General features: G+C 39.1%; 9 protein-coding genes, 1 non-coding gene and 1 pseudogene across 25 annotated transcripts; 6 read left to right on the forward strand and 5 right to left on the reverse strand.

Moving 5' to 3' along the window:
* Nucleotides 1-13,224: 13,224 nt before the first annotated feature.
* Nucleotides 13,225-14,209, reverse strand: LOC121747097 (protein TIFY 11c-like). The gene is made up of 3 exons (XM_042141079.1): nucleotides 13,945-14,209; nucleotides 13,682-13,855; nucleotides 13,225-13,588 (listed from the first exon to the last, which is right to left on the reverse strand). Exons 1-3 carry the CDS (start codon nucleotides 14,087-14,089, stop codon nucleotides 13,446-13,448), a joined length of 462 nt encoding a protein of 153 aa, XP_041997013.1. The 5' UTR covers nucleotides 14,090-14,209; the 3' UTR covers nucleotides 13,225-13,445.
* A 6,052-nt stretch (nucleotides 14,210-20,261) lies between these two features.
* LOC121747110 (photosystem I chlorophyll a/b-binding protein 6, chloroplastic-like) lies at nucleotides 20,262-21,724 on the forward strand. The gene is made up of 4 exons (XM_042141099.1): nucleotides 20,262-20,356; nucleotides 20,428-20,583; nucleotides 20,709-21,261; nucleotides 21,488-21,724. Exons 1-4 carry the CDS (start codon nucleotides 20,310-20,312, stop codon nucleotides 21,506-21,508), a joined length of 777 nt encoding a protein of 258 aa, XP_041997033.1. The 5' UTR covers nucleotides 20,262-20,309; the 3' UTR covers nucleotides 21,509-21,724.
* Nucleotides 21,725-23,552: 1,828 nt separating this feature from the next.
* On the forward strand, nucleotides 23,553-26,339 carry LOC121749806 (protein STRICTOSIDINE SYNTHASE-LIKE 4-like). Its single transcript, XM_042144449.1, has 6 exons — nucleotides 23,553-23,702; nucleotides 23,770-23,982; nucleotides 24,640-24,707; nucleotides 25,125-25,361; nucleotides 25,482-25,614; nucleotides 25,954-26,339. Exons 1-6 carry the CDS (start codon nucleotides 23,553-23,555, stop codon nucleotides 26,224-26,226), a joined length of 1,074 nt encoding a protein of 357 aa, XP_042000383.1. The 3' UTR covers nucleotides 26,227-26,339.
* Nucleotides 26,340-47,813: 21,474 nt separating this feature from the next.
* On the forward strand, nucleotides 47,814-48,800 carry LOC121747614 (annotated as a pseudogene).
* A 3,261-nt stretch (nucleotides 48,801-52,061) lies between these two features.
* Nucleotides 52,062-58,775, reverse strand: LOC121747094 (inter alpha-trypsin inhibitor, heavy chain 4-like). Its single transcript, XM_042141076.1, has 13 exons — nucleotides 58,101-58,775; nucleotides 57,700-57,852; nucleotides 57,397-57,609; nucleotides 57,202-57,291; nucleotides 56,888-57,004; nucleotides 56,268-56,537; nucleotides 55,777-55,933; nucleotides 54,789-54,866; nucleotides 54,359-54,459; nucleotides 53,819-53,989; nucleotides 52,880-52,954; nucleotides 52,699-52,797; nucleotides 52,062-52,539 (listed from the first exon to the last, which is right to left on the reverse strand). Exons 1-13 carry the CDS (start codon nucleotides 58,491-58,493, stop codon nucleotides 52,198-52,200), a joined length of 2,259 nt encoding a protein of 752 aa, XP_041997010.1. The 5' UTR covers nucleotides 58,494-58,775; the 3' UTR covers nucleotides 52,062-52,197.
* A 7,823-nt stretch (nucleotides 58,776-66,598) lies between these two features.
* LOC121747612 lies at nucleotides 66,599-67,501 on the forward strand. Of its 3 annotated transcripts, none has more exons than XR_006039237.1 (3): nucleotides 66,599-66,707; nucleotides 66,783-66,912; nucleotides 66,993-67,156. XR_006039237.1 is itself a non-coding variant. In XM_042141680.1 (3 exons), the coding sequence occupies exons 1-3, from the start codon at nucleotides 66,681-66,683 to the stop codon at nucleotides 67,263-67,265; spliced, it is 435 nt and encodes a 144-aa protein (XP_041997614.1). In that variant the 5' UTR covers nucleotides 66,605-66,680; the 3' UTR covers nucleotides 67,266-67,501. The 3 variants fall into 3 exon arrangements, 1 of the variants encoding a protein (XP_041997614.1); XR_006039238.1 differs by having other exon boundaries at nucleotides 66,783-66,866; nucleotides 66,940-67,156; XM_042141680.1 differs by having other exon boundaries at nucleotides 66,605-66,707; nucleotides 66,783-66,917; nucleotides 66,993-67,501.
* Nucleotides 67,502-71,041: 3,540 nt separating this feature from the next.
* On the reverse strand, nucleotides 71,042-97,760 carry LOC121748488 (ubiquinone biosynthesis protein COQ9, mitochondrial-like). Of its 13 annotated transcripts, none has more exons than XR_006039481.1 (7): nucleotides 80,882-85,941; nucleotides 79,946-80,019; nucleotides 78,248-78,321; nucleotides 78,069-78,153; nucleotides 77,155-77,706; nucleotides 76,276-77,053; nucleotides 75,609-76,144 (listed from the first exon to the last, which is right to left on the reverse strand). XR_006039481.1 is itself a non-coding variant. In XM_042142878.1 (6 exons), exons 1-6 carry the CDS (start codon nucleotides 97,758-97,760, stop codon nucleotides 71,042-71,044), a joined length of 858 nt encoding a protein of 285 aa, XP_041998812.1. The 13 variants fall into 13 exon arrangements, 1 of the variants encoding a protein (XP_041998812.1); XR_006039480.1 differs by having other exon boundaries at nucleotides 80,422-85,941; XR_006039479.1 differs by having other exon boundaries at nucleotides 80,118-85,941.
* On the forward strand, nucleotides 72,224-74,973 carry LOC121748487. 2 transcript variants are annotated; one of them, XM_042142876.1, is made up of 4 exons: nucleotides 72,224-72,607; nucleotides 73,000-73,047; nucleotides 73,791-74,029; nucleotides 74,126-74,973. In XM_042142876.1, the coding sequence occupies exons 1-4, from the start codon at nucleotides 72,556-72,558 to the stop codon at nucleotides 74,735-74,737; spliced, it is 951 nt and encodes a 316-aa protein (XP_041998810.1). In that variant the 5' UTR covers nucleotides 72,224-72,555; the 3' UTR covers nucleotides 74,738-74,973. The 2 variants fall into 2 exon arrangements, with proteins under 2 accessions (XP_041998810.1, XP_041998811.1); XM_042142877.1 differs by lacking the exon at nucleotides 73,000-73,047 and having other exon boundaries at nucleotides 72,230-72,607.
* Nucleotides 97,761-99,328: 1,568 nt separating the features above from the next.
* Nucleotides 99,329-99,410, forward strand: TRNAS-GCU. The gene has a single exon. It is a non-coding gene; the product is annotated as a tRNA-Ser (tRNA).
* A 376-nt stretch (nucleotides 99,411-99,786) lies between these two features.
* Nucleotides 99,787-102,733, reverse strand: LOC121746682 (RING-box protein 1a). Its single transcript, XM_042140597.1, has 5 exons — nucleotides 102,530-102,733; nucleotides 102,405-102,455; nucleotides 102,266-102,325; nucleotides 100,201-100,272; nucleotides 99,787-100,117 (listed from the first exon to the last, which is right to left on the reverse strand). The coding sequence occupies exons 1-5, from the start codon at nucleotides 102,675-102,677 to the stop codon at nucleotides 100,080-100,082; spliced, it is 369 nt and encodes a 122-aa protein (XP_041996531.1). The 5' UTR covers nucleotides 102,678-102,733; the 3' UTR covers nucleotides 99,787-100,079.
* Nucleotides 102,734-125,901: 23,168 nt separating this feature from the next.
* Nucleotides 125,902-126,594, reverse strand: LOC121749380. Its single transcript, XM_042143951.1, has one exon. The coding sequence runs from the start codon at nucleotides 126,592-126,594 to the stop codon at nucleotides 125,902-125,904; it is 693 nt and encodes a 230-aa protein (XP_041999885.1).
* Nucleotides 126,595-144,179: the final 17,585 nt, after the last annotated feature.

Here is a 144,179-nt window from a genome sequence, read left to right on the forward strand (position 1 = left end):
AAAATGTTTTGAAATGAGAAAGTTTTCGAGAAAGCAAGGTGATAAAGTTTCTGAGAAAGAAAGAGAGAAAAGTTTTTGAGAAAGAAAGATGATGAAGTTTTGTAGAGGAACAATCTACATAAAAGATGAAAGTTGATGTTAAAGTATGTTTTGAGTTTTAAAGTGAGATGTAGAAATTTTGTTGAAAGTGTTTTTGCTTTGGGATGTTAAAATGTTGTGTGTTTGGTTATCTTTGAGTATGAATGATGATGAAGTATGTTGCGAACATAGAGTGCTTATGTTGTAGGCTAGATTGAATACGCGCGAACCGTAGTTTTAAGTTGAGATAATCTATCACTTTCCCGAGTGACGGAAACGAACGAGAATCTGAAAGTTTGGGGTGAACCCTAATTTGTCAAGTCACGACGAGGCAAGGAGATCGAGAGTGTGAATGGAAGCCGATGGACCATGAACCTTTTCTTGGAATTGCGTAAAACTTTGAAGCAAGCTAAGTGCGAACCATTCGAAGGACGTAAGCAAATTTCGGGACGAAATTTTTGTTAAGATGGGTAGATTGTAACACCCCGACTTTTTCTACCTTTTTATTGTGTTCTTGAAAATACCGTCGTTTGTGCACTTGAAAATTTTTCGACCTTGTTTCTTTTGTCGAGAGAAGTATTTCACTTTTGGGGTCAAACAATTATTCTTTCCTAGCCCAATTTGAAACCCAATTGTTACGAGCCCAAAATGATACCTACACGAAAGAATAGACCACGTATCAAATACACTTTCGACAACAAATCGAGACGAAAAGTTGGATAAGAACCGCGTCACATCAAGACGAGAAGTGGATAAGAACCACGTCGCATCAGGCACATTTTCCAATGACCGCCGCATTAATTACTCGTCGCATCAAAACGAAAAGACGTGAATTTTTGTCTTTTATAAAAATTTTTCTATAAATACAACGTCCCTCCATTTCATTTCTTTTACTTCGCAATCGAGAATCCGAGAGAGAGAACAGAGAGGGGGAGCCGAGAGAGGAATGGAGAGGAGAAGATGATGAAGGGAGGAGCCGATGGCGGCGGATCCGCGACGGCGGATTCGTGGCAGCGGCGGCGGCGGTGCGGCGAACCGAGAGAGAGAGAGACGGAGGGATGGCTGGACGGCGACAGCAGCGTCCTCCCGGCTTCGCGTCTTCCCGGCGAGACAGCAGCGGCGTCGCGTCTCTCGGCAGCGACGGCAGCGGCCCCGGCAGCAGCAGCTCTTCCGGTGAATCGGCGGCTGCACCGACAGCGTCGTGACAGCAGCGGCGCTGCGTTTTGATCGAAGGAAGTGCAGCCTTACCTTCCACCGAGAGGAGAAAGAGAGGAGCACGGCTTGAAGGCTTTAAACGATCGAGGTGGGCTTTCTAGTTACCGTACAGTTTTTACGAGAAGTTTTTATGTGGGCTTTCTAGCTACCGTACAGTTTTTACGAGAAGTTTTTATGTGGGCTTTCGAACTAAAGTGTTTCCAAGAACTTTCATATATCGGTTTGAGCATCATGTTATATGTGATCAAAGTGAAAGTGTTGTTGCGCATGTTATGTGATATCTGTGTTGATTTATCGAGTGATTTGTGATTTGCTCGACTTGTTGATGTGATATGAGATGATGCTCGATCTTGACGGAATAAAAAAATGATTTATGTTTCAAAAACGTTTTGAGGAAAATAAAGTTGAAAAAATTATGTCAAGCCATATTTTGTTTTGGAACTATGCCTATCTGACTGCAACAATGAATGGAATGGATTGATGGGAGACCGTGGGAGGTAACCACTTCCCCGGCACTTGAATGTTAAGATATGATGAATGATGAAAGGAACGATGAATGATGAATGGACTGATGAATGAACAAGAGATAGTAAAATCGGGTTTGTCAGATACAACATATGTTCCAAGAAAATAGATCGAAAGATCGCTTTTGAAAAAGGAAAAGAAAAATGTTTAGTGTTCTCGGACTTTTCCTAAAATCCCGAGTTCACTCAAAGAGTGGCTTGACAAAATCTGTTTTTATAAATTATATTTTGGCACGTGTCCACTGAGTACACCAAGTACTCAGCCCTGCATATGTTTTCTCTATGTGCAGGTTGAGCGGTGACGAGCGCGGTGGGTATTGAGCATGAAAGTGAAGAAGATTATAAATAAAATTTTCTGAATATATTATGTCTTCATACATAATAATATTCTACTCTCGAAATGCTTCCGCTGAATATGGTTTCTTTCGCCAAGTATTGTGCTCGAAAATTTTATATCGAGTTGCTGATTGTTGAAAAGACACTCTGATTTTATTCGAGCTTTTCCCATTTGTTTGGAGCTAAAGTCGAGTTTGCACTCTGTGTATCATACACTCTGATATATATTATTCTTTTAAGCTAATTGAGCCTTTCTTATGAACTGTTATCCTTAAATGCTATTCTTAAATGTTTGTCCCTTGGTCACGATCGCCTCGTTTGTAACACCCCTGGGGTGGGCGGCCATGACAAGATGACTAACTTAAAATTAAATTAACTAATATAAAAAAAAAGTCAAATTGACCCACATTAATAACTTTGACACATATTTTACTTTTTGAAAAGAGACTTCAAACTTATAAAGTGCTATCAATTTTGTCTTCTTAATAAAATTTAAGTACTCTACTTGTATATTGCAATTTAAAAAAAGCAAAGGGTTTAGAGGAGCGGCATACAAAATGGTGAAAAGGGGGGTTTTAGCCTTTTGAGACATTAGAGAATTAAATTTCAAATTCTACGCAAATTGTGGGGTAAAGAATTTGTTAAACTTTTTAATTTTGTATTCCATCTCTTATTTTTAAAATTTTGAGAGAATAGTTGCAAGCTTGTAAAATAATTACAACAATGGTTATTTTGAAGTTGAGTTTTATTTTTTTAGTTAATGATATAGTCTTTTTGTTATTTTTATTAGATATATTTTGGACTAGTTTGTAAATACATATGCATTTTTTTATACAGTAGTTGTTAGGATTGCGATTGACGATTTTTTTCTCCTTCTTTTTTACTTTATTATTTATAGGTTCCACTATCTATGACACAGTTTCAACTATTTTTTATCTCTGTGTCTTACTTTATTAATTACGCGTTAAAACCCTTATCAATCATAAATGACTTATTTATATGGGACGTTGGGAATATATATACAGTGGAGCCCAGCCCCTATAGCCAATTTTTTCTGCGTCCGCCCCTACGCACATATATGAGTATACGTGTATATTAATTAAAGTCATGCACTCGAGAAATCCTGTAGACTTAGAATTAATAACATATTGTATTATTTATTTGTCGGTCATTAATATATACTGGTATCACACCGTGCGTTGCACGATCTAGTGTAAAAGTTCGTCGTAATTACAAATGATTATCAGCATAACTATCATGATTATCAGATTATGTCTTTATATATTTATTTAAATTCAATATTTTTATTTCTCTGTATAGAATAGTTAAATATCATGAATAGTATCAACAGTTTTTTATTTATTAAATTGTAGGATTAGATTCTTGAAGAATACTAATTTAAGGATAGAAAGGGGGAAAGAAATCTTGTAGACTTAGAATTAATAACATATTGTATTATTTATTTGTCGGTCATTAATATATACTGGTATCACACCGTGCGTTGCACGATCTAGTGTAAAAGTTCATCGTAATTATAAATGATTATCACCATAACTATCATGATTATCAGATTATGTCTTTATATATTTATTTAAATTCAATTTTTTTATTTCTGTATAGAATAGTTAAATATCATGAATAATATCAACAGTTTTTTATTTATTAAATTGTAGTATTAGATTCTTGAAGAATACTAATTTAAGGATAGAAAGGGGGAAAATGGGGGGAGGCTGAGGCCTGAGACCATACCATGAGACTTGGATTCAAATTAATATTATGTTTTAATTGACATTTCTTGACAGTTATAATAAATAATATTGATACCAAAATGTAAAATGAACAAAATAATATATACAAAATCAACAAACATAATAAATTTAAAACGAATCACAAAATATAATAATCAAATATTAAATCATAAAATAGAAGATAAAAGCTTATCACAACAAAGAATTAAAACAAAGGAATAACAACTCATAATTCATAATTCAAAAATATATGTACCAAGAAGGGAACATAATTAATTTGCAATACATAAAATAAAAAATTAATAAAATTAATAAATATGTATATATAAGTAAAATATTCAGAATATCTAGGCCTTAAAAACCGTTTCCAATATTGTTTATACAAATTTTTCTTTCCAAAAAGAAAAGAATTTTCTATATTTAAACCCTTAAAACCGCATCTAATATTTCGTAGTTAAATTTTTATTTTTAGAAAAGAAAATATCCATATAATCTATCCTTAAACGATGCCTCTAACATTACATAAATTTCCAAGAAGGAATCAATTTCTATAATCAGCCAATAATTACATAATTATACACGTTTATAATTAAAATTCACATATATGTTCATATTTGATCATTTGACAAGTTTATTAGCCTATATACACCCAATCAAATACTACTACTCGTTAACCTAGCAAAAATAGTTGTCATTTTCATCTTCTTCACCAAATATTTATGTATCTTCTTCTTTCCAGACAACAAACATCTTCCTACCCAAGCTTTGTTCGTTGGGCAGTTCAACCAACGACATCTCTCCCTTTTTCTATTCAACAAAACAAAGAAGCAATAGTATAAATGAAATTTTCAAAATTTGAAAAAACCATATTTGAGATTGCTATAGCTCAACACAATAAATCGTAGATATTACAGCACAAAAAAAGAAAAGAAAATAGGACACCTTTTGCGGAATGGTTGGAGCTAATTCAATCCTAACAATGAGCTGCAGTTTTGTTAAAGTTGCCCCTATCAACAATGAATTTTCATCAATTCTTCAAGCTTCTTCGCTTGGTGGAACTCAATTTATAGAAAACAGGTAGCTTTTCATATTCTTTGTGACTTTAAGACAATATTATGTAGTAAATGAAATTAATAACAAATGAATTATAAATTTTTTGACCTTTCAAATTACATTCCTTTAATAAAATCATTTGAATCGATAAATTTTTTATCAAAGTGGTCGTTTATAACTGCCACATTATAAATTAATTGCATAACTTTAATTCTTACACATGATTCAAACAAATTAATTGGGTGGTAGTGGTGGTAAATTGCACTAATTATTTAATCTCAACAATGAATTGGTAATGGTAATAAATATGGTAATGGTAATTAATATTGAAATGGTAATAAATATACATGATAATGAATTTGAACGTACTGGCTGTTACAATTTCATGGCTGAATATAAGAAAAACGTCCACCACATTATTTAATCCAAGTTTATTTTGAAAAATGTAAGCTCAAAATGTAATATTATCAAATTGAGCCCATAATTTAAAAATATTTTAGAATAAGGACAGAACTTATAAATATTTCAAAAGAATGTCAAAACTCAGCTTTTATATATGTATTGATTAATTGTAATGTTAGCTAAGTGCTTCTAAGGTGAAAATCCTCTCTCGATTACTTTGGAAACTAAGAATTCATCATAGAATGTGCCATTAAACATGAAATATTTTCCACTACTTAGAATAAAGCTAGCAGTGAACAAAACGAATATTAAATAAATAGGAACTATATAAACCAAAGTCGTTACCAACACATCCCTATAATTCAAAAAATTTAGCTACTCATAGATAACTAAACTAAACCCATAGTTTGTAGGGAAAACATAGAAAACATAAAAACTATGCAGATAAAACACAAAGGATGAATCTTGTAGTATTGGTCTTCTCTCGAATCCAATCTTCAAACTCAAAATGTATGAGGCAAAGTATATGAACACTCAAATCATACATCATGCAAAGTTTACTACAGACTTGCTCAAAGTTTCATCCCTCCTCTAAAAAGTAGTGAATATTTGGCTAAAAAGTAACAAAAAATAAAATTCCAAGTAGAGTAAAATAGACCTCACTTTTTCCTTCGAACCCAAGACACTTTTGACATTTATTCTAGACATTTTGTCTAACTTCAACTCACTTTCTCTATCATTTCATTTTCTTTCTTTTTTACACAACATTCCTTTCCTTTACTCTTTTTTTTGTTTTTTGTATAAGCATCCTTTCTAGATCAAATACACTTCGAATTTCTTCTATTTCACAACATGTACTTCGACCTATTTTACAACAAAATGGAGTATTTTGTTAGTATTTTTTTACTCCAACTGTGGTGATATGTAAATACCACCGTAAGTTTTTTGTAGTGAATGCTAATTGCGAGTGATGTAAATCAAATTGTTAAGTAGTATTTATTTCTCAAAGTTTAATGATAAAAAAGCATGTACTTTGACCTAAATTCCAACACAAAAGGCAAATGACATAACTTTCCAAAAACTAATTGGTATAGAGATACACTTATTGGAGATCGTATGCAGTGCGATATGTCCACAAATATCATCCAAATGTAGTGCCCAATCCTTCCGATTTGTGCTCACAGTTTTATGTAAGAATTTAATTTCTCTGAGCTGAGCTTTGATGCTTTGTGGGTACAAATTGGAAGGATTGGGCACTACCTTTGGATGATGCATTGTGGGCATACTGCACTGCATACAAAAAAATCTCCAATAGGTATTTCTCCATATAAATTAGTTTTTGGAAAATCATGTCATTTGCCTTTTCAGTTGGAATTTAGTTTGAAGTGCATGTTGTGAAATAGAAGAAATTTTGAAGTGTGTTTGATCCACAAAGAAGGCCTATAGAAAAGAAAGGAGGCCTAGAGAAAAAAAAATGAGAGAGAAGAAAAAAGACAAGAAATCTGTGTAGAAAAGAAAGAAAATCAAATGATTGAGAAAATGAGTTGAAGTGAGAACCTTCATTGCTAAAGTGCACGAGGCATGCCAACCTTACTAAAAATGTTTTTCCTCACAAATATAGTTACAACTTTTGAATCATTAGTTAAGGTAGGAATTAGTATATCTTTAAAGCCACTTATATTATTTAATCAATCTTAAATACATTTAATGACATTATAAAAATGAACTCCCATTATTATTATTGTGTATCAACGTTCCATCCACCGTTTCATATTTAAATATAACTCATGGCTTAACCAATTTTCAAGAATTCCATCGTTCATTTTTCTCATCCATATTAATTATGATTATACATTTCTGCATATATTAAACCACCAGGCCTTTTAACAATTTGTGTAAATTGTTACCATTCAAACGTATTTATTCAATAATACCGATTTTCAACTATAAAAACCATTAGAAATAAGAAGAGTCTAAGCATTTCAAATGGAAAAGACTTAATTAAATACTCCCTCCGTCCGAGATAATTTGCCGCATTTTTTCATTTTATTATATCCCACAAAATTTGTCACCCAAAACAACTACGCTGCACACTGTAAAAAATTCACACACTATACACGAAATACTTACACTACACAAAACACACGCTTTTCAAATTATACACAAAATACACAAGTACAAAAAATATACACACTATAAACAAACTGGACACACTATGAAAAAAATACATCTAGTGCGAACACACTATGCACACTATATACACACACTGCACAACAAATACACATTAGACATGACACACATTACACACATTGATTGATATACTATAAACACAAAATACAAGCATTGCCACGCACTACACACAATACAAACATGCGCTACACACACTATAAACATAATATGGAGAGACTAAACTACATAAAGAATATACGCTACATACATATACAAAATAGACAAACTATACACATATTGAAAATACACACACTAAACACCTTATAAACATACAAACTACATACATATACAAAATTGCTTTGCGCTCGTATATAAATAATATACAAACAGTGTGCTAGTCTCAAACAATACCCACACTGCACATACTATACACCTAACAAACGTACCACACACACACTGTACCCATACTTTACACATGCACAAAATACATAATCTGCAAACTACACGAAATGCACACACTTTAAACCCACACTATACACAAAATACTTACACTTCACACACTATTCACAAAATACATAAATACAAAAAAGTATACACACAAACTATAAACATACAAGACGAATTACGCCCAAAATACACGCATTGCACACACACTATACATAATATTCATGCATTGCACACATGAAATACACACTATACAAAATACACGTACTGCACTCACAAACACAACAGAGTGCACACATTATACATTATACAACACTATGCGCACAAAATACTCACAACTCACTCTATATACAAAACACACACGATAAACAATATACATGCACTTCAAAGACATTTACACACTACACAATATATTATACACAATACACAAGAGACAATACAAAAAATACACATGACACAAACACTGCTAGTACATACATATTACACAGAATGCACACAATACCCACATAGAATGCACACAATACCCACACTACACAAAACACACGTTTTTCAAATTATACACAAAATACACAAAATATACACACTATAAACAAACTAGACACACTATGAACAAAATACACCTAGTGCGAACACACTATGCACACTATATACACACACTGCACAATAAATACACATTAGACATGACACACATTACACACATTGATTGATATACTATAAACACAAAATACAAGCATTGCCACACACTACACACAATACAAACATGCGCTACACACACTATAAACATAATATGGAGAGACTACGCTACATAAAGAATATACCTACATACATATACAAAATAGACAAACTATACACATATTGAAATTACACACACTGAACACCTTATAAACATACAAACTACATACATACAAACTATATAAATAATATACAAACAGTGTGCTAGTCTCAAACAATACCCACACTGCACATACTATACACCTAACAAACGTGTACCCATACTTTACACATACACAAAATACATAATCTGCAAACTCCACGAAATGCACACACTTTAAACCCACACTATACACAAAATGCTTACACATCACACACTATTCACAAAATACATAAATACAAAAAGTATACACACAAACTATAAACATACAAGACGAATTACGCACAAAATACATGCATTGCACACGCACTATACATAATATTCATGCATTGCACACATGAAATACACACTATACAAAATACACGTACTGCGCTCACAAACACACAGAGTGCACACACTATACATTATACAACACTATGCGCACAAAACACTCACTACACACTCTATATACAAAACACACACGATAAACAATATACATGCACTTCAAAGACATTTACACACTACACAATATATTATACACAATACACAAGATACATTGCAGACAATACAAAAAATACACATGACCCAAACACTGCTAGTACATACATATTACACAGAATGCACACAATACCCACACTACACACACTAAACAAAACACACACATAATACACAAAACACACGTTTCACACACTATACACAAGCACAAAACACACTATACATAATTTACACGCTATGCACGCATTATACACACTACGCAGACACACACTATACACAAAATACATATACTATACACAATATACACTACACAATAAACACACAATATACAAAATAAACATACTAGACACACTATGTGTTGTGTGCATACAGAATACACACAATGCACACACACGACATACATTATACACAAAACAAACAGACTACACATACTATACCCATACTTTACTCACAATATACACAAAATACCCACTCTCCATACTACACTATATGCACACACTTTGAACACACACTATACACAAAATACACACACTTCACACATTATGCACACAATACACAAGTACAAAAAATATACACATTATAAACACAACGGACACACTATGCACAAAATACACGCACTGCAAACACACTAAACTTATAATAACACGTTATGGACACATTATACACACAGATCTTGACTATATTCACTAACACAAATAGACACAATGCACACTCACACAAACAAAAACATAAATTGCACATAATACCTACACACATAAACACACACTATACACAAAAAATACAATACACACTATACACAAAATACACAACACACAGTACATAAATTGCTCATAATAGACAAACTATACACAAAATATGAAAACACTATACACAAAATACACAAGTTAGACACACTAAATAAAACACACACTGTACATAAAATACATGCATTGTACACACACATAAATACACACTTTAAACACACACTGTACAAATACAACTACTGCAAACACACTAAACATAATTTGCACGCTATGCATACTATATTCACACACTGCACAACTAATACACATTAGACATGGCACACATTACACACATTGATTGACACAATATAAACATGAAATACACGCATTGACAAACACTACACATAATATAAAAATGCGCTAATACACACTATACACAAAATACATGCACTATAAACACATACATAAAATACACACAATGAATACACATACAAAAAATACAACCGCATACACTACGCTACATATACATTATACACACAATACCCACACTACACACACTAAACAAAACACACCCTATACACAGAATAAACACACACATACAAAAAATGCATACTCGACACCTTACAAACATACTCACACTACACACATAGATCAAAAAAACAAACACTCTACTCACTATACAAAAAATAAATGTATTTCAAACACATACACACACTTCACACGCTAAAAGCTTCCCATACAGAAAAACACAAGGCACACTATAAACACACTAGAAACAAAATACACGTACGGCGAACAAACTAAACATAAAATACATGTTATGCATGCTATACAATACACGCATTGCGCGTACACTTAACACATAATATATATTGCACATAATACTCGGACTATACACACAGTATTAACACACTTTACACAAAATACACACATTGGACACACTACAGAAAACACACACTATACATAAAATACACACATTGTGCATATATATAAATACTATACAAAATACACACACTATACATTAATTGCACCTAATACACAAAGTATACATAAAACATAGATACACACCGTAACGCACACATGCTACACAAAATACAAATGCTAAACACACTACACACTATACATAGAATAAACGCACCGTACACACATAAATATTATACAAAATACATATAATGCACACACATACTGTGACACTATATAAATTACGCATAATACACAAAATACACAATACACACTACACACTATACATAAAATCAACATCAGTACAAATCAACATACCCCGAAATAGTAAACACACTTTAAACACTCACTATACATGCACAACACACCCTACACACTCTATACATAAAGTCTACACATACCCCACATACTATACACAAAGTATACACACTATACATATTTCACACGCTAAACACTGTATAGAAACAAAATACATACACTTCAAACACAATTACACACCACACTATATACAATACATTTGCACACAATACACAAAATATGGACAATGCACTACACATACTATACAAAACAGACATACACATGAAGAAAACATACTGCATACCTTATAAACACAGACAAAATACATACTACATGCTTTATAAATTGCGCACACATGTACATAAAATACAATTCGTGTGTTAGTCACACACAATACACACAATATACACTATCTACAAAACAAAAACAAACACGCAATCCACAAAATAACCATAGTAACACAAACTACCCACTCTGCACACTACATAAAATGCACGCAATTTAAACATACATTATACGCAATATACATACACACTATAACACACTATGCACAAGATACATGCAAACACATTAAACATAATATACACGCTCTACACACACACAGCAATACACACTATATGCACCACGCTAAATACAAACTATTCACAAAAATACACACAATACCCACACTGCACACACAAACAAAACATACACTATATACAAAATAAATATATTTCAAACACATACACACACTTCACATCTGCACACTGCATAAAATATACACTTCACACACTATGTATGTAACATTGCACATGATACCCACTATATACACAAAGTTCAAACAGTGTGCTAGCACACTTTACACATACTATGCACAAAAATACCCATCTTGCATACACCCTACATAAAAAACACACGCCGGACACATTGCACATAAAACTCACAAATACACCCACTATACCCAATATACTTGCACTGTACACACACATAAACACTACTATACAAAATAAACAATGCACAAGCACTGTAGAACTCTACATAAAATCCACATAATACACACGGATACACTTACACTACACAAAATACAAAATGCACAATGCACAATGCACAATACATGATGTATAACACACCCCATACATAAATAAACACCAATACAAAAAATAAAACCATTTTACACACACACACTTTATACACACACTACAAATTCACATATTACACATTATACACATACTACACTTAGTCTAATATAAAATTTAATAATGTAGCTCGACTAAGAATGTAGTTTTTTAATCTAATAATGTAGTAGCTTTTTGGTCTAATAATAATCTACTAGTTTTTTTGTCTAATAAAAGTAGGTCACAGATACTATTAACTTTTTTAATTTACTTTCCTTTATAATTTTAAGAATTCGTGTCAGATCAAAATGTTTTTTTTTGGTCTAATAATGTGCTACTAGTTTTTTAGTCTAATAAAAATAAGACTTAACTTTTTTAATTTACTTTCCTTTATATTTTTTTCCTTCATATTTTTTAAAATTCGTGTCAGATCAAAATATTTTTTGATCTAATAATGTACTACTAGTTTTTTAGTATCAAAATATTTTTTTATACTATTAACTTTTTTAACTCACCTTCCTTTATATTTTTTAAAATTCGTGTCTAGTAACTATGTCCTATGTCCTATGTCAGGAAACAGAACTAGTATCAGAGATATTTGAATTTACCCTTTCATTATTTTTATCCTATGTCAGGAAACAGAACTAGTATCAGAGATATTTGAATTTACCCATTCATTATTTTTATCTCTATACGTAGTAGGCTTGTAACTGCGGGCACCTTTTTATGCACGCAAAATAAATCGTGCTAACCATTCCATTCAATTAATTAGATAGGTCATAGAGGGTTTAAATAATGAAAAAATAACATTAGTCGGTTCGTAAATTGCAAGCAGTCTAAGAAATGTAGTGGGTTGGATAATTCTATTATAATGATATTAAGAAAGTTAACTAGTAATACAGTTCTAAATAACTCCAAAGTGCAATAAATAAAATAAAGATATAGTATAAAAATGATGAGCATGTAAATAAAACACAAAACAAATTGAAAAAAATATGAACCAAAATTCCTGAATATGTATGCTAGCTACATCAAAAACATTAAAATTGTAGTGTGCTCTAGTTGCGCGGCGCCAATCCAAGCCAGGCCGCCTCCGGCTTCGGAGTTGCCTTTCTTGGCGGGTAAGGCGCCTTTGCGGTGATCCTGTCTCGCCTCTTCTCCAAGAAGCTGGCCAAAGAGTTTTTTCTAGCAATCGGTAAATCTGCAAACCAAAATACATAGTAGATTTTTTATTAGATTACATTACATGAGTATTATATTCGGGTTTGGATATTTAAGTAAGTAAATGGCTTACCAGAATCAAGAGACTGCTGAGCTGAGGCGGTGCTAGCTAGGGCTAAGATCTCCTGAGCTTTCTCCGCCGGAAAGTCATTATAGACCATGACCTTGCCGCCGTAGAATATCGTCATCGCCGCAGTCTCCACCTCCGTCGGTTTATTCTCAATCACCGATAGAAAATTCATTGTCTCTGTAGATCAAATTTATCATCTCTGATCAATAAACGAGAAATCTAATTAATCTAGCAACTAAGCACAAAATCAAAGGAATCAAATGTACCTTTTATTTCGGGGGTATGGGTAGGGGCAGGGGTTAAGCCAAGCGTGAGCTCGCCAAGGCTGCCATTCTTCTCCTTCAAATACTGCCTCAAAAGGCTGCAGGTCTGCGAGAATTTCGACCTGCCGCCGGAATCGACGGAAGCCATTTCTCTCTGTAGAAGGATGAGATTGAAATGAGGGAAAGAATCTTCAGATTCGATGAGATTGGAATGGGGAAAAGAATCTTGAGATGTGGTGAGATTGAAATGGGTGAAAGTGAGGTGATTTATAGTACTGCTCCATATAATTAAATTATGCAAAGGGGAAAAGAGCACGAGGAATATGTGGCGTTTGTGCATAAAATATGGTTATTGGTGGCGTGAATTGAAAGGATTGACACACGTGTTATTTGCATTCTCTCAAAAAAGCGGTGCATGTGCCGTGTTGCTTTGCAACTTGTACGTTAACACCGCGTTTGCCTTTTGCTTTTGGCCTACTTGGGCCTTTTGCTTGCAAGTTGCAACAAAAGACTAAAGTAGCCTTGGTTTGCTATTAGAAATCTCGGATGGAGTGAAGGTCCCACTAATTAGAGCATTCCCTTCAGTTGACTTGCGCCGTGTCATCAGCACGGTATGGTGCACGCTCGTCATTGTGACTTGACAATTATACCCTTATGAAAGGCTGTCTTCTAAGGGTTTCCACTACAGGGAGCCCGCGGCTATAGCCGCGGGTTGGGGCGGGGGGCGGGCGGGCTATAGTGGAGGGAGCGGGCGGACGGCGAAATGGGGGCGGTAGGGGGCGGACGGGCTTCAGCCGACTCCGGGGCGAGGACGCGGCTATAGCCGCGGCGCCTATAGTGGCGGCACCGACCGCCGCGGCTATAGCCGAATTTTTTTTTTTTTTTTACATTTCAATTCACCTATAAATATACCCCACTCCATTCATTATTTTCACACCATTCCAACTCTACATCTATAAAAATTTCTCTCACTACAATTTGGGGTCGGAAATGAACAATTTGTGGAGAGACAGCTGGAATGCTCTGGTTCAACAAGTGCAACACCAGGCCGCCCAGGAGGAAGCGGCCCGTTTGGCGGAGGAGGCGGAGAATGCGGAGGATGCGATCCCTCGTGCCATTACTCATCGGCGGACAATCCCACGAGACCACGTCGGTGCGCACCATCGTCTAATGGATGATTACTTTGTGGATAACCCCCGTTATCCACCCGAGATATTCCGCTGGAGATTCAGGATGTCGCGACGGCTGTTCAACTATATAGCGACGAATTTGGCGGAGCGTTACCGGTGCTTCAGCCTCCGGCGTGATGCGGCTGGCCGGATCGGGCTGTCTACGCAACAGAAGTGCACCGCTGCAATCCGGCAGCTTGCCTACGCCGGACCAGCGGATCTGGCATGCGTATTTCGGTGTGGCAGGTTCGAACAACGACATCAATGTTCTTCAGTCATCGCCGCTCTTCAACGAGGAGTGCCGAGGGGAGGGTGCAGAAATCAGCTTTGTAGCCAATGGTACGCAGTACAGTAGGGCCTACTATTCGTGAAGACTGTCCGCCAACCGGTTGTACCGAAGAAACAATATTTTGCGCGCAAACAAGAGAGTGCTAGGAAGGATGTTGAGCGGGCTTTTGGTGTCCTCCAATCGCGGTGGGCTATTATAAGGTGTCCGGCACGAGTTTGACACGAAGATGATGTCGCAGATATTATGTTAGCCTGTATCATATTCCCTAATATGATAATAGAAGATGAAGGCTTTGCGGCAGAGCGATGGGCACCGGAAGAAGGCGCAAGTACAAGTCACGGTGTTGCCTCCGCGCTGATCCAGATGGGCGTACCACAGAGTAATGAATATTTGATCCAACGCTTCGCTGATATGCGCAGGACCACATCACATAACACACTGCAGGCCGATTTGATTGAAGAAGTGTGGGCACGTAGGGGAGGTGGTGGCGCAGTGTAAACATGTTAGTGATTTGTACTAGATTAAATGTAGTGTGTAATTTTAATTTTAATTTTAATTTAGTGTGTAATTTTAATTTTAATTTTAATTTTAATTTTAATTTTAATTTTAATTTTAATTTTAATTTTAATTTTAATTTTAATTTTAATTTTAATTTTAATTTTAATTTTAATTTTAATTTTAATTTTAATTTTAATTTTAATTTTAATTTTAATTCTACTTCGTATAGTCGTGTTCTTCAAATTACGTATAGCCCGATAAATTTGTTCATAATTACTTGAAACATTAATAAAATGAAAGTTGATTATAAAATTTGGGGGCTATTGGAGGTGTCCACTATAGTGGCGGAAATAGAATTTTGGGGCTATGGACAACAAAAATGGGGCTATGGACAAAAACTGGGGCGAGGCTATTGGGCGTGTCCGCCTTATAGTGGACACTCTAAATCCTTGTTTTTTTCTGTTGGTTCTAGATATAAGAAAACTAATCGGCCGTAATACAACACAAATGGAAAAATACAAAATTGAAACGGAAATCCAATAACAAAACTCGAAACAATAAAACCGTTAATGCAGTAAGCCGAGTCGAGTAAGCCTCTTCCGCAAGACGATATACGCCTCAGTAGTGCTCTCAGATTAGCGTGTTTCGTCTCTGATGTAGCAGTACTGCTATCAGCAGAGCTCCAGCTAACTGAATGGAGGCGAGGGCAGAGCTTCGAGAAAAAGATAGTGGACATAGAGATAGAGAGCTTATGAATACAGAGAATGCTTGGACTGTTGTGTAGGAACATGGAATGACTATCCTATTTATTGGCCCAGTCCATTGCTGGGGGAAACACAGACTTAATGTCTGTCATGATGGGCTGGGCTATAACCGTCGGGGGTTAAAACCCATTACGGGCGTCTAGGTTCGTTCACGATGTGGACTTCGTCACGTGGCTTGCTACTTAGCTCACTGACTTGGAGTGCATAGGTGGTCTAAAAGAATTAGACTATACTCTGGATAAGCCCAAGCACTGAGCCCAATGACCAGACCCAAAGAACAACCCAAAGACTACCCAAAGACCAATTATCAAGATCCAAGTCCAACGCAAATGCCAAGACACTCAGCACTGGGTGCGGCGCGCGGTGTGTGCTTTATGGCCCATCTTAGTCCACTATAATTATAACATGTAATAACTCTTTTTATTAAGGGATAGCTGCCTTAAAAGTCATAAACTTTTGTCAAATTATGGTTTTTCCCATGAACTATAAAATTGGCGTATAATGTCACGAAATTTACGATCGGTTGTCGTTTTACCATGGTGGGTTTTCCGGCTATGAATTCAGCTGATATGTCTTTTTAAGTTGATGTGGTTGCCAAGTGAGTGTTGAGTGGATGACGTGGATGCCAAATTTTAATATGATGTGTCTTATCATCCTCAACCACTCCTCATCCCTACGTGTACTATCTTCCTCCTCATCCTTACCGCCGCTGGCAATTGACCCCGACTCCACCACCACCGGAATTAGTTGACCTACTCTCTCTCTGTCTTACTGAAGGGAGGGAGTCGTTGGAGGAGGTGGTGACGGCGGCGGAATTCAGAAACTCAGCGGCGGAGGAGCTTCGTGGAGGAGAGAATCCATATTCTCTACGCTTTTTTGTCTCTTCTTCTTCTTCTTCTTCTTCTTCTTCTTCTTCTTACTGTAGAGAGAATTCAAGAAGACTTTGTTGAATACGCCGCTGCGTCTTCTCTCACTCTTACTGCATTTCTGTGCCGGCGGTGGAGGTGGTGACGGTGGCGGCGGCGTCGCGATGAGATTTATGTGTTTCACACGTTTATAAATCTGTCTTCTACTCATCTTCCTTTTTCCGCGCTCTTTCTCGACTCCGTTTCTCACTTTCTTCGAATTCTGGCAGTGGAGCTTCCTCCGCTGGTGGCAGAGGCGGCTCGGGCGGCGAGACGGGATTCATCAAACTCAAATCTTTGTAAAACCTCCTGCTCGATCTCCCCTCCCTCAAAGCTTCACCCTCTCTCACCACCCTCTTTGCAACCTCCTCCGGCGGCGGCGCCACCTATTCAGCTGGAAAATTTTTACCACCCGCAGTGGGTTTATTCATAGAACTACGCCGTTTTAGCTATAGAAAACGACGTCGTTTTATGAATTTTTCGGTGATCTCCATGTCAGCTTTCAGGCTTGCCACGTAAGCTAATTTTCATCCGGAAACCATAGAATCAGGTCAAAATAGGAGATACCAGCAACCCGATAAAGTTCATGACATTATACGCCAATTTTATAGTTTGTGGGAAAAATTGGAATTTGATGAAAGTTTATGACTTTTAAGGCAGTTATCCATTTTATTAAACACTCTCTCCGTCTCCCTAAAGATATTTTACTATCATTTTTAGTTTGTTCCAATTAAAATGAATCATTACTAAAAATAGAAATACCTTTATCTCTATTTTATTACCTTTCTCTTATTTTATTCTCTCTACTCAACACACAAAATTAAATTGTTAGGGTTTGTATACTAGAAATCACCTTTCGAGTGATTGAATACTGTAAAACTCTAATTATTATTTTCCAATAAATGCAACAGATTTTTTTTGTCGTAATGTTGTTATGTTTTACATTTAATGGATGTTTATTGCATATTTAAATGTATAAGTGAACATAACAAAGTCTAAGTCTTTGTTTTAGTAGACCGGTTGTGGGCTGCGCTCAATTTAAGGTACGCAGTCAGTCCTGAACAAAGAAAAATAAGAATTTCACAACCTAGATAGGCCTAGACTACCTATCGTGAAAGGTTGCAATGTCAGTCTGATAATTGTAAGCCTTATTGAAATATGATGACGTTGGTGTGGTATAGTACTGAATGGATCTAACAGCAAGACAAGTCTTTATGCTATCTACTGAAAGACGAGGTCTTGATAATTAATTTCTTAATCAATGTACGTTAGCATTGAGTATACGATATTGAGTATCTACTACTTTGACTTACCAAAGGTGGGGGTTTTTCGTCACCCAACGATCCAGGTATATTGGGTAGTGGTGATCATTATCTGGCGGTGCTAGGATTGCTATTATATTGAATCGTGTGCGAGGAGAGTCTCGTTTGATAACATCCACAAGATGAGCTCGAAACAAGGTTTTATTATTCGGAACCTAGCTAGTTGGAGTTTGATTACTCTATGAATAATAAATAAGAGTTTCTTGCTAAGTCCACTCTTGGAAATTAAAACATGTTAATTAATTAAGTCCATAGCAGACATTAATTAATTAATGGATGTTTCTATCTTAAGCGCGGGAAATGAATTAAACAAATAAAAGGAAATTCGGAATACTTGTAATTTCGGATTTGGAAAGGCAATGCAATATTACTTCTGTAGTAGCTGATTGTAATATTCCAATATGAGCTTGTATTAAATTACGGGTTCAATTTAATTAGTAAAAAGCTAATTGGGTGAGGCCATGTCCAAATTCTTCCTTAGATCTCTGACTGGGCCCAATATGTGACTTAATATAAATAGGAGAATAAAGGAGACAGAAAATACACTTTTTCCATAACAAAATTTCGTCCACCTCAGATTTGAGAGAGGATTGAAATTCTTCTCCTTCCGTGAGTAGATTTCTGTCTTCGTTATTTAAGTCCTAGTACACTGGTGAGATTTGCCCAGACAAATATCAGTCTACAGTCCGGGACACCAGTCAGAAGATCCGAGGTCGAGTTCTGAAGACCTTCACGTGGAGAAGACGCAAGCCATCTTCGATTCTTAAGTGAATCAACGAGGTTAATTGGTTAACTCCGTAGTATGCATGTTTTAGGAATTGTTTGATCTAAAGCATGATTATAATTCAAGTTATGAGCATGATACGTGAGAAAATTATGCGAATAGAATTTGTCTAAATAATCAGCTAAATAGATCAAATTCATGTGATCAGTTTTTAATGTACGCTTCCGCTGCCAACCCCTTCATAAATTGCATAACATCTCGTGCCACCCAAGGAAGGAGTCATCTTCCTTGAGATGAAGGGAATACTAGTTTAATAAGGTTAAAAAAATAAAGATCAAAATGGTCATTTAAATTTTTTTTATACAGATAAATAAACATAAATTTAAAAGTTAGCATCACGTTGGACTCGAATATAAGACTTTTAGTTCCATGCATTACTATAATATCATTAAACAAACTCTAGTGGGTAATTTATTTTAGTTATGGCATCCCTACTCGGATCTCTAATTGGACTATTTTATAGAAATACCAAACTAAGACATCCATCATCCAATAGACTATGAAGCCCGCCCAATTAGGCCCAATTAATCAAAATTCCAAACTTAGAAATATATTATGAATATGATGGTATCCTATCTCCCATCGGCCACACCTTTGTGTGGATAACAAGCCTAACCCATCTTCATCATCACCAACCATGGCTTTAGCCACCTCCGCCGCTGTATTTTCCGGCTTCTCCACCAGGTCACCGTTTCATTATATTCTTCTTATTATTGAACTTCACCTTAACATGAAATAATCTTATGATATGACAGACCAAAAACCTCCCCATCTCTCCCCGGAAAGACACCTACATTGCCGCCAAAACGGCTCAATGCGACTAAAGGCCCGTCGAGCGTCTGCCAGCCGCTTCCCCCCGACCGGCCGCTCTGGTTCCCCGGCAGTTCTCCCCCCGAATGGCTCGACGGAAGGTATATATATTAATCTACCTGTTAGATCACAAGATCCAATGGACCGACAAACGTTTTGTGTTCTGCATATATATGTGTGAAGGTAGTTGTCATGGTTAAATCTGATCCAATTTTGCACTTTTCAGTCTTCCTGGGGATTTCGGGTTCGACCCGCTCGGGTTAGGATCCGACCCGGAGCTGCTGAAGTGGTTCGCGCAGGCGGAGCTGATGCACGCGCGGTGGGCTATGCTGGCCGTGGCCGGGATCCTGATCCCGGAGTGGCTGGAAGGGCTGGGATTCATCGAAAACTTCTCGTGGTACGACGCCGGCGAGAGGGAGTACTTCGCCGACCCGACCACGTTGCTGGTGATGCAGCTGGCGCTCATGGGCTGGGCCGAGGGCCGCCGCTGGGCCGACATGCTCAACCCGGGCTGCGTTGATATCGAGCCCACCTTCCTCCACAAGACTAAGCCCAAGCCCGACGTCGGGTACCCGGGCGGGCTGTGGTTTGACCCCTTGATGTGGGGCCGGGGCTCGCCCGAGCCGGTGATGGTGCTCAGGACTAAGGAGATCAAGAATGGGAGGCTTGCTATGCTTGCTTTTGTTGGCTTCTGCTTCCAAGCGGTTTACACCGGTCAAGGCCCAATTGACAATTTGATGGCCCACCTCGCCGATCCCGGCCACTGCAACATTTTCTCAGTAACATCTGTTCCCCTTGTCTCATTAAAAATGAAACGTTTCCTAAAATAAGAACATCTTTACTTTTTATAATTCTTTTGTTTAACTTTACTCTCTATTCATTAACTTACAAAATAACACTGCATAAAATCTCATGTTGAAAATGAAATGTTTCATATGTATGGGATAGAGGGAGTATTTCTTACTACATGAACTTTTCAGTGATTTTTTTATGTGTTTTTGGCAGGCTTTCACCACACACTCATGAAAAGGGAAGGTGATTTTGGATTCGGATGATTAAATGTACAAGTGGAATCATCTAGGCAATATTGAAAAGAATCTCATCTCAAAATGTTAGGATCAATTGGCATGTTTCAAAGTTAATTGTAAGTTTGTTACACAAAAGAGAAATAGTACTACTATATTTGGTTCGTATCCTTATAAATCAGCAGATGAATTGGTATAAAAAAAGTTACCATTGGAATTCTAGCGTAGGCCAGCTCGTTCAAGATCAGTTAGAAATCGGTTCTGTGATGATTCATATTACTCCATCTGTTACCCATTAATGGTCCACTTTTGTCATTTTCGTTCGTCCCCTATTAATTGTCCATTTTCACTTTTACCATAAATGGTAAGTAGACCCCACATTCCACTAACTTATTCTATTCACATTTTATGATAAAACTAATAAATAAAAGTGAGACTCATATTTCACTAACTTTTTAACTCACTTTCCTTTACATTTCTTAAAACTCTTGCCGAAATCAAAATGGACAATTAATGGGGGAGGGGGGAGTAATATAGATCTTCTTGGTCTATATAAATAGATGTAGCTTCTTTACTCACAAATTCCCAGCATCCTTTCAATTCAGTTTCTTGCTACATTTATCTCGATTGTTGAAGGCAAATTAAACTCACAAATTAACATGTCATCGAGATATGAAGCGGATAAGTTCAACGGTAAGAATGATTATGGGCATTAAAATCCGTGTCATCTCCAAAGTCCTTTTTTATGGGATGAGAGGAAATATAAAAGTAAGACCTACATTCTATTAACTTTTTCTTTCTACTTTTCTTAACAAAGTCTAACAATTTTTATAAAATTTACACCGAATAAAATGGAACATTTAATGGGACCATACAATATCATATTTCCCTCTTTCAAAGCAAGCCTTTTTTTATAGGTAAATGAATTTAAATTTAAAGGTGACGCCACGACCTTTAACCTCAGATATTAACCTCTCTACCGCTTGGCCAACTCTCACACACTCAGTACGCCTTCCCATCTTTTTGTTTAGCATTCACTTCCTCTCTCTGCGTGGGGTGGGGGCGGAAGCGCGGGCATCGTGGGGTCAGATGCCATGAAAGGGAATTTCCGGCGGCATTTCAGAGCGGTGGTAGGGTCGGGCCGATCCCTCTTGACCTGACTCCACCCTTGTTCTGCACAGTGGCAGTGTAATATGTGGCTATAGTTAATGTGCAACAAAAGTTTAATTATGCTTTTTATTTAGAGTGTCATTAGTAGGTTGGTTAATTATGACACTAGTCATTAATTTTCTAGCATGGGTTTTCATTTTCTAGAAGAGTTGTATGATATTCCATCTTTATACAATAGAGATGAAGAGTCTTTTGTAAATTGAATCATTTTCAAATCTATCGAATAAATTTTTTCTCCTTGCAAAACTTATCTCCATAACAACTCCTTAGACCATTTTCAAGGATACACTAAAACCTAAATGAGATAGGTAATTAGCTTCAATAGTACTCAAAAACCATTCCCATTTTTTGTTTTTGAGAAAAAAATACCTATCTTTAGGTTTACATCAAACCTAAAAGTTTTTCAAATCTTGTGAGTAAAAAAGATATAATGTAGAGAATATTCTTTTAAGTTTGAGTTTAGTGTAAATGGTTAGAGTAAAATCATATTTGATTTGACTTGTACATTAAAATGGGTTTGAGTCTAGTGTAAATAGTCAGTGATACTCTAAAACAGAAACTAAAACCATTATCTCAATCAAAAACAAAGAGAAATTCTAGTGTCAACGATCCAGGAGTGACGACGAATGGGATAGATATAATAAGATAATCCGCAATCTACCTAAGTAAGAGAGAGTAACATAAATTTTATTTAACATTTATTACTCTTTCCTTTTAGGCCTAGATACCAACAAACTTTATCTAATTTCACCTAGAAGGGACTGAATCAATAAAGTGTAGTAAACTGAGGTAGCTAGTTGGAAATAAATGAGTTACACGAAAGCAACATTGAAGAAAGTCATATAAATACAAGTAAAATGAATAGATTGTTAGATATGGCATTATCAAGAATTGTAGTAGTTTGTGCGGTGGCAATTGCTATCCAATTAGTACTAATATTTTCTTCGTCCTCATCTTATCCTGGTTTTCTTGAAAACCAGCCTTCTTCATCTCGTTTACCAGCTCCATCAAACGGCAAATTACAGGTTCCTAAATACTAATAATTATATAGCAAAATTGTTTGGCTTAATTAAAAACTAAACTGCTAAACAGGAGGTTGAGAAGCTAGGAGAAGGGGTGGTGAAGCAGCCGGAAGACGTTGCCGTAGACAAAAACGGAGTTGTGTATACGGTGACGAGGGATGGTAGCGTGATGAAGATGCACAGAAACGGAACGTGGGAGAATTGGTGGCATATCGATAGCACTGGTTTGTTAGGGATTACTACTACACAAACTGCCCATCTTATAATTTGCGATGCTTTTCAGGTAATCTAATCGTTTCTGTGGATCTATAAAAAATAGTCGAAATTATTAAAGTAAGAGAAAAAGAATTAGATAAAATAAAAGAATTATGACGGAGATGAGTGAAAGTGAGTCAAATTGAGAAAGAAATTTCTATTTTTTTTAACATCCCAAAATGTCAAAATCGAACTATTTTTCGTAGATCCAGCAAATACAAAATAAGAAAAAAATTAATAGTATTTTATGTACCCAAAGTTAAGCACCTATAAAAAATAATATTACCAAGTTTCAGTATATTTTTTAAATGTTTTAATATTTATATTCTAAAAAATACTACTCCCTAATTTTGAAAAAGAATGAAAGTTGGGGATAAAAAAATACTACTCCTATATTATTCTTTTTATTTTTACTTAAATGATATTGTGACCTTTCATATGTTGAGGTGAGTTTTATCAAAACAATTTATATAATAAGCTACAAATTAGGGACAAATGATAGTTTAATTTCTTTGGGATGTTGCTCATATCCGAAATAAGAGGTTGGGCCCACGATCCAGGTGAACCATGAAGATACTTTGAGTCTTTGATGCATATTTTTTGGGGTAGGGTGACAAATTTGTGGCAGGTACGTCGCTATATAATATTTATCTTATAAATGTTTTGGTTAATTGATGATAAATAGGGATTGCTTAAGGTTGGTGAAGAAGGTGTTAAGCTTCTTACATCCCACATTGATGGTGCCAAAATAAGGTGAGACTATATAATATATATCATGGTAAGCAATATTAGATTATATATGATATGATTAGCATAAAGCATTATTCATTGGAAAAATGTATCAACAACAACAATAATAATAATAATAATAATAATAATAATAATAATAAACTAATTTATAATAGGGTACGAGGAAATATTTAGAGTCGTTTGGAATGGACAATAATTTTATTTTTCAAAAAAATTAAACTCAATTTAATTAATTTTTTTTAAATATCAAAAGGTGTGGAGGTGGATGCTCTTATTCCATTTCATGGTTGAATTGCAAAAAAATCTACTATAAAAACTTCCCACGAAATCATTTTAATTGAGTAGCATCTAATTAAAATATGTATGAGAACTGAGAGGTCTGGAAAAAACAAACTAATGACATCCTTGACATTCCACAAGATTTGCAGATGATGTGATCGGATCGTCGGACGATACGTTCTACTTCAGCGACGCGAGCACAAAATTTGACTTTAGCAGTTGGCAACTCGATCTGTTGGAGACGGAGCCTCACGGCCGCGTACTCAAATACAACTCTTCATCAAACACGACGTCGCTTGTTCTTGACGGCCTTGCGTTTGCTAATGGCGTCGCTCTATCTTCAGACCAAGATTACTTGGTCGTGTGCGAAACATGGAAGTAAGTCATCGAAACAAATGAAATTACTAGCTTATTTAGAGCAACTCAGAATATGGCTTTTGGTCTTACAAATGTTTTACAAAATGTTTCAATGATGTGATTTCTATGCAACTAGAGCAGATATAGATGTCTGAAACATTGGCTTGAAGGAGACAAAAAGGGGCAAACAGAGATTTTCATTGATAAACTTCCAGGAAGGCCAGATAACATAAATCTTGCCCCAGATGGATCGTTTTGGATCGCTCTGCTAGAGGTTAAATTCTAACTACTTATAACTTAGTTTTTCTTCTTTTCACCTTATTATTTACTAGTATATGGGATATAATAAGTTGATAACTATCTTACATTGATAACTGGATAATTATGTCAACAACCTACGTTATGGATATGTCAACACGAAGATATTTGTACGTCAACTAAATGTAGTAGACATACATATATCTTTGTCTTCCTGTTGACATCTATGTCAACTACATTTAGTTGGCATATAAATGTATACATGTCACATAAGATTATGTCAGTTATCAATTTAAGATAGTTGTCAGGACTGTATTAAATTAACTTTTCCAAATATCCTATTTTTGTATTGTAGAGTGCTCCTATGTGGCCAAAAATGGTGTACAATTTGCCCGGGTTGAAATATATAACAGGGGCATTTCCAAAATTTTATAGCAAATACGTGACGAACGTAGTAGAGCAAGCAATGGTGGTGAATGTAGGAAGTGATGGGAAGATGCTGAGAGGTTTCGATGATCCGACGGGAAATGTGATGAAGTTTGTAACTTCTGTGGTGGAGTTTGAGGGCCATTTGTACTTTGGCAGTCTTTATAATGACTTTGTAGGAAAATTATCCCTCGCTGACTAGTTAGATTCTCTATTCAAAATTTGCTACGTTTACACTCTTATTTTACATTGTTCATAAATAAAAAAAATGGGATGTTGTTTGAGATTATATATATTGATGATGTATTATATTTATATGGTCGTTTTATATTGTTCAGAAATTAATACAGTAAATAAATTCAAAATTGAATATTGTTTGGAATTGTATATTTTCCTACTTCCACATTTCTATTTAACAAGGTCGACAGAATGTTAGTGTGTCATTTTGGATGTTAAAAATAGTTCAACTTTCATGCATACAGTACTTTGGGGGCTGTTCGGTTTGCAAGATTGGTTCTCGGGATTAAATATGTAGTATATTTGATTCATGAGATTGAATCTCATGACTCATTTCTAGATGGATAATCATGAGGTAATTAGTCATAGCCAATCTCCTACAACTAAAATAATCACAACTTAATCACATATTATATCTTGCTACTATTTTGTCTAGAAACTGAACGCCACCTTGGCTATTGTATCAATACTTTGTTACAAATGTGTGCTTGTATATGAGCAAAATTATGTTAACCGAATTGAGCAAACTCTTCTACTAACTCATTCCGGTCTGAACAGTTGAACCGTGAACTAATAGCTTTGTTGGTTCACTTTGTCATTTTTCTTAGTTAGACCAAAATTCAACCAAATTTGTAGTTTTTTTATATAATTTGCCCTAAAAAATATTGCATCCACTTAAATTTGAATAAAGAATAGCTTCACTATGCTTTTTTTTGGTAACAGTAACATTAAGTGTAAATCTGTACTGAGAGATGTGAAGAAGAGTGAGAATAAGTGGCCAATGTTTAGTGATATTGGTGGGTTGTATTTTTTGAGTCATTTGAAAAACGAGGTGATTGCGCCGATGCTCCACTTTGAAGGTGAACCTATAACCTCAATTCTGCTACATGGGCCACCGGGATGTGGGAAAACCATGTTGGCTCGAGCCATTGGCAATGAGGCCCGGGTGCCGTTCTATGAGATATCTGCTGTTACGTTGTAAGTCTGGAGTTTCAGGTATTGCGTTTTATGTCAAGATGGGTGCATTGTGGAACTTAATTGTGCATTTTGTGTAATGTTGTTGTTAGAATATGAATGGCTATTGAATGTCGATTGCAATTGCTTAGTAGACTAGATTATGCAAATTGCGTGACAGGCTTGGTGGAATCCTAATGTATATTACTATTATGGATTACATCGTACGACATAGTCGCGGAGATTGTCTGATGTATTTGGCTGAATGTTGGTTTGTCTTACATGGCAGTTTTGCGAAGTGTGAAATGCTTTTGTTGGAACATGAATGACCAAGAGGGATTGCATTTGCATCATATCATATGACCTGATTGTGCAAATTATGTGATGTGTTTGTTGGAATCCTCGTAGGGATTATATAGGAAAATTGTGTGATGTGTTTATCGGAATGCATCGATGGCTATTTTTAAGCAAAGCGTGTTCAATGTGACCTTAGAAATACGTTACTTCCATGTTGAAGCGTATGTTCTTGGTGATGGAGTGTTGAAAAGTAAAATGCGGAAAATAAAAGATTATTGCAGAAAGTAAAAAACGATGAGAACTTTAAAGACTACATTGTGAATGACTTGAATTCTATTCTCTCTATGGTTACACAACTATATATAGACTCTAATTCTAGCTAAACATGGAAAATATATTCTAATTATACTAATATCCTTTTTATTTGATTTTCCATAATCTTCATTGATTTCCTTCTTTATTCTTGTCATATCTTCATTCATTGCCTTCTTGTTCTCCAATTAATTAATTTCCTTATTCCAACATGAAGTCTTATTAGGTTTAAAATTGGCAGATATGGACGCGTTCTTCGTTTTCTGTATGTGATTGAGCTACCTGTTCGTAAATCTGAATTGTATGCAACAAAAACAGCTCAGTCGGTTTCACTATCTTATACTCCTACATTGCTGATATGCTATTTCACCATATTGGTAATCACATGAAGTAATCAACTAAATATTAAATTAGGCTAACTTTTCTACTTGTTCATTTTTTTATAGAGGCTTCCCCTGATTCATTGATTTCTCTTGCTAAACCACTGTGCCACTAAGCTTTCTCACTTCTCTACGTCCTAAACTGTAGATTTTTGTAAAATAACTTTTCTAAGGAATAAGAAGGATCGTGTTTCATGGAATTAATCCTCAATCATTGATAAGTCGTATTCTAGGCTTTGGTTACTGGTGAGTATAACGTGCATAATTGGAATATATCTGCAAAACAGTTGCTAAAGTGTGCAGGGAAAGTGTTCTAGTCAGTATGAAAAGGCTCGGGCAACTCAGGTGAAAAGGGCATCAGAATGTTGCTAGTTGTTTGCACGCTTTGGATTTTTCTCAACTCCGCGAAATGGGCTTGACAAGAGGAGAATGCTTCGAACTAAGTATTCCGGATGTTGATGAAATCAAACATAGGTTAGATAGTGCACTTCGTTCCCTCTACGCGGAATATGAAATGCGGTATAACACCGCTCACCAGGTACATGCTCCTCCTAGTCCTTCTACATTTGATTTTGGTGGAGGGGATTTTTCCAATGTCATGATCGATCCCGACGTAGTATCACAATTGCAAGATCTATACGGTACTACAACCAATAGGACTAGAGCGACTAGTGAATTAGATATATATTTGGAATCGCGCTCTATTTTTCAAGATGCAGGTCCTCCTACTCAACAAATTGACGTCCTTAATTGGTGGGGAACACATGACAAAGAGTTTCCGATACTCTCCATCATGGCTAAGGAGATATTCGCCGTTCCCGCTTCCACCGTCGCCGTTGAACAAGCTTTTAGTGTCGGCGGTTGTGTCCTAGACGACAAAAGGAGCAATCTCTCCGCCAAGAACATGGAAGCCACTATGTTACTTGACGATTGGGCAAAGGCGGACATGAGAGCACAAGAGCCGGATTTCGACTTCCGTGTAGAGAGTGATGGTGAAGAATTTTCTTCCGATGGCGATGACGAGGTCAGAAGCGATAGCACTCAACATTAGCAATGAGTCGACGGGGGCGGTGAACGGCGAGCACTGCCGACCAAAAAGGTAAGCAAGGTAAGAGAACTACGTGGGCTTTGATTCCTCAATAAAATTGTGGATACGTAGGCACCTCAACTTAAATTTGAAAAGTTTAACTTCGAAAGTTTAAGTTGAGCTCAAGCCCTTTTCAATTTTTTTTTCCCCCCCTATTTCATAGATCATTCAGGATGCGGCTATGTTGTACTTGAAGATCATTAAAATATATTCCCCATTTGATAAATATCAAATGCGGAATATATTTTAATGATCTTCAAGTACAACTTAGCCGCATCCTGAATGATCTATGAAATCTTACCTTGGAATCAACCTTTTTTTCTTGCAAAATGTTGCCCATTTTCTAAGCAAACACATATCAACACGCTATATACACATTACTGCATTTCTAATAGGGGCAATTTGATCTTCCAAAGCAATCAATGCATCTCGAACACACATAGTCAGAACATTATTCAAGCATCTAACATGGAAAAAATCAGAACAAACTATCTATTAGTACTAATTTTTTCCATGCTAGATGCTTGAATAATATTCTGAGTATGTGTGTTCGAGATGCATTGATTGCTTTGGAAGATCAAATTGCCCCTATTAGAAATGCAGCAATGTGTATATAGCGTGTTGATATGTGTTTGCTTAGAAAATGGGCAACATTTTGCAAGAAAAAAGGGTTGATCCCAAGGTAAGAGAACTACGTGGGCTTTGATTCCTCAATAAAATTGTGGATACGTAGGCAACTCAACTTAAATTTGAAAAGTTTAACTTTGAAAGTTTAAGTTGATCTCAAGCCCTTTTCAATTTTTCCTTTTTCCCCCCCATTTCATTTTTTTTAAATTTACCTTCCGAGTCCGACGAGGCGACGAGCCGACGCCCGACGACACTTGTAAATTATATTACATTGTTGTATGTTGTTGTATTGTATACTTATGTATTGTAAATTGTAATGTATCGTTGTCCGTTACAACTCAAAATCAATAAAATTTATTTCATTTTCTCCTTATTCGTCTTATTTGTGCTTGAATTATGCATTGTCTTGTTCCGATTTGTTGTATAAAGCCAAATTTCAAATTTTAAAAAAAAAATAAAAAAAAATAATTGAACCGGCGAAACCGCCGGTTCAAAAACCGGAACCGCCAAAACCGCCGGAAAACCGGCGGTTCCGAACCGGAACCGGAACCGCCCGGTTTTCGAACCGGAACCGGAACCGTGAAATAGCCTCACGGTCCGGTTCCGGTTCCGGTTCCGCCAAAACCGGAACCGCCGGTTTTCGAACCGTGGGCATCTCTAGCTATACTGACCAGTATGCATACCAAAAAGGCTCGAGATGGAGATGAAGGATTGCTGGGAAGATCAACCACAAGTAAGGGCAAAAGGGTCATTTCGCAAAGAGAGTCTACCCTAAAAATCATTGGCAGGCCTCCCTATAAAAGGAAGCCACTTGGAGAGAGGAAAATGATCATCAACTTTGAGAAACCTTCACACTTAGTTAGAATTCTCTCTCGGTAGATCTGTTCCTACAACCTCGTCCTTCATATTCTCGTTCCTCGCCACAGCCATGGTCACCTGAGTTCATCAGTCTGCCGGAGATCCACCGTCCTTCGTTCCAGCCAGTTTGTTGCGTAGTGATAGCAGTTCCATCGCCCGGAGTGGCAAAACAATCTTTATTTGCTTTCTTAGTTAATCGCACTTTGTTTTCTTACGTTGGATCGGTTACATTTTCGATATTTGCTTACATTGAAGTCTTAGTTGTGATCCAAACGTTTAATGATATGAAGTCGTTTTTGTGCATCGGTTCCTGTTTGATTCTGTTTCTTTCTGCCTAGATAGCGTAGATCTAGTTGTTACGGTAATTTCCAAGTGTTGCGAGCATGTTTTCATTTCCGAATTGATAGATCTGAGTTCATGAGTTTAGATAGCTGTTAGATTTTAGATCTGAAATGGTTAAGTGTGAAAGCCTAGTTTACGTGATTTCTGTCACCTTGCATGTCACCCAGTAAGCGTAATTTCAGTTTCGTTAGTTTAATCCTTTGATTTGGAGTTTAGATTGTAGATCTGTTCTTGTGGAGTTTGTTAACCTGAATTTCTCGTTCATGGAATCTGAGTTGTTCGATTTGTGTTCATACTTGTTGGAGAAGACAATGTCCACATCCAAATTTGGGACCACTTTTACTTTTTAGTTACTTTTTGCTTTTGTCCTTTACTTTTCTCTACTTTTTCTACTGGTACCCTACAGATCTGTCAGCCTAGTCACCTAACTACCACTTATTCTCTGATATGCCGTTTCGCCTTTTATAGTAACCCCGTACCTCCCACATAATTTCTGAAACATAATGTTCCCTACTCTCACGTACACATCTGCTTATCAATCATCTTTCACCTCTCCTAGTCAGTAGAGTACCATCATTAATTCCAGTCTAGTTAGAATCTCAACCCAAAACGTGGTAGCTAACCAATCCTTCCAGAATATCTCCACAATTTCCAAAGCGCATTCATCTCTGTGGGATTCGACCCTTACCTCCACTATACTAATCAGTAGAAGTGGGTTGAGGAATTTCTTTGATAGCCAGGTTCAGGCTTAGCTGGGGTTTCCATCCTAATCAGTAGGAAACGACACCTGCACAAACCTGCATCTATCAAATGGCACCGTTGCCGGGGACGAATGACGTTATTAACTGTTATTGTGTGTGATACTTTGGCGTATATATTGTTCATAATTTTTTCCTTTTCATTTTCTTTCAGTTTATGAGAAGCAGTTCGGCTCCTGACCAGTGGAGACCGAAAATACTCCAACGAGGGACTATACTTGTGACCACTCGTTCTGGCCTGTCGGCGGCCCTGTCTGACCTAGACACGAGTAGTGACAAAGAGCAAGACACCATAGAAGGAGGAATACCAGAACAGGTGCTACAGTTGGAGGGTAGCCCAAGGAGAATGGCTGCTATATAGATGAAGACTCGGAGATAGGGACGCTAAATGGGTAAACCGCCGCAAGCTATAGTTGTCACCCCAGGACAGACGGCTTGTGATGTGAAGCCCCATGTTATTGCAATTCTGCCCACGTACTGTGGAAAGAGCTATGAAGGCCCCTACGAATTCCTTCATGAGTTCTGTAAGATTTGTAGGGCATAGAGAAGGCCGGCGGGGGCAACTGAGGATGACTACAGATTGAAGGCTCTGCCGTTCGTCGTAAAAGAGGAGGCCAACACATGGTTCATGCGCCTGCCACCCGACTCCATTGAGAGTTGGGCCGATTTCAAGTCAGCCTTCTTAGGCGAATTTTTTCCGTCATCTAAGACGAGTGCGCTGAAGAGAGAGATCACCAGTGTGAAACAAGGTTACGATGAACCCTTGAGTGATTATTGGGCGAAGTATATGAGTCTTTTGGATGCATGTCCGAACCATCGTATGGCCGATATAGAGATACATCATACCTTTTATGAGGGGATGAACAAGGCAACAAAAGACTTGGCAAACTCCTCGTCAGGAGGAAGTTTCACACAACTGAGGGTCAGTGAAGCGAAAAAGGTCCTAGGGAAGCTTCTGAGCGCGAAGAAGGAATACGACAATTTAAGGGTCGGCTACAGCAGAGAAAGAATTGCGAGTGCTTCGTCTACTGACTAGGAGCAGAAGAAAGAGCAAAAGATGGATTTGAAAATGGAAGAGCTAAAAAAGGCACTCCTGAGCACGATCGAGAAGAACGCACCACCATCTTCTCCAACTGGGAGCTACAAGGGTGCAGAGCAGGGAAATCAAGGGCCGAGCTATGATCAGCCTAATGACTTCGTCAACATGGAGCAAGTCAATGCTGCAGGGTATTATAACTCTAGTGGGAATTGGATCCAGGGGAGACAGCGGGACGCACTATGGAGGGACCATCCAAACTTTCGATGGGGGGATGGAAATCAGAATCAGAATCAGAACCAAGGTCAAGGTCAGAACCAATACCACCCCACCCGAACCAGAATCCCAACCGTGGGTGTCAAACACAGATTTTGCATGTTTTTAAAGACTAGATTTGACTTGTTTTAAATTTCAATCATGCAAATTATGTTATTAAATTTCATATGTTATACATTTGGTATTTTTGACGAGTTTGTTGATAAATGATAGAAAAAGGTGAAAAAAGGCCAAAGTGCAGCAGCCTCTGTTCGAGCCCATTCTTCCAGCGATTTTGAAGTTCAGTCAGTGCTTACTACATGCCATTCTCTTCATTTTCGAAAGATCTTCGCTTGGATATCTTGCATGTCTCAATCGGAGTTCTGTGAAGAAGGTTATTACAATTCTACGAACATTGCGCAATGCAGTCAAAGCTGACGGAAATTTGGGCGGAAATTCAAGAAAGAGAATATATTATTAAATTGTGAAACCAAATCTCTCTCATTTCTTGTAGGGCACGAAAATAACCAAGACTAACCCTTTTTCTAGCATATAAATACTCCAAAACCTAATTCATAATCCCCATCTCAGAGCATCCAATCCTACTCCCTCTCTACACTTTCTTCCATTCCATATTCCATACATAATTTCATCCATCTTCCATTGGAGCGGAGCTCTGCAGATCCAGGCAAGAGAAGACTGAAGATTGAAGATTCAACCTTGGGTTTTATCAATTTCTTTCATGTCTAGTACTTTTATTATTGATTTTACTACTTGTCTATGAGTAGTTAAACATCATTTTTATATTTTTTGGTGAAGACTATTATTATGAACATGTTTTGATTTATTGAATTGAACCTTTTCCTAGCTCTTGTGATTGTTTTGCTTGTTCTCGTGCTTTTATTGTTCTTTTGTCTGGACAACTTTAGAACTATGTCCGTCTAACTAGATTAATCGAGAGATAGCTAGTTTTACGTGGTAAAAGGAACGAGTACAACACATAGGTTTATCTGCACTCGAGAGAGGGGACCCTTTGTGAGGACTTGAGTCTTAGGAACTTAAGGAGTTAGAATCTAATATATTGGAAGGAGACTTTGATAGTTAGAGTCTAATCTACTGGATAAGTGCACTCGAGAGAGGGCTTATCTGAAAATCGCGACTTTCCTAATAATCCTGGAGACACATAAAGGTAAAGGTTCTGTGAGATTAATCATCACTAGGTCGTAGTAGTTGGATCCTAAAACTCTACTTTCTTTAGCCTGCTTTGTATTATTTTATTTTTATATTTGTTTATATTTATGTCTAGTTTATAAAACCAAAACCCAAAACTCCGTGTCTCTAGATAGTATATGACGCTTAGTATATGATAGCCAGTTGCAATCTTATTCCCTATGTTCGATATCCCGGTACTGACCTTTAGCTATACTAGTTCTACCCTGTAAACTTGCAGGTATTTTTAGTGCTAATAAATAGTGCATCAATCTAACCCCATAGCCAGATCCCGCAGAACCAGAATCCCAACTGTGGCCCAGCGAATCCCGACCACCAATCCAACTGGTCAGGAAGGAACCAACAACTCCATAGCCAGATCCCACAGAACCAAAACTCATACTCTGTCTATGTACCACCCCACCAGAGAAACTTCCAAAATTACCAGAGTCAGCATAATCAAGGTTCCCAACATCAGCAGAACCATTTCCAAGGCCAGAACCAGAATCAATATCATCAAGACCAGTACAACCCTCCTGGCCAGTATAACCACTACCCACATAATCAGAACCAGCAAAACTTCCAAAATTACCAACCCAACCAAAACCCCCAGTATAACCATCACCAAGGACCAAATCAGTCCCAATATCCTAACATGTCGAGGAGATCTATGGAGGACATGATGGGAGAATTGCTCGCTTCGCAGCAAAGTCCAATAATGAAGTAGTGCAGGGGATGCAGCAGAATGCCCAGAATGAGCATAAGGCGAACATAGACATGATGAATAGGCATTTGGCTCAGCTGGCGAGTTCAATGGGTGAAATGAAGGGAAATTCAGGAAAACTCCCATCTACAGTCCATGTTCCTGAAAAGGCAAACGTGAGCAAGGTCACATTGCGGTCCGATACTGCCTACGAGGGACCCCAACCGAAGAAGCCCAATGGAGAGCCTAGTGGGACAAATATTCTAAAGGACGTCGTCTCGGAGGGAGAGCTCAACAGACCTCTACCTCGGATGCAGGATCCATTCTTTTTGGATAAAGCACCATTGGAAAAGAATGAAACAAAAGGCGCACTGCCCAGGAGAGACCCTCCTAAGGAAACGGAACCCACAAAGGAGGCTCCAGCCCAGAATGTACCCAAGGAAAACTCCGAGAAGGGTGTTGAAGGACAGATTGAAGAGGCGAAAGGAAAAAAACCATTCCCTTACCGTTTCGTGACCAAGAGGAAGAAGGAAAACCCAGTGGATTACATGTCAATTTTTGGGAAGCTGGATGTCACCATACCATTCCTCCAAGCCGTGAAGCTACCCCCGCTTGGAAAATTTATCAAAGAATTCATAGCCGGGAAAGCCCAGAAGGATGGAAAGATCGTGGTGGAAGGGATAGCGTCAGCAATTGTGCAGGAAAATCTACCGCCCAAGAGAGCTGACCCAGGTATGTTCACTTTGCCTATAACTATAGGAGACGCAAAAATCGAGCATGCAATGTGTGATCTGGAGCTTCTATAAATGTTATGCCATTGTCAGTATATAATTGACTGAAGGGAGTAACGTTATCGAGCACTAGGGTATTAATCCAACTGGCTGATAGGTCATACATAAATCTGAGGGTGTGCTAGAAAATGTGTTGGTGAGAGTGCATGATTTTACTTATCCTGCTGACTTTTATGTGATCAAGATGAGTGAGTCTGAAGCTAGAGAGTCTAGTGGTATTTTGCTAGGGAGACCATTTTTTAGAACAACCAAGACAATCGTGGACATGGCTGAAGGTACAATTTGCATCGATTTTCATGGAAAGAAATTCACATTTGATATCAATGAGGCCATGAAAAAGCCTATCGATTCTGAAAATCTATGCTACGTTGATGTAATTGACCCCCTAGTCCAAGATTTTCTTGAGACCGAATTATTGCAGGAAAAGCTCCAAGCGTTGGATGTGTTTGAGCAGGCTGATGTAGAAGCGGCTGCATGGTGCGATCTGATCAGTAGCCAAGGGTAAACTGACGAAGAGATAGAAGGAGCAATTAAGGACTTCTGCCAGAAATCCGAATTTATTGGAGCCGCATGGGCTAAGCTACCGGTCAGCATAGATGAATTTTTAGATGGAGAGTTAGAGAAGGAAGGGGATGCTGCAAGGAACCCTCTACCAGCAGACACACTTCCCCCACAAGTTGAGTTGAAGAAACTACCAACAACACTGAAGTATGCTTTCTTAGGGAAGGAAAACTCGTACCCGGTGATCATTAGCGGCAGCCTGACGAAAGAACAAGAAGCAAAAGAGCAATTGGATGGAGCCTTACAGATTTGGTGGGAATAAGCCCCGACGTCTGCATGCATCATATCAGGCTAGAAGAAGGGGCGAAAGCACATCGAGACTCACAGAGGAAGGTAAATCCCGATATGCAGGAGGAAATATTGAAGGAAATCTTAAAGTTGCTGTCATTAGGGATTATCTACTCGGTACCCGATAGAGAGTGGGTCAGCCCTGTCCACATGGTTCCCAAGAAGTCCGGGATTCAAGTAGTTCAAATGAAAGGAATGAGCTGATACCAACAAGGCTAGTCACTGGTTGGCGAATGTGCATAGACTACCGCAAGTTGAACGCCGCAACCAGGAAAGACCACTTCCCCCTACCGTTCATCGATCAGATGTTGGAGCGACTGGCAGGGAAGAAGTACTTTTGTTTTTTGGATGGGTACAACGAGTATTTTCAAATCTACGTGAACCCTGAAGACTAGGATAAGACCACCTTCACCTGCCCATTTGGAACCTACGCATACAGACGCATGTCGTTCGGTCTTTACAACGCTTCAGGAACATTCCAAAGATGCATGATGAGCATATTTTCTGATCTGATCGAGGAGTGCATAGAGATATTCATGGACGACTTTACAGTGTACGAAGATTCTTTCAACTCATGCCTTCATCATTTGGATGTAGTCTTGGAGAGATGTCAAGCAAAGAGCCTAGTCTTGAATTTTGAGAAGTGTCATTTTATGGTCACAAAGGGCATCGTCCTAGGGCATGTGGTGTCAGAGAGAGGTATCCAGGTGGATCAAGCCAAAGTGGACATCATTTCCAAACTACCTTTCCCTACTGACCAGAAGGAAATAAGGGGTTTTCTGGGGCATGCAGGATTTTATCAACGATTTATAAAAGACTTTGCCAAAAACGCCCAGCCCCTTACCAGACTTCTTCAAAACGAAGTGGAATTCAATTTTGATGAACAGTGCAAGGCTGCTTTCAACCTCCTCAAAGAAAAGCTGGTATCTGTACCAATTATTCGGGCTCCTGACTGGGATCATCCGTTCGAAATGATGTGTGATGCCAGTGATTACGCGATGGAAGCTGTTCTGGGTCAGAAGATCGACGGGAAAAGGTATGTAATTTTCTACGCGTCTAAAACTTTGAATCAAGCTCAAAGGAATTATGATACCACTGAGAAGGAGAAGGTATGTAATTATGTTAGCCGTGGTGTATTCATTCGAGAAGTTTCGGCAGTACTTGTTGCGATCCAAGGTCATCGTTTATACTGACCATGCAGCCATTAAGTATCTAGTTACCAAGAAAGAATCCAAACCCCACTTAATCCGATGGGTACTCCTGTTACAAGAGTTCGATTGGGAGGTAGAAGACAATAAAGGGGTCGAAAACAAAGTTGCGGATCATTTGAGCAGGATAGTGCAAGATGGGAGCAGCGAGGAAGTACGAGATCGATTTCCTGAGGGAAACTTGTGTGAAGTGATTTTCGCCTCCAGAAAAAAATTGACTAGGAAGAAGTGATGAAGCTTACTGGCCAGGATGTGACAGAAAAAAGGAAAAGAAAAAGTAGGGCAGGAGCCATGGTATGCGGACCTAGCCAACTACTTAGTTTCAGGAGAGCTTCTAGAAGTGTCGAACGTCACCAAAGCTCAAAGAATGAAGATCAAAAGTGAAGCAAAATACTACTTTTGGGACGACCCATACCTTTGGAGGGTAGGAGCCGATCAAGTGATAAGAAGATGCGTTCCTGACTAGGAGCAGAGGGAGGTGCTAATACATTGCCACTCCTTAGCATGTGGAGGACATTTCGGTCCCAAGAAGACGGCAAGGAAGATTCTGGACAGCGGTTTTTATTGGCCAACCCTAAACAGAGATGCCTACGCATTCTGTAGAAGTTCTGAGCGTTGTCAACTGACCGGTGGGATCTCTGCACGAGATGAAATGCCACAAATACCGGTCATTGTTTGTGAGTTGTTCGACATATGAGGAACGGACTTCATGGGTCCTTTTCCCTCGTCTTATGGGAACTTGTATATCTTAGTCGCAGTTGACTACGTCTCCAAGTGGGTAGAAGCCAAGGCCACAAGTACGTGTGAGGCGAAGGAGTTAGCCAAGTTTCTCAAGAGTAACATTTTCAGTCGGTTCGGAGTACCAAGGGCCATCATATCCGATCAGGGAACCCATTTCTATAACCGCACTATCGAAGCCTTGATGAAGAAGTACAGTGTGCACCATAGGTTATCTAGCCCCTACTACCCGCAAGCAAACGGTCAAGCGGAGATCTCTAACCGAGAGATAAAGAAGATTCTGGAGAAAACGGTCAACCCTTCTAGAAAGGACTGGAGCATGAGGTTAGAGGATGCTCTATGGGCTTATCGGACAGCCTACAAAACTCCCATAGGAATGTCTCCATACAGAATCGTTTTCGGGAATATGTGCCACTTACCAGTTGGGATTGAGCACCGAGCATACTGGGCAGTACAACAAGTAAATGTGGATGCTACAGCCTGTGAAGAGGAAAGGAAGCTACAGCTACAAAAGTTAGAAGAACTTAGATTGGAATAATTTGATTCAGCCATGTGATATAAGGAGAGAACTAAATTATGGCACGACAGAAATCTAAGGACCAAGGACCTCCATGTTGGCCAGAAAGTACTACTCTTCCAGTCGAGACTGAAGCTAATGCCTGGGAAGCTCAAGTCAAAGTGGACAGGACCCTATAACATAACCGCACTCCGTTCTAATGGAGCAGTGGAGATTTCAGGGAGTATTCCTAACTCTGAACCTTTTATCGTAAATGGACATAGGCTGAAAGTGTTTAGGGAGAATAGTGATGTGGGTGTAGTGGATGAGATCCCACTGCAACCACATACTAAGGTTGCATACTGACCGGAAGGATAGGATTTGGAATTCCACTGGGCTAGTCTCTTTTGAGCGAAGTTTGCACATACTGGCCAAATAGAATTCCAAATCTCCTAAGGGAAATGTAAATATTGTAAATATGTGGTAGTTAATTAAATCTCTGCATGCAATTAAAATTAAAATCCAAAAAAATATTTTTCAGTCCTTAAAAATTTAATCTGGAGTACGTACTGACCACCAGAATGCCGTTTTGGTGAAACTCTCAATTTTATTTAAGTGTCCTTTTTACTTTGTTACTAATCTAGGAAAATATAGGGGGAAATCATTAAGAGACGAAATTTGAATTTGGGGGACTTGTTGCAGCTTTGCAGGCGGACAGCGACTGGGAAGACGCGTGTGAAGAAAAAGATGTACGACGTCCAATCAGGAGGCAGAGCTCTCAACCGTCTCTCACACAAATTGACGCCAACCTGGAAACCGCTCATAGCCGGTTACAAACCCTCAACTACCCATTCTACTCTCATATCCAAACCGTCTCTCCCCTTTCATCTCACAAACCCTCACCTGCAATTCTCTCTTCCAAAATTTCCGCCGTCATCCACAGAAACCAACACCTATATTACCACCAGAAATCATCGATTTAAGCCATGGGAAAAAAGAAATGGGCAAAGAAACAAAACGGTGAGAAAGCCCCTTCAACCCGCAGGGAAGAAACCCCAGAATCGCATCCTTTACTGGGAGAGCGGCCGCCGAACCCGCAACCACAGGAGCCGATTCCTCAGGCTTCGGCGATGGTTTATTTGAACGCACTGGCACAGTTCCTCAGACAGCAGGACCCGAACAGAGATTTGCCGACTGCATTGGCAGGTTTCAGCCAAGTCGGGGGTAAATCGAGCACAACCGGAGAAGCCCCGGCAGAAACTGCAGCAGAACCGATCGTGCAGCCCACAGTACAACCACCCACTTCCATTCCGATTTCCTCAGCAATTCCACCAAAAAGGGAATCTTCCTCGGTGACCACACCGCCAGAGCCCTCGGAACCCTCTCAAACTCCACAACAAAGCGACTCGATGGATATTGACCCCATCTCCGCCTATTACGACTCTGACCCAGGGGAGCGTGCAGAAGGGAGAAGGAAAGAGCAGAAGAGTCGGGAGGGAGGAGATGAACCAGAGAGGACGCCGGTAGCGGAGTCTACCCCTCAAGAAATGGCGAGGGAGGAGATAGATCTGAATGAAACCGCCAGAAAGCAATGCCTTATGACCGATGAGGAATTTGAAGCGCTTTTGAGCGAAGTGACTCGGATGGACGATGACACTGCCACGATGGCTGAGGGTCTGGACCTCGCATCACGGGTAGTAGGAGAGGGTGGACAAGCTAGTACAAGGTACGATCCAGAAGGCCCAGCCCATCAGCCAGAAGAAGAGGTGGAAGAGAGGCAAACCGGAGAACGAGTACCACAGTCAATGACTCCCCAGCCAGACGCAGGGGAGAGTGATACGCATATTAATCAGGAGGAGACAGTAGCAAGAACAGAGGTACCAGAACCAGTGGCACCTCCAGTGATAAAATCGAAGGCCGTCAAGCGGAAGTTGGTGTTGAGGGACGATCTCAAGGCAGTACGACCAAAACCGAAGAGAGTATCGTAGAGATGCCTAGGAAAATGGGGATCCAGCAAGACGAAGGCGAACACAGCAGCAGATCCAGTGGAAGTTTTAAGTGAAGAGGACAGGACTACTCCTACAAAACCTGGGGATGAGTTCTTACCGGCTACTAACCTGGAGGATGCCCAGAGGGAAGCTGAAGTGGTCTCACCAACGCTGAGTGACCAGGGAGATGAGACTAAACAGGTGGTTGAGGGTCTGGACCTCGCATCTGAGTCAGTGGGTCACGTCGAGCCAAGAGATGATAGTGCACATATTCGCGTAGAGACCCGCCCTACTGCCCAGGACCAGCCTTCAACACAAGCTGAGAAGAAACCGGAAGACAAGCATGATAGTGATGAGGACAGGTACCAAGAAGAGAGGAAACGAAAGGGGAAAGCCCTTGTTACAAGGAAACCAAGCAGCAAGAAGCAACGCACAGTGAACATAGGCATCGTCATCACAGACCCAGCTCAGAGAACCCCACCGCACCGTCAGGAGACAGACGACAGCGACTACGCTGCCAGTGAAGATTCGGACTCCGACAGTGATATCTCCCTGGAGGACGAGGAGGACAGAGAATAACAGCTTCCACTGAACCATCGGGAAGTGGTACATCCCCCCGTTGGAGAGATTGAAGTATAGACGTTGGACAGTGGACCTCACTGATGAGCTGGTGGAGGAGATGAAGCTATTCGACTCCAAAAAGCTCCAAGATGCTTTCGATAACAAGGATGACGGGAGCAAGCAAGTTAAGTGTGGAAAGGTACTTCATTTCCCTCCCCTCGATGAGTTGGACGCCTGTGAACCTTTTTTATCTTATGTGCGTGCGTTAGGATTTTATTGGTTATTGGAGAATGGGGATCCGAATATCCCTATTAGGCTAGCGAATGAGTTTTTCACTACTTTCAGATTTAGGGTCACCTCAGACTTGGATGAGGAGTCAATAAGTTTTAGGTTGTTTGGAGGTGAGATAAGCATGAGTTTGATTGAGTGGACAGTAAGATTGGGGATGTGTAGTCTGGAGGAGGCCATAGGGCCGGAGTGGAGTAGCAGGGAACGGGGAATTCCCCGCAGGAACGTCGATTTTGAGCCACATGAGGCATGGGAAGAATTAACTCACCCGGCCGTTGGGCAGTTTTCATCTACTATCTCCCGCTCCATCCACTTCAACAACCCGATATCAACTTGCTGGGACAATCGAATTCGGTCGTCCGAACATCAATGACAGAGCTATACCTCCTTTGGTGCGCCAAGCGCGGGAGGAAAATACATCTGGGATTCTGGACAGCTTACCAATGCCATCTCATTGCCACCCATCCTGCGAGAAACCTCTCCCTCTGCCATATCTTGGGAACATTCGTCAAAAACACATCATCATCTCGGAGGCTGAAGACTTATCCCCCCTAACCATGGTGGACATTCCTGGTCTGTTTGATACACCATTCTTTGTCCGAACGAATACTGTTTACATGAGGCAGGGAGTACCGTGTTTCTACGCGATGGGGGAAGAAACTATTCCGACCGGGAGAGTTGCAGCGAGCTAGGGAACACAAGCTCAAACGCAGAGGCATGAGAGATTGGAGAAAGCAGTGGAGGAGCTAGCGGAGGCAAATCGCCAAGCTAGGGCGGAGTTAAATCGCCTGACAAGTGTAATGGAAGGAATTCTGAAGGAGTTAGCGACAGGGAAGTTAGTATGAGGAGTTGGAACGAGTGGCCACGGAAGCCAGACTGATGAACCAAGAGTACCAGAGAAAGAAGAAGCCGAGACAGAAGAAGAAGCAGCAGAACAGGCAGAATCTAAGGGAAGCGAATCCGAGTCCGAGAGAGAGGAGTCAGAAGAACCACCTGCACCAACCCCTGCCCCGCGGAGGAGCAGGAGAAACATGTGACCACCACCCCACCTGACTAGTTAGTTTTATTTTTCTTTTCAGTTTTAGTTTTCGTATTTTATTTGTTTTTCTAGTGCTTTTAGGTAGTATAATATGTGAGTAAACCCTATTCATAACACTTAGACTATTCAATAGTCTAAGTGTGAGAAGTACGGGGTTTACTACTTTAACGCATGTGTTTGTGTTTATGTTGTTTTCTTTTCGTGTGCATGTTAACTCACACTTAGCCTACTGCGTAGCCTAAGTGTGAGGAGTTTTTGTATATATGTGTTTGTTTTTGTTGAGCTCTGTTTAGGTTTAAAACTCTCCCACTTAGCCTATTGCGTAGTCTAAGTGTGAGAAGTTTTTAGTATCAGCATATGTTTTCTTGTTTGGTATGTCTGTGTGTCAATCATACTAGCCATTACCTTTTCCACTTCACAGCCTTATCTGAGGGCGGACACTTGTGAAGTGGGAGGGGGATGCAATGGCCAGTATGACATATGTGTATATTGTAGTCTGTGTTTAGTGTTTGTGTAGTGTTTTTCTAGGTCTAGTTTTGTTGATTGGGCTTAAAACTCAACTGTCTCGAGCTGACGGTGAGGGGAATTGAATGAGATAAGACATACTGGAAAATGGAAACCACCCCCTTAGTATCTCCTAGTCAGTATAAATGATGCGAGTATGAGAGAAAAGCCCATCTTTAGAGCCAAATACAAAAGCCCTCTTTAAATGTGAGTTAAAAGCCTAAAGTGCAACCACTTTCCACCAATTCGGAAAAGAAAAGAGTGGCTACCACAAGATGCCTAGGGTAGAGTGACCGCGTGTAGCAAGACTGAAGGCAGTAGGAAACCCCCCCCCTCAAAACCATCTTTAGAACCTTTTTTCCAGCCATGTCTACACCCATATATAACCCCCTAGCCACTGGGACTGTGTGTGCGAGGGATAAGGCAAATAGGCAACTGGCCAGAAGGACAGACAAGAAGAAGACCAATTGGAGGAAAAAAAAAGAAGAGGCTAGGAGAAAAACAAACAGGGAGTCATTCCAGGTCCAAAAAGATAAGACGGAATAAGGGTGGCGAAGCCACAGAAGAGAAGGAGAAAAATGTGAAGAAAATGGTCGAAAACACTTGACCACACAAAAAAGATAAGAAGGAATAAGGGTGGCGAAGCCATAAGATGCTACTGACCAGTTGGAGACCAATATCAGAAAATGTCCAGCCAAGAGAAGTAACAGCCAAAGATTCAAATGCACACAGTTCTCCCACATCAAAATAAATAGTAGTTTTGAGCCTTAGAGCCTTAGGAACATCCACCCCAAACACTACAAACCAATAGCCCCGTTACAACCTTAAAGACCTTTAGGAGCTGCACGTGAAATCCGAGTCCAAAGCATCCGTGGTTCAGCGCTATGAGATAATACAGTCCTAACATCCCCGGTGAGGAATGAGTGACAGAGAGAATCTGGTGTTAGGCCGCGAGTTTGGGTGATCTTGACGAGCAGATGTACTGACTGGGAAGGAAAAGGGGGGCGGCGGAAGTTCAAGGCGGTCTAAGGCCGGATTGCACCTGATCCCAAGGGGAGGGATGGTTGAAAATATAGCCCGATTAATGTGTTTAAGTGTTTCTTTTGTCTTTTATGTGTGTTTGTCTTTGTTTATGTATTTTTCTTTGCGTCATAGTTTAGAGTCTAAGTTAGAATAGAGTCGGTCAGGGGTGTAACCAGGCTAGAATTCGACTTATTTCTTTTTGTTTGTTCTTCACGCTTGAGGACAAGCATGTGGTAAGTGTGAGCAGTTTGATAACTCGTATTCTAGGCCTTGGTTACTGGTCAGTATAACTTGCATAATTGGAATATATCTGCAAAACAGTTGCTAAAGTGTGCAGGGAAAGTGTTCTAGTCAGTATGGAAAGGCTCGGACAACTCAGGTGAAAAGGGCATCAGAATGTTGCTATACTGACCAGTATGCATGCCAAAAAGGCTCGAGATGGAGAAGAAGGATTGCTGGAAAGATCAGCCACAAGTAAGGGCAAAAGGGTCATTTCGCGAAGAGAGTCTACCCTAAAAATCAATGGCAGACCTCCCTATAAAAGGAAGCCACTTGGAGAGAGGAAAAGGATCATCAACTTTGAGAAACCTTCACACTTAGTTAGAATTCTCTCTCGGTAGATCTGTTCCTACAGCCTCGTCCTTCATATTTTCGTTCCTCGCCACAGCCATGGTCACCTGAGTTCATCAGTCTATCGGAGATCCACCGTCCTTCGTTCCAGCCAGTTTGTTGCGTAGTGATAGCAGTTCCATCGCCCGGAGTGGCAAAACAATCTTTATTTGCTTTCTTAGTTAATCGCACTTTGTTTTCTTACGTTGGATCGGTTACATTTTTTATATTTGCTTACTTTGAAGTCTTAGTTGTGATCCAAACGTTTTATGATATGAAGTCATTTTTGTGCATCGGTTCCTGTTTGATTCTGTTTCTTTCTGCCTAGATAGCGTAGATCTAGTTGTTACGGTAATTTTCAAGTGTTGCGAGCATGTTTTCATTTCCGAATTGATAGATCTGAGTTCATGAGTTTAGATAGCTGTTAGATTTTAGATCTGAAATGGTTAAGTGTGAAAGCCTAGTTTACGTGATTTCTGCCACCTTGCATGTCACCCAGTAAGCGTAATTTCAGTTTCGTTAGTTTAATCCTTTGATTTGGAGTTTAGATTGTAGATCTGTTCTTGTGGAGTTTGTTAACCTGAATTTCTCGTTCATGTAATCTGAGTTGTTCGATTTGTGTTCATACTTGTTGCAGAAGACAATGTCCACATCCAAATTTGGGACCACTTTTACTTTTTAGTTACTTTTTGCTTTTGTCCTTTACTTTTCTCTACTTTTTCTGCTGGTACCCTACAGATCTGTCAGCCTAGTCACCTAACTACCACTTATTCTCTGATATGTCGTTTCGCCTTTTATAGTAACCCCGTACCTCCCACATAATTTCTGAAACATAATGTTCCATACTCTCACGTACACAGCTGCTTATCAATCATCTTTCACCTCTCCTAGTCAGTAGAGTACCATCATTAATTTCCAGTCTAGTTAGAATCTCAACCCAAAGCGTGGTAGCTAACCAACCCTTCCAGAATATCACCACAATTTCCAAAGCGCATTCTTCTCTGTGGGATTCAACCCTTACCTCCACTATACTAATCAGTAGAAGTGGGTTGAGGAATTTCTTTGATAGCCAGGTTCAGGCTTAGCTGGGGTTTCCATCCTAATCAGTAGGATACATCCTTGCTTTAACGACACCTGCACAAACCTGCATCTATCAATCATCATTACTTTGTTTCCATTTCTTTTCCATTTGACTTTTTTGAACCGTGTTCATTGATGCATTGACTTCAACAACGGAAAGTTTGTTGCAATGCCCATTAAAACAGTTGATGGCTTGCATGAAGAAACCTGTGAATGATGGTTCTGATTCTGAAAGATCTAATATTGGAGCAACCAATAAGACAAATGCTCTTCTTGACCTTGCCTTAAGGCAGCAGTTTGATCGTGAATTTCTCTTAGATGTTCGAAAAACAAATGAACTCGATCTATTGTAATTGGAGTTAGCTAGGTGGACTCAGGGTTTTGTAGCAGGAGATTTGGCACAACTAGTAAATGAGGCTTGTATGATTGCTTTAAATGAAGCCATTAGCTCGAGAGCTTACAAATACAAGTTTGACGATGGGTATGAAGCATTTGGAAACCCATTGTCAGATTAACCATGTCCAACTTTCATGTAATCCTATTCTTTTATTCCCTACAAGTTGGCAAAGAAAGAATTGAGTATTGATACTGGATTGATCTATAATCTTCCCTCTTTTTTTATATTTATTTTTGTATCCTAAAACGATTTTTTTTTCTCAAAAACTATACGTACCCACCATTGAACCCCCTTTTCTTTTGTGTTACTTGATAAGAGTAATGTAACATTAGTTGGTCTTTTTTGTTTCAACATTTTTAGCTTATAATTTTTATCATATTGCGTTAACCGCTTGGATTATGCATGGTTTAATGCTTTGAAGTGTCATATTTTTTGTTTTGTTGAACTAACATAAGGCTTTTATCTTTTCCAATCAACATTGCTCTATCTAGCTATCTTCTTTTCATAGTCTGTTTCTAAAATTTTCCAAATTACCCATGTAACTAGATATTTTCTTCTGGTTAAATTTTGGCATATCTGTGAAAATAAATATTAACTTATATAAAGTTTATTATATATACACCTATGATATAACCCAAAATTAATTAAAAACTTTCTACCTTTCACCTTCTGGCTTATGGCAGGCAGCTAATTCCATGGCATGTCCTTCTGCTGAAATGGAAGAGTTTTCCAAAACATCATCTACAAACTGGAATGTCGCCGAAATAGTCCTTTTTTTACAGTTCCGTCAAAAACTAACGGTCAACGCTAATTGCACAGTGACATGACCGTTAGTTTTTTAATGGAACCGTAAAAAAAGGAACACTCCGACAAGAATTTCATTTGTTATGGACCTATTTTTATAAAAGGGAATGTTTTGGACCAAATTTGTATTTTGATCATATGTTTAGGACCAAAATTTACCTTTACTCTAAAATATACTATTCAAAAAGTTCTAACTATGTTTCAATTTAGACTAAAGTCCCAAAATGATCCTTAACATATTGCGTTTTTTTTTAATTTTGGTCCAAAACATTATCTTTTGAATTATTCGGTCCCTCACGTTTGAAATCGGATCACATTTGGTCCATTTTGGACGGTTCTGTCAAATTTTTGACGGTTTTAATTACCGGGTCACAAATCCGTCACCAATCTGTCACTAACTGGGAGAAACTGATCCGTCACAAATCCGTCACAAATCCGTCACCATGAAGTTTCTTGAGATTGAAAAACCAAATTCATTGTTGTTCCAGCCGGAGCTGCTCGCCATCCCACTCTCCCTCGCCCCTCTCTCGAAATCATCCCCCAATTTCCTCACCGGACCTTTCCTCACCGCTACAGCCTCCTCCTGCTCGTCCTCCTCATCCATCAATCCGACCACGCGCCGCCGCTTAATCGCCACCGGAGCTAGCGGCGGGGAGGGGGTTTTATCGATCTCGACACGGATCTGGTCTTCTGCGGCCGATTTCGCGGTGGATTTCTTCGGAATCGGAGTGCGCTTGAAGATCTGCTCCTTCTGCGACGTGACGAACGAACCTCACGTTCAGAGCGCAGTGGACGAAGCCGTTTCCAAGCACGGCAAGCTCGACGTCATGTTCAACAACGCCGGAATCTTGGACCGGTGGGTCGCGGCATTGTAGACTGCACCCAGGCCGACTTCGAGCACGTGCTCCGCGTCAACGTTGCCGGCGTCTTCCTAGGCACCAAACACGCCGCGCGTGTCATGAGACGCGGCGGCGGCGGCGCCATCATCAACATGGCGAGCGTGTGCGGCGTGGTGGGAGGGGTGGCGACGCACGCGGTGGTGGGGCTGACGAGGAATGCCGCGGTGGAATTAGGGCGGTACGGGATCAGAGTGAACTGCGTGTCGCCCTTCGTGTGATGTCGAGGTCGTTGATGGGTCGGGCGGAGGAGGATCCGATGGATGATGTCAAGTTGCATCTTATCGGAAAGAAGCTCGAGCCAGAGGATGTTGCTGAGGCGGTTGTCTATTTAACGAGTGATGAATTGAGGTGTGTGAATGGACATAATTTGATTGGGGGATGATTTCGAGAGAGTGGCGAGGCAGAGTGGGATTGCGAGCAGCTCTGGCTGCAACAACAATGAATTTGGTTTTTCAATCTCAAGAAATTTAATGGTGACGGATTTGTGACGGATTTGTGACGGACCAGTTTCTCCCAGTTAGTGACGGATTTGTGACCCAGTAATTAAAACCGTCAAAAATTTGATGGAACCGTCCAAAATGGACCAAATGTGATCCGATTTCAAATGTGAGGGACCGAATAATTCAAAAGATAATGTTTTGGACCAAAATAAAAAAAATGCAATATGTTAAAGACCATTTTGAGACTTTAGTCTTCAATTTAATACATTCTGTTGCATGTCTTTGAACATAGTTTACTTTTTGACCTACTTGGTATAAAAAAAGAAAATATAATGAATTTTTTTTATGAATATGATACAATCATAAAATTTTTTGTATAACATGAAACATAGCCAAAGAATTAATGACATCTAAACAAAAATAACAAAATGTATTAAAATAAACATAAATAAAACTTTTTATATACTTATAATATATAGTCCCTACGTCTTGGAATAAGAGTCCTATTTAGTTATGCATGTTTTAAGAAATATAAAGAAAAATGTATTGAAAAAGGTAGTGGAATATGTATCTCACTTATACATATTAGTTTTATAATAAAATGTGAATGAAATAAGTTAGTGGAATTTGCATTTATTTACCATTTATGGTAAAAATGAAATAGTAGGACTTTTATTGTGGAACGGACTGAAAATGTAAAACATGACTCTTGGACGATGATAGTATATTTTGAATTTTTTGTACCAATACAAAACACGACTAGTAAAATACTTTTATACTATGGATTTACCCCTCCAAAATCCAAATACTGAGCTCGACAAATTTATCACACACTTCAACTGACAGTCACCTAAACATGCCCACCAGTCACCGGGAAACTCCTCTTTCCAGCGTAGAATCGAGCGTGTCCGAAGAAAGCGTACGCGTCGGCGGGACTCTCCAAGCGTGTGACGACCAAATTCAGCGCTGCCTCGTCGATGATGCTGCCGCCTCCGGAGCAAAAAACCCCAGCGACGCACAAAACTTGCAGTTGTCGTGGACGAGCCAACAGCCAAACGGCAGAAACATGACGAGATTGAGGCCATCTACAACACTGTCTCTTATCCGTCTCTTAACCGTCTCATCCCTTAACTATTCATGGACCCCACTGTACTTTTCACTCCATCTCTTAACTAAGAGACAGAACCTGCAACCCTCCATCTCTTATCCGTCTCTTAACCATCTCATCTCTTAACTATTCATTCAATTTCATTTTTTATTTTTATTTCCAACAAATTCAATTAATAAAAACACACTTCATTAAATAAAATAAAATTACAACTTAAAATTCTTCAAAAATTAAAAAAACATAATTAAAAATCCTAAAAAATGAAAAATACATAATTTAATTTCTTCCGCTCACTCTCTCTACCGGTTGCCAAATTTTGCCCAAAAGGGCTCCATTAGATCATCTTGGAGTTGGGCGTGGGCGGTAGAATCACGTGTTCTTGCTCGAATAGACAACTGATCTTGCAAAGACGGATGCACTCCACTGCGAGGCAGACTACTTGCGGTAGAGCTTCCGGGGGTTTCAGGGTCGAACCAATTTCCCGCCTCAGGTCCTTCGTCGGTGACAATCATGTTGTGCAAGATTATGCACGTATACATGATGTCGACCATACTCTCCATGAACCACGTACGAGCCGGGGATTTGATAATGTTGAAGCGTGCTTGGAGAACCCCGAACGCTCTCTCTACATCATTGCAAGCAGCCTCCTGCTTCTGTGTAAAAAGAGCCTGTTTTTCGTTCAACGGCTTGTTGAACGTCTTCACGAAGGTTGACCACTTCGGGTAGATGCCGTCGGCAAGATAGTACCCCATTTTATACCGCCGCTTGTTAGCGATGAAGTTGATGGCCGGCGCTTTACCATCCAAAACTCCGGCGAAGAGGACAGATTGGTTGAGCACGTTGACGTCGTTGTTCGATCCGGGGACCCCGAAGTACGCATGCCAAATCCATAGCCGGTAGTCGGCAACGGCCTCGAGTATAACGGTGGGGTGGGTGCCTTTGTGGCCGCTCGTGTATGACCCCCTCCACGCCACAAGGCAATTCTTCCATTGCCAATGCATGCAATCGACGCTACCAAGCATCCCGGTGAATCCATGCACTTCTTCGTGAAGGTGGAGCAGTAACTGACAATCTGCCGTGCTTGGCTTCCGGAGAAATTCGTCGGTGAAGGCTGCCCGGACGCCTTTGCAAAATTGCATCAAGCACATTCTCCCAGTGCTTTATCCAATGTGGAGGTATTCGTCGAACAAATCCGCCGTTTGTCCAGTAGCAAGCTGACGGATTGCTGCAGTACATTTCTGCAGCGTCGTGTGGCTGGGACGGCCAACGACGTCGAACCCTTCTTGGAAGAACTCTTCCCGGGCTGCCAATGTATTTGCGATGTGGAGAAATAGCTGTTTCCGCATGCGAAAACGGCGACAGAAGTAGGTATCTCCCCATACCGGGTTATCACAGAAGTAGTCGCGTACTAACCTTGCGGCGGCTTCCTCCCGGTTACGATGGATGTAAGTCTGGGATCGTCTTTGAGGCGGCGCGGCTTCCTCCGCCTCCCTACGTCGATCTTCTTCAAGCGATTCTTCTATTATTCGACGCATTTGCTCAAATGGATCCATGAATTACTTAAATTTGGGAGAAGAATAAAAGAGATGATTTGAGATGAAATTGGAGTGGAAAGAGAGATGATTTGAGAAGAATAGATGTGTGTTTGTGTGTGTGAAAGAGAAGTATTTATATAGTAAAAAAAGAAAAAAAATAATTTATTTTAAAAAATGACCATTGAATGGTCATATGACTGTTTTTTATTGTTTATTTTATTATATTAAATTCAATTTTTAAAAAAAAATTATTTATTGCGTCAGCGTGACGATGCCCACTCGCGGGCCGGCGAGTGGGCGTCACGTGTGGCTCCAGCGCGCGCCACGTCGCGCAGGCGCGTGGCGAGCTGTCTCGCGCGCCGTCTCGCGCCCGTCTCGTCTCGGAGGGACGAGATAAGGGACACCCGTGAGAAGCGTTGCGGGTGCCCTGAGAGTGCGAATCGGCAAATATAGGTAGCTAGGGCATCCGCTTCAGTTAGTCATTCAGATTCTAACGTTAAGGAACTCGGTTCTGCTAGGAATCATAAATCTGGGGGTGATATGGGAGAAAAGGATGCGAATGGGGGTAATGTGGCAATAATTGGGGAAGGAAAAAAATTAGGGGATAGTAAGAGAGAGCCCGAAATAATCATCACCCAATATTTAACTTATAAAATTATAATATAGTAATGTTTTGTAACAGCGGCTGAAACATCTATAGAGAAGAGATATTAATAAATATACAAGTTTGTGGGTTATGTACTTCTGTTTCCGAACTCTCATCATTCTTCCCCACCGCAGCACGCACTGCAGCAGCTGTAACAGCCTAAGCATGCTACGGCACTGATGAGCTGAGTTAAGACGATGCCGCACTGATCGTTCATCCGCGAGCATACTTGGATGCAGCACATGCAGCAGCAGTGCCTCCAGCACCTCCCGCAACACCCACAACCCGACTTTGCTAATACTTCAGCAGCCTCGAGCTCGTCAGGGTCACCGTACCCTGACGGGATGTTCTCCCCTGTTGCACTCAGACTGCCATACCCGAGCCCGATGTTGTGCATTGTGGAGATCACTTTTGGCTTTGGCTCTTCCTTGTGATGAGAGTCGCCTTTTCTGGATGACTGCAGCCAATATTTGTATTGCAAGACAGTAATTATCTTAGAAATGCGCAAGACTAGATAATTTACGATGAATTCGACAAAGGGCAAAGGTGAACAAGATTCACTGAAAGTTTTTTTTTTAACATGGACTACTTCCTTTCGAAGACTGAATATATTTACCTTTTTGGTATCTGCATTTGCTTTCCCTCTTTGTGTCTCAAGCAAAACCAAGCTCGTGTACTCAGAGACGACGGTATTCAGCTCACTCATTTTTGCTATCTGTTAAGGATGAAAAACAGCCATCAACTTTAAGGCAACATATGTAGTGAATTGAGGTCAATGGAAGATTAATTTAGACAACCTTCTTCTCAAGCTCCTGATTTTTTGAAAACCATGCCTGAGCTGTCAGTAATTCGATCTGATGCTTGGCTACCATCTGTCAGAAAAGTGCAGGTAAATATGTAAATAGAAATTTTGGATCTGTCAATGGAAAAAATTAATAACTCAAAAAACTATATTAGAAAATTAACCAATTCATAAGATGTTGCTAATGACATGAGTGGAAACTAATTCCGTTCTTAAGTATTAGTCTGATGGTATACAGAATCACATTTAATTATCTCTAGAATGCACCGACAGAAATAACATTACTCCCTCCGTCCTACTTTAGCAGTCCCAGTTGAGTTGAGCGCGGATTTTAAGAAATGGAAGGAAAGTTGGTGGAAAAAAATAGTGGAATGCAGGTCCCATTTTTATATACTAGTTTTATAATAAAATGTGAGTGGAATCGAGTTAGTGGAATGTGGGGCCTATCAGTACTATTTATGGAAGATTATTTATGGAAGATTCTACTAATGTGAGACGGACTAAAATGGAAAACCGGGACTACTAAAGTGGGACGGAGGGAGTATTATTTAAGAGATGGGTCATTATTATCAGATGACTGAAAAGGACAAGAAACCACATCGTTACAGAAACAGAGATGCGACCTTATATGCTGACAATCTCTAACAAAAAGCAGTAAATATAGAATGGTATATATTCTCTAACAGTTGAGAACATATGCTTGTCCAATCTACACGTTAAAGTTGTACAGCCTTCAAGACATTTTAAGTTTATGGAGTATTTTTTAAAACATCATCAGCTAATGATTTGTCAAATAGGGAAATAATCATTAAACTAGCACAAATAAATTGGGATTAACAAGGATAAAGAATCTTAGATTAAAATGCTTTATAATATGGAACTGATGCACATTTTAGAAAATTATACGCATCGTAAATGCAGTAGTAATTATCACCTTTGATACAGGTATCTCCTTTGCCTCTTCCACATTCAGGTCTAGAGTAAAACCGGACATATCTCCAAGGCGACCATTGAGTTTAAGGGTCTTAGGGAATGTTCCCTGGTATCTGCCTGACACAACAAAGGGGCTTTCAGAGGAAAGGTCCGGAATTTGGCAAGGAAACACCTAACATGAAAGTAGTGCTTTGTTAAAAATGTCTGTACTTGAAACTGCATAAGCAATACAAATAGGCCGTAGAAGTCAAAATTATAATGTAGTACAAAATATATAATTGAATGCAAATAATAAAATAAAAGAATAAGAATAACACATCATAATAAGCAGTACAGCAGATTTGGGTTCTACTAAAAGATCAGAAGTGAGATGTCGGAAGACTGACATGAATCAATCATTCAAGAAGTAATAGTTGAATTCAAATCCACATGATGTGCTAATAGATCCATTACATTGCATGGGAAAGTTGGAAAAGGGCAGACAGTGCAGTAAAAGGAAAAGCATAATAATGCATCTGGAGATCAAAACAATAAACAATACCTCAAGATCATCAAGTCCATCTAAATTCTGGAAAGCAATATCTGCCAGAAAAATGGATGATGCTCTAGCAAAAAGACCTTCCAGTCGAGACTCAATAGATTCTGCCAAATCATAGAAATAATATGAAAAGTAATAACATGTGTTGCAAGTTAATAGAAACAATAAAAGAAGTAAGATCGGTTGAAAAAGGACGCTCATGCATTATCAAAAGGTTAAAATATCAAAAGGACGCTCATGCATTATCAACTAAGAATGACAGAGGCTTAGTGAAACTTTAACTAAACAACATTACAAGACAATTTTCTTACTAAATGGAAAATCAACTAAAATAAATACTTGAAGAGAAAAGACATCTTGGGTGTTTCAAGCATAATATTTCCTTATACCTGATTATTATAAGAGGGAAATGAATAAAGGTAGAAAAACTTACCCACGTCACTAGCAGCATCATGATGCCCATGACTAGTCATTGCAAGCTGCCGAAGAAAATAATGATTGCAAAATTTCCCTAAAAATCCAAAACAGTTGTCTAGGTATCAGCTAAAGAAGTTTGAGCAAAAATGGAAGGTTATATGAGACCACTAGAAGCAAAGCAATTTCTAAAATTATTCAATTTAGTATCTGAATGCTAAAAAGGCTAGAACGAAATCATATTAAGGACAAGTACAGAAGAAATAAATGAACTTTTAAAGGGGCACCGGTTTTAATGCAAATTTGGTAAAGGAAAAAATGGTGTTAGTGGAGAATGGGTCCCACCTCATTAAAGAGAAAAAAAGTGTCCTAAAATAGAAAGTTCATAAGTTTAAGGGATGGACTAAAAATGAAATAGTTCATATTTTTAAGAGTGGAGGGAGTAGTTTATACATAATCCCAAAAGCTAAGGTTTCGCGCCAAAGTGTCATGTTAAATTTTACTTATTGAAAGTTATTAATTTTAAGAGTGGAGGGAGTAGTTTATACATAACACCTTTTCAATCATAGGCAAACTGACAGGTTTCTTACATTGTGGGAAAAAAATAATGATGCAACCACAGCATCTAATGTCCTCCAGAGAAGCTGGTCATATAGCTTATGAAGCAAGTCAAAGTGTGGAAAGCTCTTATGTAAAACTAAAGTGTGGAACTACTGGCATATAAAAGATCTGTAAATTCTTAGCAAGCAACTATCAAGTAACCTACTGCTTCCTTTTGAAGACCATATACATCAATAAATTGGTCTGAACAGAACTTTAGATTGTCCAACGATGAACTCGCATTCTACCTCCCTACGGATCGACTCCTTGTATCAGTACAAAATTTTAATAGGTTTTACTTTTAATAAGTTAGGTTAATTTTCCTTGATCACCAGTCCCAGACCACCAGTCCCATTAAGATATCCAAGATATATCTAATTTGAAATGTTAGTACATAAAATGCATACCTATGCCCAGTGTGTATATTCTTGGAGAAATATTTTTGTAGTTTGTTAGCTGATTTCTCACAGTGCCACAAATATTTATCTCATCTTCAACAGCCCCATCAGTAATAAGAAAAATTATGGGAATTGAGTCGGAATTATCTAATAATATCTTGATGGCCTGAAAGTAAAAGGAGTTACCACATTAGAGGTGTCACATAACAACATAAAGAGCATTATAGAATGAAAGAAGGTAAAGTAACATAAAAGATGTTTAGTAATGAAGAAGACTTTTCACAGCATCAAGTTCTGTAAAACAGCAATGCTTTGCTATTCATTATCCACATATAAATTATACCACAATTTAGCACTTATTCTTACTGAAGGTTAACTTCCATATTGCAAAATTTGACCCCATAGCCCAACCCATAATAATGCCTCCATATCTGATTGGCAAGGCACATAGATATCATACAAATATTCACATCAAGGTCTTAGAAGATTAAAAAAAATACCTGATTTAGCGGAAACAGAATGTTTGTGGCACCACTTGCTACAAAATTTGAATTAACCCATTTATAAGCATTTTCAATATTTTCCACAGTTGCTGGCTCCAAAGTCGAGGAGAACATGCAAGTTTCATCATTGAATGCTATCACATTAAACAAATCTTTGGGACCAAGTCTGGCAAGTCCAGAAAATAGTGCACTTTTTGTATCTTCTAGGGGTTGACCTCTCATGCTTCCACTGATGTCAACAATAAACACAACTTCCTTCCGGAAAACCTATAAAACTCAAATGGAGGTTGTCTAGAGTTATTCCCAAAGCAGAAGATGAACTTTGAATGTTTATGTAATAGCATTAAAAAGAAGGTGATTACAAGTTACGCTAGCACTATAGCAAATTCATTAAATGCTGAAAACTGGAAGTTGGCTAGTGTTAATCCCAAAGCAGAAGACAAACTTTAAATGTTATGCAGTGGAAATAAACAAGAGAAGGTAAATATGAGAATCTCAAACATAAAAAGCATTCAATATAGAAAATTTAAAATGCTTTCTTTCTCAATAAAATTTACACCAGCAATATCTATAAAAAGGTATCTTTAGTAGGATATCAGGACTGGATAATAAATTACCTTTCCACTCTCCTTCTTTCCTGGGTAAAGGTAGCAATAAAACATATCTCTACGATCCACATCACCTACCAATGGTGGATTCAAGAGTACAGAACCAAAAGTATGACTTGTAGATACCTGAAAAACATTAGTTAGAACACTATATGAATTTATTCAGGCGCATATCAAAGTGTCTTATATTATAAAAACAGCTTGTGACAAGAAATTTGAGCTTTTTCTTTCATATGTTCCTTCAAGGATAGTATAATAATTGCTAAATCACCGAGTAGTAGAGTTTCATAGTTCATAGAAATATCATGAGCTAGAATTCTTACTGTGTATGAAAATATAAAATCATTGCTTGACCATGAAAGAACTTCGGAGTCATAGAGGAAACCCAACTTTCGTTCTTGTCTTCTTCGCTCCTAAAATGTTACAAATCGAAAGGGTAAAAATAAAAGCTTGGTAAAATCAAATCATAATGAACAATTTTTCCACGATTACCAAGAGAACCTGAAAAACGACGGTACCTTTAAAGGATGACTAGTTGTTTTGCACAGAATCTCTGTTTCAGGACCAGCAGTAACATTCAATTCTATCTTCTCCCTTTTCGATATCTTCTTTGCAGCAGGAGTTACATACTCAGGGAAACTAAAAGGAATCCTCAAGGTGAATTGTCCATTATGATAGAGTAATTTTTGAGACCATCTCATTTTAACTGATATATTGGTTCCACCATCAACCTGAATAGATAAATGACATATATCTCACATAAATGACATATATGCACACAGAAACAGCATAAGCATCAAAGAGCGGAAGTGAACAGTTGCCTGGGGGACTGTGAGAGTGAATATATGGGCTTTCAAGAAGCCTCCGCCTTCAGTTTTTCCAACATTTTCCGAAGCTTTATCACTGTCCACGGAAATGAATTCGGTGCCATAGGATTTCCTTGGTACCTCAACTTCCACACCTAGAATTGAACCCTGTTAGCCAAAAATAATATCCCTCTTAAGAATCAAGAAGCATAAATACAATTTAAAGCCATTTCCAGAAGTTCAACATTAAACAGAAGGAAAATCATGAATGGTGATGTCAAATCATTGCTTCCACAATAAAGCAAAAAATCAAAACATTAGTGAAGCATTTTTACACGCATCAACAAAGGGCAAATTGCATCAACATAGCATATTGAAAATTAGTAGTAAAATGTAAAATTGAAATTGAAAATGACCTGTTCGCCCATTGGAACCGCGATGCGGCAATCGCAGCTGCGGCTGCCCATGACGCAGTGGAGGCGCCAGGTGGCGGAGAGCGTGACGAAGGCCGTGTGAAGGTAGCAATCGGCCTCGAGAAAAACCCCGTTGAGCTGGAGCGGTATGAGGGCGGGGGGATCGCACCGGCCGTGGACGTGCGGCTGGTAGCTGGGCATGTCGGGGTTGTCGACGACGGCAGGGTCGGAGATGACGGCGTAGAGCATTGGGGAAATAGGGAGGTAGGAGCAGCCGACAGCTCTCTCCATGGCCGTGTGAGGCTTGGGCGGCGCGACCGCCCTGTCCTTGCCGAAGTAGATCCTCTTGGAGAGGCGCAGCCCGTCCTCCACCGCGGCCTCGAAATCCGCCGCCATAAGCGGGAGTTTTCTCTGGGGGGAATTCCGAAGATTGAAAGTTGCAATTCGACCGTTGAGCTGAATTATCCTTTCCTTGGAAGACTGTAACGCCGGCTATCTAGGTCTTGTCGTTTTTATGATGATAGGCCGTTGGAGGCGTGGACCCCACGCCGCGATCTCATACACTTGGAAGCTTGGGGTCATTTTCGTCCGCAATGTACAACCCGGCTCCACCTGTCTTCTACAAGAAAATCCGTTGGGAAGCAGCCAAACCATTGGTGCTACTCTCTCTCCTTTGCATATCCAATACATACGGACGAACGCACAAATGTTGGACAACTCAAGGCATGCCGGCTTTCCCCTATTTCAAGACAATTTTCCTCATTTTTCTACTACTACTACTATCATTTTTTTATAGGTAAAAGTACATAAATTCATTCGATAATATTCTTAGAAGTTGAATGGACTCAACCAGTTTTATTTGAACTAATAGATTAATCCAAAAATCAAAAACTTTGTCTTGATTTTGGTATTTACCACGTATTTAAAAGTGGGCTAAATATCACAAATTTTACTACCAAAACTATCCAAATATTCTTATAGTCATTTTGGTATACAGAATTGGAAGGAATTGAATTTTAATTCAATTTCAAATTATATGTTTGATAAAATGAATTAATTAATATGAAACCAAAATTGAATTTGAAGAATTAGTGTACACGCATTATACACATTGCGCGTATACATAATACACATTGCCCCCACACACACTACACATTATACACAACACACACACATACTCAAAATACACACACTGCACATACACATACTCAAAATACACACACTGCATATACTATGCACAAAATACACACTGCACACACTATACACAAAATACACACACTACATATATTATACACAAAATAAACATGTTGCACACGCATATACGCAAAATACACACACTATAAACAAAATATATATTGCACACACACTATGCACACTATACACAATGTATGCATATTGCACACACATATACACAAAATACACACGCTAAACACACATGTCTATACAAAAACACACATGTCTATACAAAAACACACACACTACAAGCACACTATACACAAAATACACACACTCTACACCCTACACACACCACACAAAATACACACATTGATCACAGATTGGATGTGTGAAGTGCAACGTATGTATTTTGTGCATGTTATGTGTATGGCGTGTAATATTTGTATTTTGTGTATATTATGTGTAGTGTGTGTAATATGCGTATTTTGTGTATATATAGTGTGTGTGGGGTGTGTGCATTGTGTAGGGTGTGTGTAATGTGTGCAGTGTGTGTAAGGTGCGTGTAATGTGTATAGTGTGTGCACCATGAGTAGTGTGTGTATAGTGTGTAGGGTGTGTAGTCTGTGTGGTGTGCAGTGTGTATAGTGTATGTAGTGTGTATTTTTTGTACAATGTGCTGTGTGTACTGTGTTTATTGAGTGTAGTGTGCAGTGCATGTCCGGTGCATGCAGTGTGTGTGATGTGTATATGTGTGTAGTGTGTGTGTCGTGTATGTAGCGTGTGTAATGTTTATCATGTGTGTGTCGTGTATGTAGTGTGTGCAATGCTTATCATGTGTGTGCAGTGTATATAATGTGTTTATTTTGTGTATAGTGTGTGCACTGTGTGTGTGTATTTTCTGTCACGACCTCATTTTCTAAGGATAGAAAACACGGTTGATCGCGACTAGGGGATTAAAGAAGCGGGGAAGAAAGGGTAAAAACAACACAACTCGACCATAGCTCCTAACAAATGGGATAAGCTCGAATAAAATCAGAGTATCATTTCAACAATACTTGGCAAAAGAAACAGTATTCAGCGGAAGCATTTCGAGATTAGAATAATGTTATGTATGAAGACACAACATATTCTAGACATTTGATAGACATTCTTCACTTTTATGCTCAACACCCACCGCCGCCAACTCGATTCTAATTCTCGGCTTTTGACTGCGCAGTCGTCGCCTCTGTCACAACTCCACCGTCGGCACCAGTCCGGAGTCATCCAGCTACGTTGTTGCTTCTGCCCGTCAGCGTCGTCGCTGCCGAGCAGCCGCTGTTGTCTCTGCTCTCCCAGCCGGCTCGTCGTCGTTTGCCTTCTCAATTGATACTTGAAAACTTCTCGGATCTCTCTCTCTCAGATATGGAATTCAATGAATTGAGTGTGTGTAGCTTGTGTTGAAACCGCGCTCCCTCTCTGTTCTCTCGCATCGCAGCGCCGCCGTGAGTCGCGGCAGCTGTTGCCGAACCGGACCGCCTTCGGCTCCGTATTCACCGGCTGTTATCCGCCGTCGCCGAGCCCGTGGACCACTCCGTCGTCATCTCTTCTCCCTCCATCCAATCTCTCTCAAAACACCGCGCTTGTCATCTCTTTCTCTAATTTCTAACTCTCTGATTTTTTTTCTGGAATCGATTGATCTGATAAAACGTGGAGTCATGGAGAGATATGTATAGGTATAAACCGATTTCATGAGATCATGGGGGGAGGTAGAAACCGATTTGTTCCGGATTTTGTGGAGCAGAATAGTTGACTAGTGAAAAGTGGCATTCAATAGTGATTGGGCTGCAGATTTAAAGTGGGCTCATGAAGAGAAATAAAAAGATGATTTGGGCTTAAAATAAAGTTTCCTCTTTAAGTAATAAAGAAAATTGGGTTAGGAAAGGATAATGGTTTAAGCCCAAAATGTAAAATTCTTCTCTCGACAAAAGAAACAAGGTCGAAAAATTTTTAAGTGCACAAACGACGGTCCTTTCAAGAACACAATAAAAGGGTAGCAAAAGTCGGGGTGTTACATTTTCTGTATATTTTGTGTGTGTGTGCAGTGTATAATGTGTTTACTGCGTATATTGTGTGTAGTGTGTGTAACGTGTTTGTTGTGTATATTGTGCTTTGTGTACTTAGGGGTCCGCTGAGATGGAGTCAGTGCTCCACTAACAACGTAAATTTCTTCTATTTGAGGTGAGTTTTCTCCCACTTGTTCATTTCATTCTTTTCAAAACCCTAGCCCCATGCCCCACATCTACAAAAACTCAAAATTTATACATTAATTCATACGCGCATACTCTAAATTTTTCTTCACAATCTAAGTTTTCATCTTTGTCAATTTTGTGCTCAAATCTCCTACAGCTCAAGGTGTATTCTTCATTTTATTCATAAGCTTTTGTTGTTGAATACTTCCATTGAATTGCTTTGAATGTTGTAGGATAGTTTAGTAGGATTGAATTGTTGATGGGTATGAATCAGACATGAGTTTCTTTTGATTAATATGGTTTGAATTCAGTGGAATTTTCCTTTAGGAGAAGCATGAGTAGTAGAAACGTTGCTGTGAATTGTTTGTGAATCACTACCTTTGTCCTTAAAAAATTGAAACTTTTGAAACAACACGGATTATAATGCACAATTGGTAAAATAAGACAGATAATCAATGGTAAGGACGAGATTGTGTATGATTACCATGGTAAGTGTATGGTTACCATTATCGAAGGATTGTGGATGGATGTGAATTTTGCCCTTCCTGGTTCAAATGGGTACGTTTCACTTTTGATAGTGAGCAATCTCCACTTCATCATTTGGCTCAAAACAATTAAGTAATTCACAAAGTTAATCCATGGTTAGTGTATGGTTACTATTATCGAGCCAAAAGTAGATACTCTCGAGGAACTTGAAGGTGCTAAGGAACTCCAATGTATATTTGCAGTAAGATTGCGACCTCCTCCTAAACATGTTCAACAGGCCTTCGTCTCCACCTACGCTACGAAGCGCCCAAAAATCCTCAGTGATCACAAAATAGCCATGGAGTACTCATGGGGATACTTGGATGACATGGTTTGATGTCTAGATAGCCACTTCCATGTTGCTTTGTCCTCATCCATTCTGAGGCAGATTCCGTAGTTGCTAGCATTTTCTGCTTTTCTTTGGGAAGCTATGTTCCTACAAATTCAAAGTGTGAGGTTAATAGAATGAAGAACTAAACTCCTGGCAATCCCCGAAAAACTTATACCAATTCTAAGGCCTAAAGTATGAAATATACATATATCTACTTAGATGAACAAAATCATCATCTATCCTCCATTTAAGAAATTAATGTAACAATTAAAACAACCAAAAGATAGCAATATCCAATAATCTCAAAATTTTGCATAGATCATGGAATTATAATTGCCACATAATGCTACAAACATGATTATACATATTGATAGTCGAAGGATTTTGATTAGAGTGTGTGTCAACTGGATAGGAGGGTGCCAAAACCTAGTTGTGTCGTTAGGTTTGTGTCTATCTTCCCTATCAAAACCTCAACTCACACTACTGGCTAGTATAGTAGAGTAAAGGATCGATCCCACAGGGATGGATGTAGACATAATACTCGAGATGACATTTTGGAAGAGTTGGTTTGCTACCACGTTTTTTTGGGGTTGAGTTATACTAGAGGTGAAACTACAATGGGACCTATACCTATACTGATCAGTAGGTCGCTAATTGTTTCATGTTGTGGACTGGGTACGTGAATGGAAGGTGTGGACTACTAGTGTGCATGTGAAAAAGGGTAAATTTACTAAAAATAGGTCGACAAAAGTAAAAGGGAATATCAGACTATGCTGGCTAACTAACTACCAAAGGATGAAAGGTAAAAGGTAAAAGGTAAAAGTGGTCCCAAAATCAGATTGTGATGTTGTCTTCTACACCAAGCAATGAAAAATAACCAGAAACTCAGGATTCCATTGATGGATACTTGAAATCAAACTCAACAAACTTAGATCCAACTCGAAATTAAACTACGAACGCTAAATCATGCAGAAATCGACAAACATACAAACTGATCAACATGCAAGGTGGCGAAAAATTCAGATCTCATGCATTCACGAAAGCTGCACCGATTAAACCTTGCAAATGCTTGAGAAATCTCTAGATCTGTCTAACTAGGTAGATTTAAACGTGCAAATAAACGAAATCAACCTTAAACCTCTAGATATATCTAACTAGGCAGATTTAAACATGCAGATAAATGAAATCAACCTTAAACCTCTAGATCTCTCTAATTAGGAAGAAAGAAATCACAACTAAGCTAGAACTCGAAACAAACCAAAAGAAATCCATTGCATTCAAGGTATTCAGGCCAAAAGATGTTCAAAGAAAAGTTTACTAAGAACAATGTTGAGTGCAAATTGAAGCAAGTGCTGAAACTTAAGAAAGGACAAAACAAAAAAAAAACAAGTAAAAGATTGTTTTTGGGCTCCTCGGAGCGATGAGCTGAAAGAACTCTGATCCATGGCAACAAACTGGCTGGAACGCACGACAACTCTTTCTTCTAGCGGATGGCTAGAAGCTTCAAGTGAGATCCAAGCTGAGTTGAACGAGTTGTGCGAGTGAAGTGGAGCTAATCTCCAAAAATGTGACATGTTTCTTCAAGGTTGATCCTCTATTTATAGGGCAGCCTGTCCCAATCCCGGGGGCTACTCTTTCGCTTGGATTGACGATCTTGCCCCTTCTAGATAGATGGTCATTTGTAGCAATCCACTCCATCTTGTGCTCAAGCTCTATGGCATGCATTCTGATCAATATTGCACCTCTCTCGCATCTTTTTGACCTGAAGCTTTTCCGACCCCTCTCTTCCTGACTAGTATCTTACATGTGCACTTTAGCAACTATTTTTGCAGATATTATCCAATTAAGCACGTTATCCCGACCAGACCAGTAACTAAGGCGTAAAACAAGATTGATCACATATCAACAGTGAAACCCAATGGTATTTAAATACTACCTTTTCCAGAGCCTTTGTCCTAGCGGCAAAGAGCTTAGACATTATTGCATAAGGTGCTGAGTTCGAGCCCTCTTGACATCAGTTGTAATTTCCTTCTATCTATAGTATAGGAGTTTATTTGTAATTTCCTCCCTTATATAAGAGTTAATTTTTTTTAAAAAAATACTACCTTCGTCATTTAAAAATAGAAACTTTTTTCCATTCTAGTTCTATCCCTTAAAATTAGAAAAAATTTATATTAGGAAAGTTTTTCTCTCTGATGAGGTGAGACCCTTTACCCACTAACAATACTTCAAACATTTTTTTCTCTCTAATACTTCGATCGCTTCAAGAAAGTTAAGTCAAAGATGTCAAACGAGCGCTTGTTGGCGGGACACCCAACAATAGTATGTTTATTTTTCGTTTGTATTGCTCCGATTTAATTTTGTTTTGTTCTGATTGAGATTGCACAGGGCTACTGGAACCAGGCAGCAGTCAGCTGAGAACTCTCTAGGGAACTTGCTGGGAATGAAGGGTTGGGGTGGGAAGAGAGAGGTGTGGAATGAGCAGAAAATCTAGGTTTAAGGTCCGATTCGTTCCATTTGAGTTAAATAAAATTAATTAATTTTAATGGTAATAAGGGGGTAACTGGATATTTTACCAGACAACCTAAATTAAAGCATAAAATTCCTAATTTTTTCTATTAAAGGAAATGCATCATATTAGTTGGGACAACCCAAAAAGGAGTACAAATCAATTGAGATGGGACAAAGGGAGTATTTGTTTCTAGAACTTGCTTCTAGTATGCATTAATCTACAAAGTGATTAATTTGAGAAATGATGAAGTTAGACCATCCTTCTGTATCTAGTTTTGTACTCCCTCTATCTCATAATCGATGTCACACTTTTCTTTTTAGTTTGTTACAAAAGATGTCACATTTTTTTTTTGAAAAGTTCTCTCTCACGTTAATATAAATAATCTTCTTCCGTCCCATAATAGGTGGCACACTTGGGAATTGACACGGGATTTTAGGTGATGTTGTTTGTGTGTTAGGTGGAGAGAGAAAATAGTATATTTATATTAATGTGTGAGGTAGTTTTTTCCAAAAAAGGAAATGTGACATATTTCGTGGGACAAACTAAAAAGGAAAGTGTGACATTTATTATGAGACTGAGGAGTATTATTTTCTCTCTCCACTCAACACACAAAACAACATCTCTTAAAATCCCGTGTCATTCCTCAAATGTGTCATCTATTATGAGACAGATGGAGTATTTGAAAATATGAGCTTGCTAACAAAAATGCCCTTAGCTAGTGATTTTTAAGTTTTTTATTGGAAACTAAATGATTGGAATAGTTTATTCACACTCTTGGGATGATTAGAAATTTTGTGAAAAAGGAGTTGGAGTAATAAGGAAAAATAATACAGGAAAAAATGATGACTGTGAAAAGAAAATATGTGTGCATAAGAAAAATTGATACATGGGAAAAAATGAAGAAATATTGAAAAAAAGAAATAAATCCGAGAAAGTTGGAAAAGTGGGAAGAAATTTAGACAAAGTCTACTACTCCCTCCGCCCATGAGAAAATGTTACATTTTGTCATTTTTAGATATCCGCGATTTAAAGTCTCATTCATTCTTTTCCCATTTTAGGTAAGTGGAACCCACCATTTAACTAAATCATTACAGTTACATTTTTATAAAATTAATATATAAAAGTAAAGTTCATAAATCATTATCTCATTTCCCCATTTTTCTTTACAAAATCAAATAAATTTTTAAACTCGTGCCGAATCAAAATGAAACTATAAATAGGACAAAGAGAGTATATGTTAAGAACTAAAGTGATGGAATAGTGACAAATGAAAATGTAGTCCCTCTGTCCCAACTAAGTTGAATCGTATTCCGTTTTAGGTTGTCGCAACTAAGTTGAGTCATTTCCTTTTTTTTAAAAAAAAACAAAACATCTAATCACTCTTACTTTATTCCATTACCTACTTTACTCTCTCTTTATCTTTTCTATTTTATTTCTCTCTCCTACTTTTCAATACAATTTCTTATTCTTCGTGTCCAAAATTTTTTGACTCATCTTAGTTGAGACGGAAGGAGTAGATGTTAATTATTCTATTGCTTTACTTTGGGAGTTTAGTCAATTTTTAGTCAATTTTTACTGACATTCAAGGTTAAATAAAAATAAGAAATAAAAAGAAAACTAATCTAATCTTGGAATTAACAGTATCGTTTTTAAGACAGCATCACATGTTGTCCATGCCCCAACAAAATGGAACAAGTAGTTGAGAAAGTAGTGATGATGAATAAGATAAGGAGATTGATTCCAATCCTTCACATCTCTCCCGAGACCAAGGCGCTCCTCTGCTGCCTAAAGATCCGCTTCAAGATCTTCTAATGGAGAAGCACTCAACAATGGAGAAGGTAATTAAGCACTTAGGTATTTAAAATAAAAGTATTTGATGCATGAATGTGAAGAAGATATATTTACATTTACAGATATCGAGGGCTATGCTGCACAAGAAGATATACAAGAACACCCTCCTTCAAAGGCCAACACCCAAGAAATGCTTCATATTCTACGTAGTCATTAACACCAATTTCCCCTCTACTTTTCTCATTTTACACGGTGATGTATGTTTGTAAGTTTTTGCAGATATTGTGCTAGAGATTTAAGGATGCCTACTAAATCATATTGAGTTCATCCAGGGATTGAAGGATGTCTACGATCACAATAATTCCGAACAGGAGTGGAGTTGTAGCATGTTTTGCCACGGTTTCCACATCACTACACATGTTATACTTCGAGCTTCTTGTTGCGATATCAGATTGCTTGTAGATCGAAGACCACTTATATATGAGTTTTACTTTCACCCGTTGTCTTTCTGCTATGTTATATCCACAAGCTACGTAAATGTGACCAAAATCAAGATGCAAATCCAGTCGTCTCAAGAGATTAACCCACAACAACACAACAGTTAGTATGCCTTGAATCAATATAGATTATGTTTCCTAATTGGGATAGGATTATGTTTCCGAATTAGGATAGGATCTCATGTGTGTCTATTTATATGGGAGTAGAGCACATAATTCTGTAATCAGACATCTGAATCGGATAGGATCTCATGTGTGCCTATTTATATGGGAGTAGAGCACATAATTCTGTAATAAAAAATCTGAAATTTGTAGCCATAATCCGAAAACAATATGAATAATATTTGTTCTCCGCTTCTGCCCGTGGACGTAGCCAACAACATGGGTGAACCACGTAAATTTGTGTCTTCTTTACGTTTCTGTTTACCTCGATTGCACAATTGCTCTATTCTGTCACAACAAACTGGTATATAGAGCCTGTTTTTTGAATTAGGGTTTTGAATTCCGCTTCTGTTAGGGTTTCTGTGTTAATCGATTAAGATGTCCGCTCTGAACGTGAAGGTCGACAAATTTACTAGGGAGAAATACTTTCGATCTATGGCAGATCAAGATGCGATCTTTGCTGAAGCAGCAAGGGTTGTTGGCGCCGCTAACTGCAAAAGGAAAGGCGAAAAAGGCATACGAGAAGGATGATGAGTGGGTAACCCTAGATGAAAAGGCTCACTCGACAACCATGTTGTGCCTGTCTGACGATGTTATCATCAAAGTCGCTGATCAGGAAACTGCGGCTGCCCTCTGGACGAAGTTGGAGAGTCTATACATGACGAAGTCTCTAACAAATAAGTTGCTCTTGAAGCAACGTCTGTTTCGAGTACGCATGCAGGAAGGTACGCCCCCTCGGGACCATCTGGAAAATCTGAACAAAATTTTGCTGAATTTGCGTATGTTGAAGTTAAAGTAGAAGATGAGGATGGTGCTTTAATTCTGTTAGTTTCTTTGCCTGAATCGTATGAGAATTTCGTTGAGTCTTTTATGACTGGGAAAGAAACTCTGTCTCTGGAAGATGTTCGATCTGCTCTCCACATCAGAGAAGATCGAAAACAGACCGCTAGTTCAGCCACAGAAAGTCAGGCGTCGGGATTATCTGCAACGGGTACAGGTCAGAAGAAATCTGGAAAGAAGAAGTCGAAATCAAAAGGGGGATCGAAAGGTTTCCAACCCGGTGACATCTGCAGATATTGTAAAGAACCAGGGCACTGGAAGTATGATTGTCCTAAGAAAAAAAAGAAAGAGGGCAAGAAAGGGGATGCCAATGGTTCAGCAACTGTGGCAGAAGCTGATGACTCAGACTCTTAAGTAAGCCTGACGTTGGCTGCAGATGACCAGCCACACGACAACGATGTGTGGATTTTTGACTCAGGAGCATCGTACCATCTGTGTCCGTACTTGGAGTATTTCACCACTTACGAGCAGATAGATTGAGGCAATATTACCATGGCCAACAGTGTTGTCTGCATGGTGGTTGGCATTGGCTCTATCAGAATAAGGACGCATGACGGGGTGTTCTGCACCTTGAACGATGTCAGGCATGTTCCACAGATGACGAAAAATCTGATATCTTTGAGTACCTTTGACAGTAAAGGATTCAGCTTTAAAGGTGAAGGTGGAGTAATGCGTATTATGAAAGGTTCGAAGGTGGTTCTGACAGCCTTTAAACGAGGTACCTTGTATATTGTGAAAGGTTCCATCGTAATAGGCTCTGCTGATACTGCATCATCCGAGATTTCGGCCGAGAGTATGACAAAGCTATGGCATATGAGGCTTGGTCACAAGGGGGAACAAGGGATGCAAATTCTGTTAAAGCGTGATTTTCTCTATGGGCATAAAGTGAAGAATCTGGATTTCTGCGAACACTGTGTTTTTGGGAAGCTTCATCGCAACAAGTTTCCAAAGAAGGCTGTTCATCGGACCAAGAGGACGCTCGATTACATTCACATGGATTGTTGGGGTCCATCACGTGCTGAATCTATTGGAGGTCACAAGTATTTTGTGTCGATGATTGATGACTACTCGATGATGACTTGGGTGTTCAGGATGAAGCATAAAGGTGACGCTTTCAAGAAGGTCAAACAGTGGAAACCTTGGTGGAAAATCAGACAGGGAAGAAGATCAAGCGACTGAAAACTGATAATGGTTTGGAATTTTGTTTGTCTGAGTTGAACGAGTTCAGTAAGAACGAGGGGATTGTTCGCCACCACACTATTAGACTTACACCGCAGCAGAATGGTATTGCAGAATGCATGAATCAGACACTGCTGGAAAGAGCGCGATGTATTCTTTTCTAGTCTGGGTTGACTAGGAAGTTTTGGATAGAAGCAGTAAACACGGCGTGTTACCTGATCAACCGTGGACCTAACACTGGCATTGACTGCAAGACACCTTATGAGGTATGGTCTGATACACCTGCAGATTACTCGTTGTTGAGAGTTTTTGGAAGTACTTTACTATCATGTGAGTGAGGGTAAATTGGAACCAAGAGCTAAGAATGGTGTATTTGTTGGTTATGGAGAAGGAGTTAAGGGGTATAGAATCTGGTCACCTTCGGAGAATAAAGTTATTCACAGTCGAAATGTGGTGTTTGAAATGTGGTGTTTGATGAGAATTCTATGCTTAACTCAGTTGTAAAGTCTGTCGGTGCAAAGGATTCTGGTAGTGTTGATAAACATGTGGAGCTGCAAGTCACTCACAATGAGAGTGAATCACAACTCCAAGGTGGAGTAGATCAACACACCACTGCTGAAACTACTGGTTCTGATATCCATCCGGAGGCTCGTCATAGAAGCATTGCTATTGACAGAGCTAGGAGGACAGGTGTGAAGCCTCCGCATAAGTACGGTTTTGAGGACATGTTGGCATATGCACTACACCTGTGAGGTGGAAGATGAACCATCCACTACAGAACCATCCAAATACAAGGAAGTTGTTTTGGGTAGTGAGCGTGCTAGATGGCTCGTTGCAATGGGAGAGGAAATGGAATCACTATGGAAAAATATGACTTGGGAGCTGGTTAAACGGCCGAAGGGGAGAAAGGTTGTTACTTGCAAGTGGATATTCAAGAAGAAAGAGAGGACCAAACATATTGATGTGAGGTATCATTTCTGAAGAATGAGAAGAGAATTGAGGTGAAGAAAGTAGGTACTACTGATAATCCTGCTGATATGTTCACCAAGCCGGTCCTGCAGAGCAAGTTTCAACATTGTTTGGACTTGCTTAACGTCATGAGCTGTTAATTGCCCGAGGAGGGCAAATCTGAGGCAAAGAAGAAGAAGTCTGTTCGTCTGACATTGTAATGATGCATCTGCAAGGGAGAATTCAAGTCAAGGTGGAGATTTGTTAGTATGTCTTGAATCAGTATAGATTATGTTTCCTGATTGGGATAGGATTATGTTTCCGAATTAGGATATGATCTCATGTGTGCCTATTTATATGGGAGTAAAACACATAATTCTGTAATAAGAAATCTGAAATCTGTAGCCATAATCCGAAAACACTCTAAATAATATCTGTTCTTCGCTTCCGCCCGTGGACGTAGCTAACAACGTTGGTGAACCACGTAAATTTGTGTCTTCTTTTCGTTTCTGTTTACTTCGATTACACAATTGCTCTATTCTGTCACAATAACCCACTGCACTTCAATTATATACAGCTAATCCACAAAGAGTTGAAATAATTAACTCCGGTAATCAAACTAGATAAATCACAAATACTCATCCCACATAAGAGGATTGTGAATATATCAGAGATTAAAAGTTGGTAGTATATAAAATAAAAGAGGAAGAAAAATTAAAAGCAGTAAAATTATTCCTACCACCTTTTCTAAACAGTCAACCCTGAAGGATTTTCTTCACAAAACCTTGCGCAGGACCTCCCATCCCAGCCCTCACTGCTTCTGCCAAATATTTTACCTGCAGATTCAAAGTTAGAAAGCTTCGGATGATGATATTTGGATTGCTTTCTACATGTACTTGCCGAAATATAAACAAAGAAGATGGGAAATAACAAGCCAACAACAGCTCTTATGATTTCTGTAAAATCTTCCGTTTTATTTTTTATTGACAAAAATATTGATTATATATAGCGCCAAATATAATCACCAATTTATTGGAATATTGAAACATCATAAATTAGAGCACAAACTTGGTTTTACTCTTAGTTGACTCATTTCACAAAATGCGACTTCTATAGCAGGAAAGTTCTCATGCTAGAGCACATTTAAATTTAATTCAAGTATTGCGAGCAGCACTCATGGGGCTACTGGATTATCGGAAAGTTGGTGATTAGACAAATTAATTTCAAGAATTTCTAGCCAAACTTTGGATGTAGCCAGGTTTCCAAACTAATTTCTTTATAATTGTTACATTCTATTGCGGATTGTCTTATCTTGTCTAGCTAATAGCTATGTGTCTAATGTCTTGCAAAGAGTCCAAACACAATGAGAAAAAAAAAGGCTTATCTATAACAATTAATAGATGGATTCCAGAACCAATAAACATAGCTTCTACTCATCAATTATTTGAATCTGCTCCAATCATAACTTTCAAAGGACTTGCTAGAAACCAAAGTAGGTGATTAGGCTGTCAAGTCACACAGTAAAATAATTCAAAGTGACAGCAACAGCTTAATTCTAACAAGGAACCTGACCTCAATCAATGCATGTAGTTATTCGAGTTAATCTAGAAGAACGTTGGGATGCTCTAACTCAGTGAGCTGCTCATTTCTATTTGTCATGTTTCTTAAGCCAAAATCATGGAATAAGTACTTCATATTTGAGTTAATACAGTATAGTCCTACTCTCTATCTATATTGCATTTTGTCAATGTACGTAAATAAATAATGAAGATACTGAATACTGTGACATGATTTCAAGCGAAAAATGGAAAAACAGTATGGGGACTAGGTTTATGCCTAGTATAGACAGGGTGTATAGGTTGGGTCATCCAATTGAAGAAACATATACAAACACACACACCTCTGCTCGTGGTTCGAACTAAATTATTTAGTTCCAGCAGCAGACAGCCAAATTTGCAATTTTAGTGCATACAAGTATACACTTAGGGGTCGTTTGGTTCGGTAGATGGGTATTGCCCACCTTTCGGGCATTGAGATGGGCAGTGCTGCTGATAGTTTTTAATAGGATGTTTGGTTGTCTTAATGGGTTTTACAGCCCATCTCATTCCTATGTTTGATTGGCCTTTTTAATTTAGATAGTTAGACGAATTTGACCATTCTACCTAGGGTTTTGTTTTCAATTTGTGAATTAGCAAGCCATATATACATTTGCGCCTCTTTTTTCTACCATTCCCGCTTTATTTCTCTCTGAAGCTCTGCTTTCGCGACGATGGAGGCGACCGTTCCACACACTTCTCGGCCTGGTCATCGAGCATTTCCAGGTAAGTTTACATAGTTGCGAGAGTTTTTGGGTAATCTGGTTTGATGTGCGGGTACATATGCGTGTCCGTAGGTTTTTTTTTTAGTGTTACTTCTCCTTGCTATGCTTGTTTTCTGGGACATTTTCTGTGATGGTGTCACTTTTTGATATGGATATGGTGTTGGTAGTAAGCCAACATTGTTGCTGAAGAGAATGTTATTACACGATGCCATCAACAATATAAAACAATTTCTTTAGATTTACAGAAAATTTTTATTTATGTGAATGGGGTTTTATATGCAACTGTATTTTGCAGATTAGTTGTGAAGAATCTTTTTGTGTTGCACTTTGTGTGTGTCGTATGCTTTCACGCTGATGTTTTGTATATTTTTTGAATGTTCTGATCACCGGCAGAACGCCAAACCTCTGCACCCAGCATAGGTGGGAGTCAAGGCACTAATGGTTTGTTTTAGCTGGATCAGCTTAAATTTCCATACATCAAGCACCTAATATTTGATACCATTAATGCACTTGTCTGTGATGCATCATTTTTTTGCTTTAGGTGGCAGTCAATACCGTCGTTCAAGCTTCAGAAGGTGTGACTAGGGGTGGCAAATCGTGCGTGTCGGGTCGTTATCGTGTCGACACGATAACGACACGAACACGATAACAACAAACACGAACACGACCCGTTAAGAAAACCTCAAACACGAACACGAACACGACACGAAACCCTCAGACACGAACACGACACGAACACGACACGAACCCATTAACGACACGAACCAATTCGGGTCAACACGACACGATAACAACACGTACACGAGATGACACGATAACGACTCGATAACAACACGACCTGATAACGGTTAAACCTATTAAAAATGAAAATAATAAGAATTAATAATATTAAAATATTATTTGTTAACGGATAACACGAACACGACACAAACACATATTGTTAACGGATAACACGAACCCGACACGAACACGACACGAAATTTTCGTGTCCTTAACGGGTCGACCCGATAAGGACACGAACCCAATAAGCTCTGACCCAAACCCATTATTTTCGTGCCGGTTCGTGTCGTGTTATCGTGTCGTGTCAAAAATTGCCAGCCCTAGGTGTGACCGATCTCGCCGGTCTTGGTCTGACCGCGAAGAGGTGGTGCTAGTAGCCGCTTTGATGGATTTGGTTGCTACAGGATGGAAATCCGATAATGGATTCCGAGGTGGTTACGCGAACAAGATAGAGGACTGGATGAGGGACGAGTTCCCAACTACCGATATAAGGGCGAATCCACACATTCAATCAAAGATATCAACTTGGAAAAAGAACTACTACTCACTGACAAACATTCTGGATCGTAGTGGTGCTGGATTCAACTTGCATAACGATTTTAAAATTGATTGCTCGGACGATCAATGGGATCAAATTGTGAAGGTATTGATCATTATTGTTGCTTGTATGTCTGGTTTTATTGATGGGGTTCGGTGTTGCTTTTAACCTTGAATATTTCTACTCATTTTTTTAACACAGCAAGATACCAATGCTCGCACAATGCGTGGTAAGTCTTGGCCGTTCTGGGAAGACTGGAAAATCATCTTTGGCAAGGACCGGGCTACTGGTGGTTTGGCAGAAGGAGTTGGTGAAGCGGTGACCAGCAACGACGTCGATGAGCCGATTGCATCTATTGGGGAGAGTGGCGATTACTACCCAAGCTTTGAGGACTTTCTAGGTTCTGAGCATGTCCAACCCAGTTTCACTAACGATGTTGAGGATGACACCAGCGCACAAAGTGGGCAGAATGCGGCTGCAGCAGTCCCCGTTCCCAAAAAAACAAAGTGCAAGCGTACTGGCTCTGATGATGACTCTAGGCTGATCAGCTTGATTGATAAGCTACATGCTGAGACCAATGCACGCCTGGACACACTCTCTGCACGTATCGGCTATGAGATGGATTTGGGGAAATTCAGGCAAGCGATCTTCCCCCATCTGGAAAACATACCGGAGCTGACTGAGAGTCAGAGGTACGATCTCTGCGACATTATTGGCAAGGAGAACTCGAGGTTGGAGATCTTCACTGGTCTTCCTGACGCTAAGAAACCAGGCTACGTCATGCGCATCTTGGAGAAAGAAGCACTCTACTAGAGGGCGGAGACATAAGGCAAATGCACTTGCATTTGGACTGACTGGATAATGGGTATTTTGTCTATGGTTTAATTAAGTTCTTTTGGACAATGAAGCTAGTTTTAAGTATTTTATGTAGTATGAACACCCGTCTGTAATTTAAGATCAGCTCTAGCCTTTTGTAACTTTACCATAGCTGATTGTATTTGGGTGTGTAAGACTCGAATTTGCTAAATTATCTACTGCACTCTTGGGTATGAATTGTGTAATGCTTGAACAATAGCTTCTTGTTTGATCAATTATAATAATTATTAGAAACAAATTTGGGCATAATATACACTAGTACTAACGTTCTGATTCAAACTGGTATTTCACTATGAAGATAAAATCCAAATGCACTCCTCATACCACCATTTTCTTCATTGTCGAAAGAGCTTCGCGTGAGTATCTTGCATGCCTCAATCGGAGCCCGGATGAGGAAGTTATGATCATTTTAAGAAAGTCGCGCAATACAAAAAAGAAACACGCGGGTGTGTTTCCACCCCAAAAACACCCGGTCGGGTGGTTTGTCCGGAATGTGATTATTGAAGATTAGAAATGTTTTATTTTGCTTCTTTTTCACTCTAGTATAAATACTCTTGCTAGGGTTTATTTCAAACAAGACGTTGAATGATATTGAAAGAACAAAGACTCCATTGTGAGCACCATCTTCATTTTCAAAAATTTATCAAAAGCTCTTGTGGTTGCATTCCAATCTATTGCCGGGGTTAGGTTGAATGTTAAGGTATGCTTATATATGTGAGCGCAGTTAATGGTATTTGTATTGCTTCCATATTAGTAAAAGAAAACATGTATTATCTGACACAAATTGACTATCTCTACTACACAAATATTTGCAAACAAAAACATGAAGATCAACTCGAAAGATAGCCAAATGTCATTACATATGCATAGTCAAAATAGTAGTATAAAGCGACAAATAAAACATGGAGTCTCATTCAGCAAATTCGAAATCTAACAAACTAGAACAGCTTCCCTATCACAATTCCGAGCAACAATAAAACAAATCCCATCACGACCAACAAGTAATTCATTCGAAAATCAGCACGACAGCGACCACAAATTCCACAAACACTACCGGTGTAAGGCAGTTTTTTGTTTTTTGTATTATCTGCACAAGACACTTGTTTCGTAGGACGATAAAGCTGAGTCAGCACGTAAGTAGGCTGTTCCCCATTTCCGTGCCGACTATGGTAGTCATCGCACCATAAAAAAGACCATGAATGCTTTGTATTGGACGGACATTTGTAGTACCAGCGTCCAACATGTACAGCTTCTTTCCCGGCGCATAACAAAATCATCTTCCCTCCTCCGCATTGACAGTATGGTATCATATCCATTTCTTCAGTTACCGTCGACATTGTGCACCTACAAAAGATCATAAAAAAACACTTAGATACCCAATTCAAGTATGTTATCAAAAAAGAGTAAACAAGTTATGATCGTATTTATATCAAAGTAATCAAACAATTATTTGGTGTAAGATCAGGCAAACACACATTGTTCCACATGGTATTAGCCAACTCATCCCGCATTTGATTCCACTCTGTAGATGGCTCTACTTGATCCACAAAATCAGGGATGGGAACACCATCCTCGGCATCCAGATCTTGAATAGCAGCATCAACATGCTGTTCAATTGGATCGTTGAGCATTTCACCACGTATGAAATTGTGTAGTAGGACAAGCCATGATTATACGGATTTGGATTTTAATCGGGTAGAAACTAGCACTCCTTAATATCCCCCATCTCATCTTCAGCACGGCAAAAGCCAGCTCGATAATGTTACGAGCTCTGGTGTTCCGGAGGTTGAACAATTCTCTTGCATTTTGAGGTCTCTCACTGCCAACACCTCACTCCTTCAAGTGATACCTCACGTTTTTGTATGGAGTCAAGAATCCTTCGGAATTTGCGTAGCCATTATCACACAAAAAGTAAGTTCCTAAAACCACAAATGTTGCAACGGAGGGATTGCTCATAAGTTTTACAAAAAATTTAGAATGAAAGTGGACAATATGAAATTTTAATCAAGGATCATATCAATTAAACCTTTGGTTACACGCAGCCCCCCCCCCTCTAGTAACAGCGTCCCTAAGCACTCGAGAGTCCCCGGCAGACCCCTCCCACCCTGGTAGAAAATATAAGAATTTCATGTTGCGATCACAGGCAGCAAGTGTATTGGTCGCGATTTGGCCCTTCCTTGTCCGATATCGTGGCTTATCCATGCTCCTGACTAATACATTTATATAGGTCCCGTCCAAGGCGCCAATACAACCCTAACACAGTACACACATTTTCCAATAAAAACCAATGCAAAGGCTATAGCACAAGCACAAGCACCAGAATTGAACTAATAAATGAAGTAATTGTAGTTTACCTTAAAGTGTTTCCAACACGGGTCTACAAAACTATTGGTTACTGGTTCAGGCTTAGGCAGGAGAATAGTATGGAGTCTGAGTACAGCTTTAAGCACGGCATGCACATAGTGCGATATGGTTTCACCAGAGCGTTTAAAATCAAAACTAGTTATACGGTTTTTCTTATGGTGGGCTAGAATGCTTAAAAAATAGCTACTTGCTCCTCTATTAACACAAATTGACCATCCCGTAGACCACCTTGTTCTTTAAGCAGTATGCACAAACGACCAAATGCATTCCTATCCATGCGTAGGTTGGAAAAGCAGTCAACATCACTAATTGATACGAGCCTGTTCATATGCATTAGTTGACGAGGTGCCCGGCCTATTAGAGAATACCTAACCCCATGGTGCGTAACACGACGACGTAAGCGTGCTCTTCTTTTCAAGTATATGTACAGGATGAGAATCGATTAAATACGCAACAAGTTAAGTATGTCTTCCACCATATCGGGAACGCTCAGGTGTAAACGAAACAATCGGGCCATCACTCGGGGAGAATTTAGGAAAAAACTGCATGCCAACACAGCCAACAACTACATTTCACCCAACTAGCATCACAACAACATGATGTTACACTTCACTCATCCAACAAATTACACATCGCACAACTAAATAATGGGCAGCAGATGTATTTTTTTAACAAGCACTTAAGTATTGTACACACATACGCCTTTGATCTAACTCAAGAAAGTGATATAATCATACTGAAAATATTGCTTTGTCAAGTAGTGTGCAAAAATAGCAAATCTATTCAAATCTGAAAAGGGCGTAGGTTGGAAAATTTTCAAACTGAGATGAGAGGGCTAAATAAAAACAGATCGCAACTATTGTGAACATTTGGTTGCTTTTGATCTGCAGATTCGAAGACTTACAGTTCTATACAACGAAGTACCACTCCAATTTTATGTATGTGAACTTCGGGTGTTGGGTGGTACTCGGCTCCACGCAGATGTACTCCTGTGTTCAGAGTCGACGGTAAGCTAGGGTTTGTACCCCATCACAAGTGAAACGATATAAATAAGTTGGGGAAGAATGAAGCGAGAGAGGTTACTGTGCACTCGCCGTTCAACGGAGGAATCAACTGTTTTGAAGATCGCCGGCGTGGAGTGCAGTGTTGCTCCAAATCTGAAATGGGCACAAGGTTGGGGAGAAATGATTTCAAATGGAGGAGCCCATTTGAAATCGTCAATAATGCAAGGCAAAATGAATAATTAGGGACAAGTGCCTGACACATCAATTGAGGTATGATTATAAACCCATGCTGAAATGGTGATTCAAAACCGACGATAGTTATGTGAATAGTGCGGGCCTTACGGGCCACCACCGGGCTGTGTGCTACCCATCTCGCCAACCAAACATCTGATTAAGGGATGATACCCATCTTAATCTGGGTTAATCAGACAAACCAAACGACTCCTTAATATTATGACCCCATAATTCTTGTAATTTCACTACATTGACAGGTGAAGAGATTTCTTCTTTCTCATCTTTTTTTATTTTCTGTCAACAGTTTCTGCTTCCAACATTTACAGAAGTGGAAAACTTAACGCTACTTCTAAGTTGAGATTGAGATTCTGTTTGAGTTTGGCCTAGACCCAATACATACTTTATTCAGCCGTGTATATTCGGAAAATACTCTAATTCAATTTATAATTCTTGCTGGAAACTAAGAGATCTATCGAGAAGAGTGAGCTATCAAATATCCCTAAACGAAAAGGCAAGTCGCCTCAGAATTTGGTGTACTTGTGAAGAAAGTTGAATCAAATCAATAAGTTAATGTACATGCTTAGCTAAATCAAATATTAACTAAAGAAATAAATTAGAGCTAGTTTCTTTGCCTAAAGAGCAATTTCTGTCCTCCCAGCCTAGTTTAAGGGTGTTTATGCATGTATGCTGTTCATAGCAATTCCTTTCTCTAGTATTAGTAACAAGATTATGCATTTCTAAGGTAAAGTTTATAAATGTTTAGAAACGGAAATCAAGTATGAATTTCATGTAGAATAACACGTTCTTAACTTGCTTGAGCGCTTGGGAAATAATATTCCTCACACTTCTAATTAGGTATATATGCAAACGTATGCAAATGTAATATGCTATTCAGTGGCATATATATGTTTAACTGAAGCTGGATTCAGGGCCATAATTCAAAACCACGGGAATATTCTAGGAAGATTTAAAGCTCTAATAAGTAGTTTTGACACTGTTAGATAAAAGAGGCCACGAAGTTTATCATACACACATACACAGCAATGGAAAGTTGATATAACTAAAAGGTTAGGAAACACCTCTTCCAAGGAGTTTCCTATACATTCATATACATCTCTTCCTCTGTCAAAAAGAAGCAGCAGCGGAGAGAATATACTACACTAAATTGGAATGCTCGTACAACATACTGAGTATTGAGTAATGGGTAATAAGGGCATTTACCCTTTAGAGATAGAGACTGTCAATTGGTTTATTATTGGAAAACATATATTCAATGGTTGGCATTTAACGCCCTGTTTTTCTCAGAATTTTGTGGAGGATGCAAGATAAGACACTATTGTGAAAAGCAATACAAAAGGCAGAAGATGACTTGTACTCTGGCATTTGATTGATGAATCCAGGTTCTCTACAACCATATTTCCCAAATATATATTCAGATAATGCCACAAAAGCACAAAAACGAGGGAAAATAGAAGGCACCTAAAGAAATATGCAAAAGTCATCTTCAAATGATCAAATGACTGTTTGAGGGCAGTATGATTACCTCTTGAAGTGTCTTTTTCAGATCAAATGCATCTCTAACTCGTTCATCCAAGAAAGCCCATGTGTCCTGAAAATCTGTCAACAGAAAGCATGACAAGTATATAAGCCCTTCGCCAGAGATTAATTAATGTGAACAGTACTCCCAACATCCACAAAAAGTGTGGTCTTATTACCATTTTAGTCTGACCACCAAGAATATGGTGTTTCTATTTTAGAACACAGCCCCTTATATTTTTTACATCCTTTCACACACAATGACACAATATTTACCAAAAAAAAAACACCACTAACTTTTACTTTTTGTGGGCCAAAAAACCAATAACCAATACTTATTCTACACACAATACTCCTTGTGGGACTCATCCCCAAATATTTTTCTTAAAACTCATGCCCTCCCCTCCACACCACACTCTTCGTGGACAGAGAGAATACTATTAAATACTGTTACGGAGTAAAGGCAGCAAAACTTTCACACACAAATTATTTGATGATGGAAGGCAAACGAAGGGTAAGAGTAGTTAGTGGAATGGGAATAGGATAAATTAAAGAAATCAGTAAACAATGATACTCCTCCTTGAGGCCACGGCTACACCGTTTACAATGATTTCCCAGAGATACCTCCTTCTATTCTCTGCTCTCTCTTATATAGGGTCTAGCAAATCAAAATCTCAGCCAATCAAATCCCAATCATTGACTAATCAATAAATCAAATCATAATTATTGACTGATTAATCAATCAAATCCCAATCATTGACTAATCCCCCAATCAAATCCTAATCAAGCAATCAAAGATAACAATAATAATAAGATAATCAGGATTTTCCTCAATCCTTGTCTTTGCGATCAAGCTGGGTATACAACTTCCATGGGCGAGCGATATCAATAGCCTCCTCCGTGGAAACAGCCTTGTCCGTAAGGCTGAAGAAGGGAAACTGACCTTGCATATCTACGACATCAACCCTCGTCGCATCTTCCTTCGGCATACCGGCCCAGAGCACAAGCACCTGATCAACAGATGCATTATCGCGCTCAATGGAGCGTCGGTCCAAGACCTGCTCAGGTAAGTAAGGTGGATCCACACGCAGAAGGTCCTCAGGCAGAGAAGGTTCGGCAGTCGTAGCACCAATAGCCCGCTTCAGAAGAGAAACGTGAAAGACCGGGTGGATGCGAGACTCGGGGGGCAACTAGAGACGATAGGCGACTACCCTCACCCGTGCAACAACCTTAAAAGGCCCAAAATAGCGTGGCGCTAACGATTCTTGGAATGAAACAATGTGGACTGGCGGTAGGGTCAGAACTTGAGATATACCAAGTCATCCACAGCGAATTCTTCATGACGGTGGTGACGATTGGCAGCTCGAACCATCTTTTGTTGGGCCCTCTCAAGATGGTAGCGCAGGTGGACCAATATATCATCGCGGGCACGTAAATCCTCGGCAACTGCCTGGACTCTGACTTCCCGTGGCAGGAAGCTCGTAATGGTGGGAGGTGGACGTCCATACACTATGTCAACTGGGGTGGTATGAGCTGCCGTCTGATAGGTTGAGTTGTAACAGTACTTAGCCCATGCGAGCCATTTACTCCATTATTTTGGTTGCTCGGATGAAAAACAACGCAGATACGTTTCCAAAAAATGGTTGAGCACTTCAGTTTGACCGTCGGTTTCTGGATGCTAGGCGGAGCTCATACGTAAAGAAGTACCTGCTGATCGAATAATTCTTGCTAGAAAGTGCTGAGGAAGATGGGGTCCCGATCTGAAACAATAGAGCCAAGCAGGCCGTGTAATCGCACAATTTCTGGAGTGAAGATTTCAGCCACTTGACGAGCTGTGAAGGGATGGCGAAGTGGCAGAAAATGTGCATACTTCAAAAATCGATCAACAACCACCAGCACACAGTCTACGCCCCCAGCCCTCAGCAATCCCGTGATGAAGTCCATACTAATATCCTCCCATACACGCAAGGGAATTGGCAAAGGTGTAAGTAGACCAGCTGGAGCATGGGTGTCATATTTATGCTTCTGGCACATTGCACAAGCTGCAACAAATTGAGAAAAGTGCTTGACCATTGCTGGCCAGTAGACGTTAGCAGCAAGTCAGCGATATGAACGATAAGCCCCTGCATGGCCACCACTTGTGGTGATGTGAAATTCTGCTATTAATTTGGGAATCCACTCAGAATGTGGTGGAACAACCAGACGCCCCTTATAGAACAATAGGTCGTGAGTTAAGGTGTACTGTTTGGATGAAGGCTTGCCTTCCCTAAGCGCAGAACGGACTGCCGAGAGATGGGCGTCCTGGTCGATTGAACTCTGCACAGCTGACCAGTCGAGCCAGATTGGTGTCGAGATAGCGGCACATATTATGTCTTCCTCTTGGCGTGACAAGGCATCTGCTGCCTGGTTTAACGCTCCTTTGTAGACCACACTGAAGTCAAAACCTAGAAGTTTAGCTGCCCAATTCTTTTGGGCCGGAGTGGTCAATGGCTGAGTAAGTGAGTGGCGAAGACTCCGCTGATCAGTGCGAACCACGAACCGATGACCAAGGAGGTAAGGTCGCCAATGTTGAATAGCAAGGACGAGGTCCATTAGTTCTCTTTCATAGGCCGATTAGGCTAGCCAACAAGCAGATATGGCTTTACTGAAATAAGCAACGGGCTATTGGTCATGCATAAGGACAGTGCCAAAGCCACGGCCTGAAGCATCACACTCTATCACAAAATCCTGAGAGAAATCAGGCATACGGAGCACTGGGGCTGGGGCAGCGGTGAGGGCATTTTTGAGGGCCTGAAACGCTTCTTCAGCGGCGGAAGTCCATTGGATTTTCTTAGTGTTAGATTTTTTTAAAAAGCTGTGAGGGGAGCAGCGATTTTTCCGTAGTCACGAATAAAACGGCGATAGTACCCCGTAAGGCCGAGGAATCCACGAACACCACGCATCGTCGAGGGGGTTGGCCAACGAAGAACTGCTGAAATCTTTGTTGGATCCATTTGTACTCCTTGAAAGGAAACAATATGACCGAGGTATTCAACCTGCTCTCACCCGAGAATACATTGGAGATGTTCAATATGGGCGTCCCACGAGTGACTATAGACCAAAATATCATCAAAGAAAACCAAAACAAATCGTCGCAGGAAAGGTCGAAAGATATCATTCATTAGGCTCTGAAATGTGGCAGGGGCATTCATTAAACCAAATGGCATTACTAGAAATTCGTAGTGGCCCGAGTGAGTGCGGAAAGCAGTCTTGGCAACATCAGAGCAAGCCACTCTGATTTGATGATATCCAGCGCGAAGGTCAAGTTTATTGAAACCATCGTGAACCATGTAACTCGTCCAAAAGCTCCTGGATAACTGGAATTGGATATTTGTCAGGCACCGTTCGCTTGTTGAGTTCACGATAATCACAACAAAATCGCCATGAACCACCTTTCTTGCGAACTAAGAGGACAGGACTCGAGAACGGGCTAGTGCTTGGTTGTATGATTCCGGCAGTGAGCATCTCGGACACCAATTTTTCCATTTCATCCTTCTAGGCATTATTATATCGATAGGGCCGGACGGAGACTGGTTGAGAGTCTGATTGTAAGGGTATGCAATGATCAATGGGCCGGTGAGGAGGAAGTGAGGCAGCAGCTGTAGTGACTGCCGGAAAAGCTTCGATGAGGACCTGGAGTTGATGCTTAGAGGCGACTGGAAGGGTTTCAGCAAACCCAAAAGCTGTTGTGGTCTGATCTGCATCAAGGGACCAAAGAAGCCAAAAGTCATCTGTTGCTTCAATGGAACGGATCTCAGATGGCGTGCAAGCCCGACGAGTGAGAGTAGGATCACCCTGTAGGTGTACTAAGCGGCCTGACAATGTAAACTCCATAGTTAAATCCCGCCAGTTGGCCTTGACGTCCCCCCGAGTGAAGCCAACCAAGAAATTCCCAATATGATATCCACCCCTCGTAGAGGAAAGACATAAGATAGTAGAAATGGCTCTAAAGCCAATAACAGCTGGACATCGTGACAAATCCCACCGCTGCGCACTTTAGTCCCATCACCCAAACGAACAGAAAAAATAGCAGTGGATGAGATGACAAGACCAAGTCGGGCAGCCACATGGTCGGTGATAAAGCAATCACTAGCGCCACTATCTACCATTACTGTGACGTTGGATGTGTTAATGCTTCCGGATAACTTCATGGCGTGGCAACTATCTAAACCATTAGAGGATAGTTCAGATAACTGTAAATGAAGCAATGACCCGTTGCCAGAGGGAAGAGCACCCTCTTCATTGTTGTCATTCTGGCCGTCGTCATTCGTGTGTGATGATGACCTGCAAAGTTTTGGGTGGACAACGGTGGGTAGGGCTGTACTTGAGTCCACATCGAAAACATGTACCAGCTGCAAGATGTTTCTGATATTCCTCTTGTGGCATGGTGCGAAAACGATGGGGCGGCCGCAGGCCCCTTGGCAGAGGGGATGTAATGGGGATAGAAGAATCCCTCGAGGCAGTCTGAACCGGACTCAAATATGAGTGATAGGAAGAACGGCCAACTGAGAAATTGCTCGATGAGTTGTCGTGGGACCCATAGGAGCATATAAATTCTCATATCGTTTCGCCATCTGAACAGAAAAATCCCCAAAAACTGACAATCGGTGAGGTCGGGCAGTTGTGCTAGATGTGACTCGAAAGCGGCAATATAGTCGGAAAGAGAGCCAACATGTTTAGTTGTTGCTAAAGCCTCATACCCATCACGGGCATTATTGTCCCCAAAACGGACAAGTAGCTCGTGGCCAAATTGATCCCAAGAGAGAGACGGATAGCGACGCATTAGGATTTGGACCCAAGGGAGAGCTGGGCATGACAAGGCAATGAGCGCGAGGTCCAAACGTTTGGCAGTGGGAGTTTTGTTCACCATAAAGTACTGGCTAGCGCGGGTGAGCCACCCAATTGCATCGGTTCCATCGAACGAAGGAAGTGACATGGATGGTTGAGGATTGGTCACTTGGCGGAGGTGGAGGGAGAGGTAGAGGAGGATTCTCCGGCTGAGTGCCTCTAAGTTCGAGCAAAATGGGACCCAGTTGAGTCTCAGGGCAACGGGCAATACGTGCATCAAGAGAGGAATCCAAGGCTGCTACTGCCTTCTCCAAACCAGCGACACGAGCAAGTGTGTCGTCTGATGATGAGCGAGTCTCGACAATTGTTCACCGCACCAAATTGTTCTGGAGTAAAGGCAGCAAAACTTTCACACACACAATTTATTTGATGATGGAAGGCAAACGAAGGGTAAGAGTAGTTAGTGGAATGAGAATAGGATAAATTAAAGAAATCAGTAAACAATGATACTCTTCCTTGAGGCCACGGCTACACCGTTTACAATGATTTCCCAGAGATGCCTCCTTCTATTCTCTGCCCTCTCTTATATAGGGTCTAGCAAATCAAAATCTCAGCCAATCAAATCCCAATCATTGACTAATCAATTAATCAAATCATAATTATTGACTGATCAACCAATCAAATCCCAATCATTGACTAATCCCCCAATCAAATCCTAATCAAGCAATCAAAGATAACAATAATAAAAAGATAATCAGGATTTTCCTCAATCCTTGTCTTTGCGATCACGCCGGGTATACACCTTCCATGGGCGAGCAGTATCAAATACTCTCTCCACCAATCTAGCGGATCTAAGCTACAATTAAGGGGATAAAGTATTTGCACCACCACCACCATGTAACTGCAGATTCTCACATGAAATCCTAAATGGCAAACATGCAGGCAGCTTACGATAAAATGTGAAATGATGTAGGGAAAAAAGAATAACAGTCACTATTATAAAGAAAATTAGAGAATCAACTTCATGAATGTTCAAGCGGTGTTAATTACTAGTATTACTTAGACGTGAATAATACTATGCATCAAATACAAAAGGTATATATATAGAGAGAGAGTGGATCAAATCAAAACTCATTTTTATATCAAAACTAGGCCAAAATAGAGCAATTAGACTAGGGTGATCAACTGCCTAGATTACGTCATGTGGCAAATTTATAAGATTTATCTAATGCAATAAGGGTAAATTTGGGAATCAGTCTTTTTGTAACTAAGGAATAATCAATGATGTTGTAGATTCATTTGAATAATGATGTAGTGCAGTGTAGATAATGAACTCGATGAGTAGTTATAATGTTGTGGATTCTACAAATCATCATTGCCACATGTCACTTTTTATACCAGTTGGCCTCCTTACAAATCTCAAAAAATCCAAAAAATAAATAAATTTGCATGTAATATGTAATTTTTCACATGCCATATGTTAAGAATATTAGTATTCTGTCCCATATCGGTTATGTGACATAGCCTAGCTTAGTGTTTTGTACTATATATATGCGGCATGTGTTGAGTAATAAAATACACCAAATATACTACTACTTTCTCTACTATGTCTATTTACTTTTCCGCTTATATCTATATTTTACTGTTCTACATGGTATCAGAGCGGATTCGAATCCGTCTCTAGAAAATTAGGGTTTCCAAAAAAAATGAAATTAGGGTGTTTCTGCCACTGCCTGCTCTTCTCTACCCAAACTAAGGGTTTTACGTTGCTGCATTCTGCATGGTATCAGAGCGGATTCGAATCCGTCTCTAGATGACGTTGCTGCACTCTGCGCTATTATTTGCTTGCTGCTTATTTGCATGATGTTCTACTCCTACTCTGTTGCTCTGCGCAATTATCTACCTGCGCTCTTGCTTGCTTTTTATCTACCTATGCTCTGACTCTTGTCAGCGGTTATTATTCTACTCCTCTACAGCTACTCTGCTACAACTGTCACTACTACCCTGCATCTACTACTTCTGCTCTACAGTTGCTACTCTGCTACAACTGTCACTGTCCTGCATCTGCTACTTCTGCTACAGTTGCAACAACTGCCATCCAGTTGCTACTCTGCTACAGCTGACACTAACTACCATGCATCTGCTACTCTGCTACAGTTGCTACTCTGCTACAGTTGCTACTACTGCTCTGCATCTGCTACTTCTGGCCTATAGCTGCTACTCTGCTACAGCTACTACTACTACTACTACTCTGCCTTGCAACTCTACTTATGCAACAGCTGCAACTACTACTGCCCTATAGTTTCGGCTACTACTATTGATGCCGATGTTTGAGGAAAAATATTTTTGAGAACTTTGTACCAAGCTGGACAATATAGATGTTCCAGCTTGAGGGGGAGTGTTAAGAATATTAGTATTCTGTCCCATATCGGTTATGCGACATAGCCTAGCTTAGTGTTTTGTACTATGTGGTCTGTGTTGAGTAATAAAATACACCAAATATACTATAACTTTCTCTACTATGTCTATTTACTTTTCCGCTTATATCTATATTTTACTGTTCTACACCATATATCAAAGGTAATTTTACGAGGATTCTAACAAAATCTCATTTCCATTTGTTCGGACGAATAAATTAGAATGTAATATGTAATTTCTATACATCTATAATGGCTTATAATGCTATTATTGCTATGATACCCTAAGTCAATGTACATAATGACCTAAGTGAAATGTGTATAATGCCAAAAAAATGTAATGTTCAAGTATTTCTTTCGAATTTGCAAACAATTTTGGTTATGAAATATGTTGCAGTGGTGTAATAAACCAAGTGGAATGTATATAATGTCCTAAGTGCAGTGTATATAATGTCAATAAATGTATGTAGTTTTGAATTGTATACGTATATTTAGTACAATTGTTAGTCAGGCCATTTTACCTCCAATGCCCTGTTCATGTGTATATAATGAACACAATTGTTAGTCAGGCCATTTTACCTCCAATGCCCTGTTCATGTGTATATAATGAACACGGAAAAACTTAGATCTACACCATCCATTTTCTGAATATAATGGATCAAATTTGGTCTTAGTTAGATATAAAAGTTGGATTCACTTTAACTGTACCCTATACACTCCCTCTGTTCCACTCTAAGTGAAGCATTTCCTATTCGACATGAAATTTTATGCAGTTTGTTTGTTTTTTGAGTTGAGTGAAGAGAAAATAAAGTAAGAGAGAGAATAAATTAGAGATCTTGATGTTTCCATTATAAAAATGTGTCAATGAGAGTTAGACATATGAAAAAAGGAACTGTGTCGCTTAGAGTGGGACGGAGGGAGTATATATACATACACATAAAGTACAAGAGAATATTTATTTGGGAGAGAAAGAGGTAGGGCAGCAGCAGCCTAAAACTGATACTGTTTATTTATTATGCCAAAACACGAATTCTATCAAGAGCTAAGACGATAAAGTCCTCGTGCCCTGACTTCGGTTAGGGGGTTTGAGGCTGATGTGCCCATAATTACCAAGGTATTCTAAGATGGAACTAGAATGTGTGAGTAGAAACATGCACAATATAGACTCTAACCTGGGAAAGTATCTGTCAGCATGTATAGTTCAGTTGTCGAATATATTCCACCAAGGACTGTGCGCTTCACATACCAATCAGTATCAGTGGCCTCATCACCAGCAGCATGCCAAATTTCATCAACAAGCATTGCTCTTTGCTTAAAACTTGTTGAAATATTCGAAGGTTGCGCCTGCAATCGGGTAAAATTTAGAGAAAATAATGAATAAGTGACTCTAAAAATAATTTACCTGTATGCTAAGTGCTTGAGGCCACTTTGAGATATAAGGTGCCTGCATCTCTAAGCGAATTCTGACAAGCTTGGATACACGGTGGCTCGGGATCAAGTTCTTCAAATCTTTTTTTGTGTCAATAATATCAATTAACTTTTGCAGAGAATCATCCATGAAAAACTGAACCAAACAAAGCAGGACATGGAGTAATAAGCATTATATGAGGCTGCTTAAAAGGGGTGTATAATGCAAATAGTATATAACTCGGACTGAAATTGGTATCTGATCAACAAAACATGTTAAGAATAAGAATGACCATGACTGACAAACAACATGACTGTTTAGAACACATATTTTGAAGAGTTCTAAACTATTAAAAGCACAAGCACACTCTTTGCATTCCAGAAGTAAGGTTCAGTAGAAAGTCATCAAAAAATGAGAAACAATTCAATTCTCCAAGTTCAACATGCAACTCTTTTTTCACAACCACCTCTAAGTTAATTTGACTCGCGGAGGCAGGAAACCATACTTGCTGGAATTTTAAAAGCGAAAGAAAATTATAATCAACCATTCTGGTGGCAGATTGCAGTTCAGTTATAATACAGGGAAAGCAAACGTGCGTAAAGATCAAAAGTTATACCTCGACAAGAGCAGCTTCCTTTCGAGGAAATGATCCTACAATAGAAGGAGAGAGACCAACCTCCTTCGCTCCAGCAACCATTGCAGCATCAGTCCATCCTAATCTAATCTGCTCCATAAAAATGCACAACCACCCCAACCAAGAGTAAGTCACCTTCACTAGAATATGTGCATGTGTCAAACTCACTTAACTAGTAACGCTTGGAAACAATTAATCATAGAAACGGAAGGGGAAAAAACAGTACAAGCAAAATCGCAGTGGAAAAGTGTAGGAATAGGTTGGCAAGTAAAACTGAAAATTATTTTACACATTGAAACGATTAGGCACTCAAGACTTCATAAACACAGCCAAAAGCAAAATTACATACAATTACGCGATATTTGAAGGAGAAAATCGGGTTTCTAGGCCAATTGACCTTTAAAATTACGCAAATGTACCCACTTTGTTATCTATTCCAGTTATAGGAAACACGCCAACCTCATTGGCGTGTTTATAAATAAAAACGCCAGTGACATTGGCGCGTCATTACGCAAAAACGCCAACTGTGTTGGCGTGTTATATGTTGACCGTATTTTGGGTGTATTTTCAACCAATATACTTAAATTTAAACACGCCAACTTTGTTACCGTGTTTAATTGAACACGCCTATGATGATGGCGTTTTTATGTTATAAAACGCCAATTTCGATGGCGTGTTTAACTAAAAAACGCCAATTTCGTTGGCGTGTTTAGAAAAAAACGCCAATTGCGTAGGCGTTTTTCTGTTGAACCTTATCTCCCAGATCTGCCCCAAAATCGCAAAACCCTCGTCACATTCCCTCTCCAAAACGGCGAAAAAACCTCCCAAAACTGAAAAACGTGAAAAATCTTGCCTTGGTCGGATTGAAGGGTGTAGATTTCTATTGTGGCTCATTCTTCCAAATATTAGTCCTCGTAATCGGTTAGTATATCGAATTTTGTACTCATTATTCTTCCAAACATTAGTGTACTAATATTTGTGTTGGATTATTATGATAGTATATATTGTAGTGTAATTTATATAATTATTTGCTGGTTTGTTATAGTATTATAAATTGTATTGTAATTAATAGAAATATTTTGACCAATTGTTATGGTATTATATGTTGTAGTATATCTAATTTTTTACCCATATTTGATAGGTTGTTATGATAGTATATATTGTAGTGTACTGTAAAGAAATATTTTTGACCAATATTTGTGTTTGACATTAATGCAGATAGTATGACGTGGTGTGTCTATTTATATTGGGGTGGAAAGATAATTCCCGGAACAGTTATTTCATATGATCCTCCTTTTGCAAAAGGATTGATTATGTTGGATGAAAGTATTTCCTACGATAAGCTTGTGGAAACAATTTGTGAAAGGATGGGGATAAACATATTTGAAAACAAACTTCAAATAGTATGGAAACGTCATATATGGCATGGATCTTCAATCACGTATATAGGTATTTTACTAGAAGAAGTATACATGCCAATAATGTTTAGTGAGAGTATGACTACAGGAGGTCAAATTGAATTGTATGTTGAGTATTCGTCAATTACTCAACAACATAGTCATCTTCTCATGAGTAATGATGTTGGTACGTCTACGAGAGGCCGAGAACCATATTTCGCTGCAACACAAGATTTTGATGTTGGTACGTCTACGAGAGGCCAAGAACCATGCTTCGATACAACACAAGATTTTGATGTTGGAGGCGTGCATTTAGGGGACAGTGACAACTGTGATGTGATTGAGGCCATAATTGGTCCTGATAAAGCCGACTTTCTTGATCCACAATCACCTTATGATTCTGAAGATGTCGACCCGGATAGTACAGATTTAGATGGTGCTTCGTCGGATGAGGACCAATTTGTTGCTCCAAGCACATCCATTCCGGTTGGAGAAACAGTGGTTGGAGAAACATCAACTGGAGGAAGAGCAGTACGAGAAAGAGTAGTTCCACAGTTCCCACAGCCTGGTATGAACTATTTTCGCACCTTACCAGGTCCGTATGATAGTTTTGATCCAAAAAACTTTGAGTCTGATGATCTCAATGTGCATTATTGGAGTGAAAAAGATCCGAGCAATGTCGGGTTGCATACTAAATTTAAAACCAAATTGGAATTGAAGTCAGCTGTCACTCATTGGCATTTGAAAAAAATCCGCCAATATACAGTCGTTGAAAGTAAAGGAAAGAGATGGCATGCAGTTTGTAAGTGGCCACAAGGAAATCCGAAAGATAAGTCCTTACCTAAATGTTTGTGGGAGTGCCGAGCAACACTGAGGAAGCATGATGAACACTGGCAAATTAGAGTGTTTAGCACTGCTCATACTTGCATGGGGGATCGTAATTATAATGGGCACGCTAATCTTACGTCGGGTATGATAGCGTTGAGTGTTCGCCATCAAATAGAAAACGATCCTTGCTACAAGGTAAAAGCAATTGTGGCGGATATTGAAAATAGATTTCATGTGAAAGTTAGTTACAAGAAAGCATGGTATGCTCGGAGGACAGCTATTGAGCTTGTGTATGGTTCGTGGGAGTGGAATTTCAAAGTTTTACCAGCTTATTTGAATGAGTTGCAAAGACAAAATCATGGCACAATTGTCGAATGGTTGCATGATGACAGATCAAGCAACGGTATGAACAAGGTTTTCAAGTACGTATTTTGGGCTTTTGGTCCAGCTGTGGAGGCTTTTCAACTATGCAAACCAGTTTTAACCGTTGATGGAACTCATCTACGTGGACGATTTTGAGGTAAAATTCTTATTGCCGTTGGATTTGATGCTAATAAGAAATGTTTGCCTATTGCATATGCCATTGTTGATGAGGAAACCATACAAAGTTGGAATTGGTTTATGGAACGTATTAGACTTCACGTGGAAAAGCATGAAATATGTGTAATATCAGATAGGCATGTGGGAATCATAGATGCAATGAATTCTCCCATATGGAAAGAAGAACCCAATGTGGGGCATCACCGATTTTGCTTGGTACATGTTAGAAAGAATGTTTTGCAGAATCATAAAGGCATCATGGTAAAAAGACTTGTTTGGAAAATTGGTATTGCTACCAAGAAACGCAAGTTTAAGAACAGACGTCGTTTACTTCGAACCATCAACGACGAGGCTGTGCAGTACCTTGATGCCGTGGAGTTAGAAAAATGGAGTTTGGCGTATGACAAACACAAACGATGGGGTGAGATGACCACTAATATGGTGGAATCTTACAACAATGTGTTGAGAGGCGCAAGACAACTCCCAATTAAAGCTTGCATTGATCTGATATTTTGGAGGACAATAGAATGGTTTAATGAGCGGTCACTTGCAGCAACACAGTGTGCCACACCACTTACCCCGTGGGCCCATGCAAAGGTGTGTAAATCTGATGTAAAAGGTCAATTACATAATGTGAGAGTCCCAAACACAATTGCAGGGCTTTATGTGGTTCGAACAAAGAGTCGAATTGGTGGAAAGGGTGGTAATAAGTGGAAGGTAAAGTACTTGGAGTCGAACTGCAAATGTCAAAAGTGGCAGATGTGGAGACTTCCATGTTCACATGCAGCGGCAGTTGCGCGGTTTAGAAACGAGCCCATGCTGTCGCTTGTTGATAACGTATACCGCACAAGTGTTTGGGTACACCAATATTCTACGGTGTTCAATCCAATCAGACACCAAGATTATTGGGCCGTGCCTGAATGGACTTTGCAATGTTCACGAGCTCAGTTAATGCCTAAAAGTCGCGGCCGATACCGTACTACTAGGATTCGTAATCAGATGGATGTCCGTGAAACTGACCAGCCACGAACCCAACGCCGATGTAAGCATTGCCGTCAACCAGGGCACGACAGACGCAACTGCCCGAATGCTCGTTCGAGGATGGATACTCAGTTGGTAGATGATGCCGCTCACGATTTTATGCCTCCACCTCCATCAAGATCTGCAGTTCGAGGTCGTCATTCTATCAGCCACACTGATGATGCCTCTCACGATTTTATGCCTCCACCTCCACCAACATCTGCAGTTCGAGGTCGTCATTCTGTCAGCCACACTGGTTATACAGGCGAAGACATCGGGCTCGGTGATATCCCACATTCTCCACCTAGGTCTTATGTGCGAGACGATTTTTTCGGGGTTGATCTAGAGAATGTCGTTGTGCAAGATACTCCTCCGTCTAGACTCTCCACCGCCAGAATCGGAAAGGGTATCCGTAGCTTCTTTACCCGGAGAAGGCGAGACAATTGAACGTGTAACAACTATTTAGTTGAATTGAACATTGTTCTGTTTATAATCGTAGATATTTATTGAATTGAACATTGTAATGTTATACTTACATTTTGGCTTGAATCGAAACACACGAAATGTTATACTTATATTTTGGCTTGGGCTGTTTTTTTAACTAAAACACGCCATTGAAGTTGGCGTGGTTTGGTAAAAACGCCTATGCGATTGGCGTGTTTTAGTAAAAAACGCCTATGCGATTGGCGTGTTTGTGATAAAACGCCAACCTAAGTGGCGTGTTTTAAAAACGCCAACTGGTATTGGCGTGTTTGTTCAGTAGCTCAACCTCCGCGTTGGAAAAACGCCATCAATAATTTGCCCATCTTAAAAACGCCATTGTGAGTGGCGTGATTAAAAAACGCCAATGGAGTTGGCGTGTTTTAGTTATAAAAACGCCATTGTGAGTGGCGTTATTTAAAAACGCCATCATAAGTGGCGTGTTATCAAAAAAACGCCTATCAGGTTGGCGTGTTTGTTCAGTAGCTCAGCCACGGCGTGTGCAAAATTTGCACAATTTATTTACCAACTTAAAAACGCCATCTTGAATGGCGTGTTTGCAAATAGCCCAATTATCTAATATAAAAACCGCGCATTTATCAACTTACAATATAAATACGGGAAATCAATGAAAACCACCAATATCAATAGAATATATCAAATTACTAATATGAAGCGGTCAAATCAATAAAAAAACACCAATTTATATAGAATGTATCAAATTACAACCAACACCAATAAAAATCACTCGTCTCGCCTTTTCCGCATAAACAGACTACGGATTCCCTTCCCGATACTGGTCTTAGGGATTCTGGACGGAGGAGTATCTTCAACGACAGCATTCTCTAAATCAACATCAAAAAAGTCGTCTCTCACAGAAGACCGAGGTGGAGATTGTTGATCGCTGAGACCGATATCTTCTCCTGTACCACCCGTGTGGCTGACAGAGTGACGACCCCGCACGGCAGATCTTGGTGGAGGAGGAGCCTCAAAATCGTCATCAGAATCATCAACCAATTGAGTATCCATCCTTGATGATGACGACTGTCCACCAACTTTCTTCTTTCCACGCCGCTTCGCTTTTTGCCGCACGGGCACCTCGATGTCCATCTCAGAGCGCTGGGAAGGACGGTAGTCCATCGTCTCAGCTTCCCCACATATCTGGAGGCCATGTTCAACCATCCTCGAAATGGTGAATAAATCCGGCCGTCCTGACATGTCTTGCTCCCTAAGAAAGTGGCGTATTTTGTGAAGGGTATCCACCTACAATTTTCAGTGTTAATTACATTTCATCATATGAATATAAATAAAGAATAGTTGTTGAAATTTACCGCGTAGTGATGAGAGGCCGCCGTTTCATGGAAGCCCTCAGGAGCATGCACGCCGGGTTTTGTTAGGTACACCACGGTTATCCGGCGAAACCAATCCATGTACTCATCAGTAGCAACAGGCTCGAATGAGTACTCCAAATCAACATACACCGTGTTGTGCCTATTATGCCAATCTTGTATATGCTTGGCGTGCCACTCAACCCAGTTCCGACCTGCTTTGCCACGGCGATCCTGTTTCGTAAAATCAGGTCCGTGGAACCGGTCGACAAGCGGGATATACGGTTGGACAATCCCAAACTGTCGCAGCACTCGCTGTGGCATGTGTGGCTCAACCATATTCCAGCAGATTAGTGTTGTCATCGACGTCCATATAGGACGACCGGCAACACAAATATCCGCCAGATTTCGATTGACGTACGGCCTCCAAATAAACTAAATATGAAACTTATTTAGTCAAAAAAAGTTCAATCAAAAACAGCAATCTAGCAATAATTTAGGTTATGTAAATTACCTGATTGGCATGCATTGTTGAGAACTGATCTCTGAAAGTTTCAATGCAATGTCCGGGTGCTTTTACATAAGAGGCCCGACCAGTCCACCTACAAAAATTAAATTATGAGCGAACAACACAAAAATCAATAACAATTATGCTTAAAAAAGTAATTAGTGGACAACTTACGCGACTGCACATGGTAAGTAGTCTACGGGCGTGGGGTTCAGCATCTGCGGTCTAATAATTGGGATTCTCTCCCAAGCCCACAGCTGTAACAATGTAAGAGCTCACCCGACATCGGTCCTCTTACCAAGTGCAGCTTCACATAGATTGTGGTACAAGCAGGCAAGAGTCGCACCTCCCCAGCTATAGCTACCACATTGTTCTATATCCATGAAAAACTGAAGGTAGAAGAAGGGAATTTTATTACCGGTGGCGTTCGGGATCAGTAGACCACCCAGTAACAGCAGACAATACACACGAGCACGTTGATTGTACATGTATTGCTCGTGGTCATCACTCAGCTCAATCCGCAGTTGGTTTGATAAGCTTGTCTGCTTCCAGTTCATTTCTTTTAGATCAACTGCATCTGGAATAAAGCCAAGAAAATCCAAACAAACATCCTTCCAATATCCGACATCCTTAGTGGGGATGTAACCCGTCAGAGGCTCACCGTCAGTTTTGAGGCCCCATAAGACCTCCACGTCTTCTAAGCTCACAGTCGCTTCACCGACTGGAAAATGAAACGTATGAGTCTCAGGCCTCCAACGTTCGATCAAAGCGGTGATAAGATGGTGGTCAATGTCTTTCGGTTGACCACACCTCAACATCCCGCCGAACCCCATCTCATCTATAACCGCCAAAACACGAGGATTTATGGGAACATCCCATATGATTCCTTCGTATCTTCTACACCGTACGTCTTCCGATGGCACTCCTGCCCATATGTTATTAGAGACGTGTTGTCTCTGCAGATATAATACGGAGGGGTCCTCAGGACCACATAAGAGCCGACGACGAGAAGTTGAAGAAGATGCCATAAATTACCTACACACATTCATATTCCAAATTAAACAATAAACAAACCTAAACAAATTCAATAATTACAAACAATTTTATACAATATCACAAAATGGAACACCTATATCAAATAATTCACAATACACAACTTCAACATCATAACACAATTCACCTACACAAAAGTAACCGTTCAAATGCACAATATACATCAATTCTCCACAAATTCAACTTACCCAATTTTAGTTTGACCAACCTAACAATTTCAATTTCAATTTCAACCTAACAATATACACAATATTAACAATTCAAACTACAAACAAAGACACTAACCAACACCCACATAAACCAAATCAATTTGCCCAATTTTCAAGTTTTAAAACCCTACGATTTTGGTTTATAATCAAATTTATACACAAATTCACTTAAATCCAAACAACCCAACATAATAATCAACACTAACGTCATACAAATAATCCATATGCACAATATTTCAACTCAAATTGCAACCCATTACAAACCCTAGCTAAGTATCCAACAATTACTCTAATAATGTAAAAGATAAGTATACTAACCAAATAAATTGGAAGATTTTGGGGAAAACTAGCACCGATTGATAAATGGAGGGCGAAATCACGGAGAGTAGGAGGAATTCCCGACGAGAGGCGCTGCTACTATGGAAAATCGCGAATGGTGTGTGGTGTGTGTTTTTCGCGATTTGGAAGATGAGGGGCTGCTATAACAGTCTGTAAAAACCCGCCATTGGGGTTGGCGTTTTTTATGTAAACCCGCCAATGTAGTTGGCGTTTCTGTACTTAAAGACGCCAACTTCGAAGGCGTCTTTTAGAAAATACGCAATTTCCGTCGGTGTTTTTTATTTCATAAACACGCCTTCGCAATTGGCGTTTTTAGGTAGTAAACGCCAACACAATTGGCGTGTTTTAACGTAACTGTAATGGGAGACAATACGGGCAAAATACGAGACATTATAAAACGCCATCTTAGTTGGCGTTTTCACTAAAACAAAACGCCAATGAGGTTGGCGTGTTTCCTATAACTGGAATAGATAACAGAGTGGGTACATTTGCGTAACTTTAAAGGCCAATTGGCCTAGAAACCCGATTTTCTCTATTTGAAGAGAGATTAGAAATTTGGAGGGGAGAGCGTACAACGTGGCCGAGCCAGGCATGAAGAACTCGCGCCTGCTCTTCCTGCCAGTGAGCTCTAGGGTTCCTCCCTTCATCTGACGACGTCGACGAATTGAAAGCGGCGGCATATTCAGGCTTGTGATTTTGAGCGTTCTCGGTAGTCCCCGCTGAAAATGACGCCCGGTGTGCGATTGGGGCTGAGAAAGGAGTAGGAGAGCCTAATCGAAGAGTGCGCCGGCTGATCGCCGCAGGCAACAGCCGCCTCGCCGCCGATCGATACATCGAGTTAATTAAGATGATTTAGTTAGGCTTAGGCCGGTACTACCATATCATATCACAACTACTTATTTTTTTCTTTCAAATTAAATACTCTATTTACTTTCTTTCTCTTTCTCTCTCTCTTTCTCTTTCTCCTTCCGGTTCCAATTAACCACATTAATCAACAACTCACCTCTCCTCATGTATCTTAGCCGAAACAAATAGAGAACTTTGTTTTATACTAATAGAATATAAGTGCAATGATTTAGATTAATGGTGTGGTTCACTTACTTAGAATGGAAAATAAATAAAATTTATGCAACATTTTCTCACATGTGAAGGGAGTACTAATTATATAGGAGAATTAAACTCCCTTCGTCCCACTATAAGTGATCAACAATCCATTTTGAGTTGTCCCACTATAAGTGATTGATTTCCTTTTTTGGAAAAAAAAACAACTCCGTTATCTCTGTTATTTTATTCTCTCTTTGTTACTTTTGCCTTTTCTTCTCTCACTCTTCACTTCATTTATTCTCTTCATTTTCTTAAATTTCTTGAGCAAAAAAAATTCATCACTTATTGTAAGATGGACGGAGTATCATATAATCACCTCACTATTATAAATAATTACTACTCCCTCAGTCCATGAAAATTTGTCACTTATTTCAATTTTGGTCCGTCCCTAAAAATTTGTTACCTTTCATTTTTACCATTTTTTGTAGTGACCCAACATTTCACTAACGCATTCACACTCACATTTTATTATACAATCAATATATAAAAGTAGGACTCACATGCCATTAACTTTTTCAATCCACTTTCTATTACATTTCTTAAAACTCGTGTCAGGTCAATAGTATATAGAAGAGAGTAGTAGTAGCAACATTTCTTAAAACCCGTGTCAGGTCAATAGTATATAGAAGAGAGTAGTAGTAGCAGTGGCGGATCCAGGATTTTAGATTTGGGATACGATAAATAGTTATATCAATTTCGGCTTTCAAAATTTATTTGATCTTTTAATCACAATTTATATATGAGTTTTTAATATACTTAATTATATACTATAAAAATGGAAGTTCTTATATATTTATATATTATGGATGATTTATTTCAACTTTTGCAATATACATTATTTTTGCAAAAAATATGTCAATTATTTAAGCAAAGTTTTAGTCATCTTTTAAAAAGTAGTAGAAAAGATACAAATTTAAATCGATTAGAATGAGCAGAAATTTTAAAAATGCATTAAAATGTTTACGAGTGATCAAGAAATAATAAAGATAAAAAAAATGTATTGTAGAGAATCAAATAATATTTTATAACAGAAAATTAAATACATTAGATATTTTGGATGTACAAGAAACGAAAAGATAAAATTATTACATTAGCAAAAATATTAATACCACAAGAGATGTATTATAGTAAATGAAAAGGAGAAAAAAAATAATTGAATAGATTGGCAGAAAATAAAAAGAGAGAACAATACAAAGAAAATAAAAACCATTCATGAAACATAACACTGGAAAGAAAATGACGAGTCTACCACTGGGAGACCACTCATATTGTTCTATTGTTAATATGTTGACAGGAAAGTCGCTTTGGCCGAGTGGTTAAGGCGTGTGCCTGCTAAGTACATGGGGTTTCCCCGCGAGAGTTCGAATCTCTCAGGCGACGTCAATTTTTAATTAGTTCTTACTTTTACAAACAAAAATGAATCAACTCATTTAATAAATTTTCCAAATCAATTCCTTTCAATCGCAGCAATATACATTCGCCTCTGCCATTTTATTTGCATCCCTTTTTTTTAATTAACTAAAATGTTTCTTTAGAAATATAGTACTTCAGAAAAATCAAATCACTGGACACATTGAAATATAGTATAGTGGTAGCAAATTTTCCTACTAACAAAATTATTATCATGATTCTTATTTCTTATAAATCTTGAGATAATAGATCTGGCATTTTCTCAACTTATATCATCAAACTTTCTAGAAGATCATAAGACACAAAATGTGGAAAAAATTGCAAGAACTGGATTGAAACAAATGACTAGCAAAAAAACATTAGCAGAGATTCGCTTTTCCATATCAGCAACAAAAGAGACATCCACAAATCATTAGCATAGTATAATGATGCTGATAATTACTAGCCACAGTAAATTCTTTACAAAAAACTAGTAATTAACTAGAGCAAAAGATGCCTAATAATATTCCATTTAAAAAAAGGAATTATGCAGAAGGATTATGTACTTGAATATAAATACGATAATTCAAGGATCCTGATCGCCCCAAGAAGAAGACCAAACGTGAAGGAAGAAGGCAATGTCCGCTCCAGTAACAAATTCTAGTGGCCATACTTCTGAAACTCCCACTCACTGTTATCTGCAAAATATTATTGACTACATCACAAATGGCACAACAATGACATGATTAAGTATACTATGCAACATGGAAAACTGAGTTACCAAGAGGGCAAACTTGGCGAGTCTTAAGCCACCTGCTGATGCAATGGAAGTGGAAGGCATGGTTGCAAACCCCTATTGAAATTATAGGAGCAAAAATATAAAATTGTAAGAAACTATACAAAGGGAGATGGATATAGTAAATAATATGATCCAGGATGAAGAGTTACACAGGTTGGAATATAGTGAGGGAACTGTAAATCTCAATTTAAAGAACAAAACTTAACTCTCATCTCAAGTTGACTATAAGTTTCCGGCTAAAACAGAATCAACAATACATGCAATTTCAGGCTAATTTCTCCCAAACTACCGTGTTCGTACCAAAAAGGGTACTAAACAAAATTTTGTATCAAAATGGTATCTAGACTTTCATTTTCTTTTGAATAACGTACTTATCTCTTTTTTACACTCATACATGTCTACAAAATTGTTTTTCTTCAACAATTTAATCATATTATTGATCTCAAACAATTAAAGTCATTTCATTCACCATATACATCCAAGAGCAGAAATTTTGATTTTCCTAAAATAAGACAGATATTTAAAATAAAGGGCAAATGGCAAATTAGACAGATAATTAAGATATAACATTGAAAATAGTGCAAGTGTGCAACTACCATTTGTTTTTACACATCAACTCACAATTTCAAAATTCTTCCTTAACTGAAATCAACAAAATTAATCTGTAATTAATTTTGAAACTTAAAACATAGTTTTAAGCTTATGGCAATTATAAAACATACCATGTTCGATAATGATGGTCCGCGCGTATTTTAGATATAGTAAAATTCAATTAATTTTATAAATAAATAGATTTTTTTATTTTTAAATATTTTATGTATTTTTTTAGAAATATCTAAATTTATTTTCTTGAGTGTATGTAATGAATAAAAATGACAATTTTCATTTAATTGAGACTAATTAGATGATTAATGTAACAGTAAAATAATTTAAAGACATTTGTACAGGTAAAAAAAGATATAAGAGCCTTGGTTGAAAGAAAATGAAAGTTTAGTACCTATTTCAATACAAAATTTTGTTTAGTATTCTTTTTTATAAAAACACTATAATAGTTTGGAAACCTTTTGAGAAATTAACACAACAAATTTCATTCATAAAAATTCATGCTCTCTACCATGTACAACTGCGTTAGTCATGAAAGGCCATACATGGAAAAAAGTTAGAATAAACTTGAGAAATATTAAGAGCCGTTTAGGACAATTCAAAACAAACAACATCCTTAACTTTTAAAAACTTGAGCCGTTTAGGGCCATAAGGGACAGCAGATGTCATTGCACAAAATAAGTAAGACAACAGAGCATGTACCAAATTTTCCTCATACTATATTACTTTTTCAGAAACCTCAGATGGCGCTATCAAGGTCACTTAGCCGACAGTTTCTAGAACCAAACAAGGTAACACAGTAAAGCTATCTATAGCAAGTAGAAAACTAGTTTGGATTATACAACACCAAGAGAGAAATCTGATGGCATCATGGCAATATCTAAACAGCAGCAGTATTGCATTTATTCGTTTTTAGATTAACAATCTCAAAGGCCAAACATAACTTCAGGCAATTCTCACTAGGTTGTGAAGACTAGCCTACTGAAGTGTTTATGAAGACTAGGAAAATCAGACACCAGAATATGTAGTACTGTGGATATTTGATCTTAGGTTCTTAACAGCAAACAATCATCCAAGCTCTTAATTTACTCTCATATAATCTCCTTTCTCAATGACGCATCTACAACTCAGGACAAATATAGCATCCAATAGCTAGCCTCTTCCATTCACAGAACAGAATAATGACTTGAAACTCAGACAAATATACAATCCAACCTAACAACATAGGAGTATTGCTTATACTTTGGTGGATATAGTAGTTAAATGAAAAAAATTCAATCTTTACATTTTTTCACGTGGGTAGATGACCTAGAGGTGGATATGATTTATTCATTCGTTTCTTCCTAATGCATCACAACAATAAAGAGAGTATAAAGTAGAAAGTATGAAACTAAAAGAAAGCAGAAGAGTGAAAGATTGTAATGATGGAAGTATTGCAACATACCCCAAGCAACAGTGCATTCCTCGCTCGTCGCACTGGCTTGATTAGCCTGGCACTCAATGCCTGATAAGAAAAATCATCAAAATTAAACAAAACGGAGCAAACGAATTAGAGAGTGTAAATAGGAGGAAAAGAGGCATACATAGATCCATGATATGGTTCCTGCAAATAGCACAATTATCGACCACGATATCTGCAAAAGAACGAATTAGGGTTTATACAAAAAATTCGTAACGAATTCGTAGCTGCGTAGAAATAGATTAATACCCCAGGCCCAGAGCGAGACGGCGTTCCACTTTTTGATCTCAAATTTCTTGGATTTCTTGGAGGACTGTGGCGTGGTATTGGAAGGGCCGGCGCCGGATGAGCCCTCTCCAGCCGGAACCATGTTGACGTCGGTGTCGAGTGTCGCCATTTGAAGGTTGGTTAATGGCAGCGGAACTACTGGTATCTATTAAGGCCTACCCAACTAATTACACACTTTTCCACTTCAAAATTTAAATTAAAGTGTTTGAATATATACGTGAATAATGTATTAGGGCATCTGCTGCAACGCTTTCTCTTATCCGTCTCTTATCCGTCTTATCCATTAACTATTCATGAGTCTCAATGTACTTTTCACTCCATCTCTTAACTAAGAGACAGAACCTGCAACCCTCCATCTCTTATCCGTATCTTAACCATCTCTTAACTAACTATTCATTCAATTTCATTTTTTATTTTTATTTCCAACAAATTCAATTAATAAAAACACATTTCATTAAATAAAATAAAATTACAACATAAAATAAAAATACAAACTTAAAATTTAAAAAAATATAAAAAATACATAATTAAAATCCTAAAAAAATAAAAATTACATAATTTAAAATACAATTTTATAGAAATTAAAAAAAACTACTCCGCCGGCGAATCATCCCCCGAAGGCGGGCGGTGCACCCAAAGCTACGTAGAGGCGGAATGCCAATTTGTCTTGCCATATACTCAATTCCGGCAAGATGACCTTGATATTGTGGAGGCGTCATGCGGGAAGTGTCCGCCATCGTGGTGGTCAAGTACATGGACAATAGGGTGTTCGAGCCCGAGCCCGCCTGGTTTGATTTGCCTCGGCCCCTCCTCCCTCTAGCCGCATTTGCGGCCTTAGTCCCTTGCGGCCGACGGTGCCCACGGGAGGATCCCCGGCATCGTCTGTCGTGCCCTGAAACTCCTGCGAGGCAACCTCTTGTGCGGCGCTGCCCAAACCGCTCCCACTAGACGAGTATTGGCCACCCGTCGTGTGCTTCGTGCGCTTCGAGGTCAAGCCCGAGCTGGACCGGACACCGCCGGCCCACCTTTCCTCGTCTTTGACGGCCTCCCAAACATCGACATGTCTAAATTCTTTGTCGGTGTCTTCGAAATAGACTCCCAAAGCCGATCTCAGAATGTTGGATCCCGTGGCTCCGCTTTGGTAATGAGCCGCTTTGTTCTTGTAGATGCCGCAAAATTTTTTAACCTCTCTGTCGACTCGGTCAAAGTGAGCGCGGAGCATCTTCAATGTGCGGCGGCGGGACCCCTTCGGCTAAATCTCGTTGTAGGCCTCGGTGACCTTTTCCCAGAAGCAATTCTGGGTTTGTTGATTCCCGACGATGGGATCGTACGAGACGCTGATCCAGGCGTTGTACACAGCCATCATGTCCTTGTGGCTGTACGGATGCCGGCCTACATCCTCCTCCTCCTTGGCCGCCTCCACCTCTTCCTCCACCGCCCTGGAGCTTCCACCGCCTCGTCCTCCTTCCGGAGTGGGTTCATCCGGATAATCCTCCCGAATTTGGGATAATCCCTGCGAACTCCTCGGGGCGGAGGGACGAGCGTATGCATCAACATCAAAATGGGGTGGTTGGTACCCCGCCGGCGTCGACGAGCCCTGGGTGCCCGGCGTCGACGAACCGGAGCCGGAACTACCCAATACATTGTATATGCCCCCAGTCGCCAAACGTGTTGATGTCAAACCCGCCGGAGCCGCCACCGCCATAGTTGCCGTCGGCGGACATTTTGTGATGACAATTGGAGAGGTTAGATGAAAATTAGAGAGGAAATGAACATGATTTGGGAAGAATAAATGTGTATTTGTGTGTGAAATGAGGATGAAATATGAGTATTTATAGAGTAAAAAAAAAGGAAAACGGTCGAAAAACGGTAATATTACCGTTTTCTATTTTTATTTATTTATTTATTTTATTAAATTCAAATTTTTAAAAAATTTATTTATTGCGTCAGCATGACGAAGCCCACTCGCGGGCCGGCGAGTGGGCGTCACGCATGGCGCAGGAGCGCGTCACGTCGCGCGAGCGCATGGCGAGACAGCCCGCGATCCGTCTCGGTGGGACGGGCGTCTCGGCGAGACCGGGACAAGATGGGACGCTGCAACGCGTCTCGCCGCAGTCTCGTCTCGGCCGGACGAGATACGAGTCACCCGCGGGACACGTTGCGGGTGGCCTTAGTAGTGGTGGTACTCTTCTTTCTTAACATTGTACTGCATCATTAGTCCCTACATTTTGGATTATGACATCACATATTCTTAACAAAAAAAATAGTGTTAGAGGATCGTTTAATACAATCACGGATAATATTTTTTCAGGCTAATACACCCTCAAGAGCTATGATGGCATTTTTGTCACTCTATTATATTGCTGATATATGATTTCTACCACATTTATATTAATTAACAACTTCTTATGTAATTTCCTAATAATTCTGGTACCTAATACGTAATTAAAATTTTATCATTATTTACACTTTCTATTTTTTTATATAATATACAGATTTATCATTATCTGCATTAATTAATATGAAAATAATAAAATGAGACTCTTTCGTCCTTATAAAACTCATTTTTTGGTATTTTTCTGTGTTTCTATTTTCCCTAATTTTTCTTTGTTTTTTAGCTTGATTCATTAATCAATTTTATTTATTATGAAAATATCCTAATTTTGCAGTATTAATTTATAATTTTACATTCTCTTAATTTCAACTACTATTATTAATAAAAAAATCTCTAAGGATTAAATAGCTAATAGCACATGCTTGAATATTTTCAAAAATATTACTCTTGTTCCAATATTATCATGAATGGCAATAAACTATGCAAATTTATATCCAAAGATTGAATGTTCATATGATGTTAAAAATTTCTATTTGAACTAAAATTAAAATTCTCAACAAAATATCAATCATAAAAATTGTCTTAAAGTTAGGCTTAGAGTAACAAATTAGTTCGATGATATATAATGAAATCATATTTTAAATGTTAGGGTTTTCAAGAAAATAATTACATGTATCATTTAATTAAATGTGAAATATTTTTTATTCTGTGTATTATTGATTCATATTTTATTGCATAAATAACTTTACTTTTTCTTATTTTTTTTGTTGTTTCTCAATGAATTTCCTATATGATATAGCTAGTACTCATTGTTACCATAACTAGAAATAGATGGACATAAGAAGTTCATTTTCTATGCAAATATTGACAAAACTTTAATCACGTATGAAGTACTAGAACTTATTAGAAAATCACATAATAATTTGCTGACAGAAATGTGAAAGAATTCATATGTCAGCGAATTTAGGGTTTGTCAAAAATGCCCTTCAAGCCATTTGGGCATTTTCGTCCGAAAAGTGGCTAAAAAAACCTCACTCGTGATTATATTTAACGTTAGGGTCCTCCAGCGCTATTTTTTTTTGTTAGGGGTATGTGGTGTCACAATCCAAAAAGTTAGAGACTAATGATGCAGTTCACTCTTTTTTTTAAATAAAAATAACTACTCTATACATTTTAGTCTAGCATAGAAAAATAATTTATTTTAATTTTTAATATGTTTTGCTTAATAAATTAAGAATATTATACTCCATCCGTCCCAAAAAAAAGAACATTTTACACAATACGAAAATTAATGTATAATTGGTAAAATAAGAGAGACGTGTAGAATGAAAGTTAAAATAATGTTAGTGGATATTGAGACTCACACTATTATTAGTATTTGTTGGTGGGCCCTAGTGATATAATTTGTACTTGATCTACTATATAGGTAATGAGTTTGGAAGAACTTTCCATAAATCGAAATGTGACATTTTTATGGAACGAATGAAAAGGAAAGCGTCCTTATTTTTGTGGGACGGGGCTTTTACATTAATTTTAAAGGTTAAAAAAATTAAATAGTAGAATATGAATCCTATTTTATTTAATTTTATATTAAAATGAGTGTGAAATAAGTTAATTGAGCATGAATTCATTTCAAAAAGTGAAATAAGACAGTTAAATAATAGACATTCTAAAATGACAAAATAAGATATAGTGAACTAACAAAATAAGAAATAGTAGTACATATATTACAATAGAGGTGATTCCTGAATATTAAGAATAAGAGCAGCAACAACCTATGCTTCTACTTGAATTTCAAACTATATAACACATTTTGGAATGACATTGATTTTATGGATAATTGGTAAGAGGTTTATTTATTTATACTGTCGTAAGTTTTCGGACAACATTTCACCGATAAAAATTGTCGTCAGTAATCCATCCGTAAAATTTACAGTCAGACGTTATTAGTTAGTAAATATTTTACTAACATAATTTTTACTAACGACGTTCATCCGTTAGTAATCAAGACCACCGATAGATTTTGAGTTTTACGATTAAGCATCGCTTTTTTGTAGTGAACGATTTGTATGTACCTATTCAGTTGCTAGCTATCACTAAGCTGCTAACACACATACATATACAACACAAGTGTGAAATTAATCTATAAATATATAAAGCCACAATTTTGGCTATTCACTTTTTGCCGCAAAACTTCATAAAATTCTTGCTACCATACTACATAATTCATGAGACATGTTATATAAAATATGATTCCAAACATTTCTCATTTTATGGCAAGATAAGTTGTCAGATCACATGAGAACTTTCAATTTGATAATTTCAAGGCACAAAATAAATATTCAACGGTTCTCTAACACTAACAAGTAAATATCCACCAATTATCTTGCTTGGTTATAATAACATGAAACAGACTGGAGTTATATTTCACATCCCTTTATTTGTCTAAGATAAGACATATTCTTCACTTTTTTATCTTTAACCATTCATGAAAAGTTCATTGGTCATTACAAACCCTACAGAAAATAATACGGAAGGTTATTGAATAGCAATGAGCAAACAAATTCCCACACAATCAGAGTGCTCAATGGCAAATTAAAACTTGAATATTAACATCTTCAGCATACATTAGGTAAGAGTAATAACAAAGTGCATATATAATAACTTCATAAGCTTATTGAAATCTATCTTTGATTGACTAATATCAGTATTTAAAGAAACCTAAAGAAACTTGAGTGCATAGTGTTAACTCTTAAGTTGACATGCACACACCTTAGCTAACATCTGCATAACAAATAATAACAATGCCACATCTTGCAGCAAAACCAAGAACATTTCAAGAACCAATGCTTATTATACCTTAACACATCCCTCCGTCCCGCACTACTTGCACTTATTTCCTTTCTGGGCGTCCCTCCCGCACTACTTGCACTTATTTCCTTTCTGGGCGTCCCAAGTTATTTGCACTCTTTCCATTTTTAGTAACAATTTATACCTACAGCCGTAATTGTTGACTTTGTCTATCACTCATTTCTTAATCTCCGTGCCCAAAAGGAAATGTGCGAGTAGTGCGGGACGGAGGGAGTAACTTATTAAGTATATTGAAATCAGATTTTGATTGACTAACATCAGTATTTAAATAAATCTAAAAAACATGAATGCAGTGTTTTAACTCATGTTCACACCTTAACTAACTTTTGCATGATAAATAATAACAAAGCCAGGTTGCACAAAACCAAAAACATATCAAGAACCAATGGCTATTAGACATGAATACATTACAAAAAAGTTCAGTTCAATTATCCAAAGGATAAATTTACTATCAGGTACATGTGAATATTACTCACAAATTAAAATATCGTAGAAAATAAATTCAAATTTTAAATTAAGAGCCAAAACACTCAAATTCCTCTATAAATAGAACACAAGGCAGAGATAAATGCACTCACCATTTCAGATTCTAAGTTTCATCAATGACTCCTTTCTTCAGTTTGCTAAAGATCTTAAACCATACACTTCCAAGTGGGTAATCAAAGCTCGATGTGAAGTCTCTGATCAAACAACAAGTTAAATATTAGTTCACTAGATTGTGTTCTTGAAGATCAGGAGGTATGCATCTAAATTTATAGTTTTAATTATCAATATGCAGAAAGTCTAATACAAGTTTAATTTATTTTTATTGCAGGGGACTTAAATTTATGCAAGTTTTCCATGTGATATAATGCATAAATTCAAAGACCAAATCAAAGAAAACAAAGTTTTATGTATTCGTAATTTCTTTGTGAATAAAAACCATGTAACAAACATAATCACTACAAACAAAAAACCGCCTATTTATGAACCCAAAAACTAAGTTCTTGAAGTGGAACACTTAAAATTCCTAGAACATGTCTTCCAGTTCAAAACTTTCAACGAGGTGGCAGAGATAAAAAGAATTGATAAAGAGCCACTATTCGGTAGAATTTCTTTTTCCTTTAGTGATTTTTGTTAAAGCTTTATACAAAATATATACAAATTTAATTTATTTATTGTCACAGATATAATGGGTGTTGTGGTGGATACTGGAAATGTGGTTACACAAGGAAACTCTAAACTCCTAGAGTTGCAGATAATGGATAAGTAAGACATGTTGTGCTTTAATATATAGTATATACTAGTATCACACCTGTGCACATATTAAAATATTTTAAAATATTAATTTTAAATTTTAGTTAGTAGAATGAAATTAAAAATAATATCATTATATAAAGTTTGTAAATAAAATAACTATGAATTACACAACTAAAACACACCATAAACTTAAAATTATTAATAACAAATTATTGAAATTTAGAGAGCTCTGATTCATCATATATGAATTGGGACATTTAAAACATCATTTGATTAAGAAGAAAAAATAAATCAACTGACATCACCTATAACAAAAAAATTCCAATTATAATAGTTACAACATGGTGTATAATAATAATAATAATAATAATAATAATAATAATAATAATAATAGAGAATTATATTTTAGTCATTTGATATTTACTCATATCCTCAATAACAACAAATATATTAAAAAAAACATCCTAAACAAAATTAATAAGAAGTTGAAAATTGTAGTGTCTTAGTGTCTACAACAACAAATGTAATATTTAAATATTTATTATTTACAACACTATTATTTTTAATTAATTATTTTTAAAAAATAATACATCCAAATCTAAAAATTACGTAATCTAATAATATAACTTTTAATCATTCTATACAGAAACTCAAAATAAATTAAGCCAATTATTTATTTCATGTGTTTTTAAGCCATAAGTAGAACTAACAAATAAACAACTAAACGAATACATACAAAAAATATATGAGTACTAAATTTTTAAATATAAATTTAACTTACAATAATTAAAAGATATACAAAACTCTACAATTTCTCGCGAAAGAGGGCACCGTCTTCTTCACAAATTCACTTATACAATCTAAACTCTTCAATTTCTGTATTTTTCTTCCAAATTTTTCGTCAAAGCTTTTCTCCTCCGTCCTTCTCTATCACGCACTAAATTAAATTGCAAATATGATGTGCTTCTTATTTACCAATGAATTAATGTATTTCAAAATAACAAAAAAAATTTCCAAGAAATAACATAATGTCATTGTAACTTATGTAAAATTAATTTGTAAAAATGATGCGTTTCTTATTTACTAAAGGATCAACATATATAAAAATAACACCAACAAATATTGTTATATTAAATTCATTTGCTATGAATGTAATTTTAAATGTAATAAGTATTAACTTTATAAAATATTTAAATTTTCTAACTATTGATTTAATAATATCCAAAAAAACATATACGTAAAGCATTACCAATATTCTAAAATTCTGCAAAATAATATACATAAACTATATTAATACAACAGGAATCTGTCCTACGATATTTTTCATTTTCTCAAGATATGAATCTATAACACTTTCTCATTGGACAACTAAAACTATATTATGCCTGCAACCAAAGTAACTTAAAAAATATATTAAACAGAAAATATAAACAATATGATGATTCAATACTCATTGTGAATCAACAATTTTAATATCGATGAACCGAGAATTAGATTGTGAGATAACCTTGTCGAGGTCGACGACAACGCCAATTATATCTACAAAAATAGACACCGAGACAATGTTAATAAGCAAATAATATTAATAACAATAATAATAATAGAAATAATAATAATTATAATAGTAATAATAATAATAATATTAAAAATTTACCATAAAGTGACTATCCAGCAACATTTTCAATCTCCATTTGATAACATATAATGGTTTTAGACAAATTAACTAAAAAACATAATAAGATAAGAAACAGCATCATACATACTTTCATGAAAAATACATTCCAAGTTAATGGCATTTGATTTGTCACCATATTTAGTCATTTCAAAAATACGCACACACCGGACTCGGATAACTGATTTGGTATTGCTAGGCGTTAGATCACGAAGGAATGTGAATTCCATGATTTAGAAAACTCTTCTTTCTCTAGAGGATTTGTGATAAAATGAGAGAAGATAAAGAGGGAGTGAACCCTAAGCTAGAAAATGATGGATATTTATAGGGAAAAAAACATAAAAAGCTATTCTAAACCCTAAACCCACCGTACATCACAAAATAAAAAGGTCTAATTTATCTAGCTAATAATGAAAATTAAAATAAATAATTGTTTAATTAGAGACCCTAAAACTTCCATTTCAATTGAATAATCATTAATGATTATTTAGTGAAATTAGTGCTTATGGTTTAAAAAAACGCCTAAAGAAGTTTATTACTCTTTCAAAATAATCAATGACATAATTAAATTGCTTTCATTGCTTTTAATTGGTTAGCCATTTCAATTGAATAGCGATCATTTTATTGCTCATTATTTAGTAAATTTAGGCGATGGTTAAAAAAACGCATAGAGAAGTTTTCTGATGTTTTTCATATAATCAATGGAAATATAACGTTTAGTATAACACCAAATATAATTGGTGAGATTGAGATTTGTAAACAGAATGATCAAGTGGTTTATCAAATTGACCGATCGAGTGTATCAGTTTGCAGTAATGTCATTGCGACTTGATCAAGGTGCTCACCTCTCTTTTTCATGAAAACATTTATAACTCCCTAACATGCAACTACTTTAAACAGTAAAGTAGCAAGTAGGGGGTCGATCCCACAGAGAAACTGATGCGTTGAGTGTGTGTTTAGTGAATAGGGTTCGGCTGCTGCCACGCTTTAAGTTGGGAGTTTTAAACTACTGGATTAAACTAGGCGGAATATAAACTAACTACTGGATCAAGTGACTCATCATGCTGGAAAATAGCGAACCGATCAAGTAAGCGACAAACTTGAATAAAAGATTTAACTACCTAAACATGCTACGAATCTACGAAACACTTTTCCATTCAACATAATGAAAGTCCAACATTGGATCTAGGATTTTTTTAAAGATAAAGATTAAACTAGAACAGTAGACGAAAATTCCGAAAATAAATAACTTTGATTTTTAACTCAAAACAGAATCGTGAAGAAGCGGAATACAAAACAAGAACGTTTCTTTGACTACGCAATAAAACGAAATTAAACTAAGCAACTAGATCTAGAGTATGAGAAAGCGAATAAAGCCGAGAGATCCTCGGTCGGAAACTTGAGACGGCGCCGAACAGATTTGGGTTTCTCTGTCGCTCCTTTCGGTCGCTCTCCTTCTAACTGGCCATTTCCACTCTCTAACCTAGGCTATTTTGGAACTTGGAACCAAGAACAAGCGGAAACTAAAACTAAAAAGAGAGAAGAAGAAGGTCTCCACTATGGCGCTGCGTCCTCCATTTATAAGCTCTTCACAACAACCTCCAGCTATGATAACAACTTTGGCAGCGTATATTTGCCCTTGCTGGGATTGCGCACCTCATCCGTTGATACGTGTCCTCCTTCTAGAATGTAGTGGTCCTTCGATAACCGAGTGAGGATTCACCTTCGTCCTTGCGCGTCTTATCCATCGATACGTGTCTCATTTTCTGTTTCACAGCTGTAGTCCTTGATAACTGATTGAGGATCGCCTTCCAGCGCATCGGCCATACGTGTCCTCCTTCTGGAATGTAGTGGTCCCCCGCCTAACTGCTTGATCACCACCTTGATAAACCCACACGGTTTTTGCCTTTTTCACCTTCTGCAACATCTTGATCAGTTTGGCCTTGTTGCCCTTGGTCAAGCGGCATTCCTGCACAATTAACACTCGCCTTCCGCATGAAACTGATCAAGTAACATACTTTTTACCCCTAAACCGATGCATGAAATAGGCCTTATCAAACTGCTCACACTTAAAACATACGTGTCCTCAAGTATAAAGAAAAAAAAATAAAAAGAGAATAAGACAAATTTCAGGCATGGTTTACTCGTTTCAAGAAAGTGAAAGAAGACGAAGAAAAACACAAGATTCAAAACAAAGACACATATTCACATAGATGCATAAAACCGAATAAACTTCCAAAAATCATACCCGAGGTCGAGGTCAATCCATTTGCCAGCAGCTTATGTTTTCTCCCTTTCGCGTTCACTTGATCAAGGTGTCAGTTCGTCAAGATAGCTCAATTTAAACCAATTGTTGGATTCACTCAGTCACTCATTTCTCACCAGAGATGTTATGACTGTTCACTCAGTAATTGCTACACATTTAATACCTCGAATCGGACTGCACAAGATAGTTCCTTAAGGTCTTTGTTTCGGTTGTAATGGGGCTTAGGGGAGTAACGTGTTAGGGTAGGGTCCTAGGGGTTCTAAGTTAAAAACCTTTAAAAATATAAACTGGAAAAAGAAAAAAGAAAAGCACATGAGTCAAGAGACCAAGATCTGAACAATTTTACTGGATCAAGCGGGGTTTCCTTCTTGCCACTTGACAACTCCCTTGGTCAAGCTAGGACCTTGCTTCTTTAACTTTCTGGCTTATTCTTAACTATTGACTTACTGGGTCAGGGTACAACTTTTTCCTGCCCGTTTTCAACTTTTTCTCAACTTTTTTCAACATTTTTTTGAACTGATCAACCTAACTTTTTATATTTGATCAACCCGACTAATGGACTTGATCAACCTGTCTACCCATTTATTTCGGCCCTTCTATCGCTACCCAATTTTCTTTGTTGAAATAATTCATCTCTCGACCCTTTTTTCTCATGTGTTTATAAAAATGTAAAAATTTGATTTTAAGGCTTCAAAAAACGGGTAAAAGTGTATACGACTCAATTTGGTTTACTAAGGGGTGTCGTGTTTGATGAGGCGTGTTCGTGAAACGAAAGAAAAAAAGGCTCGAATGGCTAAGTCCTAATTCCTTTAGTCCTTACTACTTGTGCAATTTTCATCTAAATATCAAAAAGCACCCTCTCGTATTTTTTTTTGTAAAAATAGTAGAAAGTGTTCTACTTTGGCTTATAACTCACATTTTAGAGAGGCTTCACAGAAGGTTTTTTTAAAAATGAGCATTTCCATCATACTTACTGAAGGGGTTGGCAGCGGAAGCGTGCGTTCTTACGGATCATACAAAACTGATCTATTTAGCAGATTATTCAGACAAAATCTATTCGCGTAATTATCACATGTATCATGCTCGCAACTTGAATTGTAAACATGCTTTAGCACAAAATATCTCTAAAACATGCGACTACGGAGTTAGCCAATTTACCTCGTTGATCCACTTGAGAATCGAAGATGGCTTGCGTGTTGTCTACGTGAAGATCTTGAGACCTCGACCTTGGATCTTCTGACTGGTGTCCCGGACTGTAGACTAATATTTGTGTGGGCAAATCTCACAAGTGTACTAGGACTTAAATAACGAAGACAGAAAACTGCTCACGAAAGGAGAGCAATTTTTTATTCTCTCTCTAGATGGAGAGGGACGAAAATTATGATTAGGAAAAAGTGTATTTTCTGTCTCCTTTATTCTCCTATTTATATTAAGTCACATATTAGGCCCAGTCAGGGATCAAAGGAAGAATTTGGACATGGCCTCACCCAATTAGCTTTTTAATAATTAAATTGAACCCACAATGTAATACATGCTTATACTGGAATATTACAAGCAACCACTACAGAAGTAATATTGCACTGCCTTTCCAAATCCGAAATTACAAGTATTCCGGGTTTCCTTTTCGTGTGTGTAATTCATTTCCCGTGCTTAAGATAGAAACATCCATTAATTAATCAATGCATGCTATGGACTTAATTAATTAACATATTTTAATCTCCAAGAGTGGACTTAGCAAGAAACTCTTATGTATTATTCACAGAGTAATTAAACTCCAACTAGCTAGGTTTCGAATAATAAAACCTTGTTTCGAGCTCCTCTTGTGGATGTTATCAGCCGAGACTCTCCTCGCACAAGATTCAACATAATAGCAATCCTAGCACCGCCAGATAATGATCACCACTACCTAATATACCTGGATCGTTGGGTGAAGAAAAACCCGCACCTTTGGTAAGTCAAAGTAGTAGATACTCAGTATCGTATGCTCAATGCTAACGTACATTGATTAAGAAATTAATTATCAAGACCTCGTCTTTCAGTAGATAGCATAAAGACTCGTCTTGCTGTTAGATCCATTCAGTGCTATACCACACCAACGTCATCTTATTTCAATAAGGCTTAGAAATAGTCGGACTGACATTGCAACCTTTCACGATAGGTAGTCTAGGCCTATCTAGGTTGTGAAATTATTATTTTTCTTTATTCAGGACTGACCGCGTACCTTAAATTGAGCGCAGCCCACAACCGGTCTACTAAAACAAAGACTTAGACTTTGTTATGTTCGCTTGTACATTTAAATATGCAATAAACATCCATTAAATGTAAAACATAACAACATCATGATAAAAATAATCTGTTGCATTCATTGGAAAATAATAATTAGAGTTTTACAGTATTCAATCACTCGAAAGGTGATTTCTAGTATAAAAACCCTAACAATCTCCCACTTATACTCAAAACAGCTTTCGAGTATACAAAACAGTAGTGCACACGTCTAAATTTCTCCCACTTATACTGAAAGCGAGTGGAGGTCTTGAATGAGTCGAACTCCCATCCCTTCAACGTGGCCCTCGAACGGTTTCTCCGCCAATGCCTTCGTAAAATGATCTGCCAGGTTGTTCTCTGACGCAATCTTGACTACTTGTATGTCTCATCTCTGCACTATATCCCTTATGATATGATACTTACGCTCTATGTGTTTGTTCACTTTGTGAGCTCTTGGTTCTTTCGAATTTGCCACAGCACCAAAATTGTCACAATAAACGGTGATGCTCTTGGGAAGATTCGTAACCACACCTAAATTCATAAGGAAGTTCTAGAACCATACTGCCTCTTTTGCAGCCTTCGAAGCGGCCAGATACTCGGCTTCCATGGTCGAGTCCGCGATGCATTTCTGCTTCACACTCTTCCAAATTACGGCTCCACCTCCTAAGGTGAACACATATCCTGAAGTAGATTTTCTCGAGTCCTGATCATCTTGAAAGTCTGAGTCAGTATATCCCAAAGGACAGAGCTCGGTTGCATTGTAAACTAGAGCATAGTCCTTAGTCCGTTTAAGGTACTTGAGTATGTTCTTTACGGCAGTCCAATGTCCTTTGCCCGGATTCGACTGATATCTTGCCAACATGCCAACAGCAAAGCAAATATCAGATCTAGTACAAAGCATAGCATACATGAGACTTCCAACTGCCGAAGCATATGGAATCCTTCTCATTGTTTGTATCTCAGACGGCGTTATAGGGCACATCTCTTGAGATAAATGGATGTCATGTCTAAAAGGTAAGAAACCTTTCTTGGCGTCCTGCATGCTAAAACGACTAAGTACTGTGTTGATGTAAGGTTCTTGAGATAAACACAACATCTTCTTTTCTCGATTCCGAAGAACCTTGATCCCGAGGATGTGTCCCGCGTCTCCCATATCCTTCATCTCGAACTGGTTTGACAACCATGTTCGTACTGATGACAACATCTTTTTATTGTTTCCAATTAGAAGAATGGCATCTACATATAATACTAAGAACAATACATTCCCCTTTTCAACCTTTTTATACACACAGCTTTCATTTGGGCACTTTTTGAATCCAAACTTTCGAACAGTTTGATCGAAACACTGGTTCCATGATCTAGATGCTTGCTTAATGCCATAAATAGCCTTCTTAAGCTTCCAAACCATGTGTTCTTTGCCCTTTATGGCATATCCTTCGGGTTGTTCCATGTAGATGGTCTCCTCAAGACCGTCGTTTAGAAATGCAGTCTTAACGTCCATTTGCCATACATCCCAATCCATATAAGATGCTATAGACAATAGTGTTCGGATCGATTTGAGCATGGCCACTGGGGAGAAAGTCTCGTCGTAATCGACACCTTCCTTTTGGGTATACCCCTTAGCCACTAGTCTTGCCTTGAAGACTTTAACTCGTCCATCGGGTCCACATTTACGTTTATATATCCACTTACTCCCAATGGCAGTACAACCTTCGGGTAGGACGGACAAATCGTAGACGTCTTTGTCTATCATAGATTTTAGTTCTGAATCCTTTGCTTTTACCCACTTGCAATGGTCCATATCTGCCAGCGCCTCCGCAAAGTTCCAGGGATCTAATACATTGATGTCCGAGGAGTGATCCATGGATTCCCCCAAACCAATGTATCTATCGGGCTCATGCGAGACCCTCTCACTGCGGTGCGACACTACAATACTTGGAGTAGAAGTTGAAGTTTCGGGAATTGTTTGTACACTTGGTACTTGTTCTTTGTTAATGGAACTTGTGACAGAAGTTAGCTCTTCAAGAGTCACTTCACTGCCGGGTTTATGATTCATTACATAGTCTTCCTCTAAGAATTTGACGGTAGATTGTCTAATAGATGGCTTGCAGAAAGCAAGGCATGTCCCCAAAATGAAATAGGTAGTCGTGCATAACTCATCATCGATCGAACCATGTTTAACAAGGTCCTGTTCCTTCTTTCAGCCACGCCGTTCTGCTGGGGCGTGCTCGGCGCAGTCAGTTGGGATTCAATTCCCGACTCCGATAAGTAGTTCAAAAACTCGGCACTGAGGTATTCGCCTCCACGATCAGATCGCAGGCATTTGATATTCTTACCATGATACTTTTCCACTTGAGCCTTAAAGTTCTTGAACTTGTCAAAAGACTCTGACTTGTGGGTCATCAAATAGACATATCCAGTTTTCGAGAAGTCATCAATGAATGTGATGAAGTATCGAAAACCACCTCTTGCTTCAGTAGACATTGGTCCACATACATCGGAATGAACGAGCTCAAGTACTTCCTTGGCCCTATTGCCCTTAGCCTGAAAAGGCCTCTTGGTCATCTTGCCTTCTAAGCATGACTCACACTTATGAAAAGGTTCCTCCTCTAGACCTTTAATTAGATCTTGTTGAACAAGAGAATGAATCCCTCTTTCATTAGCATGACCAAGTCTAAGGTGCCATAAGTACGTTTCGTTCATTGAACTTGAAGGTTCCTTTCGTTTCTTTGAAATTTTCGATGTTGTATTGAGTTCTGACTTACGATTATTAAACTGTGTAGATGTGATTGTGTACAGATCGTTTTCCATGATACCCCGGCAGATATAAGAGCCATCTTTCTTAATAACACAGTTGTCATTAAAAGAAATCGAATATCCATCAAAAACTAATTTAGAAATTGAAATTAAATTTCTTCTAAAAGAAGGTATCAACAAAACATTCTTCAAAATAAAAAATCTATCACTACTAAAACGCAAATAAACGTCTCCCACTGCAACGGCCGCCACTTTTGTAGTGTCGCCCAGCTGGACTTCGATCTCACGATCATGTAGCCGTCTTGTCACCTGCATTAAGTCAGGATCAAAACCAATATGATCAGTGGCTCCCGTGTCAATTACCCAAGTGCAAGTAGATGTCGAAGCCAAACATGACTCGACGACTAAAGCTTGGTGCATACCTGTAGCCTTGCCCTTTTTAGGACAGTCTGACTTCCAATGCCCATTTTCTCCACACTTGAAACACTTCCCCGTGGGCTTCTTGTTTGGCCTCTTTTTCTTCTTTCCCTTAGCCACTTTGCTCGATTCTGAGTTCGATGTCTGCCTTTTCCTTTGCTAGGCTAGAAGCCAGAGGAACGAGGCGCCGAAGTCATCATGGCCGCCTTAGCTTAGACCATAAGGTCCTCTGCTGACTGAAGTTCAGTCAACAGCTCTGCCAAGGTGTAGTTCCTTTTGTTCATCTCGAAATTGAGCTTGAACTATTGGAAGCTAGGGGGAAGACTTTGAAGGATAATAGTCACCTGGGACTCGGGATCGATCGTCCCTCCCAAGACCTCAATCTGGTTGAGGTGGCCCATCATCTCGAGGACATGGTCCCTCACAGATGAGCCTTCATTCATCGTCTTCGACATGATACTCCGAAAGGCTTGAGACTTTGCCGTTCGATTCTGAGTACCAAAGAGATTCTTGATATTCTGCATGATCTCGACGGCTGTTTCCATGGCTGAATGCTGATGCTTGAGCACTGATGACATAGATGCCAACATATAGCACTTAGCCATCTCATTTGCCTTATGCCACCGTCTGTGTGCATCTCTTTCTCCTGCCGCTGCGTTGGCTGGCGGCACTGGAGGTTGCGGGGTTGTGAGTACAAAGTTGTACTCTTCTGCTGTAAGAACGATATCCAAGTTTTGCTTCCATTCTATGTAATTTTGGCCCTCGAGTTTGTTTTATTTAAGAATTGCAGAAAGAGGATTGAACGACATATTGACGATTTGATTTGCACTGCAAAACAGAGCATTTTATCATTTGTCATAAACTTGTGTAAGAAGTTTGATTAGATTAACCATAAAACTTTTCAAAACCTTACAACTGTAAAATTAAAATTTTGTACCCTCCAGAGGAAGTCAATACGCATAGAAATCTTACAATTTTACTGGTCACAACACCGACGAATAGTCCAGAGACCAAGAGTGGCATGGCCGCCTAATGTTGCCTAAGCAAGACCACCAAATTTAGCATTACAGAGTCTCATTCCTACAACACACTCCCATAACAATGCTCATGTGCTGCTAACAAGATCAAGCTATCCCATAAATCCTGTGTTAACTTCTGAATCTTGTAGTTTCTTAGGATTATTGTCCCCACAAAGCAGGTGGCGATAATATTGGAAAACACACTCTAGTTCATACTATTTATATTTGAGAAGTTCGCCCTCATGAACTCGCTATTTCTTAGGATTATTGTCCCCACAGAGCAGGTGGCAATAATATTAGAAAAAAGCTTCATAAATTGCAGACCAATTGATGGAGACCATATACAAACGTTGAGTTCGTAATTATAGCTTAGATATTTTGGTTATGGTTTTTATTTAATTATCCTTAGCCTTGAGGCAGATTAAGGCTTGATTAAATTCTCTTGGTATTTAATATGCTGGATAATTAAATCTTTTATTCATAATTGGTATCTTCCTTTAGGAAAGTAATGTTCTAGAATCTAATTCTTATTCATGTCTATTATAAGATATATCTAAAATAATTAGGTTATTTAATTCTCATTAAGACATGAAAAATTTAATTCAAATTATTTCCATGTTCAACATTAGGAAGAGAAGTTTTATTATTTAATTAATTCATACATATCTATCCTGTTTATGATTCTAGATATATAAATATTAGGAAATTATTAAATTATTCTTGTCTAAATCATCTAGGAATAAAATAATATTATTTATTTCCATAGATATTAATAAAAATATTCCTAGAATCTAGGGAAATCTTTCAAAAAGATTTTATTACCATTAAATAATAATATTTTAATAATTTCTTTTAATTAAAAATTAAATAATCATTAAAATAATGTTTCATCGTTATCTCATCGCACGAGGTTTGCACGTACGATGAAGTCGTCGGACCACGACGTATCGACCATGACCACGTCTCGGCCAGCGGCTCGCGCACATGGCGCTGCTGCTCTCGGCCTACGCAGTCGCGTCGTGTGACACATCGCCTGTGACGGTGTCTCGGCCAGCCGCGCCGTCGGGTGTCGTGAGCGTCTCGGCCAGGAGCGCTCGGGGTGGCACGCCTCCTCTCGATCGCCTATTTCGACACATCCGAGACACGACGCTCCCTCTCCAGCGGCACACGTCGCGCGACTAGGCGTGCACATCTCGCCCAGTGGTTCGGAGCTTCGTCTCGGTCCTTCCGCCTGGGGTTTGGTCTCTCGGGCTCTCGGTTGAACCGCCGCACCGCACCAGCCTCGGTGTCCACCTTGGTGCGGGCGCCGCCTAGGGTTCGGTCTCAGTCGGCGGTGTGTACGAGCCCTTGCTCGTCTGCGCGTCGCCCCGTGATTGTGAACCCTTGGCTCCCACTTAATCGACAACCCTAATCCCGATAGCGCGTGGTGCGATCCATCTCGGCGCGAGCGCCGACAGATCGCACGTCTCGTGTGATCAAAAAATTTAAGTTATTTGATTCGGCAGTTCTCGTTCAACATGCATAAAAATTAAACAAAAACTAACACTACTAGAAAATTGGCTTATAATGACACTTAAAATTGTCACTAGAAAATTATTGTTCTGACACTTCATCTATAATGGCACTTGATGAAGTGCAGCACCGAGTACCTGTAGTAAGAGGTAGTGTGTAGATAGTACATCTATGATGGCACTTTTTATGTTGAAGTGTAGTAACAATATATTATAAAGTGCAATGAAAAGCTAGTGTGTAGATAGTACATCTATGCTGGCACTTTTTATAAAGTGTGATAAAAAAAGTGTAGTGAGAAGCAATTTTTCTAGTAGTGTAACAAGAACATGCTTCGTAATCAAATAACACATGCATACATGAATTTCGTGAAATTTAAATCCAAATAATCATAGCCAAAGACTGGCTCTGATACCAATTGAAGGGGTTGGTAGCGGAAGCGTGCATTCTTGAGAACTCGACCTCGGATCTTCTGACTGGTGTCCCGGACTGTAGACTGATATTTGTGTGGGAAAATCTCACCAGTGTACTAGGACTTAAATAACGAAGACAGAAAACTGCTCACGGAAGGAGAGCAATTTTCGATTCTCTCTCTAGATGGAGAGGGATGAAAATTATGATTAGGAAAAAGTATATTTTCTGTCTCCTTTATTCTCCTATTTATATTAAGTCACATATTGAGTCTAGTCAGAGATCTAAGGAAGAATTTGAACATGACCTCACCCAATTAGCTTTTTACTAATTAAATTGAACCCACAATTTAATACAAGCTTATACTGGAATATTACAAGCAGCCACTACAGAAGTAATATTGCACTGCCTTTCCAAATCTGAAATTACAAGTATTCCGGGTTTCCTTTTGTGTGTGTAATTCATTTCTCGTGCTTAAGATAGAAACATCCATTAATTAATCAATGCCTACTATGGACTTAATTAATTAACATATTTTAATCTCCAAGAGTGGACTTAGCAAGAAACTCTTATTTATTATTCATAGAGTAATAAAACTCCAACTAGCTAGGTTTCGAATAATAAAACCTTGTTTCAAGCTCCTCTTGTGGATGTTATCAAACGAGACTCTCCTCGCGCACGATTCAACATAATAGCAATCGTAGCACCGCCAGATAATGTTCACCACTACCCAATATATCTGGATCGTTGGGTGACGAAAAACCCGCACATTTGGTAAGTCAAAGTAGCAGATACTTAATATCGTATGCTCAATGCTAACGTACATTGATTAAGAAATTAATTATCAAGACCTCGTCTTTCAGTAGATAGCATAAAGACTCGTCTTGCTGTTAGATCCATTCAGTGCTATACCACACCAACGTCGTCTTATTTCAATAAGGCTTAGAGATAGTCGGACTGACATTGCAACCTTTCACGATAGGTAGTCTAGGCCTATCTAGGTTGTGAAATTATTATTTTTCTTTGTTCAGGACTGACCGCGTACCTTAAATTGAGCGCAGCCCACAACCGGTCTACTAAAACAAAGACTTAGACTTTGTTATGTTCGCTTGTACATTTAAATATATGCAATAAACACCCATTAAATGTAAAACATAACAACATCATGACAAAAATAATCTGTTGCATTCATTGGAAAATAATAATTAGAGTTTTACAGTATTCAATCACTTGAAAGGTGATTTCTAGTATACAAACCCTAACACTTACTCATTCAAACTAATCAAGTTAAGCAATCAAGTTTCCACATGTAAACACACTGACTCATTTTTCTAACTCGTTCTCAAGCATTCATATCTTTCATTCACCCAATTCCATGCATACTGTCCTAATTAATTCTATCTGTTGTTTATTATTTTTTCTTCTTTTTTTTTTAAACCCGACATGTGTGATTTGAAATGGACTAACCTTCCCCCCTTCCACTGCATATTGGCTCGCCCTCGAGCAACTTGATGCAATGGAAAAAAGGTTTGGCAATGGCACAGGCATAACAAAAACCTAGTAAACTTCTCACACTTAGACCAGACAATGGGCTAAGTGGGAGATAGTGCCAAAATAAAAAACATGCCGAAACAAGGAAAAACAAGAATAGCCCAGAAACACAGAGTCAAGAACAACAAATCCATAAACTTCTCACACTTAGATCATGTACTGGGCTTGAAAATTTTCCACCAACTACGCCATCATTTGTTTAATGCGCAGCTTCCATCCGTCATCCCTTTGGGCAGCCTCCTCAGTCTGCTCTACCCTCGGCGTGGGCATTATTGCCAGCCGGGCCCCTTGGTGTTTGCTCGGGCTGGCTGGGCGATCAACTTGCCTCTGCCTTCCTTCCAGTTGGCCCCTTGATTGTTCCTTTTGGCCATTGGTGTAGAAGCGGAATCCCCCCTGTAGCACCTTTTCCAGTACCTGTATTCTGAAAAAGTAATCCGGTTCAGGGCGAGGGCAATGGAGGGGGCGTGTAACACTCTCCTGATTCTCCAGAATCCAGTTCCTCTTCAGGTAAGCTCCCAAGAGGTGACAAATGTTCAAGTGGCGAGCCGGTCGGGTAGCGATTTGATTGATAGAATAAGCCAGCCAGAAGCCAAGGTGGACTCTCCTCTGTTCCTTCATGCAACACATGAAATAGAGCTCAGCCAGAGTGATCATGGCTGTGGTGTTGGCTTGACCCAGGAGGTTGCAGCCGAGGTATACTTGGGCTAGACGGAGAGTAGGGTCCGCAATATGATTACCCCTGGACTCAGAGGCCTTGAATACTGGAGCTCTTTCGTGGCTGAGGGCTTTCCAAACTGTCTATTGATCGAAGTCAGCCTTTTTGTTCGGGAGGCCTATATCTCGCCCAAACCACTCTGCATGTGCCACCTGGCTGTTTGTATAGAGCCCCATTTGGATGGAAAACTGATTTAAGCTCATGTGTTGCTGGCGGCCAAACACTCTGAACCTGACGCTCCTGGTGTCAAGGTCGACCTCACCACTAAACCGAAAGGAGGTGAAAAACTCCTTGGCCAAGACCTCTGCAACAGGGGTCTCATCAATCTCCAAAAGCCTCTCAAAGCCAATCCCGGTTATGTACTCTGTAAACTTCTCCTCAACCTGTATCTTCTCTAGGGCAGGTTGGTGGAGCTTCTTCCCTGATTTCAGCCTCTTTTGCTTAGTCACCCTCTGGTTGACCTTCTCCTGCCATTTTGGATTATCAAACTCTAGCATCCGCTTGAGGAGGTCTACGGTCAGAACCATAGACTTTTTGGAGTAGTCAACAGTAGGGGCGGGCTCAGGCCTCCCCATGCTTCTTCTGGAAGTTCGGGTCCAGCGTAGCTCACGTTCCTCGGTCTCGTTGCCTTCATCATTGTCACGCGGCAGAGGGGCAGCTGGTTGGTCGTCATCCCTGATGACTATCCCCAGGACGGCAGGGCGTGGTCTTCTTTTAGGGGATGGCTGAGAAATCTCCTTCCCCTTCATTTTCTTCTCCTTTCTTACTTGGTTGTCCTCCACAGCCTCGTCTTCATCGATCAGGCGCCGCACCCGGCGTGGCTGTTGGTGTAACTGTTCCTCCTTCCTCCGTGACTGGGTGCCATCCCTAGGCTCTACTTCCTCAATTAAGGCCCGCACACGGCGCGGCCTGTGGTGTAACTGCTCCTCCTCCCTCTCAGAGCATGGCTCATCATATATCGTCCGCAAAAGGTTCCAGTCGACCCCCCTACTCTGAAGTAGTACATCACTGGGGAGGGGCTGTCGGACCTCCATGTCATCCTCAATCTCCACCACCTCAATCAGTGGTAGCTCCTGGAAGTGGGCGGAGTTGGAGCCTCCGCCACTCAGGGGTGACGGGATATCTTCGGCACAGACACCTTCTTCCTGTCCGGGACTAGCTCTACCGACATCTTTGACTGCCCGCTCGATTTCCGGCTCCTCCAGCCTCGGGGTAGGCATGCCCTCGGAGAAACGAGCGACAGGCTGCTCAATAGCTTCCCCTTCCTACACATCGTTCGGGTCCTCCACCACTACCGTCGCATCACTATAGTGGTCCAGCAGCTCCATTGGGTCGGATTCGAGATTTAGGGATTTGGAAGGTGGAGGCAGACTTTGTGTTTTGGGTGGAGAGGATGGTGGAATTTGTGGTTCAGAAATCGGAGCGGAATTTCTAGATCTAGGAAATACTAGGTTAGCTCTAAGATGGGCGAAAGCCGCCGCGGCGTCCGTCCCGATGGGTAGACTATCGAGGAGTCTCTCTAGTTGCCTTGAAAACGCCAGATCTACTGTGGGGAGTGGGGGAAGTGGAGTGGCGGCGCTAGGGTTTGCAAGCGGCGCTGCCGAAGATGGAGCGGAGGTTTGCCGCCCACTGCTTCCGGCACCGGGACCGACGTCCCTTGAGGATGTAGCTTTCTCGCTTGCTCCAGTCTTCTTCATTGTACTGGTATTTGTGGGATTTTTGTGTGAAAAATGATGGCGATTTGGCTAGGGTTCTTGCGAATTTGAGAGAAAAATCGAGATAGAAATATGAAAGAGTACTGTGGGCGGTTGGGAAAAATGAAGTACGGTTTAGAAATACTCTCTTTAATTTGAATTTTTAGACTGTTGGCGTCCCGGCGACGCTTCAAGTACTAGGCGGGGCTTTTCAGAATAGCTGGCTTCCTCAATACGCTTCGCCTTCAAATGCGACTTTTCAACCTTTGAGCACGCCTTTTCAGTTCCCTGCCTTGATCAAGCCAACAACATTAAACCACCAATTTAAATCCAGAATCGAACTGATCAAGCGGACAAGTAATTCCAGATGAATACTCAATCAATAACCACTTAATCAGTTTAACCTTATTTTTAGATTTATATATATATATATATATATATATATATATATATATATTGTTGTTTAAAATTAATAATCATAAAAAACTATTTTCATTAAGCTACCAAGGAGTTGACTGAGTGCCCTTAGGATGTCACTTGATCAGTTTGTAAGTTTAGAAATCAACAGTTGCTCAATCAAGCAGACTACCCAAAGGTACCCAGTTACTCCTTCTACCTGCTATCACTGGAGAGATTTAGGCATGAATAGTGGAATTTCTTAATTTCTTCCACCACGCACACCTCGGTTCCATCCCTGTAGAACTTCACTCTATGGCCATTCACCAAGAAGGAAGACGAGTCAGGGTCGCTTCCTTGAAGTTCAATTGCTCCATTTGCTCGTATGGCGATGATGGTACAGGGGCCTATCCACCTTGACCTCAGCTTCCCTGGCATCAGTTTAAGTCTTGATTGGAATAGTAGCACCTTCTGTCTTGCCTTGAGCTCCTTCTTTTTAAGGTTTTTTTCATGCCACATCTTCGTTCTTTCATTATACCACATGGTAGAGTCATACGCGTCGAGGCGGAGCTCTTCAAGCTCCTGCAGCTGCAACTTCCTCTCCTCAGCACGGGCCTCGACGTTCAGATTCATCTCATTGATAGCCCAGAAGGCTTGATGCTCAATTCCCACCGGTAAATGGCACATCTTCCTGAATACCAGACGGTAAGGGGACATCCCGATCGGTGTTTTGAAGGCAGTCCTGTATGCCCAGAGCGCGTCCTCTAGTCGACGACTCAAGTCCTTTCGCGTTGGGTTTACTGTTTTCTCTAGGATTACCTTGATCTCTCGGTTGGACACTTCAGCTTGGCCATTCGTCTGGGAGTAGTAAGGTGTGGACAGTTGGTGGTGGACTCCATATTTCTTCATCAAGGCTTCTATAATTCGGTTGACGAAGTGAGTGCCTTGATCGGAGATGACGGCCCGCGGTACTCATACCGGGTAAAGATATTAGACCTTAAGAGCTTGGCCACCTCCTTTGACTCACAAGTCTTTGTTGCCTTCGCTTCAATCCACTTGGACATAGTCCACCGCTACCAGAATATACAAGTTTCCTTCAGACGATGGGAACGGTCCCATGAAATCCATCCCCCAGACGTTGAAAATCTCGCACACTATCACTGGGACTTGCGGCATTTCATCCTTTGCTGAGATTCCTCCCGTCAATTGGCATCGGGGGCACATCCTGCAGAAATCATATGCGTCCTTATGGATGGAGGGCCAGTAAAACCCACTATCAAGTACTTTCCTCGTTGTCTTCTTTGGACCGAAATGACCGCCACATGCTAGTGTGTGGCAGTGGACCAATACGTCCTCTTGTTCCCACTCAGGTATGCAGCGGCGGATGACTTGATCAGCTCCCATCTTCCACAAATAAGGATCGTCCAAGTAGAAGTAGCAGAAATCGCTCATAAGTTTCTGCTTTTGCACTCTTGTGACCTCATCATTTCTGGGTAGTTCGTCCGTCACCGAATAATTGGCCATTCAGCAAACCATGGCTCCCTCTGCCCCTGAATCTCTTTCCTTTGGTCAGCTTGATTTACCTTCTCAGCGTGGTTGATTGACTGAAGGCTGGACTTCGACTTGATCAGGTACTGATGCACTATTTATTAGCACTAAAAATACCTGCAAGCATACAGGGTAGATCTAGTATAGCTAAAGGTCAGTACCGGATATCGAACACAGGGAATAAGATTGCAACTGACTACCATATACTAAGCATCATATACTATCTAGAGACACGTGATTTTTGGGTTGATTAATTAAACTAGACTGAAAGAAATAAACAAAAAAATATAAAACATAGAAAGAAATAATACAAAGCAGGCTTAAGAATGTAGAATTTTAGGATCCAAAAACACAATCGACTTCCTTGAATTACGGTCTCCAGAGCTATTAAGTTGATCACAATTATAGATTAAACCCCCTCCCGAGGTGAGAAACCTGTAGATTAGGTGATAGGATTGAAGTCCCCTTCTAACCCTTAAACCCCTAACTCCTAAAAGCATATAAGATCAAAGACCTCACTCAAAACCTCAACTCTCCCGAGTTCTATTGAATTAAGGTGTGAATTATCCCTTTTTCCAAGTCAATTATTTCGTCTCCCGAGTACTCTAATAAACTCTAACATGTATTCAAGAGGTAGCTAATCAATTGAACATAGAAAGCACCAGATAAATCAAATAACTGCAAGAGCTAACAAGGAAAATCAATCGAATATCTATACCAAAAATTCTACAAAAGATGTTCTACTCATAGACAAGTAAAAACTACAATTAAAGTACGAGACATGAAAGAAATTGATAAAACCCAAGGTTGAATCTTCAATCTTCAGTCTTCTCTTGCCTGGATCTGCAAAGCTCCGCTCCAATGGAAGATGGATGAATTATGTGCGGATTATGGAATGGAAAGAGGTGTAGAGTTGGAGAAGGATTGGAGGCTCTGAGATAAAGATTATGAATTAGGTTCAGAGGTATTTATAGGCTGGAAAAAGGTTTATTTTTGATAAATTTCGTGCCCTACAAGAAATAGGAGAGATTTGGCTTCATAATATAATAATTTCTTTTCTTCCGTGAATTTCCGCCTAATTTCCGCCAGATTTTGACTGCACTGCGCGATGTTTGTAAAATGGTCATAACTTTCTCCACAGAACTCCGATTTAGATGTTTAAGGTATCCACGCGAAGGTCTTTCGAAGAAGAAGAGACTAGTATCTAGTAGGCACTGATTGGACTTCAAAATCGCTTCCAGAATGGGCTCGAACAGAGGCTGCTGCACTTTGGCCTTTTTCCCACCTTTTTCTATCTTTTTCTATCATTTATCAACAAACACGTCAAAAATACCAAATGTATAACATATGCAATTTAAGAACATAATTTGCATGATTGACATTTAAAACAAGTCAAATCTAGTCCTTAAAAACATGCAAAATCTGTGTTTGTCAACTCCCCCAAACTTAATTATTTGTTTGTCCTCAAACAAAACAAGAGAAAAACTACTAAAGACACACGGATGCTAAGAATTAGACTTCATAGTTGCCTCAAAAGTTGTAACAAGAAATGAAGAGTTTGACAAGAATACAAATCAAATCAAGCAAGTCTTATTAGTGCATTTTCATTACTAGCTCGTTGATCACCTTGAAGTGCATGCGCTCACAAGTGTTTAGAATGTGTTTATCACTCACTCTCAAAGTGTATAAGGTAAAGAATATATGCTCTCAGATCATGCAACATGCAAAGTTTACCATAGGCTTGCTCGATGTCTAATCCCTCCTCTACTTTATGTGATTAAAATCAAAAATCCGAAAGGTCTTTATTTTCGGTTATAATGTAGGCTCTTTGGTAATGTGAGGAAATATGGCTAAAAAGTAACTAATCCCAAACAAAGCACAAGTGATCAATTTCTACTACATCAAACATAGCACTGCACCAACAATTCGAATCTCAGTAAATTCTAGACTTTGTCTAAATTTCTTCTCACTTCCCAAATTCCTTTGATTTTTTTTTCTTTTCATTTTTTTTCTTTTGTACATCCTTTCTTTTTTTTCTTTTATGCACAAACCAAATATCTCATTCAAACCACAAATGTCTATGCACTTTTCACAAGTAAGCACACTACTTTTCTTTCTACCTTATCTCTCCAACTCTTTTCATAAGATATGAACTAACTTTCTCCAAGAGTGTATGAATATTCCCCCTTTATTTAGCTTCTAAAGAAAAAGGCTTTAAAGGCTCAAAATGGCTAGCTAGGGAAAAATATTTTGAGTAAGGTCAATAATTTGGATATATAAAGTAGCTAAGAGGATGGCCTAACGTCCTCTTTTATCATTTAAACACTTTGCAGACTTGAGCAGACTAGGAGCAAGTTTTAGAAACAAATACATGAATATAGATAAATCACACAAGAAAGAAATTTATGGCTCAAGTCTCACAAGGTATAAGCAAGATTCAAGGCAAACAAGCAATTCATTATTTATGCACATTTTCACTAAATCTTCAAATCAATGCATCAAGTCAACTCAATCAACACATAAACGTACTTTTAATCATAGGCAACTCAGTCTGACGTTCCTAAACATGAGTATTTCTAAATTTTCTATGTTATGGTCATGACAAGATTCACCTCGGGATTATTAAAAAACTAACAAAAATAAGCAAAAACAACTAAACTCATGCACTATTTATTAGCACTAAAAATACCTGCAAGCATACAGGGTAGATCTAGTATAGCTAAAGGTCAGTACCGGATATCGAACACAGGGAATAAGATTGCAACTGACTACCATATACTAAGCGTCATATACTATCCAGAGACACGTGATTTTTTGGGTTGATTAATTAAACTAGACTGAAAGAAATAAACAAAAAAATATAAAACATAAAAAGAAATAATACAAAGCAGGCTTAAGAATGTAGAATTTTAGGATCCAAAAACACAATCGACTTCCTTGAATTACGGTCTCCAGAGCTATTAAGTCGATCACAATTATAGATTAAACCCCCTCCCGAGGTGAGAAACCTGTAGATTAGGTGATAGGATTGAAGTCCCCTTCTAACCCTTAAACCCATAACTCCTAAAAGCATATAAGATCAAAGACCTCACTCAAAACCTCAACTCTCCCGAGTTCTATTGAATTAAGGTGTGAATTATCCTTTTTTCCAAGTCAATTATTTCGTCTCCCGAGTACTCTAATAAACTCTAACATGTATTCAAGAGGTAGCTAATCAATTGAACATAGAAAGCACCAGATAAATCAAATAACTGCAAGAGCTAACAAGGAAAATCAATCGAATATCTATACCAAAAATTCTACAAAAGATGTTCTACTCATAGACAAGTAAAAACTACAATTAAAGTACGAGACATGAAAGAAATTGATAAAACCCAAGGTTGAATCTTCAATCTTCAGTCTTCTCTTGCCTGGATCTGCAAAGCTCCGCTCCAATGGAAGATGGATGAATTATGTGCGGATTATGGAATGGAAAGAGGTGTAGAGATGGAGAAGGATTGGAGGCTCTGAGATAAAGATTATGAATTAGGTTCAGAGGTATTTATAGGCTGGAAAAAGGTTTATTTTTGATAAATTTCGTGCCCTACAAGAAATAGGAGAGATTTGGCTTCATAATATAATAATTTCTTTTCTTCCGTGAATTTCCGCCTAATTTCCGCCAGATTTTGACTGCACTGCGCGATGTTTGTAAAATGGTCATAACTTTCTCCACAGAACTCTGATTTAGATGTTTAAGGTATCCACGCGAAGGTCTTTCGAAGACGAAGAGACTGGTATCTAGTAGGCACTGATTGGACTTCAAAATCGCTTCCAGAATGGGCTCGAACAGAGGCTGCTGCACTTTGGCCTTTTTTCCACCTTTTTCTATCTTTTTCTATCATTTATCAACAAACACGTCAAAAATACCAAATGTATAACATATGCAATTTAAGAACATAATTTGCATGATTGACATTTAAAACAAGTCAAATCTAGTCCTTAAAAACATGCAAAATCTGTGTTTGTCAGGTACAAAGGCTGGGCCTCATTGTCCTCTTCCATGATGCAGCTCAGGTGATCAGCCACTCTATTCTCACTGCCCTTCTTGTCGACTGCCTCCCAGTCAAACTCTTGCAGCAGGAGTACCCACCTGATCGAGCGCGACTTCGTCTCTTTCTTCGCCAGAAGGTATTTGATCGCCGCGTGATCGGTGTAGACAATTACTTTCGAGCCCAGCAGGTAGGGTCTGAATTTCTCGAATGCATAGACTACTGACAGCATCTCCTTCTCTGTCGTATCGTAATTTTTCTGCACTTGATTGAGAGTCTTTAAAGCGTAGAAGATAAAGCTTTTCCCATCAATCTTTTGACCCAAGACCGCCCCTACTGCATAGTCTCTTGCGTCGCACATCACCTCGAAAGGGTGACTCCAGTCGGGGGCGCGGATGATCAGAGCACTGATCAGTCTATACTTCAAAAGCTGGAAAGCGGCCTTGCAGGCATCGGAAAATTTGAACTCCACATCATTCTAGAGTAGTCTCGTCAAGGGCTGGGCTATCTTCGCAAAATCCTTGATAAATCGTCTGTAAAAGCCTGCATGGCCCAAGAAAGTCCTGATCTCCTTTTGATTTGTTGGATACGGGAGCTTTGCTATAACTACCGCTTTGGCTTGATCCTCTTCTATTCCTCTGCTTGACACCACGTGGCCCAGGATAATGCCTTCAGTGACCATGAAATGACACTTCTCAAAGTTTAAGACCAAGTCCTTCTGCCGGCACCTCTCCAGAACTCTATTTAGGCTATGTAGTCCTTGCTGAAATGTGTCCCCATAGACGGTAAAATCGTCCCTAAAGATCTCGATACAGTCTTCTAATAAATCAGAGAAAATGCTCATCATGCATCTTTGGAAGGTACCTGGAGCGTTGCAGAGGCCAAATGGCATCCTTCTGTAGGCGTAGGTGCCGAAGGGGCATGTAAAAGTGGTCTTCTCCTGGTCCTCTGGATTCACCGCAATCTGGAAATAGCCACTATACCCATCGAGGAAACTGAAGTATTGTTTCCGGGCCAATTTTTGAAGCATTTGGTCGATGAATGGCAGTGGGAAATGATCTTTCTTTGTGGCCACATTCAGTTTCCTGTAATCAATGCACATCCTCCATCCAGTGACTGGTCTTGTGGGAATCAACTCGTTCTTCTCATTTTTCACTACCTGGATTTCTCCCTTCTTTGGGACCATATGAACTGGACCGACCCAGTTTCTATAGATGATTCCTATAGAAACCAACTTGACTATCTCCTTGAGCACCTCTTCTATCATGTTGGGGTTGAGCTTAAGCTGCTGGTCACGGTGTGGTTTAGCCCCTTCTTCCAACCAAATGTGGTGCATGCATAAATCTGGGCTAATACCCACCAAATCTGTCAGCTTCCACCCGATGGCCTTCTGATTACGCCTCAGCACCTCCAGCAATTGATTTTCCTACCCCTAGGTCAACTGATTGTTGATGATTACTAGCAATGTTTTGTTTTCCCCCAGATAGGCGTACTTCAACTGCGCAGGAAGCGGCTTCAATTCCTTCGCGGGTGTGGGTACTGCAGTAGGCAGAGGGTTCTATTCCGCTTCTCTTCTCAGTTAGGTGCCTTGATAAGGAAGCTTCTCGAGGCTCGACACTTGAGCGATCCCGCTTGACCTAGCTGGTCGCGGTCGCTCACAGAAATCCATCATTGCCTTTGCTATGACTTGATCATCCATCTCGCCCACTTTCATGGCCTCGTACTAGTCCACGATCTCCTTCTCAACTTCTTTATCCGCGACGAAGTCTGTGAACTGCCTCTGTAGGAATTTTCTTCGAGATATTCTTGCACTAGCGACTCGGTCACGTCCACCGAGTATATGTTCTCATTATCCGTCGGCCTCTTCATTGCTTTGTCAATGTTGAATGTAAATTGTTCTCCGTTGAAATCCAGACTGATCGTCCCATTACGGACGTCGATTATAGTGTTGGCCGTGGACAGGGACGGTCTTCCCAATAAGACTCCACTAGACTCCTTCGATGTTGGCTTTGACATTTTTATCACGAAGAAGTCAGCTGGGTACAGGAAATTGTTCACCTTCACTATTACGTCTTTGAGAATCCCTTCTGGGTGAATGCAAGATCTGTCGGCTAGCTGTATCATGACGTCGGTATCGACAAGCTTAGCCTCTCCCAACTTCTTGTAGATAGAATAAGGCAGAACATTGATAGACGCCCCTAAATCGCACATTGTGTGCTCCACTTGAATATCTCCGATAGAAATCGGGAGCATGAACATCCCTGGGTAAGTCTTCTTTGATGGGAGGTCGCTCCGTTGGATTACTGCAGAGACATTCTCCTCTGTAATAATCCTTCCTTCTTCATTGACCTTGCCCGCCAGGTAGTCCTTGATAAACTTGCTGATTGGGGGCATCTTTAACGCCGTCAGGAGTGGCACCTTGACTTCCACGTCCTTGAATAGACTGGCCACATCAATCGTGGCGTCTCCATTCTTGGTGACCATTCCACGGTATGGGTAGGGCTTGACCTTCTCAATTTCCTCACTTTGACCTTCTCCCGAGGTTTCGCCATCCACTTTCGCTTTGCCCTTGTCTTTTCCTTTGGCAGCTTGATCAGAGGAACTGGACTCCCATTCTTCTTGGCTCGGTCCGGGTATAGATGCTGGGGACACCGCAGGTGAGCTGGGGCTCTGATATATCTTCCCTGACCTCAGGGAGACTTCGCTTATGTTTTCCCGCCCAGTCGGCTGCACCGTGGCAGGGATCTTCCCTTCATTCCCTATCAGTTCTCCCAGCGACATCGCAACTTGATAAAGTTGTTTTGTAAGCATATCCAGAGCAGCCCTTTGTTCCTTCTGTGCTTCCTGGATCTCGCGCATCGCATCGTTAGGGTGGTGTGGAGCCATTACCTCCCATGGACCTTCGTTGGGGTGTTTGTTATATCTTTGATTCGAAGGTCCTCCACCGTGGCTGGGCTGTGGGAAGTCTGATGGATCGTAGTGCTCTGGCTGATACTGGGGCTGATGGTATTGTTGGTTCCCTGGGTGCTGCTGATTTCCCCTTTGATGTGGCAGAACATAGCTCACCACTTGATTGTTCGGTTACCTTTCGGAGTTGCTTGGCTGGGGGCCTTGGTGCCTATATCCCCAGTTCCCTTCCTGCTGCCTGTCGGACCAGTTGCCCTGGAGACACTGCTTGACCAACTGCCTTGTGGGCCCGCCTGACCAGTTTACTTGACCACTTTGCATTTTGTTTCCTCCATTGTGTGGTCTCTCTTGATTTCTAGCGGGCCAATTGGGCTGCCCCTCGGAGGATTGTATCTGTTGTGTCGACGGTGGAGGCGGTTGGCTTGGGTTATGATCACTCCACCTAAAATTAGGATGATCTCTCCATGGAGCATGCATCTGCTTTCCCTGGATCCAGTTGCCATTTGGGTTCCAATGGCCGACAGCATTCACCCGAGTTTGCGGCTCCGCTTCAGGAGGAAACTCGCAATAATAATAATGGTGCTCCTCCGGCGGTGGTGGCACATATGGCTTCTCCTTGGGAGCAGGCGGTGGAGGCGCTCAGGACTTCTCTACTGCTTCTAGCAGCTTTTTCTCCATCTGCTCAAATCGAGCCTCCAGCTTCTCGTCGCTTCGTGCCTCTGCGGCGTGCACCGCTCCTCGTCTATACTGGCCGCGGGAGGTTTCATACGATCTCTTTGCTTCAATTAGCCTCTCCAAAATACTCTTCGCTTGGCTGAACGGGGTTTTCGAGAAATCCCGTTGGGCAGCTAAGTTGAGATCATTCTTGCTATCCACTATCAATCCACCATAGAAGGTTGAATAGATCTCTCGCTCTCCCATCTTGTGATTCGGACACGCTTGAAGCAGTCCTTGAAATCTGTCCCAATATTGGCCCAGAGGCTCATCATACTCCTGCCTTGCCTATGTAATTTCTCTTTTCAAGGCACTTGTCTTTGACGCTGGGAAGAAACGGTCCAGGAAGATCATGCGAAACTCGGCCCAGGTTCTAATTGAGCCTTCTGGTAGCCTTCTCAACCAGATTCCTGCATCACTCTTCAAAATGAAGGGTATCGCCTTGAGCCTATAATCTTCTGATGTGGACCCAGCCGGTACGGGTTGAATGTCACAATATCTGCAAAATTCTTCTAAAAAGGCATAAGGGTATTCTTTCGAGAGTCTATAGAAATTTGACAACACCGCGAGCACCCCTGATTTGACTGCGATTGCCCGTATTCCTGGGGTAACTGTGATGGCATAAGTGGGCTCCTTCTCGTCATGAGCGTGTAGGGAGTCGATTCCCCAATCGTTGTCTACGACGACCATCTGCTTTTCTGCTTCCTCGAGTAGTGGTGGTTTAGGCGGCGTGGTCTGTTCTCCTTCCTCCTCACTGGTCAGTTGCACATCAGTTGATGACGAAGCTGTTGCTGCTAACGCGGCTCTATAACGAGTGGTTACTACACCGGCCTCCTGGACTCTCCAATGAGCGTTTGTATTTCTGTGGATGAGAAGATGATTCCAGTGTCCTCCGCGGTGGTACCTTCTCATAAAAAGAGAGAAAAACAAATTAAAAACAAGGAACAAAACTATTTACACCTATGCACTAAACACATCCATGTAATAACACCATGTTTCCCCGGCAATGGCACCATTTGGTGAGATTGAGATTTGTAAACAGAATGATCAAGTGGTTTATCAAATTGACCGATCGAGTGGATCAGTTTGCAGTAATGTCGTTGCGACTTGATCAAGGCACTCACCTCTCTTTTTCACGAAAACATTTATAACTCCCTAAGATGCAACTACTTTAAATAGTAAAGCGGTAAGTACGGGGTCGATCCCACAAAGAAACTGGTGCGTTGAGTGTGTGTTTAGTGAACAGGGTTCGGCTGCTGCCACACTTTAAGTTGGGAGTTTTAAACTACTGGATTAAACTAGGCGGAATATAAACTAACTACTGGATCAAGTGACTCATCATACTGGAAAATAGCGAACCGATCAAGTAAGCGACAAACTGGAATAAAAGATTTAACTACCTAAACATGCTACGAATCTATGAAACACTTTTCCATTCAACATAATGAAAGTTCAACATTGGATCTGGGATTTTTTTAAAGATAAAGATTAAACTAGAACAGTAGACGAAAATTCCGAAAACAAATAACTTTGATTTTTAACTCAAAGCAGAATCGTGATGAAGCAGAATACAAAACAAGAACGTTTCTTTGACTACACAACAAAATGAAATTAAACTAAGCAACTAGATCTAGAGTATGAGAAAGCGAATAAAGCCAAGAGATCCTTGGTCGGAAACTTGAGACGACGCCGAACAGATCTCCACTCTCTAACCTAGGCTATTTTGGAACTTGGAACCAGGAACAAGCGGAAACTAAAACTAAAAAGGGAGAAGAAGAAGCTCTCCACTATGGCGCTGCGTCCTCCATTTATAGGCTCTTCACAACAACCTCCAGCTATGATAACAACTTTGGCAGCGAATATTCGTCCTTGCTGGGATTGCGCGCCTCATCCATTGATACATGTCCTCCTACTAGAATGTAGTGGTCCTTCGATAACCGAGTGAGGATTCGCCTTCGTCCTTGCGAGTCTTATCCATCGATACGTGTCCCCTTTTCTGTTTCACAGCTGTAGTCCTTGATAACTGATTGAGGATTGCCTTCCAGCGCATCGGCCATACGTGTCCTCCTTCTGGAATGTAGTGGTCCCCCGCCTAACTACTTGATCACCACCTTGATCAACCCACACGGTTTTGGCCTTTTTCGCCTTCTGCGCCAGCTTGATTAGTTTGGCCTTGCTGCCCTTGGTCAAGCGGCATTCCTGCACAATTAACACTCGCCTTCCACGTGAAACTGATCAAGTAACATACTTTTTACCCCTAAACCGATGCATGAAATAAGCCTTATCAATAATGGTCTTGAGAATTTGTTAAATGCACATTATTTCATTAAAAGAATTGTAACAACACGGTTACTCATTATAATGCTTAAAAATTAGTCAAAGTCTTTATTAATATATCTAAATAAATATTCATAGCAACTACATATAAATATTCATAGCAACTACTTATAAATATTCAAATTTGAACCTAAAACTTATAAATATTTAAATTTAAATATTAAAAAATAAGGCCAAAACTCTGTTTAGAGGATATACTCTGTTTAGAGGTTCAAATAATTAAGTTTGTTGATGCATGCACACAGGAAGGAAATTACTGCCTTATGGATATGTAGAAAGATAGAGATAGTGCTTCGTCACTATGGGGAATGGTTCTATTTATCATGCAAGATCTGTGGCAAAAAAGTTGATAAAGCAGAACAGTACTACTGCAACAAATGCATTAAACACTATTATGAAGCAATTGAAAGGTATTCTTTGTTTTAAAGCAGTTGTTATATATTTATATTTTAAAAGAGTAATACTAATAAAATTGTTTATTATCAGTTATATATTTATATTTTAAAAGAATAATACTATTAAAATTGTTTATGTCTACAGATACAGGTTTGTTGTTAATGTAGTAGATTCAACCTTCAATGCATCACTATTGATATGGAGGTATATAAATATATAGTATACAAGGAGCATTATACATAAAACTAATATCAGCCATTGGATCACTAATTTGGATGGTGGTGATTATAATATCCTGAGCTACATTATTTACCCATATTGCTACGTTATCAGGGCAAATTGATAAAATGAAATTTAATATATCAGTTTTAAAACTGCATATATGAGATTTCAGCGGAATTAATTTGAGAGACGATACACCTTTCCTCCCACTCTCTCACATCCCACTCTCACCATCATTTTACAATTTCGTCTCCTCAGATTCTCTCTCTCGTCAATACCCTAGTGATATGATCATGGGAGCCGTGCGTCAAATGTTTCAGCTGCAGCTGGATTCCAAGAGTAATCGGCCTATTGATATGACATCCAAATGCTCGTCAAAGACCACCAATGTCTTCGTCTTTGAAATAGGTTCGTGTGAGTATCTTGCACGCCTCAATCGGAGTTTGGTGGAAAGAGTTATGACAAATTTACGAAAGCCGCGCACTGACTCCAGAGAGAACGCGTGGCCAGGCGTTTTTGTCAGATTTGAGGAATTGAGGCAGAAAGTTCGCCCGGCCGGGCGATTTTCCATATTCTAAAATGCCCGGTCGGGTGTTGGCACTGTTTTGGCCGATTTTATCCATTTTTTAGGCTTTTTCTTGGGTTTTCAACCCTACCTATATATACTTATTTGTGACACTTTAAACCTAGGTTGATTGATGAATGTTGAATGTTAAAAGACTCCTATGGAGCACCTCCTTTGTGAGATTTTATTCAATTCCTACTTGTAGGTTGCTTGATTTTATCTTATAGATTAGGTCAAGTAAAGGTATGCTTTTATGGTGGTGTATCCATAAATTGTGGAACCAATGGAGTGTTTGTCTTGGTGAAAGTAGTCTAGGGTTGTCCTCATTTTCTTGTGGGAGGTGTTAGGTCCCAAGGACGATTCCTCCCTCTCTATACCTTCTTTCCATCTCTTTTCTCTCCATCCAAATCCCTTTTGAGTCTAGTTTTTGAGGCTAGGCTCACCCTATCCTTTTTATCTATATCAAAAATTGAGGATCAAACAATATTTTGGGCATATCTTAGAATATGGAAGGGTTCAATCATAGGAATTCTTATCACCTAGCCTCCCCAATTTCTAACGAGAAAACTCTAATCTTCATTGTTTTATACAACTTTGACGACTCCGTCGAACAAGCTAGTAGAAATCGACGCCATATTGTGCATTATTTTGAGTTGTGTCGATTGAAGCAAAAATTTCACTATTTGTGTCAATTTCAAGATGCCCGCGAACAAGGTAAGAGGAATCGACGCTCGATTTCCATTTTGGTGGAACTTAATTTTGTCTGTTTTTATTGGGTTTCTGTGATTATGTGATTTTTAGGGATATTCGTCAATATTTGGACGATTTTTTTTCCGGTTTCGGTGCATTGGGTATGTGTTTTGTTTTTACATTATTTCACTAATGAGCTACATTATTTGGTTAAAACTTGCATTTGTGTGTGTTGAATTTTTACATTATTTCAGTGAAGAGCTACATTATCTGGTTAGCTCTTGCATTTGTATGTGTTGTATTTGAACATTATTTTACTGATGTGGTACATTATTTTCCATTTGTTAAATATTACATTATCTTGTTACATTTTTCAGTTATACATTCTTAAGCTCGAAATTTACATTATTGCACTTTAAGCTCGAAATTTACATTATTGCACTGATGTGGTACATTATTTTCCGATTTGTGTATATTTTCTCATCAAAGTGATCTGACTTATCTATCTATATGTTTGTGACTAGGTTCAAAGAGGGCAAGAATTGATTACTCTCACGACTTCGATGACAACATGCCCGTATGATTATCCAACCAGATTCACCAACAATTTGAGGGAGACATCGAGGCACATGCAAATAAGCGCAATAAGAAGGACAACATACTCTGCTTCAGGAGGTCGACGACAGATTACGTGAACATGACTAAGAAGCTGAACCCCAGACAAATCGAAACTTGAATTCTTAACTTAAACTTGTAAATAATGTAAACAATGGTTTCGTAAAATCCACGATCACGTAAGCAATCCTTATATTGTTCGAGTAATATTACATTAGTTATAGAGCAACATATACATTACTAATGTAAACCACAATAATAATGTCCACAATAATAATGTACGTTTATGAAAAAAAATAATGTAGCATTATAAAATAATAATGTACTTTGGCCGTACAATAATGTAGCAATTATAAAACGTGTGGAAAAATAAATTTATGGAAAACAAACAATCAAATATCAACATTTCTCCTTGCCATTCACTTTTTCCTTTTCCTTCTCCTTAGGGAATGGAGTTAACCTCCGACACTTAAGGAATTAATACGATGCTAAATTACTGGCTAAGTGGAGTATACATTATAATGAATATATTAGTACATTACATGCTGCAACTTCGATATTTTACATGCAAAACACAACCAAACCGACTGGAACACAACAAAATTCAGATTTAATAATAGCCAATAAAATTATACTCTTCTCCAACATTCTGATGATGAAATCAATAAAAATTAATAAAAGCAAGAACTTCTACTTAAAAAGAGTTTCCACCATATGAAATTGTCGTCTTTTAACTCAAAAATAATTACCCAATCACACCCAAGGAACAGAGGTGCGGAAATACAGTTCAAATACTATCCCATAAAAAATGTGTAAAGAATGCAGAGAATAATTGTAATAAGAAAATTAATTACGTTCTCTCATCGTTGATAACACCGGAGGATATGACAGAATTAACAACGAACTACTACTCAAACTCACAACAGGAATGAAGAACTACAATTGTTCAAATTATTGGAAGCCACAAAACTATAATTCATATGCTGCACATGTTAGGAATTCTTATATTCATCTAATGAGCGCAGCGGAAATTGCAGACAAGAATAACAGATCTAGATTCATAATTATATTGTAAGTTGGGCACGTAATACACAACGGAACTAAATCTTACTTGTTGTGTTGTTTTCTTCTACGATTGTGTCCTGCAAGTTGAATCCACTACTATCGAGGTCCACGTGTATTCTGATCCGATGCGGGAACAATCCCTCGGTACAATCGCTCCATAGAAGAAAGCTAGGAATTCTCTCTATAAAGCTTTGCGTATTTTCTCTCTAATGTTATGCTATTTCTCCTCTCCCACAATGGAGAATAAATAACCATTATATAGATGGTGAGTCACTAGGGCTCCATGATTGTTGGGCTTATGAACTATTATAATTGTAGCCCAACTATAATTATTTAATTCATATTAATCTAATCTAGCCCATATCCTTTCAATTATCAGCGGATAAGCAAAACAGAATTGATTACCATAATTGTGTCATGATTAAGGAAAAAAAAATCTCCCACAATAAAAAAACTAAGCGTGAATTAAGAGTTGTGAATAACTGGAGTGAAATTGCTTTCTGATAAGTCTCGTTCTAAGCCTTGGTTACTGGTCAGGATTACATGCTTAATTAGATAATATCTGCAAAAATAGTTGCTAAAGTGTGCAGGGTGAGATACAAATGAGGAGGACATGGTCCGGAGAAATTCAAGTGAAAAGGACGCAGAAAGGGTGCAATACGGATCAAGATGCATGCCATAGAGCTTGAGCACAATATGGAGTGGATTGCTACAAATGATCATCTATCTAGAAGGGGCAGAATCATCAACTCAAGAGAAGGAGCAGCCCTAGGGACTGGGGCAGACCGCCCTATAAATTGAAGATCAATATTGAAGAAACATGTCCACGCTTAGACCACTTTGGAGATTAGCTCGACTTCACTCTCATAGATAGCTTTAGTTAGTTAGCTTTCACTTGAAGTTTCCGGCCTCCTGCCAGAAGAAGGAGTTCACGGTTCGTTCCAGCCAGTTTACCGCCGTAGTTCCAGAAGTTTATTCAGTTTTCAAGGAGCCAAACAATCCTTTACTAGCCATGTTTTAAGATATCTTAGTTTACGCACTCATTTTGCTTTCATTTGACTTGGATTCCGATAGCTATTTTAGTTGGAACATCTTTTGGGTGATAATCTTGAATGCAATGAAGTTTATTGTGGTTTTATTTTGTATTCCAGCTTGCTTATGATTTCTTTCCACCTAGTTAGATAGATCTAGTAGTTTACGTTGATTTCGGTTGATTACAAGCTTGAATCTTCCTAGTTAAGTTAAATCCAGTGTTTCTTCAAGTTTCTCTAAATTTCAATCGGTCATTTCTTCTGAAAATGCATGCATATGTGTTCTGCTTCAGTTTCGCCACACTACATGTTAGTCAGTTTAGGCATGGGTTGGTTTCTGCATGATTTAGTTGCATTAGTTTAATTTCTCGCCTAGATCTAGATTTAGTGTGTTGATTTTGAGTTAGATCTGAGTTGTTGTGTTTGCTTTTGAGCATTCATCCATGGAGGTTTGATTTTCTGATCATTTTTCATTGCTTGGTGAAGAAGACAACATCTCAATTTGATTTTGGGACCCCTTTATTGTTTTTTACTTTTGTCCTTTCACTTTTGCAGCTTTTATGCAAGTTTGGATAGTTAGTTAGCCAGCATTGTCTTTTGGGACCCCCTTTGGTGCATTTGCAGCTGGTTTTCTGCATAGAACCGGCTATAAAATTCAACCTTCCATCAGGCAGCGTAGCACCTATGAACCCTAGACCGGGCATCCAACAAAAACATGTGACGGTTCCGATTCTAAACATGAACGATGGTTAACTTCCTGCATCACCTCTAAATAGAAGAGACCAATATTTTTGCCAGTAAGTGTAAAAATGGGTATAGATTCAGAGTAACACTATTTTAGTTAAGTGCAGCTTCTTTTAAAATAAAATTTGTGAATGCATAAAAGATAAAAGAATTAGGAGTTTGTACGTTTGGGTAAACATTGATATGCATATATGTCAGTTATTTCGTGCAAGATAGTTTAATAAATGTATGTCTCGTAATAGAAGTTCTGTTCCAACATAATTTATGTTTGCGTCTACGAAATCAGTTTTACCCAAGTATGTAGTACTACTATGCATGTTTGTTGAGCAAAAGGTTCTTTTTTAACTTGAATCCAATTACCAATATTAATGCAAATCGTAATTCGTATACATTCAGTTCATGGATGCGTGCAGATGTGAAAATGCAATATTTCTTTCATAATTTCGCACTAACTTTCCACAAACCTAACTAGATTTCAAATATATGGCAAAACTTCTGATTTTATATTAGTATCTATTACTAATTCAATCGTGATTTGATTAGATTGAATTATTGAACATTTAGGGGTGTTCGGTTTAAAAGATTGTAGCTCGGATTAAAAATGTAGTGTGTTTGGTTTAAGAGATTTAATCCCACAACTCAATCCTAGAGGGATAATCATGAGATAATTAGTCATAGTTAATCTCCTATAACTAAAATAATCTCACAACTCAATCCTAAATTATATCTTAATATTATTTTATCTAGAAACCGAACACTATTTTAGATGCATAAAAGAGCATCGAAAAATGTTTAGTTTTAGACCATTTGGACTGGTTTTAGAAAAATTATCTTTTTTACTCAGTACACTCATAATTCGAGCATGATTTCAGTGTCAGCAAAAGAGAATACCGTTAGTATCGCCTCATCAGGCCATCCACAACGCTGTCTCTATACCGTCTCTTAAACCGTCTCTTAACTACTATTTGAGCACTATTTGAGGGCCCCACTGTCCTTTTTTCCTCCATCTCTTAACTAAGAGACGGAGGCTGCAACGCTCCGTCTCTTAACCGTCTCTATACCGTCTCTTAATTACTATTCATTCAATTTAATTTATAATTTTTTTTAAAACCCAATTCAATTTAAACAAACACACTTTATTAAAATTAAAACAAAATTAAAAAACACACAAAATAAAAAAACACACAAAATAAAAAAAACACACAAAATAAAAAAACACACAAAATAAAAAAACACACAAAATAAAAAAAAATTAATCGGAAGGGCTAATCATCCTCCGGAGGCGGTCGAGGTTGAGGGGGAGTCGGAAGGCCAAGTTGTGCTGCCATATGCACAATTCCGTTCCACCAGGCCGCGTATTGGGAGTGCGAGAAGCGGGAAGTGTCCGCCATTGTGGCGGTCATGTACGCCACCATAAGTGTGTCCGAGCCTCCTCGCGAGCCCGATCCTGAGGCCGGCTGGCTTGATTCGCCTCGGCCCTTCCTTGCTCTAGCCGCTTTCGCCGCCTTCGTCCCTTGCGGCCGACGGCGCGTACTCGCGGATCCTCCTGCATCGCCGACCGTACCCGCAAACTCCTGGGATTCAGCATCATGTTGGCTGATGCCTTCAGCAGTGTCACCACCAGACGCACCA

This window comes from Salvia splendens, chromosome 9 (genome assembly GCF_004379255.2).
Source record: "Salvia splendens isolate huo1 chromosome 9, SspV2, whole genome shotgun sequence".
Lineage (NCBI taxonomy): Eukaryota > Viridiplantae > Streptophyta > Magnoliopsida > Lamiales > Lamiaceae > Salvia > Salvia splendens.

Bases quoted from the DNA above. Each gene is read 5' to 3' on its own strand.
- LOC121746682 (XM_042140597.1), bottom strand. From the start codon at position 102,677: ATGGCGACACTCGACACCGACGTCAACATGGTTCCGGCTGGAGAGGGC. The intron at 102,326-102,404 runs GTATGCCTCTTT...TTTTCTTATCAG, and splicing joins GAACCATATCATGGATCTAT to GCATTGAGTGCCAGGCTAAT. The intron at 100,118-100,200 runs GTAACTCAGTTT...AATATTTTGCAG, and splicing joins TCGCCAAGTTTGCCCTCTTG to ATAACAGTGAGTGGGAGTTT.
- LOC121748488 (XM_042142878.1), bottom strand. From the start codon at position 97,760: ATGTATCGATCGGCGGCGAGGCGGCTGTTGCCTGCGGCGATCAGCCGG. The intron at 88,747-89,206 runs GTATAACTTTTG...TGTTTGGTTCAG, and splicing joins AGGAAGCTGCTCTTGTCGAG to TTTTTCATGGATGATTCTCT. The intron at 88,527-88,584 runs GTAAATTATTTT...ACCCGATTGCAG, and splicing joins CTCAAGCACTTAGCATACAG to GCGCAACCTTCGAATATTTC.
- LOC121747094 (XM_042141076.1), bottom strand. From the start codon at position 58,493: ATGGCGGCGGATTTCGAGGCCGCGGTGGAGGACGGGCTGCGCCTCTCC. The intron at 57,292-57,396 runs GTACCGTCGTTT...GTAACATTTTAG, and splicing joins CAACTAGTCATCCTTTAAAG to GAGCGAAGAAGACAAGAACG. The intron at 54,460-54,788 runs GTAAGTTTTTCT...ATGATTTGGCAG, and splicing joins TGATGCTGCTAGTGACGTGG to AATCTATTGAGTCTCGACTG.
- LOC121748487 (XM_042142876.1), top strand. From the start codon at position 72,556: ATGGAGGCGACCGTTCCACACACTTCTCGGCCTGGTCATCGAGCATTT. The intron at 72,608-72,999 runs GTAAGTTTACAT...GATCACCGGCAG, and splicing joins TGGTCATCGAGCATTTCCAG to AACGCCAAACCTCTGCACCC. The intron at 74,030-74,125 runs GTATTGATCATT...TTTTTAACACAG, and splicing joins AATGGGATCAAATTGTGAAG to CAAGATACCAATGCTCGCAC.
- LOC121749806 (XM_042144449.1), top strand. From the start codon at position 23,553: ATGGCATTATCAAGAATTGTAGTAGTTTGTGCGGTGGCAATTGCTATC. The intron at 23,983-24,639 runs GTAATCTAATCG...GATGATAAATAG, and splicing joins TAATTTGCGATGCTTTTCAG to GGATTGCTTAAGGTTGGTGA. The intron at 25,362-25,481 runs GTAAGTCATCGA...CAACTAGAGCAG, and splicing joins GTCGTGTGCGAAACATGGAA to ATATAGATGTCTGAAACATT.
- LOC121747612 (XM_042141680.1), top strand. From the start codon at position 66,681: ATGGAGAAGCACTCAACAATGGAGAAG. The intron at 66,708-66,782 runs GTAATTAAGCAC...TTACATTTACAG, and splicing joins AGCACTCAACAATGGAGAAG to ATATCGAGGGCTATGCTGCA. The intron at 66,918-66,992 runs GTATGTTTGTAA...GAGTTCATCCAG, and splicing joins TTCTCATTTTACACGGTGAT to GGATTGAAGGATGTCTACGA.
- LOC121749380 (XM_042143951.1), bottom strand. From the start codon at position 126,594: ATGAAGAAATATGGAGTCCACCACCAACTGTCCACACCTTACTACTCC.
- LOC121747097 (XM_042141079.1), bottom strand. From the start codon at position 14,089: ATGGCTTCCGTCGATTCCGGCGGCAGGTCGAAATTCTCGCAGACCTGC. The intron at 13,856-13,944 runs GTACATTTGATT...TTTGATCTACAG, and splicing joins CCATACCCCCGAAATAAAAG to AGACAATGAATTTTCTATCG. The intron at 13,589-13,681 runs GTAAGCCATTTA...TTTGGTTTGCAG, and splicing joins TCAGCAGTCTCTTGATTCTG to ATTTACCGATTGCTAGAAAA.
- LOC121747110 (XM_042141099.1), top strand. From the start codon at position 20,310: ATGGCTTTAGCCACCTCCGCCGCTGTATTTTCCGGCTTCTCCACCAG. The intron at 20,357-20,427 runs GTCACCGTTTCA...ATGATATGACAG, and splicing joins TTTTCCGGCTTCTCCACCAG to ACCAAAAACCTCCCCATCTC. The intron at 20,584-20,708 runs GTATATATATTA...TGCACTTTTCAG, and splicing joins CCCGAATGGCTCGACGGAAG to TCTTCCTGGGGATTTCGGGT.